We start from the raw sequence: 136869 nt of genomic DNA, 5'->3' as shown, positions 1-136869 counted from the left end.
CCAGTGCAAGGGCGGCCTGAAGGGGGCGCTCCAGTTCAACAGCAACGCTCTGCACCACTGGCTGAAGGACAAGAACAAGGGCGAAGGGTCAGTCAGGAGGGGGGGGGGAGTGGTGGTGGGCAGGATTGAAGAGGGGCTGGGCAGGAGGCAGCTTGCCAGGCTGGCTCCAAAGGGACTTTGGGGCAGAATAACAGAGATCAATCAATCAGAATAGGGTCGGAAGGGACCTTAGAGGTCATCTAGTCTAACCCCCTGCCGAAGCAGGAGACCCTATACAATTTGAGACAAGTGGCTGCCCAATCTCTTCTTGAAAACCTTCCAGTGATGAAGCAGCCACAACGTCTGGTGGCAAGCAGTTCCACTGGTCAATTGTCCTCCCTGTTAGGAAGTTTCTCCTTAATTCCAGGTTGCTTCTCTCCTTGGTTAGTTTCCATCCGTTGCTTCTTGTCCTACCTTTGGGGGGCTTTGGATAATAAGCCCACCCCTCTTCTTTGGGGCAGCCCCTCAAATACTGGAACTGGGCTGCCCCCTCCCCAACGCCCCCTCCCCCAGTCCTCCTTTTCTCTCGATTGGCCAAATCCTGCAGCTGTTCTTCTTTTTCTGAGCTTCTTGGATGAGAAGTGAAATTTAAGTAAAAAGTCAAGAAAAGTCCGGTTGCCCTTTGGGGGGAGCCTGACCCGGAGGACGGAGAGCCCCCCCCCCCGGGACCTTTGCCAGGCTGACCATTTCCTCCCTGCTGGTCCAGGTACGACGCGGCCATCGACCTCTTCACACGCTCTTGCGCCGGCTACTGCGTGGCCACCTTCATCCTGGGCATCGGTGACCGCCACAACAGCAACATCATGGTCAAGGACGACGGGCAGGTGGGCGTTTCCCCTCCACAGCCCTGTGAGGGGGGGGGGCTGGAAGGCCCGCCCCCAGCTGAAGACCTGAAGACCTGAGGACGTCCCCTTTGCCCACCCTCCCGTCTCTCTCTCTCTCTCTCTCTCTGCAGCTCTTCCACATCGACTTCGGGCACTTCCTGGACCACAAGAAGAAGAAGTTTGGCTACAAGCGGGAGCGAGTCCCCTTTGTCCTCACCCAGGACTTCCTCATCGTCATCAGCAAAGGGGTGCAAGAGTGCACCAAGACCAAAGAATTCGAGAGGTGGGCACAGGGTGTGTGTGTGTGTGTGTGTGTGTGTGTGCCTTGGTCAAGCAGGTCGCCCTTCCCTCCCCCAGTTCCCCCTCCCCTCCAGGGACTCCTTCGTTCCCCCTCCCCAGACCCTCCCTGAGCAATGCAGCAATCCGGTTTTCCCCACTGACTTTGCTTGTCGGAAGGTCGCAAAAAGGGGATTGCGTGACACTCCCCCCGTCATAAATAAGAGTCAGTGGCCAAACATCTTCATTTTGATTCATGTGACCACAGGGATGTGGCCAACGGTCGTAAGAGCGAGAAACGGTCATAAGTCCCTTTTCCCAGGGCCGTTGAAACTGTGAATGACCTTCTGATGAGCAAAGTCCAGGGGGAATCTGCATTCATTTACCAACCATGTGACTCAGCAGTGATTCACTTAACAACCGTGGCAAGAAAGACATAAAATGGGGCAAAACCCAACTGTCTCGCTTAGCCATGGAAACGCTGGGCTCAATTGGAGTCGTAAGTCGAGGACTACCTGTAATCTTGTGTTCCAGAATGTGTGTGTGTGTGTGTGTGTGTGTGTGTGTGTGTGTGTATGTGTCCCTGAACATCTGGAGGACTTTCTGTTGTGACCGAAGCTTCCCCAGCAGCACGAAGCCTCGTCCTCGTCCCGATAAGCCCCTTTTGTTCCGTTGACCGTGAATTCCTCCCCAGCAAAGTCTTTCCTCTCCCTCCGTCTTTCAAGAGAGTCCCCAATTCCCGACCTTTCTGAGGCTTGGAGAGGGGCCGGCCGAGATCTTTCGGACTCCATTGCAACACTTGGCAAGAATGCAGGAATAAACTAACGGTCTCCTGCAAAGTCCACTCCCCTGTCGTTCCTCTTTTGTTTCCTCTGGGAGGGGCCATTCATCATCCACCTGTGGCTTTCCTCCCAAGTCGACCCCTGTCCTTTAGCTCTTCCCTTCGCCTGGCAACTCTGCACATGCGCACACTGGGAACAGGCTCCAGCTGTTCTTCTGCCCCACTGATCTCTGACTCCGAAGGCAGCTGAGAACTGGCATAGGGCCCTGGCCCCCACTTTGCCTACGACGCAGAGCCCTCGTCCGAGCCTTCCCCAGACTCCAGGACTGGCCCAGGTTCCTCCCCAACCCTCCTCAGTCTCTGAATCTGCTGTCCGCTGGCGGGCCACAACGCTTTCCAGAGGTGGCGTGAAGAGCCCTTGGTTCTGCGGTTGGGCATCCCATCCTACGGGTGGGCTGGAGGTGGCATGGGATCTTCTCTTTCACCCCCGGTGTATCTCAGGCAGCGTCCCCCTCCCCTTTTTTTCTTCCTCACCCCTCTCCTCCTCCTCCTCCTTGCAGGTTCCAGGAGGTGTGCTACAAGGCCTACCTGACCATCCGCCAGCATGCCAACCTGCTCATCAACCTCTTCTCCATGATGCTGGGCAGTGGGCTCCCCGAGCTGCAGTCCTTCGACGACGTGGCCTACCTGCGGAAGACGCTGGCGCTGGACAAGACGGAGCAGGAGGCCCTGGAGTACTTCACCAAGCAGATGAACGAGGCCCACCACGGCGGGTGGACCACCAAGATGGACTGGATTTTCCACACCATCCGGCACATGCCGCTTAGCGAGGCCAGCCACGACTGAGGGACCCGGCAGGAGGAGGTTGGTCATGTGGACCTTCACTCGGGCGGGGCAAGCCCTTCCGGGCCACGCGACTGATTTCTCCGAGACCCCTGTGGTCCGTGTCCTCTCTTGGGACCAGCCGAGATTGCGGGAGGGGTGGCACCGGAGGGGGACCTCAGAATTCTGCCCTCCCGTTCCTCTCCGAGCCCCACGGGGAGCGGGAAAGACCCCCTCCGTTGGCAACCGTGATCCTCTCGGGGTTCAACCCCAGAAATCATCCTATGCTCAGAGACTTTTCCTCTCCCCTCCGCTGAAGCTTCCTGGGGGTGGGAGGGAGGGGGGCGCTGCGGGGAGGAAGGAAGCCTGGGGAGCAATCAAAAGAGCAGGGTAATACTTGAAAACGTCTGGAGTCCGAAAAGGAAGAAAAAAGAATCATAATTATTTTCTCTCTTTCTCTTTTTTCAAATAAAAATTTTAAAAAAACCTCACATTTGGGATATGTACCAGTCTCTAGAGGTCTCTCTTCTTTTTAAAATAAAAATAAAAATCGTTTTTTGGGGGTTTGTTTTGCTTGCTGAGCTGCAAAATGCAAATTCTCGAAAGGAGCCTGGAGAGTTCCTGTTTATGCCCACACATTTTAGGATTTAAAAGTATTTGGGTCATAAAATAGGGATCTTGCTAAACGTAATAAAGGGCGATGTTCTTACATCAAGCAAAACGTGATTTTTATTTTTTTTGAAGACGTCTGACTTTATGACGCTTAATTGAAGAAATCATTTTATTCCATTTAATTCAATTGAATAAAACAATTCCTGTTTCTTAATGAAATGTGTAAGGCACGTCAGACCCTCCCTGAATTTTGATGAATGTGGACAATCGTGGTTCTCTCGGATGAAGCCAACAAAAGTTGATTTATATCATGGCCAAAAGAATTTAATTCAAGCCAAGAGAGATGGGTCTGTTGGGAAATACGTCTAGGGAATTAAGGGGGGACTATTCAGATGAGCCTGAGAGCCAGTCTGGTGTCAGGTTCGAAACAGCGAGCCCGTGAATTATAGACCTGGTTTAGGCATGAAAACCAGCTAGGTGACTTCAGGCCAGCCACTTTCTCGCAGCCCCAGGAAGGAGGCAATGGCAAACCAGTTTTGGGAAAAAAAACTTGCCAAGAAAAGAGGGGGGGGGTGTCCTGAGGATGTGGCAAAATCTTCCTCCCAAGGATCCATTACCCCAATCCGTTTGCAAGTAGTCCTCGACTTATGACAACAATGGAGCCGAAAATAACTCTTGCTAAGCGAGACAGTTGTTAAGTAAGTTTTGCTCCATTTTACGACCTTTCTCGCCACGGTGGTTAAGTGAAACACTGCAGTCATTGAGTGAGTCACCCAGTTGTTAATTGAATCTGCCTTGCCCGTTAGAAGGTCACAAAAGGGGATCACCTGACCCTGGGACACTGCGACTGTCATAAATATGAGTCAGTGGCCAAGCGTCTGAAATTGGATCACAAAACCACAGGTTGTAAGTGTGAAAAACGGCCATAAGTCCCCTTTTCAGTTTTGTTGAAACCTTGAACGGTCACTAAATGAGGACTACCTATAGAGGTTCAACCTTTACAATAGGATGTTTCAGCTTCAGTCGGCCCTGATTTGATTGACACCTGCCAGGTAGGCAAGAGGAATGATTGATAAGGAATGCAGCTATCCATCCACCAGGGCCTTCGTTAACATTGAAAAGTGAAAGTCGATTAGCCTTTTATTCCATCAATAAACATTTTCAGCCGCTGACGGATTAACCAAGAAGGAGGAAGGAGAGGGAGTGAAAGACTGGAGGGAGGAAAGAAGGAAGGAAGGAAAGAAAGGAGGGGTGCAGGATTCCTGTCTTATTACATAGCAATAAATCAATTCCATTTATAGCAGACCTTGCTGCTGATAAATCCGGGCGGGGGTGGGGGGGGGGTGATGGGTGGGGGGAGTGGGCCAAGAAGGGGGCTGCCATTCCATTGGGGGGGGAGGGGTTGTAATTAACCGGGGGGGGGGGGGCACAAGGCACATTCTATTGCATAGCAATATTCCAATAATTCATAGTGAACCCTGTCACTGATAAATTAAGAATCGGGGGGGGGGGGGGAGAAGGAAAGGAAGAGTAAAAGGGGGTGGGGGTGCAACGAGACCCCTATGCGTGTGCAACTCACACGCATGGGCTTGCAAAAAAAAAGTGCAATGCCATTCTGCCAAAAGGATCTGCTTTGCAAGGACTTTTGGGGTGGGTGGGTGAACCAGAAACTGAGGGGAGCATCTAAACACCAGAGCTATCATTAGGGGCCCCTGCCCCCCCCAGCCTCAAATTGGGGGTCTTGGCTCAGAAGTTGTTGTCGATGTTCCAGACGTCCCCGCTGAGGGCGTTGGCGGCCCCCTGCAGCGTCCAGGTGACGAGGGCCAGTTGCCGGCGGAAGAGAACCTCGTCAAACTTCTCCGGGGCCTCCTGCAGGAGGCTGACGTGCTCCAGAAGGGCCCTGAGGGTGTGGGGGCCCCGGCCGTGGATGATGTGTCGGAAGGGGGTCTCGGTCACGGCCACGTACTGAGAGAGGAAGTAGAATTCCACCTGGAGGAGGGAAGCAGGAAGCATAGGGAGGCGTCCTTTGGTCTGGTGGGGGACCCCAAAGGGACACTGCCGGGTTGAGGGATTGAGGGGGGTCTTCTCACCCGTTGCACCCCCAGAGATACCGATCTGTGACCTTGCAGGATTTGGGTCTGGGGGCACTTCTTTTCTGCCTAACAAATGTTATTCAGGCAGCAACGAAAGCAGCTACTTCTGCTTATGAAGGCAGCTATCTCTGTCTTTCCTGAGTTTGCAGCTTTAAGAGGGGTGGATTGCAACTCCCAGAATTCCCCAGCCAATTCAGGGAGTTGCAGTCCACCCCCCTTAAAGCTGTAACACTTGGAAAACAGTTGGAAATAGTTGCAAAGTTGGCTGGGGAATTCTGGAAGTTGAATTCCATCCCTCTTAAAGCTGTAACACTTGGAAAACAGTTGGAAATAGTTGCAAAGTTGGCTGGGGAATTCTGGAAGTTGAATTCCATCCCCCTTAAAGCTGTAACACTTGGAAAACAGTTGGAAATAGTTGCAAAGTTGGCTGGGGAATTCTGGAAGTTGAATTCCATCCCTCTTAAAGCTGTAACACTTGGAAAACAGTTGGAAATAGTTGCAAAGTTGGCTGGGGAATTCTGGAAGTTGAATTCCATCCCTCTTAAAGCTGTAACACTTGGAAAACAGTTGGAAATAGTTGCAAAGTTGGCTGGGGAATTCTGGAAGTTGAATTCCATCCCTCTTAAAGCTGTAACACTTGGAAAACAGTTGGAAATAGTTGCAAAGATGGCTGGGGAATTCTGGGAGTTGAAGTTCACCCCAGTGGGGCAACCCATTTTCTACCCCCACATGCAGTTCTCAGGGGCGGAGTGAGGGAAGAGAGGGGAAACATTGCCCCCTCCCACAGTTCTTTGCAATTTTCCAGGCCAGCAGTCCCCCAGCCCTCCAAGACGCCCCACGCCTCCCCCCCCTGGGCCTCACCCGCATTATGCGGACATTGAACATCCGCAGTAGCCGCTCGTTGTGCTCCTCCGAGGTGTAGATGTCCCGGCGCAACTTCTCGGCGGCTCGCGCATAATCCCCTCTTGCCGAATACATCCACTGCAGGGTGAGACCCCGACTCTGGGCGAGGAAGAAGCAGAGGGGGAAGGGTGTGAATCTTGGGTGTAGGGCGCAGAGGGGTGGGGGGGAACATCACCTGGCAGGTGGCACCACAGGTGAGAGGTCTGTTTTTCACCTGTGTGCCCCCTGCTGGACGCTACAAGAAGCGCACTTGGGCAGAGTAAGCTGGGAGGACGGATGCCAAAGATCAAATTATTGGAAAAGGGGGTACTAGGGGCTCTCTGATTTGGGGCCACTGTGGGGTGCAATGTGGCCCTCCCTCTGCAACATGGGGTGGGTAAGAAGTGGGAGACATCCCACCCCCCAATTTTTTAAGTCTCCCTTTTGAGGAACACTGTTGGAGAAAGCTTTGCAGAAATTGCTCCCCAAATACCGAGTGCCAATTTGTTTTAGGGGTGAAAGCATCAGGCTGGAACCAGGAGACGGGGAGTTCTAGTCAGACAAAAGAGCCAGCCAAGTGACTTTGGGCCAATCGCCAGGAGACGGGGAGTTCTAGTCCCACCTTAGGCACGAAAGCTAACTGGGTGATTTCGGTCAGCCGCTCTCTTTCAGCCCAACCCACCTCACAGGGGGGGGAAGAAGGAGTCCCTTTAACAACCGTGGAGATGAACGACCACCACGCGTACACACACACACAGTCAGGTCGGTCGCATGGCTGGCATTTTTTATGACCGTCACGACTTATGACCGCGCTGGGCAGGCTCCATCGTGGTCGTAAGTCGAGGACTACCTGCGTCCCTTATGACGATGAGGAGGGCTGGGTAGAAACAGGAGGGGGGGAGGGGAGGGCGCCCACCTTCAGCTGGGCGTTGAACTGGTTGAAGTGGGCGATGCGCTGCAGGAGGACGTCCCCGTAGCACCAGTAGTCGAGGGGCAGCAGGTGGTCGTGGCTCAGCTTGATGAGGAGGAGTCCCACCACTTCGGCCACCGTCTTGGCCACGGCGGGCAGGCGTCCCTGCAGAGCCCGGTTGAGGTGGTCGTAGGTGTCCAGCATGGTGTTGAGGAAGGGGTACGGGCGCGAGTCCTGCGGGGGGGGGGCATGAGGCAAAACCTGCAAGGCTGGCATTGCGGGGGGGGGGGGCTACGGACGCTCATGGGGAAGGGGCCGGGGGTCCCATTCCCTCCAGAACGGGTGGGGCGCGGTTGGGGAAAGGATGATGACTGCTGCTATGGGCAAAGACCCCAACCCAATTTCCAGAGGGGTCCTTGACTTACAACAGCCCACTTAGTGACCATTTGAAGTCACAACAGGTGACTTGTGACCGTTCTTCACAGCATCTTTTGTGGTTCACGTGATCTGAATTCAGGCACTTGGCCACTAACTCATATTTACGAGGGTCGCAGTGTCCCGAGGTCACGTGACCCCCTCCCACCTTTGCGACCTTCCGACAAGCGAAGTCAATGGATTCACTTAACAACGGCAGTGATTCCCTTAGCATCCGTGCGAAGGAAGGTCGGGAAATGGGGCAAAACTCCCTTAACAACGGCCACGGTTAGCGACAGAAATGTTGGGCTCGATTGTGGTCCTACGTAACTGGAGGACAAACTGCCTGTCAGTCGTGGGGGGGGGAGGGGGGAGGGCAAGGGGGGGGGCGTCTCACCTCTGCGAAAGAGAACTCCACAGCCGGGACCCCCCCGAAGGAAGTGAAGGCGAAGGCGCTGCTCTCCATGGGAAGGGGCCGGATGCTGAGAAGGGAGAGAAGCCCACCAGGGTCAGGGGAAGTCAAAGAAAAGGGGCGGGGGTGCCAAAAGGGGCATTTCAGGAGAGTTTGACCCCCACAAAAGGCCGGGGGATTCGTTCAGCCCTGCATTTCTCAACCATGGAAACATAAAGATGGATGGACTTTAAACTCCCAGAATTCCCCAGCCGGCTTTGAGAACCTTAGAATTCTGGGAGTTGAAGTCCACCAGTCTTAACGGGGCCAAGTTGGAGTCAACCATCTAAGGAATTCTGGGAGTTGAAGTCCATCCTTGCAAAGGTTAAGAAATGCTGATGAAGCCACTAATTGGATTACTGTCCAATTGTTAGCTGGCCAGTTCTGGAGCTCAGCCCTGATGGGTGGGGGGCCAAGGGGGGGGGTGTACTTGGGGTGGGGGTGTAAATCCTTCTTACCCCTCATTTTCCCAGCGTCGCCCCCGCTCGGTCATCTGCTCGAAGATGCTTTGGCCACTGCGATTAGGAGTGTCCACCTGGAGGAAGGGGGTTGGGGATGGACAGCCACACCGAGACCCCTCCGTCCTGCCCTCCCCATCCCAGAGGCTGCCCCCCCCACTCCCCAAAAGGAGGGGCTCCTCCTCACCTGCTTAAGGACGCTTTCGATGAGGCTGATCAGAGCAGGGCTGGTCTTAGCCAGCAATCTGTCATCTCCTGCGAAGAGACCGGGGCCAAGACTCTAGTCCTCATGCCCAACTTTTTCTGTGACTTCCCCACCCACAGTTGGGGGGGATCTCTACTCCCTTAGCAGCCTCAGATGGCAATGGGGGGGGGACTCTTTCCCCCAAACTCCCTCGGGCAGCTGAGCCCGACGTGCTCCCCCCCCCGCCCCTGAGGCCAGCGGCAGTCTCTCCGGGGAGGGGGCTTCCTGCATCCCCCTCCCCACTCACCCAGAACCGCATTGTCCAGGCTGATGTAGGCAGCGGCCTTTAGATGCAACATGGTCAGGTACCCCTGAAGAGATCAGAGTCTGTTTTAAAAAGGGGGGTGGTAGAAATGGGGGGGGGCTTCCCCTGTTCAGAGACCCAGGAGGAACAGCCCCCCCCCCGCTGCCATGGCTGAGACTCCCTGATCAAGGGGGGGGGGGCAAGAGGCAGACACATTGGTGGGGAGCATTTTGGGGGGCCACGTCCAATTGGTGGGTTCCTAGCGCACCCCACTTTTGCAAAGCCCCCTGAGAAAGGGGGAGAGGCCCCCACCCCCACCCACGCCGTGGACCCCCTCACCTCCAGCCACTCGGTGGAGCCCACGCTGCCAAAGTCGCCTGCATCCCAGCTCACGAAAAGGAGGCTTCTGCGTAGCTGGAACCCTGCAGTGTAGATCATGGGGCCCCCATCACTTCTAGGCAGCTTCTCTCGAACTCATGACCTTCCCCTCCCCCGCAGCCCCAAAGTGGCCCCCAACAGCCCCCGGGGCCCAAAAGCCCCCCCCCCCGTTTGAAAGCAGCCGTCTCTTGCAGTTTTACAGGCCATCCTCGACTTACGACTATTCACTTAGTGACCATCAGAAGTGACAATGCCACTGAAGGAAGTGACTTCCGGCTGCGTTTCACACTTCCGGCCGTTGCAGCATGAGCCCCCCCGTGTTCAAAATGCTTGACAAGTGACTCATTGTACGCCGCCCCGAGTCCTTCGGGAGAGGGGTGCGGCTAATCAAATAAAATTATTATTATTATTATTATTATTATATTTACGATGGTTACAAGGCCCCCCGGGTCATGTGACCTTGTGACCAGCAAGCTCAATGGGGGAGCCGGATTCACTTAAGGACCGTGTGACTAACTGAACAATGGCAGCGATTCACTTAACAACTTGCAGGAAGGAAGGAAGGAAGGAAGGAAGGAAGGAAGGAAGGAAGGAAGGAAGGAAGGAAGGAAGGAAGGAAGGAACGAAGGAAGGAACGAAGGAAGGGGGCAAAATGGGCAAAGCTCACTTCCTGACCATCTCAATTAGAGATGGAAGTTTTAGGTTCAATTGTGGTCGTAGGTCGAGGACGGCCTGTATTGCAGGGGGGCGCTGGGGGTCTTATGAAGTGGGGGTCTTACCGTTCTGCACCATGGCAACAAAAGTCCGGGCCAGTTCGAGCAAGATGGCCGTTCCCACTCCGGACCGGGCAGCTCCGGGCCCCAGGGAGTCCCTCTGGGCCCCCACGATCAGGTAGTGATCTAGTGGATCACAAGAGATCAGTCTCATCTGCAGGAACCCCAAACCCCACTTCCCTCTTCCTCGCCGCACCTCCCCGAACTCTGTGCCCACTGTACCGGGTTCGAATTTGCCCTCGATGCAGCCAAAGACATTGTTGATCATAACCGACTGCCGGACGCTGTGCACCCCAAGCTTCAGGCGGAAACTGGGGTCCCCGGGGCCCAGCAGGTAGGGGACCTCCGGAAGGAGCCCCCTCCAGGCCGGGGGGGCCGGGGGTCCCGCCAACTGCCTGCAAAGGGAACCAGGAGCAACCATGAAGGATGGGCACAGCTGCCCCCCCCACTGTTCCCACCTCGTGTCCCACACAACGCTGCCAACCCCCCCCAAAAAAACCCCTCCAGCTACACACTTGAGCAGGCGGGCAGCCACGGCGGCGCTGATGGGGTGAGCCAGGATTGTGGGGAGCCCCGAGGATCTTACGGGGGGGAACTGGGTGTGGTTGAACGACGGGAAGCCGGGGCTGTAAGGGTCTCCAGCCCCCATGTGGACCTGCAAGGGGGGAAGGAAAAGGGGGGCAGGCTGAGCTGGGAAAAAGCCACGCGAGCCTCCCTGGATCAAGGCAGTCTACCTTGGACCAGGTGCTCTCTGCTTCCACCGCCTGCCCAGGGTATTGGGAGGGCCCCGGCAGGTAGCAAAATGGGGAGGGGGCAGGTTTAACAGCTGCTGCTGACCTCCCCTCCCCCCAAACCTACTCACATGGCCGTAAATGCTGACGTTAGGGAAAAGGCCCAGTTTATGGGGGTCTTGGGGAATGTCGCTGGGGTCCGGGTAGATGAGGATGCCCTTTGCCTGGCTAGCTTCTGCGTTGGCCACCTGGGGGGGGGGAGGAGAAAGTGCTCAGAATGACCCTTCCCCTTTCGCGACCCCCCTCCCTTCCTCAAAGCCCCCCCCCCGAGTCTGTTCCCAACCGAGCCCTCTTGGATGTGTCCCCCCTCCCCAATTGCAAGAGGTCACCCGTCCTGCCCCCTCTGCACAGCGGCACCTCCGGGCCCCAGAAACCTCATCTGCCCCCCATCACCTGACAGCTGAAACGTTCTGAGATGCCCACAAACCAGCAGCCGTAGCCGGAATCTTTCTGCCCGGGATTGAGGTGGGCGGGGTGGGGTGGGGGTGTTTGGTAGAGCAGTGCAGTGGCCTAGAGAGGGAGCTCTCGCCTCCCAAGCAGAAGGCTGAGAGTTCAATCCTAGATAGAGGCCGATATTTCTCTCTCTCTGGGCACCATATTATCTGCTGAACAAAACTCTGCACTGGCAACAGGGAAGGGCATCCGGCCAGTAAAACACTCTTGCTCCATTCAGTTGCTCAGACTCGACCTCGCAAGGGATTATGGGCTCTTTAAATGAAGATGATGATTTTAATTATCCAACTAGGGGGTGGTGCGGTGGCCTAGAGATGGATCTCACAATCAGGAGGCTGTGAGTTCGAGCCTAGATAGAGGCCGATATTTCTCTCTCTGGGCACAATGAGAATATATATCTGTTGAAACAAAACTCCTCATTGGCAACAGGGAAGGGCATCCGGCCAGTAAAACACTCTGCTAGCTCCATTCAGTTGCCCAGACTCCACCCTGCAAGGGATTATGGGGTCATTAAATATATCTGCTAAATATAACTTCGCATTGGCGACAGGAAGGGCATGTGGCCATTCTCAGCTCCATTCAGTTGCCCACCCTACAAGGGATTATGGGCTCATTAAATGAAGATAATGATGATGGTTTTAATTATCCAACTAGGCCTAGCGATGGACTTCTCGCCTCACAATCAGGGGGCTGTGACTTCAAGCCTAGATAGAGGCTGATATTTCTCTCTCTGGGCACAATGAGAATATATATCTGCCGAATAAAACTCCACACTGGCGACAGGGAAGGGCATCCGGCCAGTAAAAGTTCAGCTCCATTCAGTTGCCTGGACTCCACCCTGATGCAAGGGATTATGGGGTCGTTATATGATGATGATGATGATAGGGGGGGAGGGTGCAGCCCGGCTCACCTTTTCGGCGTAGCTGATTTTCCCAACGCGGACGATGACCAGGTGTCCCTGCGCACTCAGCCCCATCTGCTCCAGCACCCCAAAGTCCTCCCTGCGCCCGTAGTTGGCAAAGACGAGGCCGCCCTGAGGGTGGGGAGGGGGGGGTAGAGGCTTAGAGGAAGGGGAGGGGGAGGGGGAGAAATCCCTCCCCAAAGGAAGAGACAATGCAAAACCACCCGTCTCCTCCCGGGCTCTTCTCTTGAGGAGCTTCCAGCCCTGGATGAAGTCTACCTTAATCCCCCATTTGTATTTCTCATTCCTCCACTGACTGAGGGATGGGCAACGACAGGTCGACTTGCAACGATCCATTTAGTGTCCGTGCACTGAAAACGGGGACTTGTGACCGTTTTTCACACTTATGACCATCGCAGCACACACACACATGGGGCCCCGGGATCAAAATTCAGACGCTTGGCCATCGACTCATAGTTATGACAGTTGCGCTGTCCTGGGGTCCCATGATCCCCTTTTGTGACCTTCTGACAATGGGGACGCCAGACTCACTCAACGACCGTTTTATTAAAAACAGCAATGATTCACTTTAAGAACCGTGATGAGAAAGGTCCTAAAATGAGGCGAAATTCACTTAACAACTGTCTAGCTTAGCTTCAGAAATGTTGAGCTCCATTGTGGTCATAATTTGAGGACCAACTGTATGCTAAGTTTAGAACCTGTGGACCCCAATTCCCAGAATGCCTCAATCGACTCCTGGGAATTCTGGGAGTTGAAGTCCAGAAGCCTTAAAGTGGCCGAGTTTGGAGACCCCCCCTCCCCCACCTGCTCCAGACCAGCACGGAGAGCCCCCCCTGGAGACTGGGTGCACTGGAGAGGATTTGTACCCCCGAGTCTCTGTGCTTGTACCGCAAAGGTGCCCTGTTTGGGTCTGCAGGGAGCATTGAAGGGAGCATTGCCCAGTGGGCAGAGCAGCGGGCATTACCAGGACGGTGCCAGAGGCGCTGTAGGGGCAATAAACCTCTGGGTCCTCCAGCTGCAGCTCCTCCCTCACGGCGCCACTGGCCTCCACCCACTGAAGGAAGGTGGGTCTCCCCCTGAAATAAAGGGGGGGTGCAGGAAGGATTAAAAGCCCCCCCCCTGGCCCCTGTCCCGTCTCCCCCCAGGAACCCCCAGCCTCAGCCGTACTGACCGGTCGGGGCGCTGGAGCCCCACGTAGTGGCTATCGGTCCAGCTGTGGTCCAGGCCGAAGGAGGCGAAGGCGTCCAGGACGTGACTGGAGAGAGCGTCCAGCCGAGGGGAGCCAGGGGGGTGGGGGCCCTCGCTCATTTCTCTGCCAAGGAGGGGAGATGGGAATATTTATTTTTATTTTATTTATTTATTCTTCGCATTTCTAAACCGCCCCCTCTCCCAAAAAGGGACTCAATATCATTTATTGGAATCATGTGAATTATACATATTTTAATAAGGGAGTGATAGAATAATTAAATATCATTTGTTGCTATTGATGGTTTTACTAATATTAATATTATTATTGTTGTTATTATTATTATTAATAATAATAATGTCAATAATGAATACTATAATAATTAATTATTATTTGTTTATTGATGTTTTAATATCATCATTATATATTTATATTATATATTTATTATTATTATTATTATTATTAACTAATTATTGTTTGTTGCTATTGATGTTTTATTATTATTGATATTATTATTAATTCTACTGTTAATAATATCAATAATCAATCATCAATAATGAATGTAATAACTAATTAGCATTTGTTATTGATTTATTATTATTATTAATAATAATATCAATAATGAATAATATAATAATTAATTAGCAATTATTGATGTTTTTATTATTGTTGTTGTTGTTGTTGTTGTTGTTACTACTACTGCTACTACTATTGTTACTACTACTAGCCCTGCCCTCACCGGATGGTCTCCTCCAGCTCCTCCTCATTGAGGTACTTCTGGAACATCTCCCTCAAGTCGCCCCAGTAGAGGGGGGGCGGCCCCCGGGGGTCCTCGGCCGGGCGGTAGGGCCCGTCCTCGTTGACCATGGGCAGGAAGTCCCCGCAGGCCGTGCAGGAGCCCCTCCGGGAGGAGACATAGCCCAGGAGGAATCCTGCAGGGGGGCAGCAGGGGAAGGGGGTGGGTTAAGGGGTGGGGGGCAGACTGGCTGAGCTGCCCAGGTTGAAATCTTGGGGGGAGGGTCTGATGCCAACCGTGCCAGGCATCATCATCTCCACTGGGGCTTGGAGAAGAAGACCCCCCCTCTCCCAAAGATGGCAGTCCCTAGGAAACAAAAACAGACAGACCCCCACCCAAAATTGGGGACTCAAAAGGAAGACCATCTCATTGGTCTAATCCCGCTGGAATTGAGTGAGTGGGGGGGGGTTGGGGGGAAATCTGGATGGCGGGGGCAGGGGGAGAAGAGGCCCATAGCCCCTTCCTCACCTACGATGAGCAGGAGAAGGCCCACCAACGCCAGGTAGACCCCCATCTTCCACCGCTTCGGCCGTGCAGGGGGGAACCCAGACTTCTGGCTGCCGGGCGGGGGGACGTTGGGCCCCCCGGCTTCCTCCATCTTGATCTGGAGCCCCCCTGGATCAGGGTCCCCATCGTCCTCGGCTGCGTTGCGGTAAATGGTGTAGGACCTCTGCCCAGGCGTCCTTCGGATCTGGAATCGAGAGGGAGAAGACCAGCCATCGCTTCTCAGCCGGTCTACCTCGCAGGGGTGTTTTTCCAGGAATAGCAGGGAGAGGGTTGGGGGCTTTAAAGGGGTCGGTGTGGGTCAGGAGGGGGGGGATTTCAGGGCTTCCCAGACTTACCGCTCGCTGCAGGCGGGCGCTCCAGACCTCCATCGTCCCCGGTGGGTCCCCGGGCAGCCCTGCCAAGAGAGGCATGCAGGAGTTCTCCAGGGCTCCAGCAGTGCCAGGCGGTTATCAGGGCACACCCTGCCTCCCCCCTCCCCCCGGGCCCTGCGGGTGACGTGCCTGCTGCAGCCGCCTTATCAGCCCCCGGGCGCCTGGAGGGGGTTATCGGGTGGCGCAGGCGGGAGTCCACCCGGTCTCGAGGTTGGGCCCTGTGCAGGAGGCGGGCAGGTGGGGAGGGTACACTCCCCCAAATCTCCCTGAGCTGGTGGCAAAGCAGGGGGGGAGGGGTTTCCAAGCCTGGCCCCTTTAAGGCTTGTGGACTTCAACTCCCAGAACCCCCCAGCAAAGCTGACCAGGGAACTCTGGGAGTTGAAGTCCACCAGCCTTAAAGGGGCCAAAGGTGGACACCCCTGGTCTAAAACCCCCTGCAAACCTCCGCAGAGCTTCCCTCTTGCCACCACCACCACCACCCACTTCTTGCCAAGGTTTTCCCCCTCCTTTCCCCACAGCTTTGGGATCTCCTGGTGGTGCCCTGACCACCAGGGCCAGAATTAGCTCCCTTGGCATCCCAGCGGACAGGCTGCCAAACTGGGGTGCCAACTCCTCGAAGTTCACACCCACGCAGGGTGAATTGGGGTGCGCTGTGCCACCTGCCCTACCTCTCGGGGTCTGCCGTGGGGCTGGGTGTCCTCCTCCCCAGGAAGCCAGATTGCACACAATTGCGTAAGGGGTTGTGGGTCCAAAGGACCACAGCCTGGGTCTTGTGTGGAACTCCCTGCCTTGGGTGGGGAAGGGGAACGCTGCACCAGGTGGGCCTCCGCCTGACTCACCGTGCGGGAAAGGCTGGCTGGTCGATGGGGGGCGGGGGGGGCGCCACGAGGGCTTTTCCCACCCATATCCGGCTTCAGACTCCATTGTTTACCTTCTCTTGCAACACCCGAATTGCTACAGCCGGTCTGCCTTGGTGGGGAGGGGGAACCCAGGGGTCACTCAGACCCACCCTTTTTATTGCTCTTCTGGAGACTCCAACCCCCCCTCCACGTCCGAAGTCTACTTCTGGAGGGAACCGGGCCCCCCACCCAGGTCCAGACCCAGGAATCCCTTTGGGCTGGAGGGGGAGGGGCGCCTCTGGAAATGGGACAGGGGAAATTGAGGGGGGGGCAGCCGATGGATTCCCTTCATTTAAACTCTGCTGAAAGCTAATAAATGAGTTGGGGGTTTCCTCCCTCCCTGGCTGCATTCACACAACCCCCCCCCTGAAACCCTCGAGTGAATCCTCCCCCCCCATTGGGGTTGGCGCCCCCACCAGGCACCAAAATCCCTCACCCAGATTGGCCCCCACACGACCCCTGGGCTCCCCCTGATTCAAACGCTTGCGGGAACTGGGCCTGGGTCTCCTTAGAGGACCTGGGGGAGAGAAACGGTGCCCCCCAACCCCCAAGGGAGGGAAGGGAGGGGTGGGGGAGGGAGGGGGACAAGGGGGCTCTTGAAGATACACCCCCCTCCCCAGCTGTTGGCGTCAACATAAAGACAGACAAAGAATTGGGGAGAGGTATTCACACGGATGCCCCCCCCTTCCCCATACCAGCTCAATGGCATTTGGGTGGTGCCAATCGCTGCTGAGACCCCCAGTCTTGGGGGACCCAGGGCCCCGCGATGCCCCCTCTCCCTCCAAAGAGACGCCAACTCACCCCTGGCTCTTGGGAGGCCCCTGTCCAGCCAGCCCTGGACTGCCCCAGCGGAGTTGGGCGGACAACCCTTGGCCTCCCTGGGCGGCTGCACCTCCCTCTGGGGCGGCCGTAGCATTGCCCCCTCCCAGAGAGAGAGCTGCATTGAGGGGGGGGCAAACTCTGCCTTTCACTGCCCCTCTTGACCAAGTCCCTACTAAACTGCCAAAGCCAGACAGCTGTGTGAAATGTGGGAGGGGGGGCATTGTGTGGCACGCACAGCTTCAACCAAGGGGTGCCTGGGGAGGGCAAAACAGCACCCAGACCTCCCCCCCCCAATGCGCACCCCCTCTTTGTCTTCCGGGCCCCTCCCAGGTGTGTTAGGGTCCCTGGCAATTCTGGGCCTGTAGGTCCCGAGGCTTCTGCTGGTTTGGGGGTGCCAAAGGGGCCGGGCCAGCCAACCCTGATTGGGGGGAGGTGGGGGGGGAATGGGAGACACCCCCCCTCTGGCTGCTTTAGAGTCTTTGCCGCTTGTGTGGGGCTGGTTTGCTGCCAGCTGAGCCCAGAGGAATTCTGGGAGTTGAAGTCCAGACATCTGGCCTGGTCTATTTGGGCCTCTCTGGTGGGTTCAGCTCGGCTTGCCCCTTCCCCTCCTTCCCACCCCGCTCCACAATAAAAGGCACCCAGTTTGTTGGCCCAGCAACTGATCCTCCAGAGGCCAGCGCAGTCTGTCTCTAGCAAGGCAGTTGTCTGGGGGCATTGTGGCTGCTGTAGAGAAGTGGTAGTCCCACAGGTAGAGCACGCAGGACAGCTCCGGGATCCTGTTGGGGTGCAGCCTGGAAAGCTGATTCAGCCGAGGAAGCTGGCAGCCATGGGTGATTTGGCCGCTGACCGGCATCCCCAACTGGGCTCTCTTCCCAGTGCAGCTCCAGGCCTTGCCAGTCTCTCCCTCCTTCTGCCTGGGATATTTTGGGGGAGCCCAGCTCTGGATCCTGCCCGCCGATCCCAGCTTGTGGGAGCTGCTGCTTCTGTTTGGCTTGGCATCGAAGTGGGCACGTGATGGGCGTGGCGGAGGCTGCTTTCTGGCCGGAGACAGGAGTGACCTTCCAGGTGGGGGTGGGGCAGAGGCACATGTGTGTGGGGCAACAATAGGTTGTAAGTAATCCGGAAATCTCCCCTTAAGTGTGAAGTGCCAGCTTTATAGGCTCCTGCTGGTGGTGTCCAAAGATTGGAAACTTTAAGATGGGCAGGCTTCAAACGCCCCCCCCCCCCTCAGAATGCCCCAGCTGGCATGTTGGCCGAGGGATTCTAGGCATCAAACTCATTTCATAGACTAGAATAACAGAGCTGGAAGGGACCTTGGAGGTCTTCTAGTCCAGTGCTTCTCAAGCTTGGCAACTTGAAGATGTCCGGACTTCAACTCCCAGAATTCCCCAGCCAGCATTCGCTGGCTGGGGAATTCTGGGAGTTGACATCCGGACATCTTCAAATTGCCAAGGTTGAGAAACACTGTTCTCTTCCAACCTCCTGCTTCGGCAGGAAGTCCTTCATCATTTCAGACAAATGGTTCTCCAATCTCTTCTTGAAAACCCCCAGGGATGGAGCTCCCACAGCTTCTGGTGGCAAGCAGTTCCCCTGGTTAATTGTCCTCACTGTCAGGAAGTTTCTCTCAGGTCGCTTCCCTCCTTGGTGAGTTTCCATTCCCATTGCTTCTTGTCCTGCCTTCAGGGGCTTTGGAGAGTAGCTTGACTCCTTCTTCTTTGGGGCAGCCCCCAACAGATATTGAAGTCATGGGATCAGAGGGCTGGGAGGGGCCTTGGAGGTCATCTAGTCCAACCCGCCACCCATCTTAAAGTCACCAAGCTTGACTATGGAGTTTGTCCATCATCCGGGTTGTTCCAAAGGTGCTTTTTTTAAAGAGGCAACTGGATTTTCTTCGTTTCTCCTTGGAGACGTTTCGGTTCTCCTCCAGGGAAGCTTCTTTGGCTCTTGAGCATGTGAAGCCTCTGGGATGAGAAGCGAAACGTCTTCGAAGAGAAAACAGAAAGTGTGGAAAAAAGCACCTTTCGGTCACAAAGACTGAGAAAAAGAAGAGAAAAAAAAAACACCCGAGTTAGGCAAAGAAGCAGCTGTGCCTCTGGGGATGTGCAGAGTGCTTCTTCCATCTCCAAAGCTGACTTGCCCATTTTTACACACACACAAACACACACACACAGACGCAGCTTCCTTGGGAGAAAGACAGACACCGTGCAAATATGCTGGCTTGTTCAAGAAAGCAGAGCAACTTTTAATCAAGATCAACAAGAGACTCAGCCCTTCCCTGACCCCACCCGTCTGTCCGTCCGTCTGTCCATCAGGAATTTGCCTCGCTTTTCTCTAAGAACCGATTCGCAAACCAGCTGCTCTTGAAGGAAACACGATAAATATTCAGAAAACTGTACACCTTTAACTTAATATCAAATATAGACTCTCCGGAAACCCCTGAGGGCGGGGGGTCTGCAACCTCGGCCCCTTTAAGACTGGTGGACTTCAACTCCCAGAATTCCTCCGCCAGCGCTGCCTGAGGAATTATGGGAGTTGAAGTCCACCAGTCTTAAAGGGGCCGAGGTTGCAGACCTCCCGCCTTAGAGTAAAACTATACATATGTATACAGGACGCCCTTTAAAAAAACATTAAAGCTGGCTGGATAAATGGCAGTTGTGGGTAAGTCCTCAGTTTACGACTGCTGCTAAGCAAGGCGGTTGGCAAATGAATCACGTCCAATTTCAGGACCTTATGGCCATGGTTGTTAAGCGAAGCATTGCAGTCGTTCCATGAATCTGTTGACTTGTCAGAAGGTCGGGTTAGTGTCCCCAGGGACAGGGCCACCGTCGTAAGTGCGTGACGTGCCAGTGGGGGTGGGGTGGGGCTGCTGTGATGGCCGTAACTCCGAGAACTAGTTCTTTTTTCAGTGCTACGGTAACTTCGAACGGGCGCTAAATGAATGGTCGTAAGTCGAGGACTACTTGCAAACAGGCCAGAGCCAGCCATTGGATGTGCTGCCTGGCAGCTGTCAATCACTCAAGGGGGCACCCTGAGCCCCCTCCCCACTTTCCCACATTTTGTGGATGGGGAATAGAGGGGGGGGCTACATCTTTGTAGAAAGACCCTTCTCTCATTCTGACAGAGGAGGCAGTCCTTGCCTTACAACCACGGCGGACCCTGAAATTTCTGTTGCTAAGTGAGACCGTCGTTAAGTGAGTCTTGTCTCATTTTGTGACCTTCCTTGCCACTGTTGTTAAACGAATCGTTGCAGTTGTTACATGAGTCATACAGTTCCTAAGCCCTATCGACTTTGCTCACCAGACTTTGCTTCACATGTCCCCGGGACGCTGCGACCGTCATAAATGCGAGTCAGTTTGCCAAACATCTGCATTTTGATCCCGTGGAGACGCGGTGACGGTCGTAAGTGTGGGAAATGGCCCTACGTCCCTTTTTCCAGTGCCATTGTAACTTTGAAACGGTCACTAAATGAACAGTCGTAAGTCCAGGACTGCCTTTGGAGGGTTTTTAGCTTAAAAGGCTCTAATGCCTAGTCGGCCAGGGTTTGATTGACACCTGTCAGGCACGGGTGACGTCTCCCCAGCTGATCTGCTCAGACTTTATCACCGCCGCACACATGGGTGGGGGTGGGGGGGGTCATTTCCCGGTCAAGGCTGCCCCCAGGTGTGCAAGTGTGCAAGGGATTCGTCTTGAACAAGCGTCCTTGACACACACACCCCATTTTCCAAAGAGAGGGGGTGGGGTTCCCCACCGCTTCCCACCACCTTAGTTGGAACACAGGAGAATAACAGAGTTGGAAGGGACCCTGAGGTCTTCTAGTCCAACCCCCTGCTTAGGTTGCCCCAGCTCAGCGCCACCGTCCATGTGTAGGCGCCTCCCGCCAGCCAACTGATTTTCGGGCCCCTGCTGTGCATGCGTGGGGAGCGGTGTGCGTGCGTGAAGGCTCATGCGTGCAGACGCAGGGGCAGGGGGCCCGGGGAGGGGTGGGGCGCTCCCCCCCCACCCGTGACCCATTTTTGCTCCCAGGAGGCTCCAGGGAGGCCCACCTGGCCCAAACCATGGCTCAGGGGGGCGCATGGGGGGGGAGACCACGCATGCAGTGCATTATGGGTGCGGGTGCCCACACGCACTGTTGGTGTGCGCTTACGACATGCAACAAACAAAAGGTGAGCCATCACGGGTGTAGGGTTTCCTATATGGGGGTTGGACTAGATGACCTCCACGGTCCCTTCCAATTCTATCACTCTGTGACAGTCGGTTATCTATCCCTTGTACCAACCAGGCATTTCTCCAGGCACATGTTTCCAAGATTTTGGGAGTTTCCCCCAAACCGGCTCCGCGAGGGGCTTGATGGTGACGATTTGGGGTGGGGGGTGTCAACATAAGCCCATCTAGAAGCCCTCCGCTGATGCCTCAATGCCCCCCCCCCCATTTTTCAGCCCTGGTTTCTTCCTCTTTGCGTGGGTGCTGGTGGCAAAGGGGGGCTTCGGGGGGGACCCCAGACCTCCATCCCTCTTTCCTTTGACCTCGCGGAGCTGCGCATCGTCCGCAGAAGCAGCGACTCTCAAACAGGGGTTGGGTGGGGGGCTGCCTCGTCCCCTTCGCTCCCCCGGACTCAGGAGACACCTGGAAGCGTGCAGAAGTGACTTTCGGGGTGGGGGGCTTCTTGGCGGTCCGATCCGGAGTCGCCGTCGGCACGGCCCGAGTTGCCACGTGTGAGACGGTGTGTCTTTCAAGCAGCCAAGGAAGCAAGCGGTCGTCCGAGGGGTCTTCCCCCTCCCCGTGGTAGGGGAGGAACGCCGAGTGGTCACCTGCCACTGCCCTGGTCACCTGCCCTGGCACACGCTGGCCAGGAAGAGGTTGACCTTCCCCCGCAGGAAACTAGAGTAAACGCTGAAGAGTTTGGGCACCGTTGGCACACTCAACGTCCGAGGGAGGGGCTCCACCGCGGGGCCTGCCTGTCAGAGAGGAAGGGAGCAAGGTGAGACAAGGAAGGGCGTTTGGGGCTGCAGTCCTTGACTTACGACCACAACGGTGCCTTCCATTCCCGTCGCTAAGCGAGACCAATTTTTCAATGATCTTTGCCCCGTTTTTCTTGCCAAAGGAATCGCCGCTCTTGTTATGTGACATAGCACCGTTGTTAAGTGAATCCAGATTCGCAGCAGGTACTTCAACTCCCAGGATGCCCTGCAAAGTCAATCCATTGATTTTCCTGGGGCATGCTGGGAGTTGAAGTCCACGTCTCTTAAAGGGGCCGAGGTTGAGAAATAGGGAAGCAAAGTCCTGGGGATGCGTTTCCTGCCGAACCAGCCCCCCTGTCCCTGATGCCCCTGGACAAGGCGTTGCCTCTGAGCCCGTGCAAAGGGCCCTCCCAGCCCAGCATGTCCTCACCTGGGCATTGTGCCTACGCAGAATCTCACGGATGCTCCTCAACCCGCTCTCCATCACCTCCAGCTGACGAAGGAACGGCTGCATCCGGGGCTGCTGGCTTTTGACTTGGCCGACGGCACTGGACAGAAGCACCTGGCCACTCCACACCTCCCAGGCCTGCCTGGACCTCTGGGGCAGAAAGAGGAGGGGGGAAGGAAAGAGAAGGCGGTCAGCCGCCGGGCCGTTTCCTCGCCATGGGGCTCCCGCACAGCTCAGATTCAACTTACGTCCATTGCTCGCCAGTCAGGAAAATTCACCCGCGTGTCCGACACCGTCACCTGTTCGGGTAAGTTGCAGGCGTCTTCGCAAAGATCCACCTGTGGGGAGATGGGACCAGGGGGTTGGACTAGATGACCTCCGAGGACCCACCCAGCCCCAGGATTCTATGGTTTGATTGCTTGCAACTTCTGGAAAGTTTGGAGGCTCATGGCATCTCCTGCAACGTCCGGCAGCAGCCAGCTGAGACGGGTACAAGACTGCCCCTGCCAGGGTCTGCCCTTCCCTGAGTCACTCCCGGGGTTTAAGTGTTGGGTCGACTTTGCTCCTCTGAGCAACGGGAGGGTTGGGCTACTCCGAGTGGGGGCGGGCAAGGAGCAACAGGCTCTGGACTTACAATGTCCTTCTCCATCTTGCCTGCGTCTCGGATGAACTTGTTCATGACGCTCTGGTCACAGACGGGCTGGGCAGGGGCCGGGAAGGCCGGGTCCAAGGATGCCCACACTAAGAGGAGTAGAATCAGCCCTGCAGGGGGAGCGGGGAGGAAGACGGGAAGGCCGCGGTCAAGAAGAGGCCAGGGGTAGCCGAAGAACGACGGAAGAAGAGAATAAGAGAATAAGAGAGTAAGAGAATAACAGTGTTGGGGTTCCAAATAGCACCCCAAATCAAACGAGAGTCCAAGGCAAAGGATTGCTCAAAGTTCCAGAATAACAGAACAAAAGAATAGCAAAATAACAGAACCACAGAATAACCAAAGAGCAACAGTATAACAGAACAGAACAACAGAAGAACAAACGGTAAGAATGAAAGAATATAAAAACCGAATGAAAGAACAGCAGGACAGGAAGGGACCTTGGGGGTCTCCTAGCAGACGTTGCCAGGTGGGCAACCAATTTCAGGGGGGCAGGGGGCTCCCTGGCTGCTCTCCTTCATCTTTTGGCGTCCCGGGACCCCTCTGTCTCTGCCCCCCATGCTAAAGACCCCGCCTGGCCTTCTCCCTTGGCCATCTCTCCACCACCATGCCGGACTTAAGAATCGAGCTGGGGGTCACCCTCAACCCCAGGACTGGCCAGCTGGATCCCTGACCTTCCTGGCCCCAGCTGCCAAACGGGGCCTTTCCTCCCCCCATTTCCTCGCCTTGCAGCCGCTGCTCCTACTCCTCTTTTTCTCACCTCCCCTGCCCCACGCGCCCCCTTCATCCCTCACCTCTCGGCCTGCAGTGTTGACAGATTCCTTATCAGGCCATTCCTTCAACGCTTAACTCACTTGGTTTCTCTCCAGGGGGGCCAAAGTCCACAGCGGTCAAACTTGGGAATATGCGCAAGATTTTTCCCACATCCTCAGCTTGGGGCCACCCGGGCAGCGTCTGAGCTGCGGGGCTCCCAGAGGGCATGCAGACGAGCCTCGCTTTCCTACCTGCCAGGAGAACCACTGCGGCAAACCCACCCACTCGCCATCCTCTTGGACATGGGCGAATCCCCCTGAATTCAGACCCACTTCAACAGGGGGGTTGTGCCCCCTTCCTTCTGCTTGCAAAGGGGGAGATTATCCCCGAAGCTCCTTGGCAGGGACAGTTTTCACTTCCCTAAGCTGATGACCACAAAGAGGGGTAGGAATAGGGGCCCCTCCGGCCCTGCTGGTGGTCCCCCAACTCCGCAGCCTCACAGACACACACACACAAACGCACTCCTGATTTAAATGCCCGATCTTCGGTCTTCCTCGCTGATGCTTGGCCAGGTGTACCCAAGGGGTTAACTCTGCCCACCCCATCATTGAAACACTGTGTTCCCATCCCAGGCCCCCTCCATGCAGGGGATGTTGGCCACCCTCCCCCCCCAAAGACCGTGGACTTTGATGGATGGGAAGGGCGTCCGCGCGGTTTCCCCGACAGCCAACCTTTTTGGCTGGTGCCCAGCGCCATCAATCACCACGGCTGGCACGGCGGGGCTGCCCTCCCTCTTGCCAAGCTCTGAAGCAACACCACTTACCAGAGATCCCCATAGCCAACACTTCATGGTCCCAGTGACTACCGGACCCCTCTTGCTCCACGGCTCTCCATCGACGGCCGGCGGGGACGGCTGGCTAAGACGGGGGCTCTCTGGCAACGTGGGCACGGGTCGGTCCCCTTCCTCACCTCCGCTTCGCTCCTCAATGTGCCAGGGGAGTGCGGCAGGGGCCACAATCCAGACGGCCAGGTGAGTTCCAGAGGGTTCCTCTCCCAGCCAGCCGGGACTCTGCTTGACCGGACGAGCCTCTCCAGAACTTTGCTCCCTGCTCCGGCGTTCCTTTGGGGTCCCGGCAGCCCCCTGGCTGTCTCAGCTGCCCCTTCCTCTTCCTCTCCTGGGGCTGAGAAGCGATGGAAGAGACCGCCGCCCCGTCTGGAGTCTTGCCCGGTGCAAACCTCCCCACCCGAGTTTGCAGGAGACCCCCTGGCTCACCTCCTGCAGACCCCAGCCAGCAGTTCCTGAGCTGCGACACCAGGCGCACGAGGCAGCGCGGTTAATGTTTCATCCGCTGCTCTCTTTGCTCTGCGTCCCAAATGCCTTCTCTCCCCCCCCCCCCCACCCAGCAGCACACCAGGCACCCTTCCTTCTCTGAAGGGAAGAATGTCACTGGACCGGCCCAGGGGGGGAGATGGGCAGTGTCCCTCGGCCGGACAGGCGGAAGTCAAGGGGGCTTTCTCCGCCGGTCGCACCAGGGCTCCGTGAAGGGCCATGCAAGACGCAGCACGTCTCCCTCTGGCCCCCCGCCAGCCACAGGTTAAGGCCTGGAAGGGGAGAAGGTCAACGGCTTGGCAGCCGGCCACTGACCGGTGCCAGAAAGCAGCCGAGGATGGCCCGTTTCCTCCCCACGGACACTTCGAGGAGGAAGAGGAGGAGAAGGCACCTTCTGGCCAGGGGCTCTGGGTGGTGCAGCTGCCAGAGGGGGCCTCCTGCGGCCTGGGACTCCCCTCCCTAACTCCCCCACCTCTGATCACACAACCCCTGGCCCTCAAGCACCCTTGACCTTTTGCCCTCCTGCTGAAAGCCCCTTCTTGCTGGAAACGCCCCCGTGGTGGGAATATGCCCAGGTGGGGTGGGGGGCAGGGGGCGTGCCCTTGAGGGACAGAGCCCCTGTAACAGTGGTGGGGCTGTCTTCCCTCCCCCAGGAGAGTCATTCCCCCCCTCCCCCCATGAGAAGGAGAGATGTGGCCCAAAGCCGGTTTCCCAAACCTGGGTCGTGCCAGGAATGTCTGAACGTGCCCCCTTCTCCATCCTGCCCTGGCCTTAAGCGTTGCCCATTCCAGCAACTCAATTCAGGGAAGGGAGGGGGGAGACCCTGCCAGAATTAAGTTACCTTAATTCTACTTTGAGTTACTGTCCTTCACAATTTCGTCCTGCTTTTGGCCTGGAGTTGCCACAGGGTGGTGGAGGGGAGTAGAAGTTGGCAAGAGAGGTCAAGTTTTGGCCCAGTTAAAACGTCCGGCACTTGCTGTCCTCTCCTGTCCACTCCATTTCTGGTAAAGGCCATTGATGTACACTCATGTGGATGGCTGAGCAGGCAGGGCTTCCTCAGAAAAAGGGGGCTTGTTCTTTGGGGCCTGGGGACCAAGCTGGGGGGGGGGGCTGACCTCAGAGAGGCCGGCGGTTGGTTGTCTCGGCAGCTCTGATGTGGGGGGCCCCGGGGCGTTTCCTCTGCAGTAGCCCCCAGAAAACCCCGCCTGGAATTTGCACGCTTGCTGGGATTCTAGGGCAGTGGATGGCAAACGTTTTTTGCCTCGGGTGCCAAAAGCACAGACGTGCACACTATCACACCCTCCCCGCATAATTTCATGCCCCCCCTGCGCATGTGAATGTGACCCCACCCCACCCTGCTGCACCGCGCATGTGCGCACGGCTTTCTTGGAGCCTGGGGAGGGCAAAAGCGGACTCCCCCACTTCCCCCACCCCCCCTGGAGGCCGGAAATGGCCCATTTTCAGACTTCCGGTGGGCCCAGTGGGACCAGCAAAAAACAGCTGAAAATGATGGCCGGAAATCAGCTGGCCAGCGCAGGCGTGCGTGCTGGAGCTGACAGGGCAATGCCTTGGGTGCCACCTGGGTCACAGGTGCCGCAGGTTCCCATCACGGTTCTAGGGGGAGGGGGGGTGTCTTGGGGTCTTTTGAGTGCCAAATATCTCACTGCGGGGTACGAGTGTGGCTGTGGCAGAGTTGTGAAAAGTCAAGCACCTGGGTTAAGTGAGAGACCAGGATCAGTCCACCGTAAACGAAACTGCAGAGAGTCCCTGGCTGACAACCACTCGTTTTAGGAGCAACGGCTGAAAAAAAGAGACACAAACGTTTTTCACACTTAGGACGGTCGTAGCATTCGCCTTGGTCACACGATCAAAATTTGGACGCTCAGACACTATTTATGACGGTCGCCGTCTCCCCGGGGTCACAACCCCAAACAAATCCCCCAAATGTCCTCCAGGGTCTCCCTCAAAACGATCTTCACTTGTGCAATTGCACTTAAAGTGATACCACTTTGGGAGTCAGGAGGAGCTAAGATTCTTTGTGTTGGTGCACAAGTGGGAAACCTTTAAAAAGGGGCAGAGGTACACATGACATGGAGAGCAGGTTCCCCCCTCCCCCCAACCCCTCTGGGGTCCAGATTCTGCTCAGCCCCCATTTGTTTGTTTGTATCCCAACTTTTATTATTGTTACAAACAACTCAAGGTGGCAACTTTATTCAAACACCTTTTTTCCTCCTATTTTCTCCACAACAACAACCTTGTGAGGTGGGTTCGGCTGAGAGAGAAAGGGACTGGCTCAAAAATGAGCCACACGGCTTCCGTGGCTAAGGTGGGACTAAAACTCACCGTCTCCGGGTGATCAGTTCAAAGTCACCCAGCCGGCTTTCATGAATGTGGGAGGAGGAGGAGGAGGAGGAGGAGGAGGACGAGGATGAGGACGAGGACTGTGGGGTCCTTTACAATACAATACAATACAATAGTAGAGTTGGAAGGGACCTTGGAGGTCTTCTAGTCCAACCCCCTGCCTAGGCAGGAAACCCTATACCGTTCCAGACAAATGGCTATCCAACATCTTCTTAAAGACTTCCAGTGTTCGGGCATTCACAACTTCTGGAGGCAACTTCTGTTCCACTGATTTAATTGTTCTAACTGTCAGGAAATTCCTCCTAAGTTCTAAGTTTCTTCTCTCCTGGATTAGTTTCCATCCATTGCTTCTTGTTCTGCCCTCAGGTGCTTTGGGGAATAGTTTGACTCCCTCTTCTTTGTGGCAACCCCTGAGATATTGGAACACTGCTATCATGTCTCCCCTAGTCCTTCTTTCTCTTAAGCTAAACATACCCAGTTCCTGCAACCGTTCTTCATATGTTTTAGTCTCCAGTCCCCTAATCATCTTTGTTGCTCTTCTCTGCACTCTTTCTAGAGTCTCCACATCTTTTTACATCATGGCGACCAAAACCGAATGCAGTATTCCAAGTGTGGCCTTACCAAGGCCTTATAAAGTGGTATTACTTCATGTGATCTTGATTCTCTCCCTCTGTTGATGCAGCCTAGAATTGTGTTGGCTTTTTTGGCAGCTGCTGCACACGGCTGGCTCATATTTAAATTCATATTTTGTGCTCTCTGAGCTCAGTGGTTTTCTTGTAGACGTTTCACGACCCAACTAGGGAACCTGATCAGTGGAAGGGAGGATGTGGCTTGCAAACCCCCAACTAACTGGGATCAATGATGTTACTTTATCAGCTAATGAAATGTCTATAAGCAAACCACCAAACGGAGAGAGAATCAATTCCACAGACAGATCCTCTCCGGTTCTTAAGCATCCTAAATCTCACATGAAGAAGAAGAAGCCAAAAGCCAACATGGGTTTGTCAAAAACAGATCGTGCCAGACTAATCTTATTGCATTCTTTGACAAAGGGACAAAATTAGTGGACCAGAGGAATGCCGTTGATATAGTTTACTTGGACTTCAGTAAGGCTTTTGATAAGGTAGACCATAACCTACTACTAGATAAAGTAGAAGAATGTGGGTTGGACAGCATCACCACCAGATGGATTCGTAACTGGCTGACCAACCGCACTCAACGTGTAGTCCTCAATGGAACTGCATCTACATGGAGGGAGGTATGCAGTGGAGTCCCCCAAGGCTCTGTTTTGGGCCCAGGACTCTTCAACATCTTCATCAATGATTTGGATGAGGGAATAAATGGGGAACTCATCAAATTTGCAGATGACACCAAGCTGGCAGGAATAGCCAACACTCCAGAAGATAGGCTTAAATACAGAAGGATCTTGACAAACTTGAACATTGGGCACTATCTAATAAAATGAATTCAATGGTGAAAAGAGTAAGGTTCTACATTTAGGCAACAAAAATGAAATGCACAGGTACAGTATAGGTGGTACCTTCCTCAACAGTAGTAACTGTGAAAGGGATCTTGGAGTCCTAGTGGACAACCATTTAAATAGGAGCCAGCCGTGGGCAGCAGCTGCCAAAAAAGCCAACACAGTTCTAGGCTGCATCAACAGAGGGAGAGAATCAAGATCACGTGAAGGGTTAATACCACTTTATAATGCCTTGGTAAGGCCACACTTGGGATATTTGCATTCGGTTTTGGTCACCACAATGTAAAAAGGATGCGGAGACTCTAGAAAGAGTGCAGAGAAGAGCAAGAAAGAGGATTAGGGGACTGGAGGCTAAAACATATGAAGAACGGTTGCAGGAACTAGGTATGTCTAGCTTAAGAGAAAGAAGGACTAGGGGAGACATGATAGCAGTCTTCCAATAGCTCAGGGGCTGCCACAAAGAAGAGGGAGTCAAGCTATTCTCCAAGGCACCTGAGGGTAGAACAAGAAGCAATGGGTGGAAACTAATCAAGGAGAGAAGCAACTTAGAATTGAGGAGAAACTTCCTGACAGTGAGAACAATGAATCAGTGGAACAGAAGTTGCCTCCAGAAGTTGTGAATGCCCCAACACTGGAAGTCTTTAAGAAGATGTTGGATAAACCATTTGTCTGAAACGGTATAGGGTTTCCTGCCTAGGCAGGGGGTTGGACTAGAAGACCTCCAAGGTCCCTTCCAACTCTGCTATTGTATTGTATTGTATTATTGTATTAAGAAAAAATTGATTTTTCTCATCCTGTTGTTTGTGCAAGAAACAAAAGGCCCATTCAAACCAGGTTTGTTTTCAAAGTTGGCAACTTGAAGAGGTGTGGATATTCCTCTGGCTGGGGAATTCTGGGAGCTGAAGTGCACCCATCTCAAAGTTGCCAAGTTTACCCATCCTGACAGTGACCAATGAGATGCACAACTGGGAGGACTCTGACGGCAACAAGTCCCTACACACGGAAACGCACAACCTTTTGGATGGGCCTCCAGCTCCCTTCTGGGTCTGTGGAATCTCCAGGGAAAGATCCAGTGGGTCCCCCCAGGAAGGGATCGGTCTCTTCCCTTTCTCTGCATCGTTGGAAGAATTCACAACTAAAAGTCAAAACCAAATTAATTTTGCCGAAAAAAGAAAACTTGCCATTTTTGCACCGGCCAGAGAGAACCGGAAAGAGCGGCCGGAGGAGAAGCACAAAATAGTGGCACCAGTTGTGCAGGTGGAGCAATCCATTTGAGTGTGCACTCGCTTGGACACACACCTCCACGTGCAAGATGAGCCATAAACACACACCGCCAGGCAGTCTGGTCACACCAGGCCAGCCTCTCCATTGTTCGGGCACTTCCGCCCCCAAAGATGGAAAAACCAGATGGCTGCAAGTGTGGAAACAGCACACACAGACACACACAGACACACAAACGCACACAGAGGAGTTTCCCCAAGCCAGACACTTCGGATGCTGACGCTGCCTCCAAAGGCAGCCTGGCTGGTGCATACGTGCCCCGAGGCCACAGGGCAGGAGGCTGCCAGGTCCCAGCCCCCCCCAACTCTCCCTGAGCCCCATCTCATCTCAGCTGGCTGACCCCCCCCATCCGGCATGGCACCCCCAAAGGCCTCTCCCTTCCTTCCACAGTTATGCCCATTATTTCACAGATGGGCATTCAGGGGTCGTCCCCCCCCCCCCCGTCAGTTTGACCCTTCCTGCTGGGCTGAGCAGGAGCTGAATTCAGCAGCCAGGCATCTGGGCCAAGTCGCTAGTCCTCATGAGCCCTTTTCTCCTGGGTTTTTTTTTTCTTGGAGAAGAGGGCCAAGCAGCATCTCCCCTTAAATACAACCTGCTGCTTGTCCAGCGCTCAAACCCCTCCTGGAAAGTCCCCCTCCCCAGAAAGCCCACCCACCCACCTACCCAGGATAGAGGCTCTGCCCCCTCTACTCCCCTTGCTGGCGGCTGCCCGGGCACTGCCCGCTCCTACAACTCATCCCATTATCCCTAGCACCCAGGGGTGCCACCCCCCCTCCTTGGGCTCTTTCGGGGGGAGGAGGAATCCCTTCCCTTCTGTGCGCCCCCCTCCTTCTCCAGTCTTGCGCCGCTGGTCCGGTGCCAAGGCTGGGCGGCCGCCGGGCGCTCATACGTGCCGGCTCGCACTAGCGCAAGCCTTGATCCGCCGACCCGGCGGCCGGCCCGCATCGATCCTGGCCGCGTCTCCAAACAGGCCGGCTCGCCTGGCGCCAGCGGGAGTGACAGATCAACCAGCCCCGGCCGGACCTCTGACCCTGGCCCGGCTGGACGGAGCGCGCGGTCCCCCGGGAGCCGCCACTGCCGGTGCGGCTACCTGGCCTGCGCGGCGCTACCTCGCAGGTGCCCGCGCGAGACCCTCTACCCACCCAGGACCCTTCAGCTCCCACCCACCCCCAGTTCTCCTGGGGCAGGGAAGACCCCGTAGGCATCCCCACCTCAAGAAATGCCCGTGGGAATAAAGGAGAGGAGGAAGGAAGGAAGGAAGGAAGGAAGGAAGGAAGGAAGGAAGGAAGGAAGGAAGGAGAGAAGGGAGGGAGGGAGAAAAGGAAGGAGAAGGAGGGTAGAAGTAAAATAAAAGAGGTGTAATGGGATGGTAAGCAAAGCAATCTCGATTATGTATCTTCATTTTTTTTTAATATGGAACAACGAATGTTTAAAAGTGTTAAAATAGAAGAAGAACCATGTGAATGTGTAAATATACCTAGGAGACTAAAAATAAAAACTTTTCATTAAAAAAGAGAGAGAGAAAGAAATGCCCCCGGGGGATTCCTTCCGCCCTCTGCGCGCAAACCCCAGCATGGAAGGCAGAAAGACAGAGATCTCTGGGCACCTGAATCCACCAACAGTGCCCCAACCCAGCTTATAGTGCCCGAAGGGTATTCTAACCAGGAGCACCTTTATGCCAGGATGGGGGTTGGGGATGGGGGTGAGAAGGATGGAGAATGCCAGTCCCCCACTCCAAGCAGGCAAGAAAGTGTGTGTGTGTGTGTGTGTGTGTGTGTGTGTGTGTGTGTGTGTTACATCTGGCAATGTCTATTTCGCGCACACCAGCACCCCCAAAAAGTGGGCTCTTCATTGTGTTATAACAGCTTCCTGCATTTGCCCCAAACTCAATTGATAAATACACCATTTGCATCTCTACATATAAGTCTTATATAACTCTAACTCTAACTCTATCTATCTATCTATCTATCTATCTATCTATCTATCTATCTATCTATCTCTATCTATCTATCTATCTATCTATCTATCTATCTATCTATCTATCTCTATCTATCTATCTATCTATCTATCATCTATCTATCTATCTATCATCTATCTATCATCTATCTATCTATCTATCTATCTATCTATCTATCTATCATCTATCTATCTATCTATCATCTATCTATCATCTATCTATCTATCATCTATCTATCTATCTATCTATCTATCTATCTCTATCTATCTATCTATCTATCTATCTATCTATCTATCTATCTATCATCTATCTATCTATCTATCATCTATCATCTATCATCTATCTATCTATCTATCTATCTATCTATCTATCTATCTATCTATCTATCTATCTATCATCTATCTATCTATGTTGGCCTTGTTGTATTCGGGTCTTTCCCCATGTAAGATTGAGATTGTCTTGGCAACATTTCAGTGAGGTTCCACTCGCCAGCTTCAGGCTGGGTTTTGGGCTTAAAGCGTGATTGGAGCTGCTGTCTTTCTATAAATCTTGGTGTGTGTGTGTGTGTGTGTGTGTGTGTGTGGAGTGCTAGCTTTGTTTCAGTAAGTGGATTGATTGGATGTGTGACTGCATCATGATTGGTAGATTGGTGCTGATTGGTGCTGGCTGTGTGCCTATTGTTGTTTCGTGTTATAACAGCCTGGGTGGTGGGTGTCAATCTCAATCTTGCATGGGAAAAGACCCAAATACAACAAGGCCAGCATTTATTTATTTATATATATATATATATATATATATATATATATATATATATATATATATATATATATATATATATATATATATATATATACATACATACATACATACATACATACATACATATATATATATATATACACACACACACACACAAACACAATATCAAGAGAGCCTTCAACACTGACCAAAAAATAGCCAACATCTTAAGAAACCCCAAAGACAAAATCCAGCTAGAAAACCAAGGAGTCTACCAATCATGATACAACCACACAACCAATCACTCCACTTACTGAAACAAAGCCAGCACTCCACACAACCCCATCAAGATTTACAGAAAGACGGCAGCTCCGATCACGCTTTAAGCCCAAAACCCAGCCTGAAGATGGCGAGTGAGAACTCGCTGAAACGTTGCAAAGACAATTTCAATCTTACACGGGAAAAGACCCGAATACAACAAGACCAGCATACCTACACCCGTGAAAATCTACGAAAACAAATATATATATTGACAGATAAAAGAATCACAACGGGCATGTAAAAGAAGTGCCATGTGTTGCAAAGATGTGATGTTTGCATGAACAAAACGAAAAGTTTTAAAAAAAGAGAGAGAAACGTGCCATTGGTAGTCATTCCTGTGTCATGACTGGCCTTCACACTTAGGGCAGCTGTGAAAAAGCATCTGGCAGCTAATCTTCACATTTACAATCTTTGCAGAGCAAAGGAAAGCAGAAGTAATAAGGGCAGTTGCAATTTCACTTAGTAACCGCCTCGCTTAATAAACTGAACTGCTGTTTTCCCTCCAGAATTTGACTTCTTAATTTTATTCCCACAATAGTGCTGTGTAATATGTCAGGGTAACTAGTCCCAAAGACAGCCCAGCGAGCTTCGTGGCAAAGGGAAAGTTTAATCCACGTCTTCCCAATCCTCAAAGCAAGCCTCTACTCACTCCTCTGTGCTGTTTGTTGCAACGTACCTCTCAGTTCACACTTGCTAAAGGACTCCTTTGTTATTCTTTGTTTGTCCTGCAGACGTTTTATTGCTGAACTAGGTAACATCATCAGATATAGAAGGCAATGGGGTTTGCAGGGAGGAGGAGGAGGAGGAGTGTGGAATCCTGAATGCTCTCTGAACTTAGAATAGAACCATGGAGTTGGAAGGGGCCTTGGAGGTCTTCTAGTCCAACCCCCTGCCTAGGCAGGAAACCCTATACCGTTTCAGACAAATGGCTATCCAACTTCTTCTTAAAGACTTCCAGTGTTGGAGCATTCACAACTTCTGGAGGCAACTTCTGTTCCATTGATTAATTGTTCTAATTGTCAAGAAATTTCTACTCTAAGCAAGTTCTAAGTTGCTTCTCTCCTTGATTAGTTTCCACCCATTGCTTGACTCCCTCTTCTTTATGGCAACCCCTGAGATATTGGAAGACTGCTATCATGTCTCCCCTGGTCCTTCTTCTCATCAAACCAGACAGAACCTTTGTTGGGGAGTTTGCAAACTTGGTTGTTTTCTTGCAGACATTTCGCGACCCAACTAAGCAACACGATCAGTGCTAGAAGAGAGTGGTGTTTGCTCTGTTTATGTACCTGGTGAATTGGGGGAAGACAGGGCCAAGGTGAGACCAGCCAAGCCTTGTGCAGTTCTGAAATATTTGAAATATCTGAAGCTTTTGGGGGGTGGGGTCGGACCCTGGCTGGCTGGGGGATTCTGGGAGTTGAAGTCCACCCATTTTCAAATGTCCAAGGTTGAAAAAAACAGCCCCAGGGAGAGTCCATTCAAAGGGATTAAGGAAAGGAAGGGCCGAAGCCTGGACATAGGGGGGCCCCAGGCAGCCCCATGGCACAGCAGCCAAGCCTTGCCAGGGGTGGCCCAGAGGGGCATTTGGGGCCATTGATGTTGGCTTAAGAGGTGCAGGTAGACAACAGGCAGTCCTTGACCATCACTGGAGGCTTTGAAGAAGAGACTGGACATTTGACCATGGAATTAAAAGAAAGAGAAGCCTTGCATTTCTATAAAATATGGAATAGAATTTATCAGTGGCTAGAAAACAGAAGCCAAAACAGGAAATAGGAGTCTTTCTTGGCGGTTTTTTTTCTAAACTAGTATTGAATAAAAATTAACCATAGTTACTGATTACTATCAAACTGTAAGTATTGACTGCAATGTAAATATAATGGTGATATGAACAATCAATGTTATTACAAGTGTTAATACGACTGTTATTACATTATTAGAAAAGTTAAGACCGATAGGAAGGCAATCGATAGAATGGAGAACTACAAAGGCTAAAGAATGTGGGTTAGACAGCATCACCACCAGATGGATTGGTAACTGGCTGACCAACCGCACTCAACGTGTAGTTCTCAATGGAACTGCATCTACATGGAGGGAAGTATGCAGTGGAGTACCCCAAGGCTCTGTTTTAGGCCCAGTACTCTTCAACATCTTCATCAATGATTTGGATGAGGGAATAAATGGGGAACTCATCAAATTTGCAGATGATACCAAGCTGGCAGGAATAGCCAACACTCCAGAAGATAGGCTTAAGATACAGAAGGATCTTGACAAACTTGAACATTGGGCACTATCTAATAAAATGAAATTCAATGGTGAAAAGAGTAAGGTTCTACATTTAGGCAACAAAAACGGAATGCACAGGTACAGTATAGGTGATACCATACTCAGTAGTAGTAACTGTGAAAGGGATCTTGGAGTCCTAGTGGACAACCGTTTAAATAGGAGCCAGCCGTGTGCAGCAGCTGCCAAAAAAGCCAACACAGTTCTAGGCTGCATCAACAGAGGGATAGAATCAAGATCACGTGAAGTGTTAATACCACTTTATAATGCCTTGGTAAGGCCACACTTGGAATACTGCATTCAGTTCTGGTCGCCACGATGTAAAAAAGATGTGGAGACTCTAGAAAGAGTGCAGAGAAGAGCAACAAAGATGATTAGGGGACTGGAGACTAAAACATATGAAGAACGGTTGCAGGAACTGGGTATGTTTAGCTTAAGAGAAAGAAGGACTAGGGGAGACATGATAGCATTATTCCAATATCTCAGAGGTTGCCACAAAGAAGAGGGAGTCAAACTATTCTCCAAAGCACCTGAGGGTAGAACAAGAAGCAATGGGTGGAAACTAATCAAGGAGAGAAGCAATTTAGAACTGAGGAGGAATTTCCTGACAGTGAGAACAATTAATCAGTGGAACAGCTTGCCTCCAGAAGTTGTGAATGCCCCAACACTGGAAGTCTTTAAGAAGATGTTGGATAGCTATTTGTCTGAAACGGTATAGGGTTTCCTGCCTAGGCAGGGGGTTGGACTAGAAGACCTCCAAGGTCCCTTCCAACTCTACTATTGTATTGTATTGTAAGATGAAAGGCGATACAGAAGGCTGAATAACTGCTTTTATATTGTTACGCTTGTCTTGTTTTGCCTTTCTTTTGTGGCTGTTGTGTTTTTCTTTCTGTTTTTAAAGGTAAAGATGTTTAATAAAAACTATTTTGGGGAAAAAAAGTGAGACTGGACAGTCACTTGCCTGAAATGCTATAGGATCTGCTTGAGCAGGGGGCTGGACTAGATGACCTCTGAGGTACCTTCCAGCTCTATCCTGACTCTGATTCCATAGGCAGGGCAGAGATTACTCATTGGCTGAAGAGATACAGGTGTACAAAGGTAGTCCTCCCCTCACCACCATTCATTTAGTGACCAAACGACACCGATAAAGGTGACTTATGACCATTTTTCACAGTTACGACCTTTGCAGCTTTCCCGTGCTCAAAATTCAGAGCTTGGCAACCGACTCCTATATATGACGGTTGCAGCATCCCGGGGTCATGACCTTCTGACAAGCAAAGTCCATGGGGGAACCAGATTTGTTTAGTGACTTCGTGATTCACTTAGCAACTTCAGGGATTCCCTTTACAACTGTACCAAAAAAAATGGTCATAAAATGGAGCACGACTCACTTCACTGTCTTGCTTAGCAATGGGAATTTTGGACTCCGTTGTGGCCGTTAGTTGAGGACTACCCATAAACTCGCATTTTGAGGAACTGGGCTCTTGAATGGCAAAGGGCGAAGGGCTGTTTCTCAGGGCAGGGAGAAGCGACGGTCTCTAAGCAAGTCGTGGCATCACGGGAAGCAGCTGGAAGGCAGAGGGACCCAGGCGGGGCCGTTTCATTGCCACCTTCCCTTCCAGTTTATCTCACAACAATCCTGCAGGGTTGGCTAGAATGGAAGAACTGAAGGCTAAAGTTTGAATGGCAGAATCAAGAGTTGGAAGGGCTCTCGGAGGTCCTCTAGTCCAACCCCATTCAGGCAGGAGACCCTATGCCATTCCAGACCAGTGGCTGTCCAGTCTCTTCTTAAAAATCTCCAGTTTGGTGGGTCTGTCTGTGTGTTATTAATGTGCCTGTGTAAATATGTATTTCCTTTGAGAGCAGGCAACAGAATTTCATTTTTAATATGTGCCAGTGTGGACACAGTAAACAATGACAATAAAAGTTATCCTATCTTATCTTCTGGTGGCAAGCAGTTCCACAGGCTAATTGTTCTTGCTGTCAGGAAATGCCCCCTTATTTCCAGGTTGCTTCTCTCCCTGATTACTTTCCACCCGTTGCTTCTTGTCCTGCCCTCGGGGGTCTTTGGAGAACAGGTTGACCCCCCTCTTCTTTGGAGCAGACCCTCAAATATTGGAAGCCTGCTGTCATGTGGCCTCTACTCCTTCTTTCCATTAAATGAGACATATCCCACTCCTACATCCATTCTTCATATATTTTTATCCTCCAGCCCCCTAAATCATCCTGCTTGCTCTTCTCTGCCGTCTTTCCAGGGTCTCCACGTCTTTTTTACACCATGGCGACCAAACGTGGCTGCAGGATTCCACGGGTGGCCGTACCAAGGCCTTATAAAGTGGCATTAACACTTCACGTGGTCTTGAATCGATCCCTCTGTTTGCAAAGGACTGAAGAAGCTTCAAAATCTGGGAGCCTTCAGATGTGGTGGATCACTCTGGGTGCCCACCTGGACAGAGGTGGGGGGGGAAGCGCCCCTCACGCAGGAAGGAAAGCCCTCCTCTGCCCATCAGCGCAATTCCCGGAGGGCTCAAGATGCCAGGGCAGCTTCTGGCTCCCTACCAGCCTCTTATCGGCAGTGGCACCTCAGGCCGGGCAGTGGAAAAAACGCTATTTCCGGCCAGCTGAGATAAGGCTGTCTTCTCACACGCAACCTGGATGACACAACGCTCTTGCACAACAGCAGAGGTCAACCCCTCCCGCCCCCCCCCCCACCCCAGGAAGAATGCGGGAATTCCCTCCAGTGGCTCTCTCCACAGCCAGGCACCTTCAAGCACACAAGGCAGACTCCAATCCCCATCAGTCCTTGGTCAATTTAGAATTTAGACTTGTAAGACTTGGAGAACTTCAAGTCCCAGAATTCCTCAGCCACCAAACGTGGCCACTTTGGAAGACTTGTGGACTTCAACACCCAGAATTCCCCAGCTAGCTTCCCCCCCCCCACACTTTACTGAAATCAAGATAGGTTCACCGCATTCCCACTATCTATGATAAAGTTACCCTACCAAACAATGTGATAAATTAGTCAAGGCATGTAGGTTCTTGCCCCATCCATGCTGAATTCTGGTGAAGCCTTGCTGGCTGGGGGAGTCTGGGAGTTGAGGTCCACAGGTTTTGAAGTGGCCACATTTGCTGAGTGAGGAATTCTGGGAGTTAAAGTCTTAATGCAGCCAAGTTTGCTTGCTGAGGGATTTTGGGAGTTGAAGTCAACAAGTGTTAAAAGTGGCCAAGATTGGAGCCCTCTGACTTAAATTCTCACCGAACGGAGAGACCTCCTCCCCCAGGGTGACTGACTGATGACCCTTTTCCTGTTGAGAAAAGGGGGAGCCAACTTCTCTATAGGGGACACAACCCCTCCTTTCCCTTTAACTGCCTCCCCCAATAAAGGCCAGGGGTCTTGAAGGTGCAAGGACCCCTACCCAAGCAGGCGTTCCTCCGGAGAGTAATTTCGAAGCCACAATGTCAATTGGGTGGGTGCGTCTCCCCAACGACCTGCTGGGCCCTCAGGCTGCCAAGGGCTCCCCCCCCCCCCCCAGCGGCTCTGGGGCTGCTGATTGAGGCCACCCCTTAGTTGGGCTGGGAGGAATGCAGCAGTCCAGGTACCCCACCGCTTGGGGGCAGCTACCAAGGCCCCCCCTGCCCAGGCACCTCCTGGGGCATGCAACCTCAGGGAAGGACGGGCAGGGACCCCTCTTCCATCCCAGAATTATTTTAGGCCCCCCTCGGACTTACCCCCCATTGTTGACCCCACACCCCCAATCCCCTGAACGCCACGCATGGAATCTGGAAGTGGGGCTCCATCTAAAACACACTCCGGTTGAACGGTAGGATCCTGGGTGGTCTCTGAGTTGGGTGGTTTTTCTTGCAGACCCATCATCAGTGCTATGAGGGAGGGGGGATTGTGGAGGGCTGTGGGATCCTGAGCTTGTTTTCTTGGGGACATTTCATGACCCATCGAGGTAACCTCACCAGTGTTGGAAAGGAAGGAGATTTTCAGAAAGGAGGAAGAGGAGGATGCCAACCACCACCTTGGGCTCCTTCCTGCTCCCTGAGCTGGGTGGTTTTCCTGGCAGGCGTTTTCACGACCCATCTAGGGATCACCATCAGGGTGACCATCACCTCCCCCCCCCATGACACCCCCTAGTTGGGTCATGAAAGCGCCTACAAGAAAACCACCAAACTCGGCACTTGGGACCCCCCCTCATTTCAACCCTGCCCTACAAAGACTCCCCTCCATGGGTACATAGGGCTTTTATTCCAGGGTTGGGGGGGGGACACAAAGATGAGAGCCCCCTCCCCTCAAGTCTTCTGGGGGCCCCTCCAAGGAGCCCCCAGGCCCTCCTCCTCCTCCTCCGCTGGCTACTCGGGGGCTGCGCGCAGGACGCGGATGTGGATGGCGGAGTTGTGCCGGGCGCGGGCCAGCGGCTCCTCCCGGTCGCCCTCGGGCTCGGCGGCGTCGGCCAGCTGGACGGTGGAGGTGTTGGCGGCCAGGCGGAGGGCACCGCCTCCCGTGGCCTCCAGCTGCAGGGCGATGTTGATGGCGCGGTTGATGGCCAGGCCCAGCCCGTGGATGCAGAGCTCGGCACAGGCCCCGCCGGGCGCCAGCAGCTTCTGGCAGCGGCTCAGCTGCGCTCGGAAGTCCGTCTTCATGTTCACGTAGATGTCGCTGCGGCGGCGGGGCAGGCGGCGGGGCGGGCGGCGGCGCAGGGCGTGCTCCGGCTCACTCGGGGGCCCCGGCTCAGCCATGCGGCCCTGCGGGAGAGACGCCGATGAAGGGAAGGTCGCCTGGCTCGGGACCCCCCTCCCCTCCCCACCTCCTGCACGAAGTGGGCTGGGGGCGCCCCCCTGCTCACCCCCCCCCCGCTGCAGAAGCCCACCGCCCCGGCCCCCGTGCGCTTGCAGGAGGCGGTCTGGGGCGCCCACCTGTTGAGCCACCCATCCAGGCTGCAAAGCAAAGCCCCCCTTCCCCCGCCTGCCGCCCCCGAGGGTCCCTCCTGCGGGTGGGGCAGGAAGGCTCCCACCGACCTCCGGTCCCCGCGATCGCCGCCGCCGGAGGGAGACGCGCACGTGGTCCGCCGGTCGGTGCTGAGCCGGAAGTCCGGGTGGAAGGCGAGTGCGCGTGCGCGGAGGGCTCCGGGGCGCCCTCTGGCGAGGGAAACGCGATTTTTCTCCATCTTGCTGGAAAGGTTTAATTTCTGTAAAAAGCTTTAGAAGCTGCAACTTTCTCCCTTCCTGAAGCAATTTATTTTCATTTCATTTCATTATTTCATTATTTCATTATTTCATTATTTCATTATTTCATTTTATTTTATTTTATTTTATTTTATTTCATTTTATTTCATTATTTCATTTCATTTCATTATTTCATTATTCCATTTTATTATTTTATTTTATTTTATTTCATTATTTCATTTCATTATTTCATTTCATTTATTTCATTTCATTTCATTTCATTTCATTTGTTATTTTATTTTATATTTAATTTTATTTCATTTCATTGTTTCATTTCATTTCATTTGTTTTATTTTATTTCATTATTTCACTTCATTTCATTATTTCATTTTATTTTATTTTATTTCATCATTTCATTTCATTTATTTTATTTTATTTTATTTCATTTCATTTTTCATTTTATTTTTGATTTCATTTCGTTTCATTTATTTTATTTTTTATTTCATTTTTTCATTTCATTTGTTTTATTTTATTTCATTATTTCACTTCATTTCATTATTTTATTTTATTTTATTTCATTTCATTTATTTTATTTCATTTCATTTTTTATTTTACATTTCATTTCATTTTTTTCATTTTTTATTTCATTTCATTTCATTTTTTATTTCATTTTTTATTTCATTTTATATTTCATTTCATTTCATTTCATTTTATAATAGATGCAGTCCTTGACTTACAACCTTTCATTTAGTGACTGAACAAACAGCACTGAACAAAGTGACTTACAATGACCGTTTCTGACCGTTTTTCACTCTTATGACCACTGCAGTACTATTATCCCTGTGTTCACATGATCTGAATCCATGCACTGGGCAACTGGCATGTACTTATGACAGTTGCAGTGTCCCGGGGGGGGGGGATCACGTGATCCCTTTTTACAACCTTCTGACAAGCAAAGTCAACGGGGAAGCCAGACCTAGTTAACGACTGTGGCAAGAAACGTCATAAAATGGAACAGAGCTCCCACTGTCTCACTTATCAATGGAAATCTGACCCTCAATTGTGGCTGTAAGGTGAGAGATACTCCCCTCCTTCCTCTTCACATTGTGTGCCAAATGCTTTCCAAGGGTTTGAATGGGAGGCAGATTTCTCCTCTTTCCTCTTCACAGCAACCCTGCGAGGTGGGATGGCCAAAGAAATGGCCCGAGGGAGTGCAGTGCCCACACAGATACCTGAGCTGGAATGATGGGTGCTGTAGTCCCAACCCTCCTGGCATGGGTCCCTGAGTCGAGGGCTCTGGGCTTTTGAACGGGGTCCCCACTCGCATTTCGATTCTCGTCTGAATTTTTTTAGATCCACGTTTTCAAACATGGCCGCTTGTGGACTTCATCTCCCAGAATCCCCCGGCCGGCAGGAACTCTGGTTTGTCCACCGTTTGTCCTCGTGTTTCTGTCCTTCAATGGCGACCACAGAGAGCAGCACAGCCCCTGCGAAAGGGCTTCAAATTGAAGGGCTAGAAATTGAATAAAGTTAAGTTCAGGGTTTTGCCCTGACAATCGGGCGAGAAATGGGTCGCCCCTGAGAAAGTGACCGGACCCCCGCCTGCCACACTTGCAAATGGATGGACCCACAAATAACTGGACAACAGAGCTGGAAGGGACCTTGGAGGTCTTCTAGTCCAACCCCCTGCACAAGCAGGAGACCCTATGGCTAACCCCGAAAGCGCACACTCACACCCACAATGCAATGCATGCGTGACACCCCCCTCCGCGCCCCCAGCCCCTGTGCATGGGTGTGTGACATCCCCCGCCCCCCACATCTGCGTGTACCACTCCCCCATGCTCCCCCTTCTCTCCACACATGCATTTGCCACCCCTGGTGCCCCGTTTTGGGCATAGCAGGCCTCCCTCAAGGCTCCTGGGACCAAAAACGGGGCGCGGGGGGAGGGCCATCCCCCCATGCTCCCCCACATGTGCACAAGACCGGCAGCCCCCCCTCCCCACATGTGCATCTCTCGCATGCATGGCAGAGTCCCGAAAATCCTCTGGCTGGCGGGAGGGGCCTGCGCATGCACAGTGACGACGGCTGAGAAAGGGCTCTGCGTGCCAGAGGTTTCCCATCAAGGGCTATACACCGTTTGAGAGAAACGACCGTCCAGTGTCTTCTTCACATGCTCTGGAGGCAACTCCTCCCGTGCCCTCGTTCTCCGTCCGGCCCTTGGGAGGAGGGTCTTTTGGCTCCGTTGGGTTCTCCAGAGCGGAACTGAGGGGAAGGAACTTGCCCGGTTTCTCTTCCCCGGGACTCACGCAACAAAACAAGGACCCACAACACAATGGGGTGGGCTCTTGTGGACTTTTGTCCCTCTGGGGAGGACACGAGGATCGGGGAGCCCTTGAGAGGGTGGTCCAGCTGGGGCCCGTCCTCCATCCTGTCTGGGGATGCAAAGCACAGGAGGAGGAGGAGGAGGAGGAGGAGGAGGAGGAAGGCAAAGACTGTGGAGTCCTTGGTGCTCTCTGAGCTTGGCTGTTTTCTTGCAGACGTTTCATGACCCAACTAGGGAATAACATCAGTGGGGGGGGGAGGACTGACATTTCGAACAGTGGTCCTGGTTGTCGTTCCTCCCTCCCTTCCACAGAGATCCTCATTCTGGAGCAGTGTTTCTCAACCTTGGCAATTTTAAGACGTGTGGACTTCAACTCCCAGAATTCCCCAGCCGGCTAGGCCCCACCAGGATTCAGCATTTATCAGACAAGAACAAATGTGGTTAGGCAATCTATTTTATACTTCTTCCTTTTTTTCGGATAGGGTAACTTTCTTAAGAGATGGTGGGAATCCGGTCCATGTAATATAAATATAACTTGACTTCAGCAAAGTGATGAAAAAAAAAAATAGCTGGGTGGGGAATTCTGGGAGTTGAAGTCCACCATCTTTAAGTTGAAATTCGCAGGACGCTCGTTCTGGGTTGTCCTTCCTTGTGTTATATTTGGGGATCTCTGCTGGGGGCTTCTCTTACAAGTAGGTTGGGTGGGCAAAGGAGGGCGGGGAAGCTCTTTGCGGACCGCAATCAAGCCTGAACACCGAGAAAGACACTGCTGGATGATGAACTCAAGATGCCCCACGATGGCGCTATTGGCCCCCAAATTAAATCCACCTGCACCCCAAAGAGATGCAGGCAAGTGGGGTGCACTGGCCCCCTTGGTGAGCAGAGTTTGGCACTCGGGTGCAAGAAGGGAGACAGGGCATGGGCCAAACCGCTTCTACAATCCCACCCTGAAGAAAGAAAGCTCATTTCTTCTTCTTTTTTTTAAAAAAAAAACTTCCACATTTATTTCTTTATTTTGTCAGGCCTTCCCAAACAAAACTTTTTTTTAAAAGAACTCAGACCCCCCCCTCCCCCCCATTCAGGAATTCTGGGGTGCCATCCGGGCACCTGGTGAAATGGACGAAGGAAGGTTGGAGCACGAACGGACGAGGCGGCCTCCCCTGTGTTTCCCTCCCCCCATAATTTCAGAGGAGGGGGCTCTTGGGCACAAGAGGGGCCATGGTGGGAGGGGAGGGGGGGTGGGGAGGGGGGGAGGGAGGGCAGAGCCAGGAGTGCAGTGGGGAGCGGATTTTGCCACCCGGGCCAAGAAGGGCTGCAGGCGCCCCCGAGAGGGTGGGAGGGGGGGTCAGAGGTGGGAGGGGGGGGGGCGCAGCGATTCAGGGGCATTTCCTCTCTACACACTGTTTTCCCCCCTCTTCATACTCCTGCTTGGAGATCCACATCTGTTGGAAGGTGCCCTGGAGAAGGAAATAGACGGTGAGAGGCCCCCTCCCCAGCCCCCTCCTTCCCACCCACCCACCCCTCAGCCCCACAGACAACTGCAGACCCCACCCCTTGCAACCAAGCCCTCCCTCGATCCCCCCTCCCTCCCCACTCACTAGAGAGGCCAGGATGGAGCCCCCGATCCACGGGCTGAACCTCCGTTCCATGGTGCTGTTGCTTGCAATCAGCTTCAAGCGCATACTCTGCAGCAGGGGCAAAAAAGGGGGTCACAGGTCGGGGAGGGGGCTCTGAATCCAAGTTCATTCTCATTGCCAAGTCCTGACTCCCCAGGGAAGGGCCTATTTTCCCCTTTTAATTGACTTTCGAAAGGAGAAAATCCCTTCTCGGAGCAGCCAAAAATCAGCAGCCGGATGGCAAACTTTTCCAGTGCAGAGATTTTATTTGATGAAGAACGGCTGCAGGATTTGGGCCGGCCTAGAGCAAAGAAGAACCGGGGCGGGGGACGACACGACAGCAGCCTTCCAGTATCTGATGGGCTGCCCCAAAGAAGAGGGGGGGGGGTCAAGCTCTTCTCCAAAGCCCCTGAAGGCAGGAAGAGAAGAAGCAACGGGTGGAAACTCATCAAGGAGGGAAGCAACCTGGAACGAAGGAGAAACTTCCTGACAGGAGGACAATTAATCCGTGGAACTGCTTGCCACCAGAAGCTGTGGGTGCTCCAACACTGGAGGCTTTTAAGAAGAGACTGGACAACCATTTGTCTGGAATGGGGTAGAGTCTCCTGCTTGGGCAGAGGCTGGACTAGATGACCTCTAGGATCTCCTCCAGCTTTATTTGGATGGATGGATGGATGGATGGATGGATGGATGGAAGGTAGGACAAGAAGCAATGGATGGAAACTAGCTAAGGATAAAAGCAATCTGGAACGAAGGAGAAACTTCCTTATAGTGAGGACAATTGACCAGTGGAACTACTTGCCACCAGAAATTTTGAGTGCTCTAACACGGGAGGTTTTTAAGAAGAGACCGGGCAGCCATCTGTCTGAAACTGTCTGGGGTCTCCTGCTTGAGCTGGACTAGAAGACCTCCACGGTCCCTTCCAGCTCTATTCTGATTGATTGGTTGATTGGTTGATTGATTCATTGATACCCAAGGAGGAGGAGATTTAGCGACTCCTGAATTTCCAAAGTCATTTTTGTTTTCGGGGTGCCCTGCAATGGCCCTCCTATCTCCAGCAGTACTTTTATCCACGCCACACGGGCAAGACCCTCTCAGCTGCCCCTCGGGGTTGGGAGACCCATGGGGGGTGGGTGGGGGGTGGGGTGACTGTTCCCCCCTCCTCCGGCAGCCCCGCTGGCCTTGTGCCGATGGGCCAAGCGGGGACCCCCAAAGCCCCTCGGCCACCTGCCCTCGTGGCCCCCTTTCACTCCTCGCCTGGGGGTGGGGGCTCTCACCGGCGGGGTCTTCTGGGAGAGCTCCCGGTTGAGGCGATCGGTGAAGCCCTGCAGGAGGGTGTTCCCACCCGTGACGATGACACTGCCGTAGAGACCCTGCAGAAATGGGGAGGGGGAGTCAAGGGGGAAGGAGCCTCTTTCTCCACTCGGCCCACAAGGCTGCCTTTGAGAGATGGCGGTGTTTTCCCACTCGATCTTCCCAACGCTCCAAGATCCCTGTGGATCGATCCTTCCTTCCTCCATTCCTCTTTCCTTTCCTTTCCTTCCTTCCATGCCCTTCTTTCCTTCCTTCCTCCATTCCTTTTTCCTTTCCTTTCCTTCCTTCCTCTATTCTTTTTCCTTTCCTTTCCTTCCTTCCTCTATTCTTTTTCCTTTCCTTTCCTTCCTTCCTTCCATGCCCTTCTTTCCTTCCTTCCTTCATTCCTCTTTTCTTTCTTCTTTCTTTCTTTCTTTCTTTCTTTCTTTCTTTCTTTCCTTCCTCTTTTCTTTCCTTCCTTCCTCCATTCCTCTTTTCCTCCCTCCCACCTTCCTTCCTTCTCTCCTTTCTTTTTACTTATTTATTTCTCTATTTCTCATTGCGCTATCCACTCTGGGCAGCTTACAATGCATTAATAAACCCAGATGCCAGTAAATGAAGCTTAATGAGAATCTGAGCTACGTAGAAGCCCTTACCTAAGTGTGAAAACCTAGTGGGGGAGGGGGCTTTCCCGCTTGCCCTTTGGGCTTTTGTGAGGAGGGGGTGAGGAGCCCCTGCTTCTCCTCAAAGGGCGGGGCCTTGGGGAATTCAGCCTTCCAGCCGAGAGAAGAGTCCAGGGGGGGCTTTGGGTGGGGAGGGGGGGGCGACTCACCGGCCGTATGTCGATGTCACACATCCCGATGCTCGTGGTGACCACATGGCCAACGCCCAGCATGGTGTTTCCAGAGAGACCCTGAGAAATAGAGGGGGAGGGGAGGGGCTGTGACTGCCAGACTTCAGGGGGACAAAGCAAAATAACACCAAGCCTCACACACCAACCTTCCCTGGTTGCAATGCTGCGGGTATAATAGGGACATAAACTGGGGTGCGTGTGTGGGGGGAAGAAGAAAGTGGAGGAGGTTGGGGGGGGGTGTCCGGTGCCCGCTCAGGGGTGCATCTAAGCGAGAGAACCTATGGACACATTTGAGCAGGCACGGGGGCGGGGAGGGTGCAAGCAGACAGGAAGCACCAATATGAATGTAAACACCCCCCCCTGTTCAACCCTGTCCCCCCAAAGGTCGTGGTTTGGGGGTGCTGCACCCCCAGAATAACCCATCACAAGGAGCGCCCAACCTTTTCGCCAGGAGCAAAGCACGGCCAGCCGTGGACAGGGAACAGGGGACGGGAGGAAGTCCAGCCGCCGCCCTGTGTCCACCCTGCCTGTGCTTAAAAGATGACACACCAGCCCTTCAGATCCCCCACTTGGCTGGCCACGCCTGCCTGTTGCGCAAGATGGGCAGGGGGCTGGGCTTGCCCCTCTTTTGAGAGAGAGCCCGGTCCCTCCCCTGGCACAGGGGGCTCCAACCTCGGCCACTTTTAAGACTTGTGGACAAAACAATGGAAAGGAGGGAGGAAGAGGAGGGAAAGGAAGAAAGGGGAGAGCAGAGGACGCAAGGGAGGGGAAGGAAGAGGAGGAGAGGGGGCAAGAAGGAGGAGAAGAGAGGAGGAGTTGGGGAAGGGGAGGGGAAGGGAAGAAGAAAAGAGGAAGGAGAGGAGGAAAGGAGAAGGGAGGTTGGCAAGACGGAAGTAGAGTCGTTGCAAAATAAGATGGAGATACGGAGGGGCCATACAGTTAACCCCCAACTGTGTTTTCTATATTCATAAGGAGATTGGGATAAACGTTAATAGCTAATAGATGAACGTCAAGAGTATTTACAAGAATGTATATTTGGGAACATATATGAAAGGAAGAAATCAAATTTTATATTAAAAAAAAAAGACTTGTGGACTTGAACCCCCAGAATTCACCGGGACGAATGCATTCCTTTTGATAGGCCTATTTACTCTCTTGTAATCCCTTCCTCTGCGATCTCCCAGTTGTAGGACATGGGAGAAAAACAACAGGAATTCCTGGCTGAGGAATTCTGGGAGTTGAAGTCCACGAGTCATTGCCAAGTTCGGAGACCCCTGGCATAGAGCAATTTGGGGGGGGGTGTTTGAGGGGTGTTTGGACCTTCTCCCACTAGCCCTCAAGTCTTAAAATGGCCGAGGTCGGAGACCCTTACTCTAGCAGGCCAGCACCGTGACTTCTGCCTGCCCCAAACCTGCTTGCCCATCCCGCCCGCCCAGATTCCCGGGGAAATGCAATGCCAGGGCCCCTCTCTGCCCTTCCTCTGCTGCCCTACTCACCTTCACATTGGAGGGGTCAAAAAGCCCCTCGGGGATCCTCAGGCGCTCAGCCCCATAGTCTGTGTTGTAGCCATTGGGCATTTCGTAGTGGACGGTGGGCATCTGGGCAGCCACCCTGCTCCGAAGAAGGGCGGGGTTTGGAAACAGAGAAAGTGCCAGGTCTGGCTGGACTCACCGTGCCAGGACAGGGCAGTCTTCCCTCCAACCTTCCTCCTTCCCACATGGGGGACACAGACCCCTCCCATAAACAATGCTTCCCAGCCTCTGGACTACCAGGGTGATGCCTGGGACAGCTTTGTCCCTGCCAGATCTCTCTGGCATCTCCCTGGATCCAGGCCCCACCTAATTCCTTTTCCTTTCCCACAACCTACAATCAATCAATCAATCAGAACAGATCAGAAGGGACCTTGGAGGTCTTCTAGTCCATCCCCCTGCTCAAGCAGGAGACCCTGTGCCATTTCACGCAAGTGGCTGTGCAATCTCTTCCTAAAAACCTGCAGTGATGGAGGGCCCACACCTTCAGGTGGCAAGCAGTCCCACTGGTTAATTGTTCTCATCGTTAGGAAGTTTCTCCTTAATTCCAGGCTGCTTCTCTCCTTGATGAGATCAGATCCTCTTTTCCATTTCGTAAACCAGTTTCATTTCTCCCACCAAGGATGCAACCCTTGGTGTCTTTCTGGGCCCTCGTCTCTTTTGATTTGTCGCCTTGCATTCTGTCTTCTGGATCTGGTCTCCTCCGGCCCCCAGAGGAGGGGCGTCCTGCCATTCCGGTCATGGGGAGGGAGTTGGGATTTTTTAAAATGTCAGCTGGGAAAAGCTTCTTTTGAAATTCAACTTTTGGAAAAGTTTTTTTTCTCTCCTTAATTTGAGTTGGTCGCCGGAACCAAAAGTTTCTTCTTTCAAGCTTTCAGACCTCCTGCTGGAGCCCATCGCCAGTGACTTTCTCTCTCTCTCTCTCTCCCTCTCTCTCTCTCTCTCTCTCTCTCTCTCTCTCTCTCTTCAGAACGTGCGACCTGGGCTGCTCCACCCGTTGAATTTTTATGGTTCCTGTTTTGTGTAGCTTTGGGTTGTTACTTAGAGTGTGGCTGGCTGGCTGGCTACTAAGTCCTGAATTGCTGTTTCCTTGTGCTGCAAAGAGCCTCGTAAGCTGGTCATAAATCAACCCTCCTATTGAGTAGCCCATTTCTCAGACTTCAATCATTTCTCTGGCTGTTTTTGTCCCTGCTCAACCAACCATCGGAGTAGCTGTGAAACTGACTGCATGGCCTTGCTGAGGCTACCAATGAATTCATCTAACGTCATCCGGGGACACGTAGATTTAAACCTTCCTTGGCAGGGAGTATTTCCCCTACAGCCCACTCCAGGCGGGATGAGTGGGAAAACGTGGTGTGGATCTGAGGCCAGAGAGAACAGGGGCTATTTGTGACTCAGGTCCAGCCTACCTTACAGGGCTGTTTTTTTTTCTGGAGACAACCCTTAGGGAGCAACCAGCCTTGAACTCTCAAAGCAGGAAATAGATTCTTGGCTTTTTTCACCCTGCTCCCAGAATTCCCAGCACCTTGCCCGAAAGAGGGGGATTCTGGGAGATGTGGTCCCAACCCATCGGGAGGGCAGCCAGCAGGCTGGGCAAAGATTGGGCCACGGGAAACCCCAGACGTAGCCCCCAACCAGAGGTGGGTTCCTACCGCTTCGGACCAGTTTGGCCAAGTAGGTAGTAACTCGGCTGGACATGCGCCCGAACCGGTTCTGTCCTCGGGGCTGCCATCTTGATTTCCTGTTCTGCACAATCTTCATTGAAAAAAAAGTATTTTATTCCCCATTTTTAATGTTGTGCCCAATATGTGCAGACCTTTTTATGTGCAAATATGCACATGCACAGAGCGCAAACTTTTTCGGGCACCGAACCAGTAGCAATGCCAGCGGGAACCCACCCCTGCCCTCGCCCCATTCCTCCTCCCCGGTACTCACTGCTCGTCATAGGGAGAGTCTGAAACTTGCAGGACAGATGCCTGGAAATCTTGTATCACCTCCTGCGGGAGGGACAGAGAGGGTGGGTGGGTGGGGGTCAGCACATCCAGGGCCTGCACAGAAGCCCCCTCCCCAATACACACCCTCCCCCGCCTTCCCACCCAGGAACAAGCCTTGACCTCAACCTATCAGCCCACCGACCGCCCCGTTCCTTGACCTGTGTGCCCCATGTTGCCCCAACCGTCCTGGGCACCTTTGGCAGCCCAGGGGCCCCTCCCCCCTTCCCTCCCCCAAGGGCTCACGTTGCACATGTAGCCGTGCCAGGACTTGCTGACTTGGGGAAGCTTCTCCTTCTTCTTCCAGTTGGGGGGGGCTCCTTCACGCACAGCTTCCTGGGGGAGAAAGACAGGCAGATTGTGGGAGCCCCTTCCCTTGCAACCCTCTCTGGACCCAGCTGTCTGTAGGAGGAGGGGCTTGTGGACTCCAACACCCAGAATTCCCTGGGACGAATGCGTTCCTTTTGATAGGTATCACCCATTGTGGCCTATTTACTCTCTTGCAATCCCTTCCTCTGTGATCTCTCCGCTCTGGGAGATGGGAGCAAAACAGCAGGCTGGACTTCCGCTCTCTTCTTGAAAGCTTCGAGCTCAGGACAGGCACTGGGTGGGGGGCTTCCAGGTCTGAATGACACTCCCCCCCACCCCATTCCTTGCACTTCTTCCTAGCAGCAGAGTGGACCGAATGCCCAGCGCCCGGTTGCCCCCTCCCCCCCGCCAGGGATCCATCGCTGCATACTGGGGCGCGAGGAGAGAAGGGGGAGCCCTACCTTGGCTGCGATCATGTAGGGGGGGACAATTTCGATATTCATCTCTTGGAACAGTTCACGGCACTGCATGGAGATGAAGTCGCCAGCCAGGGGGGATTTGACAATCCCTGCAATCGGGGAGGGGGAGAAAAGGAGGGAGAAAAGGAAGAGGGGGAGAGGGGAGCGAGGGAGGAAGAGGAGAGGAAGGGGGCAGGGAAGGAGGGAAGGGGTGGGGGAGAAAGATTGAAGGGAGGGAAAAAAGGAGGGAGGGAGAGGAGAGGAGGGAAGGGAGCGAGAAAGGAAGGGAGGGAGAAAGGAAGGGAGGGAGGAAAGGAAGAAAGGAGGGAAGGGAAAGAGGGAAGGAGAAAGAAGGAAAATAAAAAAGGAGGGAGGGGGGAGGGGAGGAAGGAGGACGAAGCAAGATAAAAAAGAAGGGGGGAGGAAGGAAGGAAAGAAGGAGGGAAGAAATTGAATGAGGGAGGGAGGGAAGGAGAAAGAAAGAAGATAGAAAAGAAGGAGAAAGGGGGGAGGAAAGGAAGAAAGGACAGGAGAGGAGGGAAGGAAGGAAGAGCTGCCCCCACTGTCCCCTATATTGGCAGCATCTTCTTCTGCCCTGCAGAACTCCCCCCAAATTATTTGGAGCCCCCCCCCAAACCCACCCCACTTCCCCCTGAACCTGCCAAGGGCTCGGAGGCCAAGCACACCTGGGGACTCCCTGAATGGGCGATTTCTTTCTTTGTGCCAGAGCTCCCTGGCATCCTGGCACGGCCCCCAGAACGTGGCACTGGGCCTTCACAATAACAGAGACCAGAAGCTCCCCCCCCCTTCCGAAGACAGCGACACCCCCCCCACCTTGCTGCAGGATGTAGCCATCGTGCACGGGGATGGCCGTGGTGTGGGTCGCCCCACTGTCGAGGACCAGGCCGGTGCTGCGCCCGTTGGCAAAGCTGGTGAAGCGGCGTCAAGGCTTTGGCAAGACGGGGGGCCTGTGATGGGGGGGAGGGGGGGAGGGGAAGCCACACACCCCTCCCCAATCTTCTCCTTTGAGGCTCCCAGGTGGCGAGAGCCTTAACTGGAGCAACAGGCCCGAGGAAGGCAAAGCCTGGGGGCAACCAGGCAGGGGCCGGGGTGGGGTGGGGGTCCCATTTCTGGCCCCGAGAGGATACGCCGTGAGGACGGCCGTCTTGCAGAGGAAGAAAGCTGGGATGGCATAATGCTCAAACATCAACTCCGTCAGCTTCTCCCGCTTGGCCCGCGTGTTCCACTGGAGGGAGGGGGCAGAGGGTCAGAAGGGTGCAGGGGCCCACCCCCCCAAGGAGGAGGGGGGAGGGGGGAGTCACCCCAGATACCTACCGGGGCCTCCGACATGAGGACAGGGTGGAGGTTGGCCTCTGATTTGATGTGCTTGTTGTAGGTGTGGTCCAGGATGGCTTGGAAGCAGCCCCAGTCTTCGACTTAGGGGAGAGGAGAAATGGGGCTGATAAAGGAGAACGGGACCCCCCTGGCTGCTCCCCACGCCGGGACCCCTCTCCAGGCCCCGCTTGGGATGGTCTGCTCAAATCCCCAAGCAGGGAGCCTCTCTCTCTCTCTCTCTCCCTCCCTCTTTCCCTCTCCCTCCCTCTTCCCCTCCCCCTCTCTCAGTATCTCTCTCTCTGTGTATACATTTCTCTTTCTCTCTCTTTCTCTCCTTCCAGATGTACCAGTGGACTCAAGGAAAGGAGGGATTTAGGGGTCTCAGCACAGCAGGCAAGGACCACAGTTCCCCTCTGGAGCCCCCCTGGGCCTCGGCCTCTCTCTCTCTCTCTTTCCCTCCCTCTCTTTCTCTCTTTATCCTTCTCTCTTTCTCTCTCTCTTTTTCTTTCTCATTCTCTCTCTCTCCCCCTTTCCAGGTGCACCGTGAGCCCGTGGACTGAAGGACCCGGGGGTTTAGGGGTCCCAGCACAGTGGGCAAGGGCCACCATTCCCCCTTGGAGCCCCCCAGGCCCTCGGCCTCCCCCGTTCCCCGGCCCGCCCTCGTACTCATCCCGTTCTTGAGGGGCGAGGCAATCTCCGTGTTCTCCCGTGGGACATGGAGGGAGTTGGTGTCGATGTAGTAGGCCTTGCCCGATTTGGTCTCCTTGTCGCCGTCCAGCTCCATGGCCGACTCATCGTGGGACAGCAGGCCCACCGTGGTGGGGAAATCCGCCTGCAAGCAGAGCAGGCGCCGTGGGGCAGGGGAGTGCAGGATTGGGGAGGGGCTCTGCAAAGAGGGCCCCTGCCAAGGAAAACTCCCCCCATCGGGGGGGGGCTGGAGGAGAAGGGGGGTGTCCCCCTCCTACCTTTGGACAGTCTTCCCCAGCATAGCCGGCCCGGACAGAGAAGGAGCCGATGTCGAAGACCAGTGCTCCCACCTCGTCTGCAAGGAAGGCACCAGCGACACGCGTGAGGAGGGAGGGAGAGCGGAGGGGAGAGGGATGCAGCCCCCCCACCCCAATTTGTTCGCTTACAGCCTAGAGGAGGCGTTTTAATTCGCATTTTAACACTTCCAACTCATCCAGGGGCTTAATTCACCCAAGTGCCTCCAACAGAGAGGCCCAGATTTAAGGATATGAGATCAGCAGGCGACAGTCTGGATCTCTGGACTGCACAGGGGCGGGGGGCGGGGGGGACTGGATGGCCTCGAGGGCCCCTTCCGGCTCTTTCATTTCCATTTGGCAGCCTGCAAAGTTGGCTTCTTTTGTCCCTGGCTGTCCGGGAAGGTGGCTATGAAATTGGGAGGAGGGGGCGACTGACAGGGAGAAGAGAGGGTCGCGGGGATGGACCCCTCCGGGGCATCCGAGTCGCCCATCCTGCTCCCCTGAAGAGGGACCGCGGATGCCTCCTCGTAGGCCCGTCGCCCACGGCAGGAGGGAAGCCGAGCACATTCCTGCCCATAGGCCGCTTAAGCAAGTGAGCCAAGCCGCACGCAGCAGTGAAGGGGGAGGACCTCCGATCCTCCTCCCTCGCTCGGCCTCTCTGGCAAAGGGGCTTCGCTCAGGACCAGGATTCAAACCCAGCTCCCAGCTCAAGGCGGTCCAGTGCGGCTGCTAGAATTCCCAGCGCCCGGTCGCCCGCCTTCCGGTGCCCCGGAGCAGGGCAGGGGGGCGAGAGCGGGGCGAGGGACAGCCCTACCTCCTCCGTAGACCCCTCCGCTCATCCCGACCCGCGTGCGGTGCCCGTGGGCGTCGCGGTGGGCCTGGGCGGGATGCCGGCGCTGCCGGGGCTGGGCTGCCAAAGGGCGGGAGAGTTCAGCACCTGGGCCGGCGGACAGCAGCCTGGGCAGGGGGCTGCGAAGGGAGAGGGGAGGGTCTGCGTCTCGGCCAATCAGGGATGCCCACCCCTCCCCAAGAGGGTCACTGATTGGCCGCCGTTGGAGACAATGAAGAGAAAGGAGCGATGGGCCCTTAAAGGGGACGAGGCGGCGGGGGGGGGGGAGGCGGCAGGTAACCCGCAGGGAGGGGGGAGAAGCGGACCCTTCCCCTTTTAGAAGTCGGCGGGGATTCCAGGGATCGCCTTCATTGATCGCTAATTGGAACGAATGCCTGGAAATTCTATTTAGTCTCTCCCCCCCCCCCCGTTGGCCCGGCTGCAACCCCCCCCACCCAAGGGAGTGCCTGGTTGAAAGAGGCTGCTTAATTCAGGGGAGGGGTCTTTATTTCTGCCCAGGCTGCAAGGACCCGGGTGTGAGTGCGGGGGGGGGAGGCGGAGGGAGAGAGGAGGAAAGGCAGCTGTGCCTCTGAGCTCGTGCAGAGCGAGCGCTGCCCGCCCAATCGGCCTCCCCGCATTCCCCGAGGAGGACGCGTCTTCCCGACCGGGGTGGAGAATTCAGTCGGGTTTTGGAACCCATCAGGTGGGAGGTGCCGTCCACGGACGAGCCCTTTCCTCCCCCCCCTTAGAAACTCCCTCCCTTCCCACAGCCTTTTCTCCCTCCTTTTATATTTTCCTTCCCTCCTTTCTTCTTCCTCTTTCCTTCCTTCCTTTCTCCTTCTTTCCTTTCCTTTCTCCCTCTCTCCTCCTTCCCCCTCCTGCCATCTCTTTCCTTCCTTCCTTCCTCCCCCTTCCTTCCATCCTTCCTCCTCTTTCCTTCCTTCCATCCTCTCTTCCTTTCTCTTTCCTTCCTTTCTCCCTCCCTCCTCCTTTCCTTCCTTCCCCTCTCCCCTCTCAATTTTCCACTAAGGGCGGGACTAACCCACCCTGGGGGGGGGAGGAGACAGAATTTGGGGCTGGAGTGCAAGATTGAGGCAGAAGGCTTCCCCTGGATTTCCAGGTCCCTGGCTGATCCTTTCATAGCTGTATGCAAAGTTATTTCATTTAATGTATGCTGATTGGTGTGCATTCAAAGTGACAATAAAGTTATTCTATTCTGTATTATATTTTCTGTTCTATCCTAATTCTATATTTTATTATTTGTTCCATTCCATTCCTATTCCTCTCTATTCTATTCTATATTGTCTACTCCATTCTAATTCTATATTTTATTATTTATTCTATTCTATATGTTATTATCTGCCCTATTCTGTTCTGTTCTATTCTATTCTATTCTGTATTATTAGGCACCCAGCCTCTGCCACCCTCCTTACGCTCCTCATTGCATGGATGGAAGATAAATGACCCCTCAGGCTTCGAACTAAGGCGTCCGTCAGCCATGGACAGCCCTGAATAGGAATTGCACCTCCCAGGGCACCTGCCGGACTCTCCTCCTCCTCCTCCTCCTCCTCCTCCTCCTCCTTGGTGGGACTAAGGGGTCCCATCATGTCAAACCACATCATGGCCGGTTGTAAGCAGAGGGCATCTATCTGTCCAGGGATCTGATTCGCCCCCCACCCCCCATGTAAACAATGCTGAGGTTGAGTGGTTAGAAGGCCTAGTATTCGAACCTGGATCTTTCTAGCATTTGGGGTTTTTTGTGCTTTAATATTCTCAGTGAAATGTTCATATATCCAGGCAGCCCTCGACTTACAATGGAGCCCTAAGACATTTCTTAGGCGAGTTTGGCCCCATTTTATGACTTTTCTTGCCACGGTTGCTAACTGAATCACTGCGGTTCTGAAGTTAACAAACCCGGTTAAGTGAATCTGGATTCCTCGTGGACTTTGCACGTCAAGACGGCCGTAAAAGGGAAATCACGTGACCCTGGGACCCTGCCACCATCGTAGGTATGAACCAATTGCCAAGCATTACTTGATCATGGGCAGGTCGTAAGTGTGAAAAACAGTCCCAAGTCCCTATTTTCAGGGCTATTTTGGTCACTTAATGAAGCCCCGTTGTAAGTCTGGGACTACCTGTACGGCTCGTCCGTCCCCTATGATAAATAAATAATAATTAGACTCCAACTCCCTTCATCCTCAGCCACTCTGGAGCAGCACCAAGCTCCTGGGGCCTGAAGCGAAGACCCTCGCCAGGCCTAGTGGCTACAGCCTCCCAAACAGGCTCGGACTCCAATTCCCATTATCCCAGGAGGTTAGCGAGAGCAGTTCTGATGCATCCCCCCGGGCAGCCTGCTTGGCATCTCTCCATGCTGCGGGGCAGGCAGGTGTTGCCAGGTGCAGCCGCACCCAGCCCTGGCCTTCTGCCTGCCAGGATCCCCTTTGACCAGCTGGTTCCACTGGCAGCCAATGGCAAGGCTGCCCCTGCGGATTTCTGCCTGCTTCTGAATGCCCAGAGGCCATTTTTGAATCTCCTGCAAGGACCGATGGGAATTGTAGTCCCGACGCATCCGGGGTGTGTATGTGTGGGGTGGGCAGGCTAGCTGTTTTGGACTGTACCACCTTTCCTGGTGCCCCCCTCTGGATGGAACAACTCTCCCCTTAAAGAAATGCGTGCCCTCGTTCCTTCCTGGACGCTTCTTCCTCGCCCTCATCGTCAGTCACCCCTGGGAATTGGTATGGCCCAAGTCCTTCATCCCTCTCTCGCCCCCTCCGGGATGCGTGGTCTGATCCTGCCCATCCGAGTTGGTACGGCCCGACCCGAGAATTATTTTCGGAGCGGGGGAAAAGAGGCGCTGGCCCGGCCTCGCCCCACCCCGGGACGGGTCCTCCTCGACTGCCCATACCCGCTTCACAGTCTGGCAGCGTCCGCCTGCCTCCCCTTTGCCGCGCGACCTCCCCCTTCCGGAGCGATTTGGTTTCTCCCGCTTCCCCCCTCCCTCCAGCGGGGAGCCCTTTCGGCCGCGTCCGACTCTGGGCGCGGCGGCAGAGAGCCGCATCACTGGGCCGGCGGAGGCAAGATCGCTCCGCGCGCTCCCGAGTCGAGTCCCGGCCGCCGCCGCCGCGCGCTCTGAGCAGCTCCAGCATCCGCGGCCGATCCGCGATCCTTCCGCTCCTGGGAGCAGCGGAAACGAGTCCCCCGCCCCCCCGGGCCCCCTCGTGCGGCGGCGGCGGCGCTGCGGCAGCAGCAGGTAGGTGGGGGGGGGGAGGCTGGGGAAGGCCGGGCGGTTCCCCCTTCTTTTCCTCCTCCTGCTGCACTCCCCCTCTTTCCCCCTCCCCTCCTGCCTGCAGACCCCCGCCCAGGCGCCCCCGACCCCCCATGCAAGCCCGGGAAGCCCCCCTAACCCGGGGCAGCCCTTCCCCCGCGCCGCCCCAGCCTCTGTCGGCGCCGGGAAGCGCCCGCCCCATTGCACAACCTCCGGCCGCTCCGCCGCCCTTTCGCCCCCGAGCAGCAGGGAGGGGCCGCCCTGCCTCCCCGGGATCCCCTTCCTACGCCCCCTAGCCTACCCCGACTTCTTCCCCCGCAGCAGTGCCCCCCCTCGCTCTCGCGACCCCTCCCCACTGAAATCAGCCAGTCCCTTCCCTTTTGGCGGGGGGGATGGTAAAGCGGTGCCTTGGCTTGCCCCCCCCCCGCGCCCGCAAGAAGGAAGCTCCTGCATCCCCCCTCCCAGAAAAAGTCCCTGGCACTTTTTGGGGGAGGGGTCTTCTTGTGCTGGGGGGGGTGGGGAGCCCGGGCTGAGCTCTTGGGCGTGGGTGGGGAGAGCTGGGCTGGCAGCTGGGCGTCCCCTCCCCAAAAGAGCAGCCCAGGCATCCTCGGGAGCCTCTCTGGAGGCTTCCATTAGGACTTGAAATGAGACTCCCCCGGGGGAGCCTTCGCGTCTCAGGGCTCAGAAGGTGTGCGTGTGTGTGTGTGAGTGTGAGAGAGAGAGAGAGACAGACAGACAGACAGACAATTTTGCATCTTGCAAGCAGCCAAGTTCTGGGCTTGGTCAAGGTGCGTGCAAGGTGGGGAGGGGGCACCCTTGCACCTGGCAGGCTGCAGCATCTCGCAAAGGAAGAGACCCTCGGTGGCTGCCTCTTTGCAACGGCAGGTGGGTTGGGGGTGGGCTACCTGCTGTCCTGACCTTTGCAGAGTTAGGAACCCCACCCCCCACCCAAGAGCGCTGTGCAGAAGAGCCCCCTCCCCACCCAGCCTTGCATCAGTTCACTTCCTCCTGAAAGTCAGCTAGGGTGGCAAACACAGCCAAGGGGAAGCTTCAGCCCCTCTAGCCATGGGGAGGGGGCAAAACAGCTCCCCCAGAGACACACGGGAGGGTGTTTTGCCCAGCCTGAACCGTCAGTGGAGACCCCAGCCGGGAGCCCAGCAAGGCCCCCTTACAGGAAGTGGAGGTGGGCTTCACCCTGGCGCTGAGCTGATGCCCGCTGCCTGTTGAGCCCCAGAATGGGGGGGGGGGATTGGAGCTGATGCGCCACTGCAGAAGGGGAGGGGTCTCCCAGACTCCCAGAGTCCCTGGAAAAGACCCCCTGAGCTTGGAGGGTGGAGCCCCACTGTTTGGAAAAGGGCCCACCACCCATGATTTGGGCGAGAGCTGAAAGAGGAAATGCCAGCTGGGAAATGCTGCCAATGGGCACCGGGAGCCCCTCCTCCTGGGCGGGGGTCCCCGATGGAGACTCCTGGGGCTTTGGTTTTCTGGTCCCGTTCTCTCTCCCCCCGCCCCCCTCACAGCTCTCTGCAGAACTCATTGCACTTTTACTTCCGGTGTGCAGTTTTTTGCACCTACTTGTTCCTCCGAGGATGTTCCTATTTCTCAACCTCAGCTGTTTTCAGAGATGTGGACTTCAACTCCCAGAATTCCCCAGCCCTCTTAAAGGGGCCAAGGTTGAGAAAGGCTGGCCTAGATCCTCCGCTTACAAGTTCATTTAGTGACTGCTCAAAGTTATGACGGCACTGAAAAAAAGTGACTTAGGATCGTGTTTCACAGTTACTAATCCTTGCCCCATTCCCTGGGATCACGTGACCAAAATTCGGATGATGGGCAGCTGGTTCATACTTACGACGGTTGCAATGTCCCGGGGATGTGTGTGTTGTCATGTGAGCCTCTTTTGGCGACCTCTCTGACGAGCAAAGTCCACGGGGAAGCCAGATTCACTTAATAACCTTTGCAGAGATTCGCTTAACAACGGTGTCAAGAAAGGTGGTAGAATGGGGCAAAACTCACTTAACAACTGTTTTGCTTAGCTTAGTTGTGGTCGTAAGTCAGAGGCACAACTGTGGTGTTCCACTGTTGAACCAGAAAGTTGGGTGAATACTGCAACTTTTAGTCTGGATTGAGGGGAGACCCTCTGGATGTAGCTGGGGTCCCTGCTTTGGTGCCTCTCCTCTGGTGGGATTTGGCTGGGAATTTGGGGTGTTGTGGTCCAGCGCGTGGATGAGACAGTGCAAATGAAGTATTTTACGCTTTATAAAGTGCCGCTTTGTAAAATCTTAGTAAGGCCACACCTGGAAGACTGCGTCCAGTTTTGGTCCCCACGTAACAAAAAAACCAAAACGTTGAGACTTTGGGAAAAGTGCAGAGACGAGCAACGGAGATGATCAAAGGCCTGGAGACTAAAACATAGGAAGAGCGGCTGCAGGAATTGCATTTGGCCAGTCTAGAGAGGAGAAGGACTAGGGGGGACATGATATCAGTCTTCCAGTATTTGAGGGGCTGCTGCCCCAAAGAAGAAGGGGTCAAATTATTCTGCAAAGCACCAAGAAAGAAAAGATGGAAACTAATCAGGAAGAGAAGCAACCTGGAATTAAGGAGAAATCTCCTGACAGTGAGGATTTGGATGAGGGAATAAATGGGGAACTCATCAAATTTGCAGATGGGAATAGCCAACACTCCAGAAGATAGGCTTAAGATACAGAAGGATCTTGACAAACTTGAACATTGGGCACTATCTAATAAAATGAAATTCAATGGTGAAAAGAGTCAGGTTCTACTTTTAGGCAAGAAAAACGGAATGCACAGGTACAGTATAGGTGGTACCTTGCTCAGTAGTAGTAACTGTGAAAGGGATCTTGGAGTCCTAGTGGACAACCATTTAAATAGGAGCCAGCAGTGTGCAGCAGCTGCCAAAAAAGCCAACACAGTTCTAGGCTGCATAAACAGGGATAGAATCAAGATTACGTGAAGTGTTAATACCACTTTATAATGCCTTGGTAAGGCCACACTTGGAATACGGCATCCAGTTTTGGTCATCACGATGCAGAAAAGATGTGGAGACTCTAGAAAGAGTGCAGAGAAGAGCAACAAAGAGGATTAGGGGACCGGAGACTAAAACATATGAAGAACGGTTGCAGGAACTGGGTATGTCTAGTTTAATAGAAAGAAGGACTAGGGGAGACATGATAGCAGTCTTCCAATATCTCAGGGGTTGCCACAAAGAAGAGGGAGTCAAGCTATTCTCCAAAGCATCTGAGGGTAGAAGCAATGGGTGGAAACTAATCAAGGAGAGAAGCAACTTAGAACTCAGGAGAAACTTCCTGACAGTTAGAACAATTAATCAGTAGAACAGAAGTTGCCTCCAGAAGTTGTGAATGCCCCAACACTGGAAGTCTTTAAGAAGATGTTGGATCGCCATTTGTCTGAAGTGGTGTAGGGTTTCCTGCCTAAGCAGGGGGTTGGACTAGAAGACCTCCAAGGTCCCTTCCAACTCTGCTATTGTATTGTATTGTATTGTATTGAGGACAATTAACCAATGGAACAGCCTGCCACCAGAAGTTGTGGGTGCTGGAGGTTTTCAGTGGACGGCTGCTTGTCTGAAATGGTGCAGGGTCTCCTGCTTCAGCAGGGGGTTGGACTAGAAGACCTCTGGGGTCCCTTCCAGCTCTATTCCATTCTAAATAAATGCAGGCTTTCCCTGTGAGTCTGAGCACAGATTTGCAGCCGGGAGGGGGGGGAGTGCTGAGGCCTCCTTCCCGCTGGGCTCCCGTCTGCTGAGTCTCTTGCCAGCCGTGAGGGTGGGCCCCCTCGCTGCACCCCAGGAAGGCTCCCAAATCCCCCACGGCGGAGGATCAGACGGAGGATCAGACGGGCCTGCGGAGGAGCAGGGAGCGCCTGTGATCTGGGCTGAGTCGGAGGATCTGGGGAGGGGGTGAGCACTGTGATCCTGCTGCCTCCTTTGCTGCAGCCCCCTCCCTGGGCACCTCAAATGCCCTCCCATTTCTAATGGGGGGGGTTGGTGCCTGGCATCGTGCAAAAGTGCCAGGATCCCTGGATGTGGCAAAGAATTCCGGTTTTGGAAGACGGCACCTGGCACCATCCCTGCCATGCTCCAGCTGTGCCTCTCCCCCCCTGGGGGCCCTCCCCTCTTCCCCCTTGTTTTGGGGTCTCCCCTGTAAATTGGGAGCCGGGAGGTCCCAGCCTGCCCTCTTCCCCCTCCAGGCGTTTTCTGGCCACTCTGGACCTTTCTCGTCTGGAGCGAAGGCTGAGCAGCGGGGGGGGGGGGGGGGTTCTTTCCTTCCCCCCCCCCGGAAGGAGCAGTCCCCCCCCCCCTGCTGGAGGAAGCCGCCCTTGGCCTCCTTCCCTTCCCACTTCCTCCCTCCCAACAGGCCAGATCCATCGCTCGCTCGGCTTTCTCATCCTGTTGCCCAGGCAACCGCCTCCCTTAGCATAGAGCAGTCTCTGTATGTGTGTGTGTGTGAGAGAGAATGGCCGGTCGCCTTAGCAACCCTGTCTTTTGGGCTTCTCTGGGGTGGCCAGAGGGGGGGGGTCTGTAGGGGGCGACCCCACCTTTATTTGCAAAAGGCTCTGCCAGGAAGTGAAAATCCAGCTGCTCTGAGTTTCTCCCCCAGCCTTTTTTCCATTCAGAAGCGGTCGTGGGAGCTGCAGAGGGGGGGGGGTCCTATCGGGGGGGGGGGGGCTCGGGTAGCAATAGCCATAGCAGTTAGACTTAAGTCAGTGCTTTGCAGCCCTCCCCCCAAAATCTGGGTCCTCCTTTTACCCAACCTCGGAAGGACGGAAGGCTGAGTCAACCTTGAGCCATTGAGGCTGTGGGCAGAATTAGCCTGCAATACTGTATTCTATCCACTGTGCCACTACACCTTCCTTCCTTCCTTCCTTCCTTCCTTCCTTCCTTCCTTCCTTCCTTCCTTCCTTCCTTCCTTCCTTCCTTTTCTTTCCTTTCTTCATCTTCCGTTCCCAAGGAATAACCCTTAGGCTCATATACCGTTTTGCAGGGCTATTACTGCCCTCTCTAAGCAGTTTACAGAGTCAGCCTCTCCCCCCCCCTCCAACAAACTGGGGTCTTCATTTTACCGACCTCGGAAGGACGGAAGGCTGAGTCAACCTTTGAGAGAAGAGCATTGAGGGGCCCGGTTAAAGTGGGACCCCCTCCTTGTGTGTGTGTGTCCCTCCTTTGCATCTGTGGGGATTTGGGGCTGCAAATCTTCCTTTCTCCTCTTAGCAGCACCTCCTGGATCGGCCTGCCTCCCCCCCCCATGGCTTTGGAATTTGGGGGGCTTGTGTTGCAAGGGGGGTGCATGTCAACCATCCCTCAAATCCCCCTTTTTGGGGTCCCTGGGGTGGGCTCAGGCGTGGGACGGTGAGCTCCCTGCAGAGGCAAGAGGGCCGCTCCCTTCAAAGGCTGCCCCTTGTGGGTCTGGTTCAGGAGGGTCAGTGGCTCCCTTGGCCCCTGGTGGGGAGCCGGGGGTCCGGCTGGACCAGGGACAAACGGAGGGGAGGCGTAAGGGGAGAATCGTGGCCGCGTCCTCTCTTTGTCCTCTTTCCGACTGGAAAGTGGAAAAACATTTTTAATCCAGCAAGCGATTTTTGCCGGATTAAAGGGAGTATTAAAGCTGCATTTTTAAATCACAGGTTGTCCTTGACGTATGACCACAACTGAGCTTCAGATTTCAGTCACTAAGCAAAACAGTTGTTCTGAGTTCTGCTCCATTTTCTGGCCTTTCTTAAAAGCCACTGCAGCTGTTTAGTAATATGGTCGTTAAGTGAATCATTGACTTCACAGGTGGTCCTCGACTTACGACCACAATTGAGCCCAACACTTCTGTTGTTAAGCGAGACATTTGTGAAGCGGGTTTTGTCCCCATTTTACGACCTTTTCATGCCACGGTCCTTAAGTGAATCACTGCCGTTGTTAAGCGAGTAACTGGTGGTCAAGTGAGGTCGCAAAAGGGGATGGGCGTGACCTTGGGACACAGTGACCATCATAAGGATGCTGCAAAGATTGTAACTCTGAAAAACGTCATAAGTCACTTTTTTCCAGTGCCGTCGTAACTTTGAGTGGTCACTAAACTGTTGTTAAGTCAAGGAATTCTGATTGTGAAAGCTGCCATTCAACTGGAACGCCACTTGGAGAAAATGCAAGATCATCATTTAACGACCCCATAATCCCTCGCATCAGGGTAACTGAATGGAGCTGAGTGCTTAGTGGCCGGATGCCCTTCCCTGTTGCCAATGCGGAGTTTTGTTCAGCATATAGATTATCATTGAGCCCAGAGAGAGAGAGAAATATCTGCCTCTACCTAGGATCGAACACACAGCCGCCTGACTGAGAGGCAAGAGCTCCACCTCTAGGCCACCGCACCACCCTGGTGAAGAAGTGAGGTATTCTTCCTTAAAGTCGCAGTAGTCATTTCCGATTGCCTCCAAGCTCAGGATTCTCTCTCTCCCCCCCCAGGCAGGACCGTGGCTAAGTGAAAGGGGCTGCTGGCCAAGCCCCTGGCCCCCCCCAGCCACCATGAGTGAACTAGAGCAGCTGAGGCAGGAAGCGGAGCAGCTGCGGAACCAGATCCGGGTGAGTTACTCGGAGGAGTGGGGCTGCCACAAGGTTCTAGTCCTCAGTGAGGTGGCAAATGCATGTTGAGAAACCAGGCGGTGGGCCTTCATGGCACCATCTTTGGTTTGGCGGGAGGGGGGCTGCTGGAGGATACAATGCTCTCCGGGGAGGGGAATGAAGAGGGCGGTTGGGTTTTGGGTGAGGGGAGTGGGCATTTTGCAAAACTGCCAACTGGCATCTGAGCCGGTCGTTAAGTGAGCCGCTCCTTCCTCCTCTCTTCCGCAGGACGCCAGGAAAGCATGTGGCGATTCCACACTGACCCAGGTAAGGCCATTGGACTCGGGGAGGAGAGGTGGAGGTGGCTTCTGGGACCTCACTCGCCCCCTCCTACCACCCCTGACCCCTCTCTTCCCCCCCCCACCCCAAGATCACCGCTGGCCTCGATCCGGTGGGCCGGATCCAGATGCGAACGAGGCGGACGCTGCGGGGTCACCTGGCCAAGATCTACGCCATGCACTGGGGGACAGACTCCAGGTGAGAGCCCCTCCCCCCTCCCCCCCCCAATGAAGAGGGGGTGGGGGAGTTGGAAGCGTCCTCGAGGGTGGGGGATCCCCATCCCTTCCCCCCCCCAAACGATCAAGGCCCTGAGCCCCATTTCCCTCTCTCGCCCCAGACTTTTGGTTAGTGCCTCTCAAGACGGGAAGCTGATCATCTGGGACAGCTACACCACCAACAAGGTGAGCGGGAAGGCGGCAGGTGGGCACCCGAGGAAGGCCCCCACGGCCCCTCCCCTCCCCCCCGCTCAGTGCCCCTCTCCTTCCAGGTCCACGCCATTCCTCTGCGGTCGTCCTGGGTGATGACCTGCGCCTACGCGCCCTCCGGGAACTACGTGGCCTGCGGGGGGCTGGACAACATTTGCTCCATCTACAGCCTCAAAACCCGCGAAGGAAACGTCCGCGTCAGCCGGGAGCTGCCAGGACACACGGGTGAGGACTCGCGTTTCTCCCCCGGGGAGGGGTCAGGACTCCTCCGCGCCCCCCCCCCACCCGCCCTCCTGACGAAACCTCCTCTCCTCTCTACCAGGGTACCTTTCCTGCTGCCGGTTCCTGACCGATAACCAGATCATCACCAGTTCGGGAGACACAACCTGGTGAGTGGGTGGGCTTTGAGCCAAATAGATGCCAAGCCCCCCTCCCACTCCCAAAAGAAGGGGAGGGGGTTTGTGATCTATCCCTCACTCCCTTGCTGAGAGAGATGCTTTGAGCTGAGACCCAGCTAGAAGTGGGCACGATCGCACTGAGACATCTATATGCTGCTTTGCAGGGCTTTTACTGCCCTCTCTAAGCGGTTGACAGAGCCTCTTGCCCCCCAACCATCTGGGTCCTCATTTTACCGCCACGGAAGGCTGAGTCAACCTTGAGCCCGGTGAGGTTCAAACTGCTGGCCATGGGCAGAATTAGCCTACAATACTGTATTCTAACCACTGGGTCCCTACAGCTTCCTTCCCTTCATCTTCCCTTCCCAAGGAATCGCCCTTAGACTTATATACCGCTTGACTGGGCTTTTACAGCCCTCTCTAAGCGGTTTACAGAGTTAGCCTCTTGCCCCCCCCCCCCCCCCGCCCCCAGCCATCTGGGTCCTCCTCTTGCCCACCTCAGAAGGAGGGAAGGCTGAGGCCACCTTGAACCGGTCAGGATCGAACTCCTGGCAGTTGGCAGAGTCAGCCTGCAATCCTGCATTCTAACCACTGGGTACCATGGCTCATAACGCTGGTAGTCCTTGACTTGCAACTTTCATTTCATGGCTGCTCAAAGTTACGACCACACTGAAAAAAGTGACTTATGACTATTTCCCACATCCCCATAGTCACGTGATCAAAAGTTGGATGCTTGCCAACTGGCTGACATTTATGATGGCCGCGGATGTCCTGGAGTCGCACAATTGTTTTTATTTTTTACTACAGGTTCTCCCGAAATGCAGGGTATTTTTTCTTTCTTTCTGTTTTTGCACCCAGCAGCCTTCCCTGAAGCCTGCTAGGCCAAAAACGGAGGTTGGGGGTGCTGAGAAAGAGAGAGGGAGGGAGGGAAGAAGGAGAGGAAGGAAGGACTACAAACCCGGCACTAGACGCAGCTTCAGAGGATAACCCACGGCTGGAATGCACCTGGAGGTCATCTAGTCCAACCCTGCTCCAGCAGGACATTGTTAAAGTGTCTTTTGATCCCCCAGTTACATAACTACATAGCCACCCCCATAAAGTCACATGACACCCTCCACCAAGCCCCGCCCACAGAACCGGTAGTAAAAAAAAGGTTTAGATTTCACCATTGGTTGGGAGGCCGCTGTTCTAAAGCCGTCCGTCTGCCCCATGTCCATTTTGGCGTGGGGTATCAAACACCAGGGAGAGGTCGGGTCTGGAGCCCTGAAACTCGGTGGGGTGCCTGCCTGACCGCCTCCCCTTCCTCCTTGCCAGCGCCTTGTGGGACATCGAGACGGGCCAGCAAACCACCACCTTCACAGGCCACAGCGGGGACGTCATGTCCCTCTCGCTCTCCCCCGACATGCGCTGCTTTGTCTCGGGCGCATGCGATGCTTCCGTCAAGCTGTGGGACATCCGAGACAGCATGTGCCGCCAGACCTTCACGGGACACGAATCCGACATCAACGCTGTCTGTGTGAGTGCGGAGCCTGCCTTGGGGGGGGGGGAGACGTCAATCCTCCTGCTGACATTCGTGGGGGTGGTGGCTTTTCTGTGGCGGCGCTCCCTCCTGACCTCAGAGGTCCAACTTAGGAAAGGTAACCCCCTCCAACAACTGGCTTGCAAAGCCCCCACGAGGGGCCGAGGATTTATAAGCTCCACGCACGCGACATTGATACCCTGAAAGTCCACGCATAGGCGGAAGCCTCCATCTATCTTCTCCCTGAATAATATAGGGGTGGCAATGGGGGGTGGGGGGTTTGTAGGAGGCCGGACTCGAAAGACCCTGTTTGAGGTGCTCTCCAGCCCCTGAGAGACACCTAGGCCAGAATTTCTCTTGTTACACACACACACAACAAACAACCAGGCCAAAAAAGACTTCAAAGTAGCTGCTTTATTGAATCTCCCAGACTGCAGTTTGGGACTTCCTGGCATTCAAAGCGTGTGTGTGTGTGTGTGTGTGTGTGTGTGTCAGACTCCGTCCTCACGTGTTAACGTAACGAGTCCCTTGCTCTAATTCCCCGTTTGGCCTCGACTGGGACGGTTGCTCCGCAGTGGCCATTTTGAGGCGGGGGAACTTCAACGCCCAGAATCCCCTCGGTGCCTCTGCTTAGCTGCCCCCCCCCCTTCCTCTCTCACCCAGTTCTTCCCCAATGGGAATGCCTTCACCACGGGTTCCGACGATGCCACCTGTCGCCTCTTCGACCTGCGTGCCGACCAGGAGCTGATGCTGTACTCGCACGACAACATCATTTGTGGCATCACCTCGGTCGCCTTCTCCCGCAGCGGACGCCTCCTGCTGGCCGGCTACGATGACTTCAACTGCAACATCTGGGACTCCATGAAGGGCGACCGGGCGGGTGAGTGGCCAGCGGGAGCTCCTCTTCCCTCCCATCTCCTGTGCCCCCTGACTTCGCTGCTCTGTTAAAAGCTCAGAGCAGCCCTTTTAAAGTCAGCGGAGTTAAGGGAACAAAGTTCTCCTCCCAGCCTCAAGGATCTGCTGGAGCCCAATTGGGATCCCTTCAAACTCTAGGGATTCCTGGTTTTCAGAAACCAGATCGGACCACAGTCTGCTTAGTTTAGAGTTCTGTGGCCTCGGTTGTTTGAGTAGCTTATTGTTCCTCCCCAGGGAGGTTTTTTTTTGCAAGAGGCAACTGGACTTTCTTGCTTTTCTTTGAAGGTACTTTTCACCCAAGAAGCTTCTTCAAATTTGATCCTTCCATTCCCCACCATCCCAGTCAGAGCCGAAGAAGCTTCTTGGGTGAGAAGCGAAACATTTTCAAAGAAAAACGAAGAACTCCAGTTGTCGCTTGGGGGGGGGGGGGAAACACCTTTGAGAGAACCATGACTTGGATGACAGAGAAGTTCCGTAGATGTTTTTATGCTTATTGGAGGGGTCCTTGGTGCCCTCTGAGCTTGGAGGTTTCCTTGCAGACATTTCGAGACCCAACTAGGTAGCTTCTTCAGTGCTAGAAGGGAGTGGGGGTTGTGAGGAAGAGGAAGAGGAGGAAAAGGGCTGTGGGGTCTTGGCTGCTCTCTGAGCTTGGTTGCTTCCTTGCAGGAGGTTCATGACCCCCAACTAGGAAACATCCCCAGTGCCGGTTCCTCTTGTTGCCTGTAGACGGGATCTTGCCAGACTAAAGCAACTCCCTGCATAGCTATATAGACTCCTGTGAGCTGCCAGGAAGGGGCCACCTTGGCCTCCTTCCTGCCTCCCAGACGCTCCGATCTCCGCTGCCTCTTTGCCCTCGGGAAAGTAGCCCCTCCCTCCTGGGAATCCAGGCTGCCATCCACCACAGGCCAACCTGATAGTCCCCCAAAAGAGGAGTAAACTCTGTCCTGCGTCCCACTCCCCTGTACCCTAAACCGTAGCTATGGCCGATATTTGCCGCCTCCCCCTCTTTGCTATAACCACATTGGTTGATCTGCCCATTGGTCAATACCAGGAGCCCCATGCCCCAGGCCAGCATCCAGGAAGAGAAACCCAATTTTTGTGCTGGGGAGGGGTCAGGCTGGGCCCATGGGAGGAGCAGGAGAGGAGACCCTTCTCTCGGGGTTTGGTTGCAAGCGGTCAGGGGCTGGCCAAGGGGAATGCCATGGGGAGGGGCTCCTCTCCCTCTGGACTGACTGGCAGGAAAAGGCTTCCCAGGTGCCCCCGTGGCCTCTGCTGCCTCGAGCTTCCTTGCTAGGAATTCTCTCTCCTTACAGGGGTCCTCGCTGGCCACGACAACCGGGTCAGCTGCCTCGGAGTGACAGACGACGGTATGGCCGTAGCTACTGGCTCCTGGGACAGCTTCTTGAAAGTCTGGAACTGAACCCTGCCTTGGGGTGGGTGGGGGTGGGGCGGGGGGCTGGTGGGAGCCCTTGGTGCCCCCCCCCTCCAGTCTCTGCCCCCTCTGCTGTGGCCTTGAGCCTCTGCCCCTCAGCCGGCTGCCCTCCCAGTCCGTCCCCCCCTCCCGTTTCTTTCTCTGCCCCACTTCAACCTCGTTCTAAGCCTGATTTCCACCTGCAACGCTGAGGGGGGAGGATGCCAGCGATGCTGCCAAGGGGGAGCAGGGGGTGCCAGCCCCACAAATAAAAAGGTTTTGAGGGGTTACAATGTAGCACTGTGTGATTTCGTTGAGGGGAGCTGCAGGATTGTGGTGGTGGGGAAGCTTTGGTGTGCATAGCCTAGGGCAGGGGTGTCCAAAGGGGGCCACTTTTAAGACTTGTGGGCTTCAACTATTCCCTGGGACGAATGCCTTCCTTCCGATGGGGATCGCCCCTTGTGGCCCAATGACTCTCTTGGTATCCCTCCCTCCCTCCCCGATCTCCTCATTCTCGGAGGCAGGTGGGGGAGAAAAACCCATCCCCCCCCCCCTGGCCACCGAGGCAGATGTGGGTCCCAGGCTGTGCTGGGTTCTTTGGAGGGCTGTTGCTGCACAGGTTTCCTTGGGGGTAGGGGAGGTCATCAGTGCCCCCCCCTCGAGGGGGATCTGCTCGAGCTGCGAAATAGGAGCGTCCCAATTCGGCAGTTCAGCCTTGAGCTGGAGACTTTTGGGGAGCCCTGACTTACTGGAGCCAGGAAAGGGATTGGGCCCCAACTCCTGGGATGCGGGGGGGGGGGGGGGGGGCAGTTCAAAGAAACCCCCCCCCTTTTCTTCATTCTTTGCTGGCTGTCCCCGTTTGCGCCTGGATCGATTTTCCCTCCCACCAAAATGGCCAGGAGGGAGAGGTATAGGGCTAAGGGTTAGCCCCCGTCTTGGTTGGGGGGGGATTTTGACAGGCTGCAGCTGCTGACCCCGTTCCCCAACCTTTTGCCACCAGGGGCTCTGCTCCACCGGCCCCTGAGCTGCCCTTGGGGTGGCCCAGCCCAATGAGATGGCAGGGGGTCCTCAACTGACCACCAGAATTCACCTTCAGACAGACATTTGTTCACAGAATTTTGCCCCATTTTACAACTTTTCTTGCCCCATTTAAAGTGAATCGCTGCCATTTTTAAACTACCGTGTTTCCCCCAAAACAGGACCCGAGGCTCATAAATGGGGGGGGGGGGAACCAAGACCCATTAGGTCTTATTTTGGGGGGGGGAAGTCTTTATTTTACGGCCATCCGCCCTCCCCCTCCCTCCGCTTGCCCATGGCCGCAATGGCTTGCCGAGCTTCCTGGCACAGAGAGACTTTTCGTGCCTAGTCTCCCGCAGCTTTCCCCTGGCAGGCGCCCCTCGCCCACTGCCGCCTCTTCCCCGTGCTGCCATATGAGCTGCCTGGCAGCTTCCCGTGAGCCAGGCAGGTGTGCAACATGTCCGGACCACCCGTCTTCCCACCCTTGCCCCCCTCTGCCCTCAGATTTCTCACCGCCACGCCAGACACCAGCAGCCCCCAAGCCCTCTTGTGCTGCCCACTCCTGCCCTCCAGGCCTATTTGCGGAGGAGGGCTTGTCTTAGGCCTACTCCAAAGACCTTTTCAGCACCCAGTCTCCAAGCAGGAATGTGTGTGCATGCCCCCCCTGCCCCCAAACCAGCCTGTGCCTGCTAGTCAACTGCTCTTTGGGCTTCTGGTGCACACGCCCCCATTTTTTGGCTGTTTGGGGGATGTTTTCGGGCACTCCGGTGCCTGTGAAGAGCAGCTGGTGGCACCCGTGCCCACCAAGCGGGCTCTGCATGCCACTTCTGGCACCCCTGGCATAGGTCCCCCATCCTGGACCTCGGGTGCCTTCTAGGCTGGGGCTTATTTTCCAGGGAGAGACTCTTGCTTTCCCCGGGGACTTCTGCTACTCAGGAGGACACGTCAACCGTCACGGACGACGAGAGTCAGCTGCCAAGTACCCGAGTGCGAGTCACGTGACCGAGGGGATGCTACAATGGCCACGAGTGTGAAAATCGGTCACAGGCCACTTTTTTGGCTCCCTTGTAACTTCAGTCAGTAAGCGAGGATTACCTTTATCTCCTGTGTGTGTCTCTGTCTGTCAGTCAGGAGTGGGTTGCTCCTGGTTCGGCCCCGCCCGTACACGCGGAGGCTTCTCTGTATGCACAGAAGTGTTGTGAAGACTTCTGGGAGCGGCCCAAACCGGGAGTTCAAATGTTTGCAACCCATCACTGGTGGGTGTGAGAGAAAAAGCCCAGAACGTTCCACAACATCTAAGCTTTTATTTCCTTGCAGACACGCAGAGCAAAGGGAGGGACGCAAAACCATTTACAAAACAAGCGGCAAATGGGGGGATATGTACAGGAGGGGGAGGGGGCTTGGCGTCTCGCCCCCTTTGGATAGTCTGCCACTAGCAAAAGCCAAACAAGTCTCTACGCGGGTTCAGAGAGCAAAGCTGTCTTGCGTGCAACCAGCAGGCGCTCCGCCGCCGCCGCCAGTTTAAGGCGCAGAAGCAGACCGGGTCCGGCCGGCCCCTCGTCGGCACGCAGGCAGGTGGATGCCCCGCACGCCCGGAAGGAGGAAGAGCTGTGGCGGGGGCCCCGTCTGCCCCTCGCAGTCCAATTCGGCCGGTCTGGCTGCGGCTTCGTCTTCTGGCAGAAGAGCCAAGTCCCGTGGGCAGCCAGCCAGCTTGGGCGCAGACGGGGGGGACGGCCGCCATCGCCCCCCTCAAGTCTTTCAGGCAGGTGGTCCATGGGGAAACATTCGGCACCCGGGACAGGGAGGAAGTTGTGGCCCCTCTCCCGGGCCCTGCCAGTCGCGCCGGGAAAAGGTGAAGTCTGTAAACATCTTTCCACTCTCAGTAGGAGCTCAGAGACCCCTCCCCCAGGGGCCTCGGACCCCCATCAGTTTCTTGTAACACTCGGGAAGGACGGACAGACCACGACAATGTCCGGGCCTCGCCTGCCTCTGGGGGGACAGCAGCTGCAGCGGGGAGGTAGATGGTGGCCGGAGCTGGAGGCCGAGCTGGCTGGGCCCTCCTCGCGTGGGATACCAGGGAGGGTAAAGGCCAGGCTCCCGTTGCGGCTGCTGTGGATGTGGGCAGGCGTCCAAATGAGGCTCCCAGGCCTCCTTCCTGGCTCCAGGGCCTTCTCGCCTGCCGGCCTCGGTCCAGCCTCTCTGGTCTTCCTCACCAAGTGGTCTCCTCGGGCGAAACCCCTCCTGGGTCTGCCCCTCCGCAGAAGTTTGTGGGTACAGTTTTAAGGCATCAGAGACACACAAAAATGTTGTCACAAAGTTTTGGAACGAGCAAAAAGTGGGGGAGCCCGTCCCTTCTCCAGGAGCGAGGGGAGCGATGGGGGTCGCAGCGAGCTTTTCCCTCCGAGGGAACCCCAGGAAGAGCCCCCTCCCCCCTCCAAAATGGATGAGCCGGAGACCGCACTGACGGCTGCATAGCGTTGTAATTGCCTTCTTCGCTTGCTGTGGCTCTCTCTTAACGAGACATGCACGAGAGCTATTATTTGTTCTGGCATACACCAAGCTCAAAATTAAAACACTACTCCCACCCCCCCACCCCCAGAGACCCCTCCCACACAACCCTCCCAATGGTTGCGAAAAGGGACCGAGACAGACACATGTATACATTCATAGTCACATTCCAAAAAATGGTTGCCCCAAAATTTCAACGAACAGAAAGGGGGGGGGGGGATTGCTACAGGAAACTCTTCTTATGCGCATTATTGTCTGAAAGGAAACGAACTGGCAGCAGTAGTACTAATACTCAGACTGGCCCTGACTCAGAAGCTGCTGGCTGTGGAGCATGGGACCCGGAAGTCAAGACATGGGGGGGTGGGAAAGTGGGGACCCCCTGTTCCAGCAGCCAGGTAAGCCCCCCTCCCTCTCCCACTGGATGTGGGCAGGAGCCCCCTTTGCCTCAATGCCAGCTTTTCCATGTGCTACAACAATTCTCGGTGAAACTTTTCCCTCCTTATTGCTAGATAGATAGATAGATATATTTCATATTTTTTTTAAAAAGCTATATAATACTGAAAACAAACTTCACGCTCTTCCCTCCCCTATTATTTTTTCCTCGAAAACTAGTAAGGCAGGAATTGCACACACGAGTTTCCCATTTTTGTTCAGCTCGCGGGAAAAAACGCCCAACACAATTCACACAGAGGCTGAAAAAGAGGAGAGGTTCCTATGACAAAAGGGGAAAGGACCCCCCCGTCCCGCCCTCCCTGTAACCACCTTCCAGGTCTGAGTGGTGGTGGTGGAGAGCCCCCCTCCCAGGACAGGGACACCCCCCCCCCAGAAAACAATCAGCCTGTTTTGTAAACTTTTCCCGTACCTTGATTAACACAAACAGAAATAAACAACACAAAAGGTCTTAGGATTATTACAATTCACATCCCTCCCCAATGTTTGGTGCAAAGAAAATAAAGGGGGGGGTTCAGCGAGAAGGGGAGGACTCCCCCCCAAAACCAATTTGCAAGCAAAGCCGGACATTGAAAGAGGGGCTCCCAAGTCAGAGGCAGCCCCGGGCCCAAAGGCAGGCGGGAGGAGCAATTTTGCACATACATTCTGGCGGCAACGCATCCCACAGATGCCCACGGCAAGTGGGCGCCACACTGGGCCCCTTACCAGTGCTGCAGCAAGGCGCCCAGCCCCAGCTCACCTCCTTGAGGAGGGGAAAGACTGAGGACAGTGACCCCCTCCCCCAGGGATCTCAACACTTCCAAGCGCCAGGGTGGCAAGGGGCGAGCACGCCCTAGCAAGACTGGCCTTCCACTCGCGCACAGAAGGGACTCGTCCCTTCCTGCTCGGGTTGCGTCCGTCTGGCAGAATGGGGACCCTCCAAGCATCACAGTATCAGTTACAAAAAGTATTGAATTCTCTTGCAGATACACATATACGCACGCACACGCACACACACGCACACACACAGGATCCATCCATCCTGGCTTGGAGCCTTACCTGGCTTGGCGTCAGGCGGAAAACCCCCAGACAGTCTTTCAGCATTTGGTCACAACGGGACGGGGGTTTCCCTCCTGCTGCTGCTGCTGCTGCAGTCCAAAGTGGGGGGGATTCCCTTTCCCCTCCCCCGCCCTCCCCCCCCACACACATTCTAAACGCACTGCTAGAAAGCGGCATCTGGCGCTCCAGAGTCCTTCGTGCCACCGAGTGTTTGTGAGATGTGTTTCTGGGAGGGAGGGAGCCGATCCTGTCCCTGCCCCACTGGCGCAAGATGCCACGGGGGGGGGGGCACCCCCAGAAGCCTTCCGTGTCCTCTCACCTTTGCAAGGGGGAAATCTTGGCAGGGGAGGGGGGCAACGATAAAGGAGGCCTCTGGAGTGCAGGGAACAATCCGGTCCGTCGAGCCCTCGGAAGTCGACAGGATGGCCAGGCGGCGCACAAGCAAAAATCTCCGCGTGTCTTCCGAGTACCCTGTGTCCAAAGCAGCCCCCGTCCCCAGGACTTGGGTCGGATTTCGAGCAAAAACAAGGTCCTTGCCACAAAACCAAAAACCGAGCAGGTGCTTGTGTAGAGACAAAGACCCCAAAAAGCAGAGCAGCCCCTCGGGATAACGGAGAATGTGCCCATCACAGCTCCGGCGTAGAGTGCGAGAACCGCATCTCTCGCCAGCTCCTTTCAAAAAACAGTCCCATGCGCTCTCTCTTTTTCACACACACACAGACACACACACACACAACAATTGTGCCCAGGTGAGCAGCAACATAGCTGACAACTCTGGGAGGGAGGCATGGAGCCAAAAGTGTCACCCAAGTAGGATACATTCAAATTTGGCTTTGGGTGCACAGGGCGCTCCGACCGTCGATGCCACGGGGCGGGCGACCCGCAGGACGATTCATGATTCTCATCCGTGCACGAAACGGGGAGGGGAGGAGGGGAAGGGCCCGGAGAAACGGGGAGACTCACAACATCCGGCGTTTGCTTTCCTTTGTTAGAAAAAAAAAGGACGCATCCCCACGCCGGTCGCTGGAGAAAAACTGCCCGCCATGAGCATCTCCACAGAAGGACAGACGGACGAGGAAGGAACTGGCCGGAAGGGGAAAGGGCCACTGGGGGGAGGGGGCTCCACAGAGGTTCCTGGAGATCGAGGAGGAGGAGGAGGAGATGCCGGAGTCCGGGATCGGCTTGGAGAACAAAGCAGCTTCTTGGAGGAGGGACCCGCTTCAACAGTAGTGTAGATTCCTCTTTTTGCAAGTTGTTGTTTCTTCTTCTCTTTTTTTTTTCTGGGTTTTTTTTTCTTTCTTTTTTGTTTAAATCAAACACAATAGAAAATTGTGACATCCAGGGTGGGGTGGAGAAAAGGAAACGAGGAGGGAGGCATTTTTTTGTGCAATTTTCTTAAAAAAAGAACTCAACAAAAACCAAAAACGAAAAAAAAAAAACTTCTTATAAAATGGCCTCTTCGTAAGAGAAAATATACTGTGCGGATCGAGAAGAGTCTGTAGAATATTTACATCTGTTATCTATAGTTATCCAAACCATTTTTTTAAAAAAAAAGATCTTTTTTCTAAGTGCATTTCTTCAAGTTTTTTTTTCTTTTATAAATCTTTTTTTTATCAAGCTTCTGTGAAATTTACCATTCACATTTTTTAAACATACGTGAAAAATAAGTGTTTTTTTTTTAAGATAAACTTTTTTGTAGGTTTTTTTAAGCTTTTTTTTTTAAAAAAAATCTTTCACAATTTCAAAAAAAAAAAATTTTTTTCCTTTTTTTTTTCTCAGTCTGTAACAAGTCACTGTAAAAAAAAAACAACCACCAAAGTTCGGATAAAGTGCATATGGCAGAAGAAGCAGAAGAGGGCGTTGTTTAAGGTGCTTTTTTTTAAGGAATGAAGTGCGCAACAGCCTTCCTTCCGGTCTGGCCCAGCTGATCCTCGCGCTCACTCGCCAGGGGGCCCGCACGGCCCCCAACCCTGCCTCCCGCAGGGCTCTCTCAGCTGGAACTGAAATGGGTGAGATCAAGGCAGCAGCGGCAGGGTGGACGGGGGTCCCACGGCTGGAGGGAGGGAGGGAGGGAGGGAGGGGCTCAGTAGTCCTCCACCGTTTCCAGCTCGCTGGAGGCGCCATGAAGAGCGTAGCCTGCAAGGAAGGAGCGGAGCGTCTACCACAGCTCGACCCGGGAACAGGGCGTTGCGGGACGAGTTAAGACTGTTATATAAGAAACCTTGCCCCAGAGCAAGGACAAAATTGAAAGGTGAATTGCAAACATTAAAATAATGTTTCCACTCATCATCTTCATTTAAGGAGCCCACAATCCCTTGCCGGGTGGAGTCTGGGCAACTGAATGAAGCTAGCAGAGTGTTTACTGGCCGGATGCCCTCCCTGAGGCCAGGGCAGAGTTTTGTTCAGCAGATAGATTCTTGTGGTGCCCAGAGAGAGTGAAAGATCTGCCTCTACCTAGGACCGAACTCACAGCCTCCTGACTGTGAGGCGAGAGCTCCCCCTCTAGGCCACCGCAACCACTCCTAAAAGAGTTTTCAAAACTACTTTAAGCAACTAAGTGGAGCGGTTGGGTCCTCCCGCAGCGAGCTGCCCTGTGGCCAGGAGGGAAGCGCCCGTCCTGCCACCTCCCGGTGCTCCTCCCAACCGAGCGCCCCTGCCTGCAGACTCCCCAGCCGCGTCCACTCACCCAGGATGCTGGGGTCTGCGTGCAGCATCACGGGGCGCCTCTTGATCTTCACGGCTTGGCTGTTCTCAAAGGATGGCGGTTTGGGGCTGTGGTTGGCCTGGAAGAGCGACTGCAGGCTGCTGGGGCTGAGCCAGGAGGCCTCCTGCCGGGGGGGGGGGGGGGTGAGTGAGTGGGGGGGGTGAGCAAAGGGGGAGAAGCTGCAAGGTGGGGCCTGGCGTCCTTTGAGCAGAGAAGGGGCAGGCAGGGCAGACTTCTGTGCCCATCCGAAGATCCGCCTACGGACCCACCCAAAGGAAAAGCCCCACACCCACACCCACACCTTCCTGTGCCCCCCTGGCAGGCGCCCCTCACCTGCTGCTGCTGCTGCTGCTGTCGCTGCTGATTGGCTCTCTGCTTGGCACGGCGCTCTAGGAACTGTTTTGCAAACTCTTTGGCTTCCAGGGTGTCCCCCAGGCAGGAGCGGATGCAGTCGTGGACGTCGTAGGGCGAATCCATCTCCTTCAGGAAAGCGACCACGGTGGGCACTGGGGGGGCGGGGGGGGGAGATGATTGGTGGGGGGCACAAGGCAGCTTCTCTTTACACCAGCCGGGGAGGAGAAAGGGGGGGGGAGCCACCCTCCCCAGGAGACCCCTCCCCCCCCCGTGGCTCCCTCCCGAATCACGTAAGCCTCCCATCGGTTCCGTCCGCAGACCCCTCCCCCTCCCCCCTGCCCCCCCCCCCGTCCCCCAGGAGGTACCATCGAGGCTGCTGGAAGCGTTGAGGGCGTGCAGCATCTGCTCACACCACTGGGTGAAGCCGTCCTGGGCAGGTTTGTGGAGGCCCTGAAGCAGCTTCAGCAGCTTCTCCTCCTCCTCCGTTTTCTTCCTGCTCTGCCGGCTGGAGACGGAGTAGGCGTCCCTGAGAGAGAGAGATGGGGGGGGGGGAAGGAATGAGTGAGGGGGCCCCCCAGCTCAGCTGTCCCCCACCCCCACCCCTCCCATCCCTGGAGACCAACTCACCCTAGGGAGGGGCTGCTCCGGCTATTCCTCAAGCCCAGGTTGCGGCCGAGGGGCCCGGGGCCCTTCATGCTCTCCTCCCAGAGACCGAGGGGGCCGGCCTTCTCGTGGCCCCCCCACAGGGAACCCACGTCTGAAGCCCACTGAGAGGAGAGGCTGCTCAGGCCGTGTCCGCCGTGCTAGCAGGGCAGGAAAGAGAAAAGGGTCACCGGGAGCTTTGGGAGAGAGTCAACCGGGGGGGAGGGGGAAACTGCGGGGACCCCTAAAGCAGGAAGCCCAATGGGGAACAAACCCCCCCCCCCCAGTCTCTCCAGGCCCTGAAAGGGTTCCTTTCCTTAAAGCACGGCCCCTTCCCAGCACACACCCGCTAGGTAAAGGGCGGGGGCTGGCCTGGGGTGCAACCCCCCCCTCCCCCAAGGTCCTCTTTGTCAGCCCTGCAGCCATCTTTTCTTGTGGGTCTTTGGCCTGCCGCACTGTCTATTATTCTACGGTGCATTTTCTATGGTGGGAAAATGGGATTGTACGGAGTTAGACGACAGGTAGCCATAACAACATTCTTTCTGGAAAGCCAAGGTCATCCTTTGTCTCTGCACCTGACTGGAGCTGGGTGGGTGGAAGCTGCCAGCGTGGCAGTGGGAGATTGGACCATGGGATGGACTTGGGGGTGGGGGGGGGGGGGAGATCTTGAACTTTCCCATCCCAACTGGATGGGAAAAGCAGGAAGCTTCCAGATTCAGGTTTTCCCAGGTGTGCCAACGTGGCTCTCTTCATCAACGGGGACTTTGAGGAATCCTCTGCCTCGGACTCCGATTGGCTTTTGGATGCTCTTTGGAACCCTGACACTCTTGACCGGGGGGGGGGGGGGGGGCCTGCAAGCAGGAGCAAGGGCTGGGGGAGGGTGGATGGTGTGAAAGTAGGCGAGGAGACCTGGTGCTGACTCAGAGGGTGGGTGGGCTGCAGGGAACCCCCCCTCCCCCTCCCTGAAAGCCGGTCTGCCCATCCAGGGGTCACTCACCGCTCGCTGCTGACCCCGGGGTTGGGCCGGCTTCTGCAGGTGCCTGTCACTCTCCTGTTGCAACTCCAGCAGGGCCTTCAGGGAGGGGCTCTGCTTGGCCAGCCCCCCCCAGAGGGGCTGCGTGCTCTGCTGTTGCTGCTGCAGGAGTTTCTGCAGGATTTCCTGGTGGCGGCACTGGGGGGGGGGGGAGAGAGAGAGAGAGAGGTGGGCAAGGGTCTCTGGCGCTCCTCCCACTCCTGTTCCCAAGGCCCCTAGGGGCAGGGTGGGGGGAGGCCAGAGGGGGCCGGGCTCACCTCCTCCCGAAGTTCCCTGCAGGTCCGAGCGTCTCCCAGCTTCTGCAGGTCGGCCAGGCTGAAGCTGCCCTGCCCGGAAGAGGCGTTGACGGACTGCTGGCCCCAGGAGGAAGAGGAGGGCAGCTGCAGGGAGGAAGGCCAGGCTGCTCACGGCCGGGCAGACTCCCCCAGCCCCCTGCCTCCCCAAGGGAGCCCCTACCCAGGCAGGAATCCCTGGTGCTCTCAGAACGGCCCTGTTTTCTCACAGACCTTTCACGACCCAGCTAGAGAACATCATCAGTGCTAGGAGGGAGAGGTGTTTTTTTTGCTGCTCTCAGTTTCCATTCTTGGGCCTTTCCCTGTCTCTCTCACCAGCCAGCCACCCACAGGCACCCATGAAGGAGACCTACATCCTGTGCAGAAGAGACAATCCACCCGCCAAAAAAGGGAACAAAGAGGCCAAAACACACACACACACACACACACAGAAAGAGAGAGAGAGAGAGACACACACACACCCCAGCAATCAGACCAAAATTAACATCAGACCAACAATCAAGGAAACGGCCCAACAAGCCAACTAAGACCACCCAGGGGAAGCCAGCAGAATATAAAGTGAGAACAGACTCCACTCCTTTCTAGCACTGATGAGGTTCCCTAGCTGGGTCGTGAAACGTCTGCAAGGAAACTTCCAAGCTCCGAGACCCCCAAAGACCCCGCAGTCATCGTTCTGCCCCCCCCAAACCCTCCTCCCTTCTAGCACGGATGAGGTTATGTAGTCAGGTAGTAAAACAAGGACCCCCCAGGACCCCTCATTTCAACCCTGAGCTACAAAGGTTCTCCTTTATAGGTATCCCCCTCCCCCTGGAAGTGCCCCCCCTGTTTTTTCACCCCATTTTCACTCCTCCTGTACCGGAATGGGCCAAGCCCGGCTGCCGCCCCACACGCAGCCCCTCCCTCCTCCCCGTCCCCTCTCGGCCGTGGGCCGCCCGGCACTTGCCCTTGCCTGTTTGCGCCGGTAGAGCTCCTCCTCTTCGCGCCGCTTCCGTTCGTCCTCGTCCCGCTTCGCCCTGAGTTCGGCCCCTCGGCGCTCTTGCAGCTGAGGGAGGGGGGGACAGAGGGGGTCACCGGGGGGGGGAAGGCCCTTCCCGGCTGCCCCCTTCTGAGGGCCACTCTGGGAATGGGGGGGGGGAATGAATAAACTCACTTTATGTTGTAGTTGAAGTTGTTCTAAGATCGGACCCTGAGTTGAAGAATTAATTGGAATATCCCACAAACTGGCTTCACCGCCTAGAGGAGAAATCGAGGTTACCCAGGAAGGGAAGAGAGAGAGAGAGAGAGAGAGAGAGAGAGAGAGAGAGAGAACGAGAGAGAGAGAGAGAGAGAGAGAGAGAGAGAGAGAGAGAGAGAGAGAGAGAGAGCTTTCACCCTGAGCCCCACTTCCTCCCTCTGCCCACATCTTCCCCTCTAAAATGGCCAGTTACAAGGGCTCTGCCCCTCCACCCCCCACCCGTGGGGACACGAGGGTCCTATCCATTGAGGACCCCAAAGCCCAGCAGCCTCCCTTTCCTCTGGGCCATGCGAGGGACTCCAGCTGTGGCCATTTGGAGGCCTTGCCGGACCTTCATCCCAGGACACAACTCCCCCTCCCAAGCAGGTGTCCCCCCCTCCCCCTCCCCCCCACCCGTCAGAGACCTGCTTGCGGTGAGGCTGAGGTATGTGTGTCCCAGAGGGACCCAGTGTCTGGCACAGATATGGATCGGTTCATGGAGGGGATCATGCCCTGCTCCCCAGCTCTGGAAGAGAAGCGAGAAGGCGGGGATGTAAAAGCTCCCCAGGCCCCCCAAGTGCTGCCCCCCCCACCCCTCGCAAGTACAGCAGACCTGCTTCCCTGTCCCTCAATTGCAACTCCTCCTCAGAGGAAGCCCCCCCCCCCCACCGATTAGAGGCACTACAGGGAGTCCACCTGGGGAGGGGGCAGCAGACTCAGGGGCCCCCTTGGATGGGGGGCTGCAGGGGCCTCACCTGGGCTTGAGAGCCTGCAGCTGCTGGAGGAAGGTGCTCAGATCCCCCGACGACACCTTCTGCTGGACGGCACACTGGGGGTATTGCCGGCTGCAAGAGGAAGGCGGAGTAGCCAGGGGGGAGTCCCAGAAAGACCCCCGCTTGCTGCAGGCTCCTCTGCTCCCTCCCCCTGGCCCACCTGGGGCAGCCCTGGCGTGGGTGGGGCGGGGCGGAGGGGGGCATGGGTGGTACCTGTTGGCCAGCTGAAGCAGCTGCTGTTGCTGGAGCTGTTGGTAGATGGCTGCGGCTGCCAGTTCCTGCTGCTTCTTCAGGCGCTCCTGGTCCAGGTTGCCCTGGAGGGGCGAGAGGAGGGGGTCACCTACCCCCTGCATGAAGACAGGACCCTAGAGCTCCCTGCAAGGGACCCTGCAGCCCCCTCCCCACGCCAACCAAGGCAGGACCAAAGAAATGCCATGCTGCTTCAACGCCCCACTTCCACTGCTCTAAATGGAGGGGGGCACCGAGTCCCCCACCAGGGTGCCCCCCCCCCATGGCTTCAAGGAAGAGCATACTGCATAAACCATGGGTGCAACTTTAAGGCTTGTGGACTCCCAGAATTCCCCAGCCGGCTCCCCCCCCCCTTTGCCAACGTCAAGCTATATTATGTCAACCACGCTCCCCCTTTCTATTAAGTTAGGGTTAGGGTTAGGAGAACGGCATAAACCGTCTAGCTACATTTGTCCTTCTCCTCTCCAGCTGGGGAATTCTGGGAGTCGAAGTCCACAAGCCTTAAAACTGCCAAGTGTGGGTGGCCTCAATGCACAGAATCTCACGCAGGCCCACCCCGCAAAGGGGAGAACCGCCGTGAAATCCCACGTGACGGTGAGGTGAGCCGGGGAGTTTGCCATCCTTGTGATCTAGGAGACCAGTGGAGACGGACATCCTTTGGCACCGGCTTTTCCTAGCTTCTAAAAACAATAACTTCAACCTGGGCACGTGGACAAACTCCCCCTATTCCCCATCCAGCTCTTGTTTCCACTGTGCTGAAGCCGAGATGTATTACGCTTCCCACCATCTCCTAAGAAAGCTACCCTGATCAGAAACAAACAGTAACCTCGTTTGCCCACCTTTGTTCTTCTTCTCCAGCCCAGGCTGAATTCTGTTCAGCCCTTGATGGCTGGGGGATTCTGGGAGTTGGAGTCCATGCCACCCCCGACATAAATTGCCAAATGGGGAACCCGGAAAAGCAGGCCAGGCGCCCACCTGCTCCCGCCCAGCCCTCCCCCGGCCTACGCTCACCAGCAATGGCGGGGGAGATGGACCGGGCGCAAAAGGCACTCTTCCCCACATCTTGATCACTTCTCCGAGGGGCTGGAAGCCCTCGTCACAGCCCCGCTTCACCAAGAGCGACATGGCAAAGTAGCCGGCCTGGAACCATTCGGCCATCTCTTGGGTGGTGAAGGGTCCTGGCAGGGAGAGAGAGAGAGGGAGGAAGGGGCCCGTGAGTGAGCCCCAGAGCCGGCCCTTTCCAGCCCCGAGGGCTTCGGGGGGGTGGGGGTGGGGCGCACCTTGGATCTCCCCTTGGGGGTCCTTGTAGAACCACTTCATGGCTGCTTCGTGGGAGAGGGGCAAGGCGGCCGCCGTGTTGCGGTGCTCAGGGATGGCCTGGCCGAAGTGCTCCTCCTCCAGCGAGCTGTCCTGCAGGGAGGCCACCATCTTCTCCGCTTCCTGGGGGCAGAAGGGGACGAGGGGCAGGGTGAGGGTCCCAGAGGCCACGACCACAAAGACAAGGCTGGGGGAGCCCAAGGAGAGAGCCACCTCGGCTGCGGAGGAGTTGGGAACAGGCGGCCACTTACGGTCACTTAGGACCGAGTCACAAAAGGGGACTTATAACCTGGATCCTAAGTTCCGGCCGTCGTCCCGGGGGGCCCTGCCCTGCGGGGACTCAGCGACAATCCCATCCACGGCTCTTGGCACCATCCGGCCTTCCCGTGGCTGCCTTCGTATTGTTATGGTTTTGCCGAAAACCAGCACTTGCTTAATGGCATTCGCAGGGGTGAAGAAACGTGTGTAAAATGAAGCGACTACCCTCTGCCCTCCCCGTGTGCCCGGCAGTCTGCCCATATCTGTCTTAAGTTGTAACGGTCATAAAGCAGGTGCCGCCTGTGGAGGAGATGGTCCAAAATGCATTTATAAAGCCTCCCCTTCATCTGCCTCACGCCCAGACAGGCAGTCCTGGACTTAGAACGGTTCATTCAGTGACCATTCAGTGACCGTTCAGAGTTAGAACGGTGTTGAAAAAATGACGTGTCCCCATTTTTCACACTTGCGACCGTTGCCAGTGTCCCCGTGTGTGTCATGTGATCAAAATACGGATGTTGGCAAGCGGCTCATATTTATGATGGTTGCGGTTTCCGGGGGGGGGGGTGTCACCTGACACCCCACTTTTGCGACCTCCTGACAAGCCAAGTCAATGGGGAAGCCAGATTCACTTAAGGACCATGTTACTAATTGAAGAGTGATTGAGTCAACAAATGTGGTAAGAGAAGCCGTAAAATGGGACAACCCCCCCTTAACAAATTCCTCACTTAGTAACCTCAATGTTGGCCTCTGTTATGGCCGTTATAGTGAGGACTCCCTGCAACTGACGCAAGGGGTCCGGCAGGGGTGCCCCACTTCAAAGCGGGACGGACGATCCAGGAGAGAAGTGGATCTTGGCCACTTCCACCCCTTAGGCCTTATTATTTTTGTTATTATTTGATTATTTGATTTGATTCTTTTTAAATTTAATTTATATTTTGATGCTGCCTGTCTCCCTTGCAAGGTGACCTAGAGGAAAGGGGGGGGGTCAGCCGAGGGCTCCCCAGCAAACCCCTCTGCAGGATGCCAGGCCAAGGCCCCTCCCTCCTGGCATGGGAGGGGAGGCGGGAGAGCGCCCTCTGCTGGCAGGCCCCAGGGCAACCCCTGGAGAGCCATCCTCACCTGCTGCAGGTGCTTCATCCCGTCCTCATCCTCGTTGTCGCCCACTGTGAATCCGGCGGCAGGAGCAGCAGGCGGGGCCACGGGGAGGGGAGGGACGGCAGCTGGGCTGGGCTGGGCTGGGCAGCCGAGAGAGGCCGGGTCCCCTGGGGAGGCGCAGAGGGAGAGGGTTTCAGAACCCAGGTGCCCTCCCCCCCCGCCCAACCTGTGCCAGCCCCACCCACGGGCAGGCGATGCGATGCCTGCTCAGCCCCGCTCGGGCCTTTTGCCAGGGCCACCTACCATCCAGGGCCTCCGCCTCCAAGTTGCCGCAGGGCAGCAGCGCCAGCTTCTCTGCTTTGGGAGAGTTCCCCGACACAAGGGCCTCACAGTTGCTAGTGGCGGCAAGAGGGATGAAGGGAGGGCTGGGCTGCCAGGGGGTGCCCGGGGGAACAGGCAGCTTCTTTTCCTCTGGGCCAGGACGGGGGTCCTTTTGATCTGGGGGGAGGGAAGGCTTCAGCTTCCAAGCCCCAGGTGCTGCCTCTGCCCCCAGCCCCCCCCGCCAGCCCAGCCCTGCCCTTGCCCTCACCTCTCTCTGCCCTCTCCACAGCAGTGGGGCTGCCGGCCTTTGGGTTGCCCTCCTTGGCCTCAGGAGGCTGCTCCTCCTCCTCCTCCTCCTCCTCCTCCTCCTCCTCCTCCTCTTGCTCCTCCGGCAGCGGCTGGAAACTCAGCTCCTGCTCTTCCGACAAAAACTCTTTGGGGCTCTTCTGCAGAAGGGGGGCAGGGAGAGCCTGGGAGGGGTGTCACACCACAAGCTCAGCCTGCCTGCTTCACAAGCCCCCACTCCCGCCCACTCTAAGCTACCCAACCGTTAGCTGAATTCACACAAGACCAAGTACTCAAGGCATTGCCTGTGTGTCAAGAACAGGGGTGAAATGCTACTGGTTCGAACTGGTTCGCCCGAACAAGCAGTAAAAAAAATGCTATTGGTTTGCCTGAACAAGTAGTAAAAAAATGCTATTGGTTTGCCTGAACAAGTAGTACAAAAATGCTTCCGGTTCGCCTGAACAAATAATTTAAAAATGCTACTGGTTCGCCTGAACAAGTAGTACAAAAATGCTTCCGGTTCGCCTGAACAAATAATTAAAAAATGCTACTGGTTCGCCTGAACAAGTAGTACAAAAATGCTTCCGGTTCGCCTGAACAAATAATTTAAAAATGCTACCGGTTCGCCTGAACAAGTAGTACAAAAATGCTTCCGGTTCGCCTGAACAAATAATTTAAAAATGCTACCGGTTCGCCTGAACAAGTAGTACAAAAATGCTTCCGGTTTGCCTGAACAAATAATTTAAAAATGCTACCGGTTCGCCTGCACAAGTAGTACAAAAATGCTTCCGGTTCGCCTGAACAAATAATTAAAAAATGCTTCCGGTTCGCCTGAACAAATAATTAAAAAATGCTACTGGTTCGCCTGAACAAGTAGTACAAAAATGCTTCCGGTTCGCCTGAACAAATAATTTAAAAATGCTACCGGTTCGCCTGCACAAGTAGTACAAAAATGCTTCCGGTTCGCCTGAACAAATAATTAAAAAATGCTACTGGTTCGCCTGCACAAGTAGTACAAAAATACTTCCGGTTCGCCTGAACAAATAATTAAAAAATGCTACTGGTTCACCTGAACAAGTAGTACAAAAATGCTTCCGGTTCGCCTGAACAAATAATTAAAAAATGCTTCCAGTTCGCCTGAACAAATAATTAAAAAATGCTTCCGGTTCGCCTGAACAAATAATTAAAAAATGCTTCCAGTTCGCCTGAACAAATAATTTAAAAAAGCTTCCGGTTCGCCTGAACAAGTAGTTAAAATTGCTTCCGGTTCGCCTGAACAATTAATTAAAAAATGCTACTGGTTCGCCTGAACAAGTAGTACAAAAATGCTTCCGGTTCGCCTGAACAAATAATTAAAAAATGCTACCGATTCGCCTGCACAAGTAGTACAAAAATACTTCCGGTTCGCCTGAACAAATAATTAAAAAATGCTTCCAGTTCGCCTGAACAAATAATTAAAAAATGCTACTGGTTCGCCTGAACAAGTAGTACAAAAATGCTTCCGGTTCGCCTGAACAAATAATTTAAAAATGCTACTGGTTCGCCTGAACAAGTAGTACAAAAATGCTTCCGGTTCGCCTGAACAAATAATTAAAAAATGCTACTGGTTCGCCTGCACAAGTAGTACAAAAATGCTTCCGGTTCGCCTGAACAAATAATTAAAAAATGCTACTGGTTCGCCTGCACAAGTAGTACAAAAATGCTTCCGGTTCGCTTGAACAAATAATTAAAAAATGCTTCCAGTTCGCCTGAACAAATAATTAAAAAATGCTACTGGTTCGCCTGAACAAGTAGTACAAAAATGCTTCCGGTTCGCCTGAACAAATAATTAAAAAATGCTACTGGTTCGCCTGCACAAGTAGTACAAAAATGCTTCCGGTTCGCCTGAACAAATAATTAAAAAATGCTACTGGTTCGCCTGAACAAGTAGTACAAAAATGCTTCCGGTTCGCCTGAACAAATAATTTAAAAATGCTACCGGTTCGCCTGCACAAGTAGTACAAAAATGCTTCCGGTTCGCCTGAACAAATAATTAAAAAATGCTACTGGTTCGCCTGCACAAGTAGTACAAAAATGCTTCCGGTTCGCCTGAACAAATAATTAAAAAATGCTACTGGTTCGCCTGCACAAGTAGTACAAAAATGCTTCCGGTTCACCTGAACAAATAATTTAAAAATGCTACCGGTTCGCCTGAACAAGTAGTACAAAAATGCTTCCGGTTCGCCTGAACAAATAATTAAAAAATGCTACCGGTTCGCCTGCACAAGTACTACAAAAATGCTTCCGGTTCGCCTGAACAAATAATTAAAAAATGCTTCCAGTTCGCCTGAACAAATAATTTAAAAATGCTACTGGTTCGCCTGAACAAGTAGTACAAAAATACTTCCGGTTCGCCTGAACAAATAATTTAAAAATGCTACCGGTTCGCCTGCACAAGTAGTACAAAAATGCTTCCGGTTCGCCTGAACAAATAATTAAAAAATGCTACCGGTTCGCCTGCACAAGTACTACAAAAATGCTTCCGGTTCGCCTGAACAAATAATTAAAAAATGCTTCCAGTTCGCCTGAACAAATAATTAAAAAATGCTACTGGTTCGCCTGAACAAGTAGTACAAAAATGCTTCCGGTTCGCCTGAACAAATAATTAAAAAATGCTACCGGTTCGCCTGCACAAGTACTACAAAAATGCTTCCGGTTCGCCTGAACAAATAATTAAAAAATGCTTCCAGTTCGCCTGAACAAATAATTAAAAAATGCTACTGGTTCGCCTGAACAAGTAGTACAAAAATGCTTCCGGTTCGCCTGAACAAATAATTTAAAAATGCTACCGGTTCGCCTGAACAAGTAGTACAAAAATGCTTCCGGTTCGCCTGAACAAATAATTTAAAAATGCTACCGGTTCGCCTGAACAAGTAGTACAAAAATGCTTCCGGTTCGCCTGAACAAATAATTTAAAAATGCTACCGGTTCGCCTGCACAAGTAGTACAAAAATGCTTCCGGTTCGCCTGAACAAATAATTAAAAAATGCTTCCGGTTCGCCTGAACAAATAATTAAAAAATGCTACTGGTTCGCCTGAACAAGTAGTACAAAAATGCTTCCGGTTCGCCTGAACAAATAATTTAAAAATGCTACCGGTTCGCCTGCACAAGTAGTACAAAAATGCTTCCGGTTCGCCTGAACAAATAATTAAAAAATGCTACTGGTTCGCCTGCACAAGTAGTACAAAAATACTTCCGGTTCGCCTGAACAAATAATTAAAAAATGCTACTGGTTCACCTGAACAAGTAGTACAAAAATGCTTCCGGTTCGCCTGAACAAATAATTAAAAAATGCTACTGGTTCGCCTGAACAAGTAGTACAAAAATGCTTCCGGTTCGCCTGAACAAATAATTAAAAAATGCTTCCAGTTCGCCTGAACAAATAATTAAAAAATGCTTCCGGTTCGCCTGAACAAATAATTAAAAAATGCTTCCGGTTCGCCTGAACAAATAATTAAAAAATGCTACTGGTTCGCCTGAACAAGTAGTACAAAAATGCTTCCGGTTCACCTGAACTGGTAGCATGTTTTAGTACCGGTTTGGGTCCGATGATCAGCTGTATGAAAATCAGCTGTGCCGCATGATTTTTTACTACCAGTTTAGGCCAAGGAGTAGTTCCGATAATCAGCGCCTGCGGTACGCATTCGCACAAAGTGCACATTTGGTGTGCGTGCACGAAAATAGCAAAAGAATGGAAGACATCAGAGCATTTGACCCCTGGTCAAGAAGAAGGGGGGGGCAGCCCATACCTTGAGGGACATGAAGGCCCCTGAGGAGTCAAAGGTGCCCATCTCCTCTTCCTCGTCCTCCAGGCACCACTCGGGCAGCCCGTCCTTCTCCTCCTCAAAGCTGTCACTGCTCTGCCGATGGCGACGTCCCCCGCGCGGCTCCTCCTCACGCTCCCGGAAGTCAAAGTCAAACTTCCGCCGGCGCCCATCCCCGCCGTGCTCCCTCCAGCCGGCCGAACGAGGCCCTCCATCTGGGGGGGGGAAGGAGGTTGAGACTGCAGGTAGTCCTTGACTTACGACCGTTTCTGCTGTCAAGCGAGTTTTGCCCCACTTTATGACAGTGCTTGCCACAATTCTTAAGTGAATCCTTGTCATGGATAAGTTAGTAACCCGGTCGTTAAGTGAACCCGGCTTCCCCGTCAACTCTGCTAGTCACAAGGTCACAAAAGGGGAATCATGTGCAACCCGTCATAAATTTGAGTCCATTGCCAAGTGCTTTAATTTTGATCACGTGACCACGGGATAGTACAAACCGTCGTAAGTGTGGAAAACTTGGTCGTATTTTTTCGATGCTTTTGAACTTTGAACGGTCACTAAATGAACTGTTGAAATTCAAGGACCGCCTGTATCGGCCGGAGGGTCTTTCCCTTTGGGAGCCCCAAGGAGACACCACGGGCAGCTCACCTGGGCTGGCCGACCGCCAGCGCTCGCTCTCTCGCCGGGACCCCCCGCTCTGCCGCCAGCTTCCTCCTGACCCGCCCCCTGTGTTGCCGCTGCCCTCTCCCTCCTCCTCGTGCTCCTCACGCAGCGTGCGCCAGTTGTCGCTGTCCGAGCGGGCAAAGTCTTTGCGGCTGGGGGGAGCCCCCTCCTCAAAGGGGGCACGGGCTAAGAAAGAGAACAGCCGTCACCCCTCCCCCTTGGCAGAGACGGCCGCCTCCCCCAAGGACACAAAGCGCCCAAACAACCCTCCAGCCCCAACGGGAAACCCCCACCCTCCTCTCTGCAGCCTCCTCGGGGGGAGGGGAGAAGCACCCGGGGGTGTCTCCTCTGCCCCACACGTACCTCCTTCCCGCCGGATGGGCTTCTCAAACCGCCGATCCCCTCTGCGGGAAAAGGAGGGCATCAGGGTCGGGAACAGGCAGGCCAGCCCCACTGTGTCCCCTTCCAAAGTTCTGCCCCTACTACGCACCTGTCATCCCAACTCTGGCTGCGGTGGATTTCACGGACCCCTCCTCGTCCAAAGGCTCCGCCTTCCGCCTCCTCAACGCTTCTTTGGTAAAAACCGCTCTCGCCTCGCCCGCGGCCTGCTTGTTTCGAGGAGGGGGCAGACGGGAGGCACGTCACAGAGGCAGGCCGCTGCCCCTTACGGAAAGGGGGAGAAGGCCCAGCCCTTGGGGTCTGCTGCCACCTGCCCCAAAGCCTCCTTACCTCGGCTCCGCGTGCTGCCTCTCCCACGAGAGACCCCCGCAGGGGCCACCCCAGCCCCCTTTCCCATCAGCCTCAGCACGGCCACGCTGTTCACGGACATGGAGAAGTTCCGCTGCAGGAGGCCAAAAGGGGAGAGAAAGAGGTGAGGGAGGGAAGGGCCAGGGCCTCGGCCTCCTCCCAGGGCAGCAGCCTCCAAACTCACCTGCTCTTCTTCGGTCAACGGGACCAACGCCAGGGGCTGCAGAGGCTCCTCCTCCAGGATGGCGGAGAATTCACGGTCTTGGATTTCGTCAGGGACCTGCCAGGAGGATGGGGGGGGAACAGAACCATGGGCCCTCGTGTGACCGAGGGGGTCTCCAAACTCCAAAACCTTATGACTTATGGACTTCAACTCCCAGAATTCCTCAGCCAGCCCCGGTCCCTTTGTGTGCCCTCCGCACTCTGCCCATTCGGCTTCCTCAGGGGTGCCCCTCCTGCACCTAGGCCAGAGACAGGCTCGGTCCCCGAGCACCTACAGGTTCCAGGCTCACCTTATTGTCTTTGACGTAAAGTGCTAGCATCTCTTCCCGCCCGTATCGGTACTCGGCTAGTTTGTACTTTGGCATGGCAGGGGAGGATGGCGGGGAAGCCACGCTGCCCCCACTGGAGAGTGCACGAAGCCTGCGGAAGCAGAAGGCCGGCGTGAGACCACAGCAGAGGAGGAGGAGGAGGAGGAGGTGGAGTGGAGTGGCTACTTGGCAGCAGGGGGCAAGGTGGCATGGCAAGGCCGAGGGACAGAAGGGCCCCTTCAGGGACTCAGGACTCCTGGCCAGGTAGCAGAAGAGGAAAAGGGGAGAGGAAGGGCCTCCGCTCCTCTTGCCTGCCCGGTAAAAAAGAAATCCTAAAATGAATTTAAGGTGAATTCACGTGTCCCACAATAAGGGGGCAGGATCCAACCGGAGTGGGTGCCTGGGACCAGAGGCTGAACCTTCCAAGCTTTTGGACTTCAGGGGAAACTTCCTGACGGTGAGGACAATTAGCCAGTGGAACTGCTTGCCACCGGAAATCATGGCCGCTCCATCCCTGGAGGCTTTGAAGGAGAGACTGGAGAGCTCCTTGTCTGAGATGTAGAGGGTCTCCTTCCTGAGTTAGGGGGCTGGACTAGAAGACCTCCAAGGTCCCTTCCCGCTCTATTCTATTTTAGCTGGACTTGTGCTGGAGCCCATCCTCTTTTTTAATATATATAATTTTTTATTATTTTAATACAAATTATACATATTATAGGAACCCTCTGATTTACACAGTCCATTTTACATCATAGTTTTGTTTTCCCTTTCAGCCAAATTATTCTCTTCTACTATTTTCACCTTTATACTTATTTTTCTTACTACATAAACAATATCTTCAATTGCCCCTTCAAAGTTACATCAAATTCCCATTTCTTCTTTTCTCCATTTATATATATTTTACCATAAACAACATATATCTTCTAGTTCAATTTAAACACAGAGAGTGTTTCTTTCAATTTGTCTACAATTAACAATATGCTATAGTTTCTTTATCTCTTTATTAGTTTCCTAACAATAACAATCTTACTATTATTCTCTTTGGTCTACTAATGTAACTCTTTTCTCCTTCCTTCCTCTTTTAACCATTTTTCTCTTGGGCTCTCAAAAATTCCACTCTTAATTCATTCCTTTTCTCCTTCTCCCCCTTTCTCCTCACTTCTTCTTTTTCCTCTGTTTGTAGCTATTGCATCTTTTCTTCAGGAGTGTTTACTTTTATTGTTCTAGTAACTAGGGAAACTTTTTTCGTAACAGTCCAAAAGCCTGGAAGAATAAAACTTTGGTTCCAGTTGGATCCTGCAAAGATGGGGCCCTCGTGGCACCACTCCAGAAGATCTTGGGCCACTTCCATTTCCCCTGGGGGCTCTGGATCTCCTGCAACCCCCCCCCCCCCGCTGCCCTTCCCTGCCTCGCTCACCATTCTGGCCCGAAGTTCAGCATCTCGGCAGCCATCCTCCTGTCTTGGGGCGGCTCTCTGGCCGGCTAAGACGTCCTTCCTCAATGCCTCGCCAAGGAGACCCCCGACAGCCCAAGCGACGGTGGAGAGCTTGAAGGGAAAGGCAGAGGGGTTGCTACCGCCACTCCCCGTTTCTCGAGGGACCCCAGAGGGAAAAGCGGGGACAGCCTGCTCCCTGTGGGAAGAGCCCGTCGCTTGGGCGGGAGAGGAGAATGGCCCGTCCTTAAGGAGGGGGGGGCCTGCCCTCCTAACGTACCTTAAAACTCGGCTGCTATTCTCTCCCTCTGACTGGGTGTATGGGAGGGGGGGGCTATGAAACCCCCAAGGAACCTACAAAAGAGGAAAGGACACCAATGGGCGATGCCAACCTGGAGCTGCCAGATGGGTGAGCAAAACAAGCCAGATGGGGCTTGCTGGCTGCCCTTCCTTGCACCAGACCCAGCCTGCAGGTGCCTTCTGGGGCCAAGCGGTGGCAGAGATCCATCAGCCACGGCCTGAAGGTTGTTTGTTTGTCTGCTTGCTTTGAGAGAGAAGCGTTACGTGATTTAGGCAACTGCCCTGGGATGGCACCGGGAGCCCCTCCCGGCTGATAATTCTTTTATGGCTCTTTTTATTCCCAGAGCTATTTTTAACTGGCGAGCGACCGAGGGCTTATCTCAAAAAGGGGAAAAAATATCAAGAGAGAGAGAGAGCAAAGTCAATCATGCTGGGTTTTCCCAAGATACGGCTCTCCCACCGCTTGGCCTCAGAGGGCACCTGGTCCCTGGGGTTACTTAACAACCGCTTCACTTATAGGAACACATTTTGGGCTCAACTGTGGTCATAAGTCGAGGACTACCTGTATCCCAAAGTCCTGGGGTCTTTGGAATTACTGCCTGGCCCCCCACATGCCCCATTGATTGAGGGGGGGGGAGGGATATATCCCAGGATTGAGTGCAGCTGCTCCATGGAAGCGACCGTCATAATCTCAGGCCCCCTCTGACCCAGACCTGGCCACTCACCTGAGGGTGCCTGTGCGCAGGTGCTGCCCCTTGTCAGGAGGAGGAGGAGGGAAGCTGGCAGAAAGAGCAAGGGAAGGAAGGGAGGGAGGGATGGAGGAAGGGAGGGGTGGAGGCAGGGAGGGTCAGCCTCCTCCTCCCTCAGCAGGCACGATCCCACCGAAGCAGCTTCCGCAGCCTGGGGTGGCCGGAGAAGAAAGCGGTTTGGCTTGGCCGCCCCCCCCCCAGGACGAAGCCCGGCGGCTTGACTCCTGTCAAAGCAGCACTCTGCAAAAGAAGAGAGGCCGGCGTTAAAACGGCAGATGGACACCTGCCTTGGAAGGCTGGGGAGAGCCGAAGGGGAGGACACCCCCCCCCCCCGCCCTGTTTCTCAAAAGCAGCTACTTTCTCAAGGCGGCAAACAAAGCAAATCCTCCTATTTTCCTAACAACGACCCTGCAAGGTGGGGTGGGCCGAGGAAAAGTGGCTGGCGCAAAGTCACCCTGCTCACTTAAGGCAGGACTAGAACTCCCCCCCCCCCCGTCACCTGGTGATTGGCTCAAAATCACCCAGTTGGCTTTCATAGCTAAGGCAGGACTAGAACTCACAACCTCCCGGTGTCTAGCCTGGCACTTAACCACTAGATCAAAGTGGGCATCCTGAGGGCGTCTGCTCCAGAAGGAAGCAGAAGAGGCGTTATCTCCCTGCACTTTGCCCTCTTTAGAAGGGCAGAAGCTCCCCTCTGCCCTGGCAGAAATAGTTTCAATTTTATTTCTAAATGCTAGATCACCACTGGCAAAGAGAGAACAGACCAAATCTCCCTGATTGGGCACCTTGGAAGTGGCTCAGTGGTTAAGACGCTGAGCTTATCGATCAGAAAGGTCGGCGGTTCGAAACCCTAGGTCTCCTGCATGAGCAGGGGGTTGGACTAGATGACCTCCAAGGTCCCTTCCAACTCTGTTACGGTCCTTCTGAGAGACATAATGTCCTGACAGTTAGAACAATTAATCAGTGGAATGGCTAGCCCAACTGGAGATTTTTACCAAGAGATTGGACAACCCTTTGTCTGAAATGTTAAAGCGTTTCCTGCTTGAGCAGGGGGTTGGGCTAGAAGACCTCCAAGGTCCCTTCCAGCTCTTGCTATTTGGAGCTGTGGTGTTGCAGTGCTTAGAATGCAGGACTGCAGGCTGACTCTGCCAGCAGTTCGATTCTCACAGGGCTTAAGGGCGACTCAGCCTTCCGTCCTTCCTTCCCAGGTCGGTAAAAGGAGGACCCAGATTGTTGGGGGGGGGGGGCAATAGGCTGACTCTGTCAAGCACTTAGAGAGAAGGGGCTGGAAAGCCCTACGAAGCGGTGTATAAGTCTATTGCTCTTCTGTTAACTGGAGCAACGTGCCAGGGAAAATTTAAATCTGAAGAAACACAACTTCAGCCGACTGACTCCCCATAGCCTGGTGCCCACCTCTGCCTCCCACTGCAGGGCCAAAGGAGGAACAGGGCACCACGCAGGGCACGAGAGGCAGGCAGGGCTTGCAAGGAAGGTCAATCCCAAGTCCTGCGCCATCATTTCAAAAGCGAGAGATTGGGCAATTTTCCTGGCAGGCCTTCCAAGCGTTTCCTCCTTCAGCTCAGAAGCCCTGGCTGCCCCCACCATCTTCTTCCTCCCCCTAACCCACAGGGATGCCTTCCCGCCTGCTCTAACCACTCTGCTTCCGCTGCCACAGAGGTCTGGGATTCGTGGAAGAAGGAAGAATGCCCAACAGCTGTTCTGGTGGCTAGAGAGATCTGGATTCCGGAGCAAGGAGCAACACCCCCTAAGAGAGCCCCACACTGGCACAAGGGCAAGAGAAGGACGGACGCCTTCAGCAAAAGGAGGTTTGTGCCATCCTTTACTCTGAATGAAGACACTCTAGGACAGGGGGCCCCAACCTCTCGGACCTCAGGGACCACTAAACTCATCATACTAAATCCTGAGGACCACTAATATGATCTGCCTAATGACCGGCTGTGTGGGCGTGGCTGTGTGGGCGTGGCCAACTTGATGTCACTCAGCTTTCACTCGCCCCTCCCCTCCCAGGCCCTCCTCGCCTGCCCACCGGGCTCCTAGGGCCCCAACAGGAAGCCGTTGCTGGAGCTAAGCAGCCACCAGGGGAAAGAGCTGGCAAAACAGCTCAGTTCAAATTGGATCTGACCGAGGAGGAGGCTCAGCCGAAGCACCTCACTGAGGACTAGGAGCATAGGCTTTCCAAGCAGAGGGAAGACCTGTGGGAATGCAAGGCCAGGTACTGGCACCCGGAGGCTCAGCGGGCTGAGATGGTCAGCCGGTTCCAGGCCCTGATGCTGTCCCACTGGAACGAGGCCCTCCAGCCTTCGCCCAAAGCCCCACAAACAGGAGGCCAAAACAGACCCCAAGTCGGGATTTCCGCCCCCCTCCGCCCCCCACAAAAAGACCCCAAAGGGGGAGACTCTCTGCAGCAACACAGGTGCTCATTGCACGTATCCAGCCCAGGGGCCGTAGTTTGAGGACCCCTGATTGAGTGCAATATAAAAAAATGCAAATCATTTTTCTGCGGACCACCAAAATTTTCTCGTGGACCACCAACTGGTGACCGCTGCTCCAGGACGGTGTTACTCAACGTTGGCAGTTTTAAGACTTGTGGACTTCAACTCCCAGAATTCGCCAGCCAGCTTGTTAAGGGATCTCTTCCGTTATGGCCGTTCTCCCACCTGAAGCCAGCGGTGGTGTCATCTGGCCCATCTCTTGCCATCTTATAAAGAAATCTCGGGTCCAGATAAAGTATGTCAGGGCGTTTTTCCCCAATCTACTAAATGAGTAATTAACTCTTTCAAAGGTTTAGCTGGTGTAAAACAAAACCCATGCATTTCTGGAGGAGGGCATCTTAACAGGTCCAGTCTGTGTGGATAGAGTAAAGGGGGGGGAGGGGGGTTTCCAACCAAGGCAACTTTTAAGGCTTGTGGGCCTCAACTCCCAGAATTGCCCAGCCAGCTGTGCCACCTATGGAATTAAGGGTAGCTGAAGTCTACCCGTCTTAAAACATACACAGAACGGCTGCAGGGTTTGGGATTGGCTGGTCTAAAGAAAGGAAGAATTAGGAAGGACATGATAGCATCTTCCAGTATTTGAGGGGCTGCCACAAAGAGGACCGGGGGGGGGGGGGGTCAAGCTATTCTCCAAAGCACCGGAGGGCAGGAGAAGAAACAAGGGATGGAAACTAACCAAGGAGGGAAGCAACCTGGAATTAGGGAGAGACTTCCTAACAGTGAGGACAATTAGCCGGTGGAACTGCTTGCCACCAGAAGTTGTGGGTGCTCCATCCCTGGAGGTCACTTGTCTGAGATGGTATAAGTTCTCCTGCTTGAATAGGGGGCTGGACTAGAAGACCTCCGAGGTCCCTTCCGGCTTCCTCTATTCTCAATCAAAAATGGTTTTATTGGAAAGTGGTAAGTAAGGAAACTTCCTCATCTGATCAGTAAACCCGCCACATAAGGAGGCAAAAACGGATTGCTCTTTCTTTAAAACCAGAAGTTAAGATCGGGGGGGGGGGAGGGGGGCTAACAATGCAAGAGAAGAGCAACCAGTTCAGGAGATTTGTCGGATGCTGCAGCTGCTGCGGACTGAAAGTTGAAAACGAAGCTCAAACTCTGTGCTTGTGAAAAGGTCCCACTTTACGCCTGTTTTATTTGGCGTATTTACACGTAGAAGGGGTTGGACACAGTTCTGAACTCAAGGAGGGAAATGAGGCAGAAAAAGCCTCTGCAATTCTCCAGCACAGAGAGGCCTCAACCTTTGACCACAACTGAGCCCAAAATGTCTGATCTTAAATGAGAGTTGTGAGCTTTGCCCCATTTTGCCACCTTTCTTGCCATAGTTGCCGTGTGAACGTAGTAACGCTGGCTGTTGTTAAGTGAACCTGGCTTCCCCTGAAAACAGGACAGGGTCCTATTTTCCTTTGACACACACACCCCGAAATAAGCGCTTGGCCTTATTTTCGGGGAGGTCTTATTATTTTAGGGGTGCAGGAGGCGGCGAGCGTGGTCACCTCACGGCTGCTGCTCTGTTGCCATATTGTCAGGGGGGGGGCTTATTTCAGCCCATGCGCTCAAAAGCCCCGATGGGGCTGATTCTCCGGGGAGGGCTTACTTCCGGGGGGGGGAAGAGGGGAGTCAGAAAGTTGCAACACTTTCACAGGACCGAGACACAGAGCGACCGTCATAACTATGAACCGGTTGCCCAGCATCTGAAGTTTGATCGTGTGACCATGGCGATGCATCTGTGGTCGTAAGTGTGAAAAAAGGTCCCAAGTCACTTTTTCAGTGCCCTCACTGAGTGAATGGTCCTAACGTGAGGATTACCTCCTCCACTGCTGCCATGGCCGATTCCTGGCCCCCCAGTCAGAATGCCAGGATGATCTCCCAGCGTCCATAGGCTGAGCGGAGTCCTGCGCAGAGCCCAACCCCCCAAGGAAAGACTGGGAGCAAAGGTGAGGACATACAGACTCCAAGGACGGGAATTGACCTCAGAGGTCTTCTAGTCCAACCCCCTGGACAATGCAGAAGATCTCATATCATCCCAATCAAAAGGTTGGGCCTGTTTTTGAAAACCTCCAGGACCCACAACTCAATAACAACCTGCAGCGCCCTGCAGGTGGCCCCATCCTGGCTAAGCAAGACAACCCAGGATTTCTGGAACCCTACAAACTATCCAGGACTCTTCTGCCAGAACAAGAAGGGAGAGACTCCAATCGGCAGCCTTCCTTGGGGAGCCAAATGTGGGGATAATTCGTACGGAGCAACTATTAACCTTAAGGCTGGAGCACAAATTATTTGTCTACACAGCAGAACTTGTCAGTTGTTGTTGGGGGGGGGGAGCAGACCCCGTGACGTACACTTTTAACTTACAAAAGGAGCAGGGCCTGTGCAGCCTAAGGCAGAGAAGGCTAAGTGGAGAGCCGACCAAGCGTTTCCCCCATAGCCGAGGGGCCGTCCCAGGGAAGCGGGTCTCCCACTTAGGTCCTACCTGGTGGGGAACTCTGGGAGTTGAAGTCCACAAGTCTTAAAGGGGCTAAGGTCGGAGAACCCCTGCTCAATTGCACAGACTGGGCAATCAGAGGATTGTGAGGAGGAATCCCCCAGGCACGAAGGGGGATCTCTTAAGTTCTTTTGCCCTGGAGAACCTCTTTAACGGGGGGGGGGGGGGGAGGCAGCCCCCTCCAGCTTCGTATTCTCTCCACAGGGGAAAAGAACCACCAACCAATTTGGGGACTTCTGGCATCTTTGGGAGTGGAAGTCCACAGAGGAATTTAACAAACCATCATTGGTGTTGCGTGTCCCAGCTCCAAGCCCCTCACCACCTCTGGTGTCATAGAAAGCCCACCCTTCCCATTAGGCAACGTTTGACTCTCGCTGGCATAACAACTTAGCTGCCTAGGTCTTAAATTCTTAAAACAGATTTACCTGACTGAGCTACAAAAATAAAATAAAAAGTAACGCACACACCTGCGTGTTTTAGTCCCTCCTGATTCAAAGCCCTATTTGTGGAGGCACTGAAGTACATCAAAAAGAAGCTGTTCTCCTGACACCTCCTTCTCTCACGCAGGAAGAAATCAATTAAGCAACCCTTCCTTTCTGCCAGCTATCCCCTGTCTCAGGCAATTGGGCCCAAAGCATCTTTCAGTTCAGTTCAGAATCCCTGGTCACTTCCTCCTTGCAACAGGTGACCCACAGCTTCCACACATATCCGCCTACCAACCACCATGGAGGGGACACTTCCCTGGGTTGACAATTTTGTAAGACACGCAAGTGCTCATCATGGCCCAAATGCCAAAGAATTGTCCTACACCTGAATCTGATTCAAAACGGAAGGCAGCTGCCCAACAGATACGTGCTGACCACTTTTGGCAAATCAAACCTTTACGAAGATTCTCAGTCCTCCAGGTCAAAAGTGATTTTTATTTAGAAAAGGCAACTGAACTGATTAACAATAGCCAAGTCATCCCAACTGTCAGTAACTGTCCTTCCATCTCTCACACACCACCCAGTGCAACTGATGACGCTTCCAGGATAGGAAGCGAAATGTTTTTTTCTACTTCTTCCTCCTCAAAATATCAGTCCCGTTACTTTTCTGAAAATAAAAACCACTTCTGACATTCTGCAAATCCCCCTCGTGCCTTTTCCACACGGCCACAGCCGTGGCATGGAACCTGGTTTTCTTCTTCATATACTGGATATGGTAGAATACTGAAAGCAATTCCTGAGCGTAAGCAGAGGACAATTTTTTAAAGAAAGGATTCTACAGGGAGACTACTAGAGCTCAGAGTGTATAACCAAAAAGGCATCCACCACATTAGCAGATCCTGAATATTTTTATACAGGCCTTTCATTCAAAACTCAGATAGAATAGGGATGCTACAAATCCACACACACACACACAGGTAATTTAACAGACCCACACACACGCACACACAACTTTTTAGTCTTTTGGGAGTCCATTAAGACCCGATATTTCCCTGTGGTGCTGGGATAGGGCTGCAGAGACAGAAAGTATGGTAAGAGGGCAAGTGGAGTCATTCCAACAGGACACTCAACGCACAGGAGCGTTATCGTTTTATGGTTTTAATGCTTGATAAGGCTGCTTTATATTTATGGCTTTCATTGTTGATATGAACCACCCAGAGTTGCTTAAGATGGGTGGGGTGGAGGGAGACACACACACGCATATTTAAAATAAAATAAAATATTGCACAACCATTTGTTCTATTTTAAATGCATGGGAATTAGGCGTGAAAGGAGGCCGTAGGAAAGCAGAGGCTGAAGTAACCTGGGTTTCGCCTGGTGCTTAAGAAATAAATGAGAGAGACCCAAAAGGGTGTCGTGCCCCCCTCCAACATCCCAGCCACCTCTGCCTTCCTCAGAGGAAGATCTAAGGGCAAAGCCTCCCTCCCTCCCGCCCTCCAAGCATCCATTCCCCTATTCAGGGGCGACTCTACAAGCCAGGTGGGTCAAAGGCAGCAGGTGAAAGGAAACAGAACTGAAACTTAAAAAAACAAACAAACCACCATACAGGTCGTTTAATGACCGTTGAAAGTTTCAAGGGCACTGGAAAAAGCCACTTAGGGCTGGGGGCTCACGATTATGACGGTCGCAGCGTCCCAAAGTCACTTGATTCCCGCTTGCAACCTTCCGACGAGCAAAGTCAATGGGGAAGCCACATCTGCTTTACGACCGGTTACTAACATTAACAGCTGCAGCGAATCACTTAACAACGGTGGCGAGAAAGGCGGTAAAACCCACTTAACTGTCTCATTTAGCAGCAGCAATGTGGGGCTCAACTGTGGTCATTAAGTTGAAGACTACCTGTACTATAATTCTGTTTCCAGAACAACCAAATCTCATTGGCAACCTGATAAAACTATATGAACACCCCGAGAAAGGGAACAGGAAAAAAGAGTTGGAAGGGACCTTGGAGGTCTAGATGAACTGCTAGCTGTGATACAGAGAGAGAGAGGGGGGGGGAGGGAGGGAGGGAGGGAGGGAGAGACCCACCAGCCCACCCTTTCCCCAATCTCAATGAATGAATCAGAAGAGGGCTGGAAGGGACCCAGTCCAACTCCCTGGACCATTTAAGACAAGTGACTGTCCAGACTCTTCTTTAAAAACCCCCAGTGATGGAGCACACATAACTCAGGAGTCAAGTCGTTTCATTAACTGACCTGGGATTATTGAATATCAGAGCTGGAAGGAACCCGGGAGGTCTTCTAGTCCAGCCCCCTGCTCAACCACGAGACCCTCTACCATTCCGGACAACTAGATGTCCAGTCTCTTTTTAAAAGCTCCAGTGATGAAGCCCCCACAATTTCTGGAGTCAATTCGTTCCAGTGATTAATTGACCTGGGATTATAGACTATCAGAGCTGGAAGGGACCTGGGAGGTCTTCTAGTCCAGCCCCCTGCTCAACCACGAGACCCTACACCATTCCAGACAAATGGTTGTCTAATCTTTTCTTAAAAGCCTCCACTGAGGGAGCACCCACATCTTCTGGAGGGAAGCTGGTTCCCGCCGCAGAGGACCCCCTTCCAGGGTCCATGTTTACCCTCCACGTTCAAACCCAGGTCATGCCCCTGACCGGCTGGCAATCATTAGCCACTGGCCTTTGAACCTCCCCTCCGCTAAGCCAACATCTCAGGCGGCGCTTCCTCCAGAGCAGCATCAGGCCGCCAAACTTGGCTTAGGTGAAGCCAGGTCAGTACCAGCATCCCTTGAAGGGGGGGCGGAGAGAAGGGACCCTTTTCCCCGGAAACAAAGCACCATCCCAGGTTACAACAATTTATCCATGCATCAAAAAATATTGTTTTTAACACACAACACCACAAAAAGCACATTTTTTTGCAGGCTCCCCTTTGCAAAGCCCCCCACCCCCAATCTCCCGCCCTTTGCAGCCAAACCCCAAAACCTGGCCTGGAAAGAGGCGTGTCTTCCCCCCCTCCAGGGCTCCCCACAAACTGCATGCGGGGGGGGTCTATTAGGAGGGGCTGGGGGAGGAAAACGGGGGTCCCTCCCTCTCGCCCCCAATACCCCCCCACCAGACTCCCCCCTCCTCCTGCTCCCTTTCCCTTCTCTTCCCGGGAGCCCCGCTTGCAGCCCCCGCCCAGGATGAGGGCCCTGGCCCCTCCCCCCAAAGGGCCCTGCAGGGGCCCCGCTTTGCCCCTCCCCCACTGCAGCCACACCCCCGCGGGGGGAGGGGAAGAGGGGGGCGCCGCTCCCACGGGCCACGCGGGGTCCCCACGTGCGCGAAGGCAGGGCGGGCCGAGGGCCGGCGGGGAGCGCAACCCGGGCCCGGAGAGGGAGTGGGGACGGAGGGAGGGGGTGGGGAGCCCCGGTTCCCATGACGACGCAGGGCCCCCCGCGGCGCGCCTTACCCGCCGGTGGCTGGGTGGGTGGGCGGGCGAGGCGGCGGGGGCCGGAGCGGGGGGCGGGCCTGGGGCCGAGGAGGAGGAGGAGGAGGAGGAGGAGAAAGAGGCCGCGACGGCTCTTCCAGGGCTCTGCGGCTCCGCGTCTCGCGCTCCTTCCTCCTCTCGCCGCTTGTTTGTGTTTGTAACCAAGATGGCCGCCCTCCTCCCGGTCACGTGACGCGGGCTCCCCCGAAGGCGCGCGGGAGGCGTCACGTGTGCCGGGGACGTCGCTGGACGTGACCCCGCGCTTCCCTCAGGCTGGGCGGCACGTGATCCGCCCTCAGGCCCGGCCCCCTTTTTCTCCTCTTTTTTTTTTCTTTGGCCAGGCCGTTTGGACGTCGTGACTCCTCCCCTCATCAGACTGAGCGACCCCGCGCCGTCACGTGATACAAGCTCCGCCCCCGCTCCATCGTCCTTTTGGGGGGGCAGGCCTGAGGTGAAGGACGTCGACGTTGTTTGGACGTGGCCCCGCCCCGCCGTTATGTGATCCAAGCTCCGGCCCCGCCCTTCATTCCTTTTATTCATTTAGCCTGGCCTGCCTCTCGCGTGACGTCACGCGCCTGTGACAAAATGATGTCAGGGCCAGAGGGCCTCTGAGCATGCGCAGAGTGCCTTTGGCTCCTCTTCTGCCGAACGAGGGACTGTGTTAAGACAGAGGCGGACTTCAACTCCCATAATCCCCCTGTCACAGTGTGGGGGTTTTTGGGAGTTGAAGTCCATGCTCTTAAAGTAGTCAAAACTGGCCTTGAGGGTGGACAGGCCTGAGGTGAAGGTCACTGTAGACCCCCAACCTGTCCCAGAGCTTCATTTGGAAGAATTAAATCCTGCCTGGTTGCCTTTGATGTTTACGGAGTCAAAACATAGCTACGCAGCCCCGTATTTGGGGGACAGGGAGGCCGAGGAGCCCCCCAGCCATGGGGCTGATAAGAGCCCCCCTCTTCCTTTGGGGACTAAATCAGGGGTCTCCAAACTTTGTCCCGTTAAGACCGTTGGTCTTCAACTTCCAGCTGGGGAATTCTGGGAGCCGAAGTCCAACGGTCTTAATGGGGCCAAATTTGGGGTTCCCTGGTGTAAATCCTTGCCTTGTGAGAAGCTTCATATCCAAATTAACTTTTATTCCTTATACTGTTTCCTTTATACTTTTGGTGTCTGACAGAAAAAACACCCGAAGAAACCAGAAGCGGTTGAAATGTGGATTGACAGACGACTGTTGCGTAGAAGCTGGGTTGACAAAACCACAAATGATAAAGCCAAGGAAGATCATCAAAACCATAAAAAAGCCAAAAGTTAGAATATCTTGGTGATGCAGCACCCAGAAAAACATGTCCTCCTTCACTTTAATCCCCCAGGCAGGGGAAGATTGAAGGCAAAGGAGGTCCAGGCAGAAGAAGAACCTCATGGCTTCAAAACCTAAAGGTTTGGTTTGGACAAAACTCATGATCACCAACGTCCGATGACGGATATGGCAGAAGAAGAAGAAGAAGAAGAAGAAGAAGAAGAAGAAGATATTGTTTCCATTTTCCCCTAAAATATTAACAGAGCCCACCGTGGTCTGATAACCAAAGTCTTCCCTAGAGAATTGACAAGTCCAGCTGAAACTAAGTTAATCAATTAAAATTAGCAAACTTCCTCAAAATCCCGTAAAGCCTCATCCACATATCAAAGGATAGGGTTTGCAAGCATAAACAGAGTTAATTAAATTAGGTCTCCCAAAGGAACTGCATGTTCACGAGAACAAACATATCTACACACACACACACAGACACACACACACCCCTCAAGGGTAACCCTAGAATCACCATATGAGATGCTTCCACACCCCGGACAAGCTCCCCCGGTAAAAAACTGCCCCTGTGCCCCATTTCTCTGCAAATCGTTTTGCATTTCGGAATAAATATTTCTTCTTTCCTCACAGCTGTCTGGATCTCATTTTTATTTATTCTCGCGCAGTCGAGTTAAATCCCTAAATTATTCCTCTGAAATTCTCAATCTTGAACTTTCATATATGCCTGTTTTAAAATTTTATCACTTTATTGGGCAGCGCCCAGAGCCCGTCTCTGGGAGAGATGGCTATTCAAACATATGAAAAATAAATAAAATGTGCTTTTTCCAGCCAGCTGCCTTTTGCAGGCTCCCATTCCTGGAAGACAGGAAGCCGGCAAAGCTCGACCCTGCCCCATGGCTCTGCAACCTCTGGAAACCTCTGGAAAAGGGGAGCCCATCTTCCCTCATCCCCACTGCCTAAAACTGCTTTTATCTGTTTTGCAACTGCATTGGATTTGCCGATTCACATTTGTTTTGCAATCGGTGGCTCTTCCACAATCTTTCTTACAAATGCGGTTACCGGGTTGGCTATTTATAGTTCTGTGTTGGGTTCCTATTTCACTTTTGTCTCCCAAATTCCATTTTGATATTTTTCGCCCACATTTTCATTGCCAAGATTTCTCTTAATTTTGAAGAGACAAACAGAGTTGGAAGGGACGTTGGAGGTCTTCTAGTCCAACCCCCTGCTCAAGCAGGAGACCCCATACTGTCTCAGACAAGTGACTGTCCAATCTCTTCCTAAAAACCTCCAGTGATGGAGCGTCCATGATTTCTGGTGGCAAGCAGTTCCACCGATTAATTGTCCTCCCTGTTAGGAAGTTTCTCCTTCATTCCAGGTTGCTTCTCTCCTTGATCAGCTTCCAACCATCATTTCTTTTTCCTGCCCTCTGATGCGTTGGACTCTTTAACAGACTAACAGAGTTGGAAGGGACGTTGGAGGTCTTCTAAAATAGAATAGAACTGGAAGGGACCTTGGAGGTCTTCTAGTCCACCCCAACCAATTCTTCCTTATCTGCAGGCATATAAACCTTAATTCCTTCCTGTAAATTACTAATCCACACGGAATTCTTTATTGGCCAATTATGCACGGCTAAAGAATGTAAGAGGACCACACCTGTTTCTTCCCCCCCCCCTTCAACTCTTTTCTCCCATGTGACTGTCACTGAGGTCTGTGAAAGAGGGGGGGTTTCAACCCTCAGCCGGGGGGGGGGGCGTATGACCCACCACGCCCTGTGCAGGGAATATCTTCAGCTGGACTGAAATCAAGATAAGTGAGCTGCCTGATCAAAGATCAACCACATTCAAAAATATCTTTCTTTCTTTTTTTGCAATCAGAAACAAAAACACACAGGGGCCTGGGAGAAGTTGGGGGGCACCTAATGAGCAGAGTGAGGTGCAATTTGTTGACCAGTTTGGGCTTACAACCTGCCCAGTGGATTCTTGGAACGGAAGGATCCACCCGCCAATTTCTCACTTGGTGGCAACGTCGCTACGGGTTTGCTTCAGCCTTGGTTCAAATAGTAATTCAGAAGATGCGTGGAACTCTTCCCTAACCAGCATAGCTTTCTAATCACCCCTCCCTCGCTGGGTGGCAGCACTGGGAGCCCCCCTCTGAAACTGGCCTGAAGGGTGCTGGCCAGGGGTGGGTTGCTCCCGGCATTACTGATGGTTCGGTGCGTGCGGAATTTTTTGTTTACCGCCAAACCGCTACTGGTTCAGCTGAACCGGTAGGAATCCGCCACAGGTGCTGACCCTCGAACTGGGCTCCAGGTGGGCTCAAGGGAGGCTGTGGGTGCTTGTCAAGGCAACGAAAGCTCCTGAAAGCTGGAGCCACGTTGCCCCGAGGCATCACCTCCACCTGGCCCCCTGAGTCCTCAACCGGAGACCCCGGTTAAGGACTTGCCGTGGGTTGGCTGTTGGGTGTTTCCATTGCTCCCCAAATCTGCCTGCCAATCTGTCCCCCTCCTCCCCCTCCTATATTTTGATCTTTGTCCGGGGCCGCACCCCATGAGGCATCCGCACGTCAAGTCCCCATGGTGAAGGGGAAAGTCCAGGGTTCGAGATGGGCGAGCAGCCTCTTGCCCTCTGCCCGTGGAGGGGGGGTGGGAAGTGCGGCCAGCTATATAAGTCGGAAAGGGAGATGCGCTCGTCCTTCACTCCAGCTGCTTCCCAGGATGGGCTGCAAGAAGGCAGGCCTGGCGGCGGTGCTTCTCCTCCTGGCCCTGGAGGGCCTTTTCGCCACCGGACCCAGCAGGTAAGCACCGACGCTTCGATTAAACCGAGGCTGCTGCTGCAGGAGGCATCCCTCCCGTCCTTCCCTCAGCTGGTGGGAGAGCTGCAACTCTGGAAGAAATCCAGTTTGGCACCCTTGGTCTAGGGTCTCCTGCTTGAGCAGGGGCTGGACTGGAAGACCTCCACGGTCCCTTCCAGCTCTATTCTGACTTAGGTTTGTCTTTCGGGGATCGTTCAAAGCACCTGGATGACACACGGAGGCCTTTCAGCATTTCTTCCGCCCTTAAAGCTGAAGCCAGAAGCTACTTTGGGGTGGGGGTCTTCAGGGTGGGAATCCCATTTCTAGCAGATCTGAGAAGAGCGGAGGGAGGGCTGGCTCTGGGGGAGCTAACAGAAGGAACACCCGAAATGCTGGAAGGCGAGCAGCTGGGAGAGAGGAGGCTCTCTGCCTTGTCTACGGAGCTTCCCAGTCATCCAGACTATGGTTGTCCCAAAGGGGCTTTAGTGGACAGAACTGAGGAAGCTTCTTGGAGGAGAAGTGAAAAGTTTTCAAAGAATAGCCAAGAAAGTTGACTTTTGATCCTAGGCCTAATCAAAAATCTTCATTTAACTTGGATGAGTAACGAAAGGTCACAGTTTCATAGACTTTGGTCCAGGTTTTTTACGTGTGATGCTTCCCTCCACATTGTCCTTGGTGCTCATCCTAAGGCCTGGGTTTCAGACCCCCCGCCCTGCCTCCCTCCGAACTGGCTCCCTTGGAGGGCGAGGGCGACCCACACCCTGCTGGGCACCGGGGGCGGGGGAGGGCGAGGAACACCCAAGGGCTTCTTTGAGGCGAACCTTGGAGCCTTTTGCCATCGGTGGCCATTGGAAGGTCATGTGGGGTGCAGAAGGAGGGAGGTCCTGGGGGGGGGGTCCCATTGGGAGGGGAGGGGGGGCAGGGGGCTCTGTCTCTGTGCGGAAGTTAACCCTCCCTGCCCCTCCCTTTCATCCCCCGTTTCAGGGTACACTTAGCCCCAGGTGTGGAGACTCCACCGAAGACCCTGAGCACAGACTGTGAGTAGTATTTCCCTTCTACTCAAGGAGAATATTTGTAGCTCAGGATTGTATTTCCCTTCCTCGCTCCCTCCTTCCTTTTCTCTCCTTCCTTCCTTATTTCCTTCTTTTTCTTCCTTCCTTCTTTCCTTCCTTCTTTCCTTCCTTCCTTTTCCTTCCTTACGTCTGTCCCTTTCTTTCCATCCCTTCCTTCCTTTTCTCTCCTTCATCCCTTTCTTTTCCTTCCTTCCTTCTTTTTCTCTCCTTCCTTCCTTATTTCCTTCTTTTTCTTCCTTCCTTCTTGTCTTCCTTCCTTCTGTCCCTTTCTTTCCATCCCTTCCTTCCTTTTCTCTCCTTCATCCCTTTCTTTTCCTTCCTTCCTTCCTTCCTTCCTTCTATCCGTTTCTTTCCATCCCTTCCTTCCTTTTCTCTCCTTCCTTATTTCCTTCCTTTTCCTTCCTTTTCCTTCCTTTTCTTTCCTTGCTTCTGCCCCTTTCTTTCCATCCCTCCCTCCATTCCTTCCTTTTTTCTCTCTCCTTCCTTCCTTCCTTCCTTCCTTCCTTCCTTCCTTCCTTCCTTCCTTCCTTCCCCTGCACTACCCTGGTCCCAGAGGGAGCAAGGGGCATCTTCTGTGCAGATGCCCAGGGGGGCACCTGAGAGCTTTGGAGGCAGAGGAGAGAAGGGGGCATTCCACAGCTCCCAACCCTCCTTCCCTCCCGAAGCAGGGAGTGGCCATGCAGTGCCAAACCAGGCGCTTCCAGGCACTGGGAAACCCAGCATCCTTTGCACCTGAGGGGCTGTGTATCAATGGCTGGAGGGGCTGACCTTTTGCTCCCCCTTCCCCTTAGACTACTGTGACTTTGACAATGCCGACCATCCCTTCTGCGACTGGAGCCAGCCCCCCAACAGCCAGGGCAGCCTGTGGCTCCGAGCACAGGGGCAGAAGCCTGGGGAGAGCCCTGGACCCCCTGAAGGAGACATCGCACGGAGTAAGAGCTTCGCGGTGGCCCCGGTCTCTTCTGCGGAGGCTGCGCTGGGCCCCTCTCAGGCCAGCATCCTCGTGGGGCCCTGGGACAGACAGGCAGCCCTAGGGTTGGCACCCGCTGCCCCTGGATCCGTGCCACCTTGAACTTCCCTCTCCTGGCCGAGCTTCCCCACAACCTGGGGCTCCCGGCAAGGGGAGGGTACACCCCAGAGATCCCAGGGCAGCAAGCCAAGGCCCTCCCTGCAAAGCCCTGCCCTTCGGGGTGCATCTGGCAGGGGCCCCATCAGCCCGGCCCCTCTGCTCTCCAGCCCCCTAAAAGGGCCACGGCTTCTCCCTTCCCAGGAGACAATTACATCCATCCAGCAGCTGGAGGGCTTGCACAGCTGGAGAGCCCGGATGTGGACCTGGCGGGGGCGGAGGTCTGCGTGCGATTCCTGTATTATTTTTACGGCCTCAGCTCCGAAGTCCCGCTGAGCGTCGAGATCCAGGACGCTTCGGGCAGTGTCGCCCTCTTGTGGACCCCAAAGAAAGTGCAGAGCACCTCCTGGCTGAGTGGGGCCATCACAGTTCCTGCCCAGACTCTGCGCCCCTTCAAGGTAAGGGGGGGGGGGAGGCAGGGGAGAGTCCTCAACCTATGACCATAATCGAGCCTGGCAATTGCAGTCATAAATCCTGATGTTCGTAAAGCAGGTCACCACGTGGCTGGAGTCATTGCATCCTTTTGTGTGGCGTTCATTAAGCAAACAGCCCCCCCCCCCCCCCCCAGTGTTGTCTGATTTCCTTTGCGGGAATCTGGAAGGAAACCCCATTTTCCCTCAGAAATAGAAATCCGGGGTCACGTGACTGCAGGGCGTTGCGAACAGCCGTAAACGAAGGGCGGTTTTCCAAGGACAAAAATGTGGTCACGTGACCACGAGGGCTGGGGGCCACGTCAGAACTTCGGAACCAGGTTGTAAGTCCCGTTTGGAGGAGCCTGTCGTAATTTCGAACGGTCGCTAAGCAGCCAGTCATAAGTCGAGGATTATCATTACTCAGGTCATTCTGACTTCCTGGCTGCCTCCCAGCTGCCTATTTTGTTTTGTTTGGTTGGTTTTGTTTTAATTATTTTATTTTACTATTTTATGTTTTATTTTATTATTTTATTTTATTCTTATTTCATTTTATTTTATTTTACTATTTTTTATTATTTTTACTTTACTTTTTATTTTGTTTTATTTTATTATTTCATTTTATGTTTTGTTTTATTTTATTCTATTTTACTATTTTATTATTTTATTTTACATTTTATTATTTTATTTTACATTTTATTATTTTATTTTACATTTTATTATTTTATTTTACATTTTATTATTTTATTTTACATTTTATTATTTTATTTTATGTTTTACTTTATTATATATTTTGTTTTATCCAGTAGTTCAATATAGCTGGCCGTCTCACCCAAGTGACTCTGGGCAGAGTAAAGATACAAACAAACATAAACTACTCTTAAAAACAGGGAAACATAAACAGAAGCAACATTCGAACCCCAAATATATAACAGAATTGGAAGGGATTTTGAAGCTCTTCCGGTGGTCCAACCGATCTTGGTTATATCTCACAGTTGGCCCACCCTAAGCTCTTGCATAGTTGGTCTTTTGCACCGTAAGCCCTTGTCCGTGTCTGATCTGAATTGCATAAAACAATCCTTGTTAACTCTTGGGGATGTAAAGGCCCTGTTTGGAGAGCAGGAACAAACCCTCATCTGTCTTTCTATCCAGGTTGTTTTCAAAGGCAAAGAGGTCAGCACAGGAGACATCTCACTGGCTCTGGACTCCATCTTCATCCAACCGGGACCTTGTTCACGTAAGCGTTCTTCCCCCATGCCCCCACCACCTTCACGCTTCACGTGTTTCCCAACCTTGGCGGCTTTAAGATGGATGGACTTCAACTCCCAGAATTCTCTGGCACTAATGCACTAATGTTTTCCCTTTTGTCAAAGTACCTGGTGTGCCCAAATATGGGCCACTGGAATAGGGCTGAAAGGCAAATGGGGAGCAGTATGCTCCCTCCCTCCCATATTTGGGCACACCAGGTGCTTTGACAAAAGAAAAAACACTTACTCATTCCCCTGGTTCAGCTGATAAGAGAGGAGAGCTTGTGGCTTAGAGGTTAATACAACTGCCTAATCAGTAAAAACAGCCAAAGCTCGAATCCCAGTAAGGGTTTGGCTAGCTGATGAGAGGTAAATAGTTTGAAATAGATCTATACTAGTCTCCCTTTATTTATTTATCAGCAAAAATGCAACCCCACACACACACACACACTCTTTGTGGCCTGCTTACTCTCTTGTAATCCCTTCCTCTGCAATCTTTGCACTCTAGGCGATAGACTTCTGGCTAGGGAATTCTGGGAGTTGAACTCCATCCATTTTAAAGGCACCAAGGTTGAGAAACACTGCTCTGGAGAAGAAGGGTTTTGCTGAATGGGTGGTGGTCTCATTCTCTCCTCCCCCCCCCCCTTCTACAGCCTGTAAGACCAAATGCGATTTTGATACTGCAATGGATCTCTGTGGGTGGAGCAACCCAGACGAGGGAGATGTGGCTTGGACTCAATGGCCTGGCTCCACAGGGATACCTGGTGTGGGGCCATCAGATGACTTCTCCAGGCCTGGAGGTGAGTATGTATTGGGCAAGAAGAAGGTACTACCTGTTGAGGCAGGTATTCCTAAGGTGCTTTCCTCCAATGCAAGTAGAGGTTTCTTTTGCATGTAACTTTGGGTCACTTTGCATCAAGCAGGAGGGAAGCATATTTCAAATATGCATCAAGCATATTTCAACTTTACCACCACATTTCCACTCTTAACAGTGTTTCAGTAGCACTATCACTCATATTTACATCATGGCTATTTCAACTCACTTTATACATCATTATTCTATGTACTGTACAATTATTTATATAGGTACTGTACATAGTTTTAACATATCCATATTTACAAATATATACAATATCTTCCCTTTTTAATATACCTCTCCAGTAGTCTTTATGTATGTTCTTTGCATCTATTTTCTAGCAAATTATACCATATATTTCAAATCATATAATCTGTTTCTTCTCTATCTTTTAATTCCATAGTTAGCCTGTCCATCTCAGCACAATCTATCACCTTTTTTTATTACCCATGACATCTGAAGAAACGCTATCTTGTTTCCAGTTTTGAGCAAATGTAATTCTGGCAAAGGTCTTCTCTTATTATACCTAATAGGAATAACTCCGGTCTCGATTCAGTTTTTTGCTTCGCAATTTCTTCTAGACATGTCTTTATTTGGTTCCAATATTTCCTGGGCAATATTTTGGGCACCTCCACCACATATGGGAAAATGCACCTTGTTTATATTTGCATCTCCAGCATTCTGCCGATCAGTTCGGAAACATTTCTGCCAGCCTCCGGAGGTTTTTATGGCCCAGCATAGTCTCAGGCTTTTCAAACCTGCTTCCCACCCCCCTCCGGACTCTTGCCCCAAAGCCAATTCAGATCCTTTCCACTGTCATTGTAGCTGGTTCCTACATGTGGCTGGAGCCTTTCGATGAGGGAAGTCGTGGAAGCAGCTTTCTGAAGAGCCCCACGTTCAGTTCGGGAGGGTGCCTTCTCCTGACCTTCTTCTACACTCTCCATGGCGTCTCTGACGATTCGGCCCTGAAGATCTACGCGGCTCCCCCAGGCAGGTTCCTGGGACTTCGGAAGGGGACCCGCCCTCCCCCCAAAGACCCTCCGAGCAGATGGAGCCTTGAGTAAACGCCATTTCCTCTTTGTGTTTCCTGTAAATAGGGGGAGACCTGGGGGTCCCGTTGCTGACTCTCAAAGGGGAACATGGTCCCAACTGGAGGGGAAGGTCTGTTAATTATACCGGGAGGGAGGACATCCAGGTAAGGGGGTCGAAGGGGAGATGATGCGGGGGGGGGGGGTGTTGCTGCTCGCTTTGGCCATGTGGGAGTAGAAGGAGCAGAGGTGGGTTGCTGTGGGCATGGCCCGGTATGGCCCTACCGGTAGTGGCCCGGAGCAGCTGAGAGCATACTGGTACGGTGGCTCTTTTGGCCCACCCTCCCTCGCTCTATATCTGTTTTTACGGCAAACGGCAAAGTTCACATGTGTGCACATCGTGCGGTTCCTGTGCGAGCCCCAACAATCAGCTGTTTCTCGCAGGGGTGGTGGATTTGGCACAGTCAGGCGCTTGTGCGAACAGAACACGCGAGTGCATGATGAGCGTACCGGTAGTGACAGTAAGAGCAACTCCCCACGGAGCAGAGGGGAATACCTGCAGTCCTCCCAATGAAGCCCAAAACTTCCATTGCTAAATGAGACGGTTGCTAAATGAGTTTTCCTTGACAGGGTTGTTAAGTGAATCACTGCCGTTGTTAAGTTAGTAACACGGTTGTTAAGTGAATCTGGCTTCCCCGTTGAATTTGCAAAAGCGAAAGGGGATGGCAGGGCCATGGGGGGGTGTTGCAATGGCCGTAAGTGTGAAAAACAGTCATCACCCTTTTTCAGTGCCGTCGTAACTTCAAATAATCACTAAATGAATGGTTTTAAGTTAAGGACGACCTGTATCCACGTGACAGATTGTCAGGCTCCCAAAACCATAAATGGCACCCAGAGATTTTTCTAAGCAGTTTCCTTCCTCTGCTCCACGCCTACGGACCGAATCTTGCCAAACTGTAGCAGACTATTTTCCTCCTAAGATGTATACTTTCGGAATTAATAGGAAGGAACTGCCTTCACCCTCTTTCTTCCACGCAAACGGAGCTGTCCCTTCCTCCTTTGGAGTGGAGCCCTTCCCTGCGGGGAATCCAGACTACCGTCTGGAACATCTCATTTGTCGAAAGGGCCCACCTCTGCTTGCTCTAGAACAGGAATCTCCAAACTTGGAAACTTTAAGAATTGTGGACTTCAACTCCCAGAAATGCCCAGGCCTTTTTGCTCCTTAGAGATTGCGGAGGAAGGGATTACAAGAGAGTAAGCAGGCCACAATGGGTAGGCATATAAAAAGGAATGCATTAGTGCCGGGGGATTCTGGGAACTGAAGTCCACGCCTCTTAAAGCCACCAGGTTTGTGGCTTTAAGTTGCCACAGTTGGAGACCCCGGCCCTAGAATCCAAGGTGCCTCCTTACCATTGTGTGATCTCAACTCCTCTTTACTGGAGCATGTCTCAATCAGCTGTCAGAGAGCCTGTCAACCACACAGCTGCTTACACTACTGGCTGGATGCATGGCCCCCTGGCTATTATGGCAGAACATGGCAGGTAACCTCGCTTTACACAAGTGGTGGAGTTAGAGCATGGCAGAGCATGGACACTCGAGGGACTCTACCACCAGTGTGGCAACGTCAGACTCGAGACCCGCAGGTTGGATCCGGCCAAAAATGGGCTGCGCGGAGGTCTCTGTCAGCCAAAACAGGCTGCATCTCCATCCCTCCGTGGCCCATTTTTAGCCCCCACAGCCTCCTGCAGCACTCTGCCAGCCAAAAACGGGCTACACGGGGGGTTCGCAGGGCCTCCATGCGGCTCATTTTTGGCCTCAGAGTGCTGCTGGAGGCCATGGAGGGTGAAAATGAGGCATGGGGGGGGAAACCATGCACCCTCCTGTGCCCCGTTTTGGCCAGTAGGGTGCTACAGAAGGCACCAGTCCGGCCTCCCCCACCCTCCCCGCCCCACCACCAGCATGTGGAGGAGAACTACAATGCTGATCCGGCCCTCGAAGAAATCCAGTTTGACACCCCTGCTCTACACAGAAGGTCCGATCTTAGAGAGGTTAATTAACATAACTGTTGCCTGCAATGCTACACCCAGCAGTTGAGTGGGCATCCTTAAGCATCCACGGGCATCCTTTCCTGCTGGTGGTCATTCATGGTTTTCCCCTTCCAGTTTGTCTTCGAAGGCATCTATGCAGGGAATCCGGGCTTGGCAGTGGACAATGTGGCAGTTTCTCCCTGTGAAGGTAACCCAGGCCTGACCCTGTGGGCAAGTAGTGTGGGTGGTGGTGGGAGTGGGGCTGAAGAATAGCCAAGGGGTGAAGGGAAGCTGACTCTGCCTCGCTGCCTTTCCTGCCCCACAGATATTTTTGCCAGCTGTGATTTCAACAACAACACGGACCCCTTCTGTGGCTGGAGTGAGTCTATGAATAACACCTGGAAACGAACAAACCGAAACACCCCAACCGAAGACACTGGGCCCCCTGGAGATTATCCCCACGGTGGTAAGAAGAAGGGGACACGCCTGGGATTTCAAGACGGGGATTTCATCACTTCCACCACATTCGAATTGGGGCAGAGATGGTATTCAGCAGGTTCTGACCAGTTCTAGAGAACCAGTAGCAGAAATTTTGAGTCGTTCGGAGAACCGGCAAATACCACCTCTGGCTTTATTTTATAATTAAATAAAATTGATGAATTGTCCGGTGAGTTGCCTTGCAGGAAATTGGCAAGTTGTCCCATGGTGAGTGGGCCATGGTGAATTGGCAGCGATGAGTTGGCCACGGCGAGTTGTCCCATTTTGGAGGAGGGTTGTGGTCCTTAGTGCTAGATGAGCATAGTTGTTTCCTTGCAGACATTTCATGACCCAACTGGGTAACATCATCAGTGTAATGATCCTTGATGAACATCATCTAGCAGTAATGATGTTACCTACTTGGGTTCATGAAATGTCTGCAAGAAAACAACCAGATTCAGAGAGCGCCAAGGACCCCTCACAATACTCTGTGGCCTGACCTCCTCCCTCTGGCGCCTGTCCTGTCAGTGTTGACATAAGGACCATGGATGCCCTGATGGGTCTCCCTCACCTTTTTCTAGAAGGCTACTACATCTACGTAGAAGGTGGCCAACTGAAGCCGAATGAGTCTACGCGTTTCTCCAGCTCACCATTCTGCATCAGTCAGGAGGCCTGCGTTGAATTCTACTACCACATGCATAGCGTCGTGGAAGTGGAGACTCAGTTGCAGGTCCTGCTGGAGGACCCTTCAGGAAGCGCCGTTCTACTCTGGAACCGTATAGGGACTCAGAGTCCCAACTGGCTGTATGGATCTGTGACATTGCCGTACACTAGAGCACAGCCAAGCAAGGTTAGTGGAAGAGGAGACTAACGGATCCCCGGTATACAAGGCGCACCAGTGTAGTTTATTGACAACCAGGAGTTTGCATATTTTAGGATGCAAGACTTGTGGGGGGGAAAGGGTAGAACAGATGTCTGCATATCTGCGGTGGTCCCAGCTTTTGGGTAAGATGAATCATGATTGACTACCAATAAAGGAGAATATTTGTAGCTCAGAATTGAAATGAGGATGCTGTCAGGTTTCCTAAAAATGCCCTAATTAATTTACGAGCCTCGAGCCAATGTTCAAAAGAAATCCAGTCATTTATTAGCAGCACCATTAGGCAAGGCCTTTTCGCAGTCAGATCTGAGCCTTGTTAGGCTGAATTATAGCTGAACTTTACCCCTGTTCCTTCCCTCCTCTCAGTCTGTGTCATAAATCATATTCCCCAATGAGGTGCACCCCTCCCAAGTCTACTGCAGTAATCTGAGATCCAACTTCAGCCGACAGTATGCATGGAATGCCCCCGTCTTCTCTCACTATGGCAACTTTAGGAGTTGACAGGTGCTCTCTCACCTTTGTTATTTGCTTATAGGTGTTTCATTACCTAAACTAGGATCACACCATCAGTGCTGGTTAGTTTGGGCAATGAAATGACTGCAAGAGAATAGCAAGGACCCTCCCATGACTCACTGTTTTCCTTGAATTCAGGTGACGTTTGAGGTTATCAGAGGAAGGAACGCCTACTTGGATGTATCATTGGATAACATTTTGGTGCACAAGGGCCTTTGTGCAGGTGAGGCAGTCTAAGCAGGATTCTGCACACCTAGAAATAGAGGTATGAAGGTATAGGCTGCAGTGGATGTGGGCAGTATGGTCAGTTTTCTTTCTGGGTGGATAGAGGGGCACACAAACGCAAATGTGTGACAGTCCACCTGTGTTTCTGTGTAGAGCGGAAGTACTGGTTTTGATCACACGGTGTAAATTAAGCTTCTATGAAAGGGACATGAAAGAAGTTCACAGCAGAAAGAACACCAAATGGAGAAGAAACCCATTGTAACTCAATGGCTCTTGGAGCCCCTGTGGGGGGTACAGGCTCTGAATGGTGACAGGGCCCAAGAGGCTTATCCTTCATGGTCCTAATTTCAAAATTGTTCTTCTTTCCAGAATACCCACCAACTCCTGTGCCTCCAAGCACCATTGCAACAGCTCCAACAACTGCTGTGGGACCAGTTCCGACTGTACCACATGAACAATCGACCATCTCCCGGCCTACAATGATAACCTCTTCAAAACCCACAATGCCCAGTGCATCCACTGACACAAAAAGCACAGGAACCAAGCCCCATCCAACAGCATTGAAGTCCACAGTGGACACTGGCGAGTCCATCAAGCCGATCACCGTAACAACAAGTGCTCCTGTCGTCACCAGGAATACAAGTCTGGCCACTACGCCAGTTCCTCCCATCACCACCACCGAAGCTGTCCTTACAAACATCACCATCCCCACTGGAACAGCCGCTACTCCCATCACCACCAGCACAGCTGTGGGTCCCAACATCACCGTCCCCACTGGAACAGCAGCTACTCCCATCACCACCACCGAAGCTGTCCATCCCAACATCACTGTCCCCACTGGAACAGCCACTACTCCCATCACCACCAGCACAACTGTGAGTCCCAACATCACCGTCCCCACTGGAACAGCCGGTACCCCCATCACCACCAGTACGGCTGTCAGTCCCAACATCCCCATCCCCACTGGAACAGCCGCTACTCCCATCATCACCAGCACAGCTGTCCATCCCAACATCACTGTCCCCACTACAACAGCCAGTACCCCCATCACCACCAGCACGGCTGTGGGTCCCAACATCACCGTCCCCACCGGAACAGCAACTACTCCCATCACCACCAGCACAGCTGTGGGTCCCAACATCACCAACCCCATTGGAACAGCCGCTACTCCCATCACCAGCAGCACAGCTGTCCATCCCAACATCACTGTCCCCACTACAACAGCCAGTACCCCCATCACCACCAGCACGGCTGTGGGTCCCAACATCACCGTCCCCACCGAAATAGCAACTACTCCCATTACCATCAGCACAGCTGTGGGTTCCAACATCACCATCCCCACTGGAACAGCCACTACTCCCATCACCACCAGCACAACTGTGGGTCCCAACATCACCATCCCCTTTGGAACAGCCGCTACTCCCATCACCAGCAGCACAGCTGTGGGTCCCAACATCACCATCCCCATTGGAACAGCCAGTACCCCCATCACCACCAGCACGGCTGTGGGTCCCAACATCACCGTCCCCACTGAAACAGCAACTACTCCCATCACCACCAGCACAACTGTGGGTCCCAACATCACCATCCCCACTGGAACAGCCGCTACTCCCATCACCACCAGCACAGCTGTGGGTCCCCACATCACCATCCCCATTGGAACAGCCGCTACTCCCATCACCAGCAGCACAGCTGTCCATCCCAACATCACTGTCCCCACTACAACAGCCAGTACCCCCATCACCACCAGCACGGCTGTGGGTCCCAACATCACCGTCCCCACCGAAACAGCAACTACTCCCATCACCACCAGCACAACTGTGGGTCCCAACATCACCATCCCCACTGGAACAGCCGCTACTCCCATCACCACCAGCACAGCTGTAGGTCCCAACATCACCATCCCCATTGGAACAGCCGCTACTCCCATCACCAGCAGCACAGCTGTGGGTCCCAACAGCACCATCCCCATTGGAACAGCCAGTACCCCCATCACCACCAGCACAACTGTGGGTCCCAACATCACCATCCCCACTGGAACAGCCGCTACTCCCATCACCACCAGCACAGCTGTGGGTCCCAACATCACCATCCCCATTGGAACAGCCGCTACTCCCATCACCAGCAGCACAGCTGTGGGTCCCAACAGCACCATCCCCATTGGAACAGCCAGTACCCCCATCACCACCAGCACGGCTGTGAGTCCCAACATCACCGTCCCCACCGGAACAGCAACTACTCCCATCACCACCAGCACAACTGTGGGTCCCAACATCACCATCCCCACTGGAACAGCCACTACTCCCATCACCACCAGCACAGCTGTGGGTCCCAACATCACCATCCCCACTGGAACAGCCACTACTCCCATCACCACCAGCACAGCTGTGGGTCCCAACATCACCATCCCCACTGGAACAGCCACTACTCCCATCACCACCAGCACAGCTGTGGGTCCCAACATCACCATCCCCACTGGAACAGCCACTACTCCCATCACCAGCAGCACAGCTGTCCATCCCAACATCACTGTCCCCACTACAACAGCCAGTACCCCTATCACCACCAGCACGGCTGTGGGTCCCAACATCACCATCCCCACCGGAACAGCAACTACTCCCATCACCACCAGCACAGTTGTGGGTCCCAACATCACCGTCCCCACTGGAACAGCTGCTACTCCCATCACCACCAGCACAGCTGTGGGTCCCAACATCACCATCCCCACTGGAACAGCTGCTACTCCCATCACTACCAGCACAGCTGTCGGTCCCAACATCACCGTCCCCACTGGAACAGCTGCTACTCCCATCACCACCAGCACAGCTATCCGACCCAACATCACTGTCCCCACTACAACAGCTGATACTCCGATCACCACCAGCACATCTGTCGGTCCCAACATCATAGTTTCCACTACAACAGCCGGTTCTCCCATCACCACCAGCACATCTGTCGGTCCCAACATCACTGTCCCCACTACAACAGCTGATACTCCGATCACCACCAGCACATCTGTCGGTCCCAACATCATAGTTTCCACTACAACAGCCAGTTCTCCCATCACCACCAGCACAGCTGTCCGTCCCAACATCACCATCCCTACTACAACAGCCAGTACTCCCATCACCAGCAGCGTGGCTGTCCATCCCAACACCACCATCCTCACTGGAACAACTTCTACTCCCAAACTGACAACTACGTTGCAACCTCCCACTTATGACACCAGACCAAACAAACCATCTTCCCCCACCTCTGCCCTGACCAGCTCTACCCCTTCCAAGAGTCCCACCACCATGCAGCCCTTGCTGACAGATTCTGTTAATACCCCCAAATCTACAACAAAGAGGCCAGGTGTGGACCAGACGACTCCTGGGCAACCTCCAGGTAGGTGCTTTGGAGAGGTTCTAATCTCTCACTTTCAGTCATGTCTTCAGAAATGGTTGTTAGGTAAGGTGAAAATTGCAGTTGTAAAAAAGATCAAATCTATTAACTATAATATTAGGAACAGAATAAGAAGATCAAGAACAACAAAAGTAGGAGCAAAATGTCAGTTTTCTGATGAAGGAAGTGCTGTTCATTGTTGTGCCAGGAAAAAGAGAAAGTGAGCAAAGATTGCTGGCATCACAACATTGTTTTTATTGTTGTAAAGCAGGGGTGTCAAACTGGCAACCTGTGGGCCAAATGCATAACGCGCAGGCCACGTGCACCCCAGCTCTGTGAAGGGGAAAAATGTCACAAAACACCACGTCGCAGCAGTCAAGAGGTGGGGGAGGTTGCTGACCCCACTTTCTCCCCCAAACGTCACCCTCTATTGTCTCCCAAAGTTTCCGCATCCTGCATAGTTTCTGGAGATCCCCATTACACAACGTACGATGGCCGCCTCTTCCACTTCATGGGGAATTGCACCTACCTGCTCACTGCCACCTGCAATGCTACGCCCGACCAGCCCACCTTCCAGATCCAGACAACCAACGAACACCGCGGAAGTAACACCAAGGTTTCCTACCTCAAGTCGGTCAACATAACTATGCAGGGGACGGAGATTGTGCTACTGAAAGGGCGGAGAGTAACGGTGAGTATTCCCGATCCCACTTCCTGCACGGATACTCCCTGCTGCTAAAAACATTTGCCAGAACGGATCCCTTCTCCTGCTCCCATCACTGGAACCGTCTCTTGGCTCTCTGCCACACAGGTAGACGGAAAGCGAGTGACCTTGCCTGTCTCTCTGGATGGGGGACGAGTGTCTGTGCACCTGAGTGGCACTTTTGTTCGGGTCCAAACGAATTTCGGCCTCTCGGTGAGATTTGATGGGAACCACCATGCTGAGGTCTCCGTCCCATCATCCTATTTTGGGAAGCTCTGCGGCCTTTGCGGTAAGGTCACTTTGTGGTCACTTTTTACCTGGGCTGGGGAGACAGCAGGACTCCCCTGGAAACCAGTACAGAGATGCAACCTGTTTTGGGGGGCACCAAAGGTCGTCTTCATAGATAATGGGGCAGGCTAGGTCAGAATTCCTCAGCGTCCACAGTTTTTAAGAGACCTAGAGCAGGTGAGGCTGGGACAGTGGTGGGTTACGACTGGTACGCCCCAGTATGGGTGTACCAGTGCCTGCGGTGCTTAGCGTATGAATTACCCTAAAGTAGAGACGCAAGGAAGTCTCTGTCGTGTTGCCATTCTCTGCCACAGAGGAATGGTACGTTAACTGTTTCTACTATGAAACGCATAGATGCCGATTTCACAGGCTACATTTGCCCTGGTTTGTCTCAAATATGGGTGGTCCTCATTTAATAACTCTAATTGGGATTATGTCAGGCCAAAAGTGACACAATGAGATTCACCCCAGCACAGTTCTTTATTTTGCTTACTAATAGACAGAATCTTGCCGGACTAAAGTTGTAACCTTCTAACCGAATAGAGGCAGCCTGGGAGATTGGAAGATGAGGCTATCCTGGATGGTTTCCCCACCATCACATTCACTTTGGGACTGTGCAGCCCCTTGTCCTGGATCCCTCATGGGCTGCTGCTTCCCTGGGGAGTCACAGTGCCACTGTTGACTTGACATTCCCACCCCCTTAGTTCTCCTTCAACTGCACATTCACTCACAGACCGACAACTCCATCACTAAGGAAAGGAGTTCTACGTCAACATGTCACATGATTGCCCCGCTAAACAATGGTACTTCCAGCATTCCCTGTTGTGTTTGTTAAATGAAACATCCTGTGTCATAAATCACATTCCCCTATGAGGTGCACCTCTCCCAAGTCTGCTGCAGTAATCTGAGATCCGACTTCAGTCGACAGTACGCGTGGAATGCATTCCCCCCGCTGCCCTCACTATGACAACGCTGGGAGTTGACATTAGGCTCACTCAACAACTGGAGTGATCCACTTAGCAACTGCAGTGATCCACTCAGCAACTGCGGCAAGGAAGGCTGTAAAAGGGGGTAAAACTCACTTAACAAATGTCTGACTTAACAACCAACATTTTGGGCTCAATTGTGGTCCTAAGTCCAGGACTGCCTGTATGTGTGCAACACATGAGTAACCGACTGCCCCAAATGTTTCTCTCATTTTCCAGGAAACTTCAATGGACAAACAGGAGATGACAACCTCATGGCCGATGGCACCTCGGCGGGGGCGGATGCCAACCAGCTGGGGAAGAGCTGGCAAGTGCCCAGTATAGGTGATGCCAGGTAAGTCTTACAGCCCACTCCTCTGTCTGAAATGCCGGCCTCGTCCCCAGTAAGAACGCTCGAATAGGGAAATGCCAACATTTCCCTAATACGGTGAGGGTGAACCTTTTCAGCACTGAGTGCCCAAACCGGAACGCCAGTACAGGAGCCTCTGCAGGTGTGCCCGACAGAGTCCTGGGAAGCCAAAGACCAGCTGCCTTCTGAAAAAGCATCTTTCGGACGGTTTGGGACAGTTTCCGGCACGCACATGTGCACCAGCCAGCTGGTCTTCGTGTGCGCCAAGAGTCCTGGAAACACGAAGACCAGGTGGCCAGGCTGCGCATGCCTGTCTTTTGGGGCATTTTTTGGGCCATTTTGGGTTGTTTTTTTGGGGGGGCCAAAAACAGCTTGAAAATGACCTGAAAATGGTCTTGAAAATGGTCCCAAAACAGCCTCTCTTTTTTGGCCTTTTTGGCTGTTTTTGGGGCCATTTTCAAAGACCAGCTGGTGACTGCGCACATGCCCACAGAGAGGGCTCTGGGTGCCAACTCTGGCATGCATGCCATAGGGTCACCATCACGGCCCTAGTAACTTCTAAGCTGGCCTGACTGAGATTCTTTAAAAAATGTGAGCCCACTCTGGGAGGAGTTTGACTCTGTTGCCCCCGAGGATTTAGACGGGTTGCGTGGACGGCTGCGACCCACCACATGTTCAATGGACCCGTGCCCCTCCTGGTTGGTACTGGCATCCTGGGAGGTGACGCGAGGCTGGCTTCTGGGCCTGGTGAACGCCTCATTGAGTGAGGGTTCCTTACCGACTGCCTTGAAAGAGGCGGTGGTGAGGCCCCTGCTCAAGAGGCCTTCACTTGACCCAACGGAGCTAGCTAATTACCGTCCAGTCTCCAACCTCCCCTTTTTAGCGAAGGTTGTTGAGAATGTGGTGGCGCAGCAATTTCCACGTCGCCTCGACGAATCCGTATATCTAGACCCACGCCAGTCCGGCTTCCGACCCGGGCACAGCACCGAGACAGCCTTGGTCGCGTTGGTGGATGATCTCTGGAGGGCCAGAGATAGAGGTTGCTCCTCTATCCTGGTCCTATTAGACCTCTCAGCGGCTTTTGATACCATCGACCATGGTATCCTACTGCGCCGGCTGGAGGGGATGGGAGTCGGAGGCACCGTTTTACGGTGGTTCGGCTCCTACCTCTCCGGCCGGATGCAATATGTGTTGACTGGGGGGCAGAGGTCGACCCCGAGGCCACTCTCTTGTGGGGTGCCGCAGGGGTCGGTCCTCTCGCCCCTTTTGTTCAACGCATATGTGAAGCCGCTGGGTGAGATCATCCGTGGTTTTGGGGTTGAGTACCATGTGTACGCTGATGATACTCAGTTGTACATCTCAACCCCAAGCCACCCCAACGAGGCTGTCGAAGTGATGTCCCGGTGTTTGGAAGCCGTCGGGGTCTGGATGGGGGACAACAGACTCAAACTCAACCCCTCCAAGACTGAGTGGCTGTGGCTACTGGCACCTTGGTTCAGCCAGCTGATTCCATCACTGGCCATAGGGGGCGAACAATTGCCCCCTGTGGAACGGGCGCGCAATTTGGGCGTCCTCCTAGATGCCCGGCTGTCAATGGATGATCATGTGGCAGCCGTGGCAAGGGGGGCGTTCCACCAGGTTCGCCTGGTGCGCCAATTGCGCCCCCTTCTGGACCGTGATGCCCTACGCACAGTCACTCATGCACTGGTGACGTCTCGCCTGGACTACTGTAACGCTCTCTACATGGGGCTTCCCTTGGGACGCGCCCGAAGACTGCAGCTAGTCCAGAACGCAGCCGCGCGGGTAGTCATGGGGAGTACTAGGTACTCCCACGTAACACCGCTCCTGCGCGAGCTGCACTGGCTGCCTGTGGTCTTTCGGGTGCGTTTCAAGGTTCTGATCACCATCTTTAAAGCGCTCCATGGCATAGGGCCTAGTTACCTGCGGGATCGCATCCTCCCACATACATCCCTGCGGCCAATTCGCTCTCACAGGGAGGGTCTTCTCCTGGTGCCGTCCACGAGGCAATGCCAACGGGCGACACCGAGGAGTAGGGCCTTCTCTGTGATGGGCCCAACCCTCTGGAATGACCTCCCCCCCGACATTAGAACTACTACTGACCTCCGCTCCTTCCAACAGAAACTGAAGACACACCTGTTCCGACTGGCTGGTCTGGCATAATTTATAACGTCTACCTCCTGGCATACACATTCTTACTGGTTTTTAGAGGGATAGTGTTTTAAATTTAACCTGATATGACATTGGGATTTTAAACTTTTGTATCTATTTATTTATTTAGCTGTACAGTTTGGCATATTTTATCCTCCTCTTATACATGTATTTATGTAGTTATTACTATGTTTTAATCTGTTGTATTTTGATACGGACTGTACACCGCCCCGAGTCCCTTTCGGGAGAGGGGGCGGTATATAAACGCTAATAAATAATAATAATAATAATAATAATAAATAATGTTTTTACCGAATTTGATTTCAAGACTTGAAAGAGGGTAGCTGTAAGCACAGTGGGGGGTTTTCCCCCTTAAAATCCTCCGTGGTCTAATGCAGGGGTCTCCAAACTTGGCAACTAGAAGGCTGGGGGACTTCAACTCCCAGAATCCCCTTGCACAAATGCATTCCTTTTGATATGTATAGTACCCATTGTGGCCTGCTTACTCTCTTCTCATCCTTTCCTCTGCAATCTCTATGGAGGAAAAGAACAGGCATGGCTGACTGGGGATTTCTGGGAGTTGAAGTCCACAAGGGCAGAAAGCGGGCTGTTTTTCACAAAAAACGGGGGCGTTTTCCCCTTCCCCCCAGCCCTGCTGAAGCCTGCAGAGTGCTCCGGGAGGCTGGGGGAAAGGGAAAAACGCCTCGGTTTTTGCAAAAAACGGCCCATCTCTAGGACCTCTCTGGTACCCAGGACAGAACCGGTACGGTCACGTGTCCTGCTCAGTTACTTACCTATTTGGCCAAACCAGGTCCGAACTGCTAGGAACCCCCCTCTAACCCCCTCCCTCCCAGCCTGGTCGGGGGGGGGGTGTCCTCCAGCACATCTGGAGAGCAACTGGTTGAAGAAGGCTGCCCTTTCAGTGACTTGTACAATCTCCCTCTGCAGCTGCACCGACTCAAAAGACCCTGAAAAATGCCACCCGGACATTGCAGGGGAGGGTCAGGGACCCACCGGTTGTGGGATTCTTACAGATCCTCAAGGTAAGAGACCATTGGATACCCCCCCCCTCCTCCTGTGGCTTTTCAGGGAGTAAAGAATAACAGAGTCGGGAGGGCCCTTTGAGGTCTTCTAGTCCACCCCCCGGCTCAAGCAGGAGACTCTGTGCCATTCTGAACAAACGGCTGTCCAGTCTCTTCTTGAAAACCTCCAGGGATGGAGCACCCACACCGTCTGGTGGCAAGCCGTTCCACCGGTTAATTGTCCTCACTGTTAGGAAGTTTCTCCTTCATTCCAGGCTGCTTCTGTTCATCTCTGGAGGCTTTCAAGAAGACTGCCATTGGTCAGAAATGGTGCTTGGGCAGGAGGTTGGACTAGATGACCTACAAGGTCCCTTCCAACTCTGTTAATATGAAATGCTAGTCCTGCCTTCTGGTGGTTTGGAGGGCAGGTGGACCCCCCCCTTCTTTGGGGCAGCCCCTCAAACATTGGAAGGCTGCTATCATGTCCCCCCTGGTCCTTCTTTTCCTTATATTAGACATATCCATTTCCTACTTGCACGTTCCTAGTCCTTATGGAGACCACAATGCCTGGTTTCCTAGGAGCGTGTGGGTCTCCATCAGTCCCTGGGGCCTGAAGGTGAACCGACCTGCTGTTTCCCCATAGGTCCGTTTGCTCCGTGCCATGGCAAGGTGCCTCCCGAGGGGGCATTTGAGAACTGCTTCTACGACCTCTGCGAAACCGATGGAGACGCAGGGATGCTGTGCTTTGCCCTGCAGGCCTATGCTGACCGCTGTGCCCAGGCCGGGGTCCCCATCGCCTGGAGGAACAGCACTTTCTGCCGTAAATATATTCCCAGTATAGAGAGACTGGCCTGTGGTGGGATTCCTGGGGCAGCTTGCAAGCCATTAAAGAACGGGTGCAGCAGGAAATATCAATAAAAGAGGGAGGCGTCTCAGTTTAGGTGCGGAGTTTGAAAGAATGTGGATTCCGAGAGAATTGTGTTTTCCAAATGATGCCACACAAATGACCAGAAATAAGAAAAGTCAAACGGAGGAAGTTTTACACGGAATCTTTTTGATGGAACAAATTTCCTTGGTTTGCTAATTTCCGTAAGAAATCCAGACAGGGAGGGGGGTTGCCTGGGGATTGGACGGAATAACCTCTGGGTTGCTCTTCCTTGCTCTTCCCAGGATTGCTGTAGGCTGGGGGGTGTCGAGTTCATTGAAGGCTGAATCAGGGCTGTATTTGACCTCCGAGGGCTGGAGTGGGTGTGGTCAGCACTACGTCCCTCGTATGGGGGGGGGGGGGTGCCTCCCGTGGCCCAAGAGCTCTGCCAGTGAAAATGGGCTCCCGAGCTCCGTTTTTGGCTGCAACGGCCTCCTGCAACCCTCTCCAGCAAAAACGGAGGTCTGTTCTCTCCGGCAGAGGCACCACAAGTGGGTCCCGTTTCCAGGGTGGCCCTGCAGGCCCCATCTAAGCACCCCGGGGCGCCTGTGATCGAAGGCTTCCACTTCGTAGAGGCAGCTAGGGATAGCTTTGCATTGCAGGATGAAGGACAGGTGGACCAGAGGCTGCCATCTGTTCCTCAAACCATCCTGCCTGAAGGGAGGGTTTTAAAAGTCTCACCTCGCTCTCTCTCCTTTCTCCAGCCCTGAACTGTCCTCCCGGAAGCTCCTACACCACCTGCGGCCCAGCCTGCCCTGCAACCTGCTCGGACCCAGGAGCCCAGAACCGCTGCCCCGCCCTGCCCTGCGTGGAGGGCTGCGTGTGTGACCAGGGCTCCGTCCTCAGCGGAGACCAGTGCGTGCCCCTCAGCCAGTGCGGCTGCACCGATGCCGACGGCCATTACCATGTGGTGAGGAGGGCCGGGCTGAGTCTGCCAAGGGGTTTCTTGGCTCGCGGGGCCGGGATTGAAAATCAGTCATGGGCAGTCCTTAACTTACAACCATTCATTTAGTGACTATGGGAAGTGACAACAGCATTGAACAAAGAGACACGATTTTCGCCCCTCACAACTTTTGCAGCCTGCGCGTGGCCATTCAACTGCCTTTCGAAGTTACAGTGGCACTAAAAATACTGACTTATTTCACACTTACAACCCTTGCAGCGTCCCCAGGGTCACATGACTGGCAACCGGCTCATACTTAGGACGGTCGCAGTGTCCCAGGGTCACGTGATCCCCTTTTGCGACCTTCTAACAAGGGAAGTCAATGGGGAAGCCAGCTTCACTTCACAACCTAACAACTGCAGTCACCCATTTAAGGACCGTGGCAAGAAAAGTTGCAAAAGGGGGCAAAACTCACTTAACAAATAGCTCGCTTAGCAACGGGGCTCAATTGTGGTCGTAAGTCAAGGACTATCTGTAGGACAAAGTCGGGTGCCGGGCACTCCTAAGTCTTGGGGGGGGGGGTTTCGTCCTCTGTACAGCATGTGCCGATGGGCTGTGTCAGAGCAGGAGGGGTTTAAGAGCCTCGGTGGCGCAGTGGTTAGAATGCGGTACTGCAGGCTACTCCTGATGACTGCCGGCTGCCAGCAGTTTGGTAGTTCGATTCTGATTGGCTCAGGGTGGGCTCAGCCTTCCATCCTTCCAGGGTGGGTAAAATGAGGAGCCAGATTGTTGGGGGGGGGGGAGAAGCTGCCTCTGTAAACTGCTTAGAGAAGGCTGGGAAGTGGTGTATACCGTATTTTTCAGACTATAAGATGCACTGGTGTATAAGACGCACCAAGATTTCGAAGAGGTAAGTAAGAGAATATGCCATTTTTTGGCAAGGGAAGGCAAAAACACTTTCTGGAGAATGTGCCATCTTTTGCTGAAGCCTGCAGGGGGCTGCTGGGGGCTGGGGGGCAGGCAAAGACGCCTCCGTTTTTGCGAAAAATAGCACCATTTTCCACAAAAAAATGGGATGTGGGGCAGGGGCTTTGGGAGGCCAAAAATGGCTGGATTCAGTGTATAGGACGCACCAACATTTCCACGCTCTTTTAGTGGGGGGGAGGCATCTTATACTCCGAAAAACACAGGAAGTGTAAGGGCTGTTGCTATTATGCCCCGACGGGCTGCAATGAAACTTAGAGAGAGAGAGGGAGAGAGCTAGAGTGGAGACCAAGATTTGGGGAGACAAACACAATGCCCACGAGGCCACCTGACCGGTTCCTCCTCAATGTCCCCCAGGTTGGTGACAGCTGGATGGGGAACCCGACCTGCACCCAGCGCTGTTCTTGTGCTGCTGGCAACCAGATCACCTGCGAGGAGTGGAGCTGCACCCCTGTCCAGGAGTGCCGCCCTGCGGAGGGCCTGCTGGGCTGCCAAGACACAGGTGAGACCTCTCTCCCTCCGGCCAGGGGCGTCTCCGGGACCCCCTCCGGCTGCAGAACAGAGGAGCTCACCTTTAACCTTGCCCTTCTCTCTCTGCAGGCGTGTCCACTTGCCACGTGGCTGGCGACCCCCACTACTACACCTTTGATGGCAAGATGGTCTCTTTCATGGGCACCTGCACCTACTCCCTGGTGGCCCTGTGCCAGCACGACCCTCGCCTCCCGTCCTTCAACATCACGGCCAAGAATGAGGAGCGTGGCCAGCCAGAGGCCTCCTACCTGCGCCACGTGACGGTCCACGTACAGGGAGTCACCATCACTCTGCAGAAGAGCCGGCGGGTGCTGGTGAGGGTCCTGGCTGAGTGGGGGAGGAGGCGGGAGGGCAGAGCCATGGGCCTCGGAGTCCCAGGGGGCAGCTGGAGTTGCAAGAGAGCCCCTCCCGAGGATGGGAAAGGCCTGGGGTGCAGGAGCCGCTTCCTCTGGGGACAAGAGTCTTGGCCTTGCTCCATTAAGTGGTCAGTCCAGAAAGTACCTACCTAGAACTGAAAACCTTTACCCAGTGAGGTCCAGTGGGGAGCTATCTAGCACTCTGTTGTCGGGGTTCCAAATAGCACCCAAAAGTAAATCAGAGCCCAAGGCAAAGTATTGCTCCCCCAACAAAACTAAACTCCAAAGCTTGGGCTTCCTCAAAGTTCCACTTTATTAGAGATATCATGTTGGCACATCTGGAAAAACCCGAATCTGAAAACTTCCAGGTTTTCCCACCCAGTTGAAAGTTCAAGATTTTGCCCCAACACCCACCAGTCCATCCCATGGTCCAATCTCCCACTGCCACGAAGAGAGATTCCTCCCATCCAGTTCCGGCCAGGTGCAGAGACAAAGGATGACCTTGGCTGTCTAAGAAGAATGTTATTATGGCTACATATCACTCAACTCCAAATAATCCCATTTTCCCACAGTAGAAAGTGTGGCAGGCCTGAAGTCCAAAAAGAAAAGATGGCTTGCAGGCATGACATGTGGCCTCAGAAAATCGCACAAAAGATCGCACAAAAAATTGCTTTTGAAAATAGCGGTTGTTGGGTGATGGCGAATGCTGGTGTCCCCCTAAATGTCGTGGTGTGTCACTTTTGACACGTGTGTCGTAGGTTCGCCATCATTGACCTAACTCCTATAGATGTTGGGATGGGAAAGGAATTTTCTTTCTTGGTGAATTTCTGATTCCTGCCATCTTTCCAAACCAAAAGACGCCGAGAGTCCACGAGAGGTCCCGTTTTGGTTGCACAAATGACGTGGCCCCAGGACAGAACTCCCGATTCCTTCTTTCTCAGCATCTTCTAGCTCCTTGGGAGGACCACAGTCACTCTTAAAAGTGGGGGCTCTTACAAATTTAGGCTTTTTGTCCCTTTAACATCTGGACTCCAACCCACCATTCAGACCAATGGTTCATGCTCTCCCTCCCTCCTTTGACCACAGATTGATGGCAAGCGTGTTCGAGTCCCTGCCGAGGACCGCATCCCAGGAGTCTCCATCGTTCCCCGGGGCATCTACGTAGTCATCGAGACGAACTTTGGGCTGGTGGTGAAGTTTGATGGAAACCACCACTTGGAGATTCAGCTGCCTGGGACGTATTTTGGGAAGGTAAGCCCCTGACCTGCCCATCCAGGCCGGACGCACCGTACGGGGACTACTTCACTTAAGCCTTGGTTTCTGATTCCTGCACTCCGTTTGCTGGCCCTCTAAAGCATCCCTCTGCGTACTGGATCTCTTTGAAATGCATCATTTTAGGGACGTCCCATATATAAACAGTATTTGTCCCTAGTATGTGCAGGACATTCTATGCAAGAGGAAAGCTTTGAGGCTGGTTCTGGACCCCGTGGTCATCTCCACATCGGTCCTACGAGTCACCCTTCTTTGTGGTTTGACTTTTTGCTGTTTCCTAGCAGTGGGCAGCAGCAGCAGCCAAAAAAGCTAATTCAACACTGGATTGTATAAACAGAGGCAGAGAACAGAATCACGTGAAGTGTTAACAGCGCTTTATAAAACCCTAATAAGGCCATCGCTGGAACACTGCAACCAATTTTGGTCACCACACTGCAAAAAAGAAGTTGTGGACTTTGGAAAAAGTGCAGAGAAGAGCGACCTAAGTTGATTAAGGTCTGGAGACTAAAACCCATGAAGGTTGGAGGATTTGGCTTTGGCTAGTCTAGAGAAAAGAGGAATTAGCTGCATTCTAGTGTTTGAAGGGCTACCACAAAGAAGAGGGGGGTGTCAAATTATTCTCCAAAGCACTACAGAGGGCAGGACAAGAAATAATGGTTGGAAACTAACCAAAGAGAGAAGCAACCTGGAATTAAGGAGAAACCTCCTAACAGTGAGGACAATTAACCAGTGGAGCTGCTTGCCACCAGAAGTTGTAAGGATTTCATCCCAGGGTTTTTTTTAAAGATGAGACCGGACAGCCACCTGTCTGAAATGGGATAGGGTCTCCTGCTTGAGCAGGAAGCTGGACTAGAAGACCTCCAAGATCCCTTCCAGCTCTAACACCCTCTCCCCAGATACAAGGTGGGAGGCCCCTTAGAAAAATTGAGAGTTGTTTTATATGCGGTTCAGTCCTATTGGGCCTGTGCTGTGTTCTTTCATTGGTTAGCATCATTGGACCCTTCTATGATGAGGCCCGTGCTCCGTGGCTTCATGTAGATTAGGTGCAGCCTTTCGTAGCATCTCGTAGGATGGTTCCTAGCGTGGTCTTGCTAAGGCTCCATTTCACAGTCAGGGAGGTGCGTTTCCCACATTATAATAATGACTCTCCAAGTCCCTGGTGTTCAAATCTTGGCACGGACCTTCAGCCAACTTGGCCGTTACCAGGATTTCACCCTCTTGCTTCATGACTTCAAGGGACTAAAAGCATCGTCAAAGGAAACCCTCGTTGGCTGAAAACATTATACGCAGACGGGCTCCCCGCTCCCATCAAATCCATCTTCCCCTCCCAGGTTTGTGGCATGTGTGGTAACTTCAACAACCAGACTGCAGACGATTATCTGATGTTAGACGGACATTTGGCGGCCAACGACAGCCAGTTTGGAAACAGCTGGAAAGCTCCCGGGGATAGTGATGTGGGGTAAGTTGTCAGGGGAAGATTGGGAAGGAAACTAAATGTCAGATTTCCATCAATGCCCTAATTAATTCATCATTATCGAGTCAAGTTTTTAATACAAAACCAGTGATTTATTAGGTGGTCCATTAGGCAATATCTGTTCGCAGTCAAGCCTGTGCTTTGTTTGATTTACTTCTGAACTTTACCCCTGTTCCTTCCCCCCCCTCAGTCTGTGTCATAAATCACATTACCCTATAGATGCACCCCTCCCAAACTGGCTGCAGTAATCTGAGATCCGACTCCAGCCGACAGTACAAGTGGAATGCATTCCCCCTCATTCTGTCCCCATGACAACACAGAGAGTTGACACTAAGATTAAGTTAACATTTATTGTCATTTTTTTCCTCTTTGGACACCCCAGAACACATTAAAATTGAAGTTCTCTGGCCTGCTCTCAAAAGTGTTCACATTCATAGCCCTCATGTAGATACGCTAGATGTCAACTCCCAACGTTGTCACTGTGAGAGAAGGGGTGGGTGGGAGTGCATTCCACGCGTACTGTCAGCTGAAGTCGGATCTCAGATTACTGCAGCAGGCTTAGGAGGGGTGCACCTCATTGGGGAATGTGATTTATGACACAGACCGAGAGGAGGGAAGGAAGAGGGGTCAGGTTCAGCTATAACTCAAAGCAAAGCTTAGATCTGACTGTGAAAAGGCCTTTCCAAACGGCGCTCCTAATAAATGACTAGTTTTGCATTGAAACTTGGCTCAATACTCATGAATCAATTAGGGCATATTTAGGAAACCTTACAGACAGTCAGGTGTAAGCTTTGTTTGAGTTATAGCTGAACCCTGTTCCTTTCCCCCCCACACACACACACCCTAAAATGTAACCAGCAGGAAGCTTATAACTAATTTTGCAAAGGACCTCCGCAGCATAGGACCCTTGTATGTAAATATAGTCTTTTTGGCAACTTTTTTTTATAGAGAGTTTTATTACTTTTCAGTTACAAGAATAAACCTCCCATCTTTCCTTATGCCGTGTGTCAGTCTGGGTAGAAGCATCTCTGTGCAACATCATTCCTCTTTTGCCACAACTTTCACATTCATATTAACATTATTTCCCTAAGTTTAGTATTATAATATATTGAGCATTTAAACGTTATAAAACTCTCCATTTTTCTTCTTAATAGCTTCTAGTAATATCATATTAACATTAAACATTATTCTCCTCGTACGCATGCTAACAGTTTTCATCTTACCTATCTCTCTATCTAAGATATGTATTATTTACTACTTTTTTAGCTTACTTCATTTCCAAACTCCTTTTTCTCTCTCCAGCCATTGGTAAAATACTTCCCAAATCATCTAATAATCAGTTTGCTCTTTCTCCTTAATTGCTAATGTTAATCTCTTCATTTCTGCACATTCAGATATTTTCCTTACCACCTTCTGATCCGTAGGAATCTCTACACTTTTCCAATGTTGCTCAGATACAATTTTAGCTGCGGTTAATACATGAATGATTAAATTTACGTTCTCTTTATTATAAATTTCAGGTAGAATTCCTAGCAGGAATGTTTCTGGCTTCAGCTCAGTAGGTTGTGGTGTCATCTCTTCCAACTATCATCTCTTCTCTCATCCCAGAAGCTTCTTCAGCTGTGACTGGATGGAGGGGAAGGGAAGGATTGAGACTCCTTGCAGACAGCTGGTCATTTGCTTCCTTTTAGAGGGTCCCTGAGGCCACTTGGAGGTTTGTCTATGTCCTCAGAGTCTCACCCCTCTCTCAACAGAGGGGGAGGGATACGACACCATCTATTTTCAGCCTACAACACAGCTCCTTTCAGCAGTTCCAATTTGCACCACTCAGGTGACCCCGAGGACATAGACAAACCTCCAAGTGGCCTCAGGGACCCTCTAAAAGGAAGCAAATGACCAGCTGTCTGCAAGGAGTCTCAATCCTTCCCTTCCCCTCCATCCAGTCAGAGCTGAAGAAGCTTCTGGGATGAGAAGAGAAACGCCTTCAAATAAAAACCAGAAGGGCCCCTAGAAAAAGCACCTTTGGGTTCAATCGTGGTCGTAATTTGAGGACTCCCTATCCCTGTGATGGCAAACCTATGGCACACATGCCAGGGGTGGCACGCAGAGCCCTCTCTGTGGGCACGTATGCCATCATCAGCTGCTCTTCTGCCAGAAAACAGCCTAAAAACAGCCAAAAGGCAGGTCATTTTCCGGGCTATTTTCAGGCTGCTTTTTGGGCATTTTCGGGGCATTTCTTGGCCTCAAAAAAACCGGCCTCAAAAACAGCCGGAAAACGGCATGAAAGAAGGCCCAAAGCCAGGCACGCGTGCACCAACCTGCCGCTCTTGGGTTCCTGGTGCTGTGGCAGAGGGACATGTGTGCCCATTCCAGTTTGGGCACTTGGTGCTGAGAAGGTTTGCCACCCCTGCCCTCCACGGTCCCCTGTAATTCAACTCTAGGAAATCCAATTCCTCCGAAAAAGGTCACAGCCTCCATTTCCCTCCCCCTCCCCACTTCCCTCCTCCCCCCGCACAGCTGCCAGCCAGACGACCGCCCGGACTTGAAGCCCAGCTGCTCCGCCCAGGACCTGGAGCGCCTGAGCGCCTTGTGCCTGGAGATCATGGCGCCCAAGTACCAGGCCTGCCACGCCCTCGTCAACCCGGAGCTTTTCTTCCACAACTGCCTGTACGACCTGTGCCAGTATCAGGGCCTGGCCTCCGTCCTTTGCGACAACATCCAGGCCTACGTGGAGGCCTGCAAGAGCCACGGCGTGACCGGCGTCTCCTGGAGGAACAGCACCTTCTGCCGTAAGCCCTCTCGGGGGCCCCAGGGGCCACACCACCCCAGGCGGGGAGAGCGCGCCAAGCGACGGGAGGGTTGGGGGGACACGGCACAGGAAGGGCGCCTTCCTCTCTCCCGCAATTCCCAAGTAGCCTCACCGTTGTCCCTTCACGGTCCTCCAGCTCTGTCGCGTGTGGGTTTCTGCCTACTTTTTTCATACGGGAAGTCCTCGGCTTATGACAGTTCCCTTAGCGACCATTCAAAGCTATAACAGGGCTGGAACAAGGGACTTTCGGCCGTTTTTCACCTGCCGGTTGCAGCATCCGTCCATCCTCCCCCCCCCCCCCCGCATGGCCCCTGATCCAAGTTCAGATGCTTGACAACCGGTTCCTATTTATGACGTGATTACGCGACTCCCTTTTGCGACCTTCTGACAAGCCGAGTCCAGGGGGGAATCCAGATTCACTTAACAACCACGTGATGGGTTTCACAAAGGCAACGATTCGCTTAACAACTTGTGGCAAGAAAAGTCATAAGATGCGGCCAACTCTCTTAAAACACGTTTCACTTAGCGACATACATCTCCGGCTCAATTGTAGTCGCAACTCAAAGCCTAGCTGCACTCGTGTCGTAATGGCTCTTCCGGGTAATCCTCGGTTTACAACTATTCATTTAGTGACCATCCAAAGTTGCAACGGCACTGGAAAAAAGTTTTTCACACTTACGGCCATTGCAGCATTCCCCCGACCAAACTCCGGATGCTTGACAGCTATAGTGTCAAGTGGGGCTCGGTTGTGTCATAAATTGAGGACTACTTTTATTGGTGCCATTAGAGTAGCGTAGAAGCCTCCCCAACCAACACACGGTTTACTAGAAATATCTCCACTGTGTAGAGGGGAGGAATCGCTTCCTGCTCCCAAGAGTAACGCTGGCTTCTCTCTCTCTCCCTTGCGCAGCTCTTCCCTGCCCTCCACACAGCCACTTCTCCGAATGCGCCTCTCCCTGCCCGGCCACCTGCTCCAACCTCTATGCCCCTGCCAGCTGCCAGTACCCCGCACCCTGCGTGGAGGGCTGCGCCTGCGACCGAGGCTACGTGCTCAGTGACCTCGCCTGCGTCCCGATGCGGGAGTGCGGGTGCCGAGACCCCCAGCAGGAATACCACAACGTAAGTGAGGAGGGGGGAGGGCTGTGCTGGGCCTCCTATGGGCAGTGCCACTCCAAAGTCCCAGGCACCAGTGACCTTTCGACGCCCACGATTCGAGCCGCCGCAAAAACCTCTTGGCTGCCTTCCTCCCAGGATCTTTGTGGGCCTGTCAAGCGGAGATCGCCTGGTGGTCTTCCATCCGGATACCCACGAGGCTGAGGCAACCCGGCTTTCTGAAACCGGCCAGGGCTGGGGGCAGCCAGCCAGCCAGGGAGATCCTGGAGCCCAGTGGTGGGTTTTGGACCCCAGCACGGTGGCCACTTCGCCCGGCTACTCCCGGTACAGCCGTACCGCCCGGAACCCACCACTGCGGGAGCCTCACCTGCTGCGCTTCCTTTGCAGTCCGGGGACACCTGGGTGACGAGTGGCTGCCAGCAACGCTGCAGGTGCCTGAGCGGGCAAATTGAGTGCCAGACTTTCGGCTGCCCGACGGGGTCCCAGTGCAGCACCAGCAATCAGGGCCTTCACTACTGCCGGCCCACCGGTAAGTCCTTGTCTCCGCGGGGTGCCCAGGATTATGGAGTGAAGGGGGGGGAGGTCTCCATGTTCCTCTGCTCCCTCCCCCCTCTGCAGTTTTGCAAACTCTGTTTTTCTCCGGCAGGCTCCCACCAGTGCGTGATCTCGGGGGACCCCCACTACCGCACCTTCGACAACTTTGTCCACCACTTCCAAGGCCGGTGCACCTACACCTTGACCCAGACGATGGGGCGACTCCCTGATGGGCTGGAACGCCTCTCGGTGGACGGCCGGAACCACCGCCGATCCATCTTCCACCGCTTCTCCTTCCTGCGCGAGGTCTACGTGGAGGTGCTGGGCTTCCGCGTCACCCTGATGCAGGGGCGCAAGATGGCGGTGAGCAGGCAGGAGATCTGCTTGAGGGATGAGGCCCCTGGGGGCAAGTGGGGGTCTCCGTTGGACTGTGCTTCTTTCCGGCTCGTCTCGGTTCTTGGCATCTTGGATGGTCTCTGCTCCCCGACGTAGAGGCCCCCATCCCAGCTCCACTCAGCGACTAGTCTTAGAAACCCCTGGCCCTGATCCTCCTCCTCTTCCTCCTCCTTTTCTTCTTCTTTCTCCTCTTCCTTCTTTCCTCCCACCTCCTGCTCCTCCTTTTCTTCCCCATGTGAACAGCCTGCCAGAGGAGTTGCTTGGAGGGTCCTTTCCCCTTCGCCCCCCGACTACTGCCTCCAGCTGCCACCCCCAGTGACGGCTACCCCCTTCCTTCCAGGTCAACGGAGTGAGGGTCACTCCTCCCTACTCCCCCACGGAGGGGCTGCAGATCACCCAGAGGGGCCGCAGGCTGATTGTGGAGACCAATTTTGGGTTCTCCGTCTCTTACGACGGCCACAATTCTGCCGGTCAGTATCGTCTGGGGAGGAAAGGAAGAGAAGGAAGGGGTGGGATAGGAGCGTCTCCCTCGCCAGCTGGAGGCTACCTGGACCTCGGCCTCTGTCCTTGGAGCACAGCTTTTGGCAAGGAAGGGGGAACGCTGGGGGGGGGCAGGGCTGGCTGTTTGTTGTGAAGTGGAGGGGGAGGGCTGCCCCTCTCCCCCCCTCCCAGCACTGAAGTATCTCAGCCATTCAGAAGACACGAAAAGCAAAGAACTGCAGGCACCTGAGGATCCCGGTCCCCCTGGCCTAGCCGAGGGGCCTGGGGCCACTGCGGAGGCCGAGTGCAAAGGGAGGGGGGATTTCACCAGGTGGTCTCAGCTGGAGGGGGGGGGTGTATCATCTTTGGGCACCCCTGGAAAAGCAGGCAGGGAGGTGCCCTCCTTAGGCAGAGCTCAAGGGGAGCCCTCGTACACCCTCACACAATCTAGAGGGTTCGCAGAAGACCCCCTGCTGGTGTTTTGGGGTCCCCAGAAGGTCATCTGAACCCCAGGAGCTGCCGCCCTGGCACCAACTACAGATGATGAATC

General features: G+C 53.7%; 9 protein-coding genes across 15 annotated transcripts in view; 4 read left to right on the top strand and 5 right to left on the bottom strand.

The window, feature by feature from the left end:
- Positions 1 to 3246, top strand: part of LOC309381403 (phosphatidylinositol 4,5-bisphosphate 3-kinase catalytic subunit alpha isoform-like) — a 23365-nt gene extending 20119 nt beyond the window's left edge. For both annotated transcript variants that reach the window (XM_081932354.1, XM_081932353.1), the window contains exons 16-19: positions 1 to 87; positions 746 to 863; positions 995 to 1146; positions 2481 to 3246. The exon at positions 1 to 87 is cut by the window's left edge and continues 84 nt beyond it. In XM_081932354.1, coding sequence (XP_081788480.1) covers positions 1 to 87; positions 746 to 863; positions 995 to 1146; positions 2481 to 2766 — 643 coding nt within the window. In that variant the 3' untranslated portion in view covers positions 2767 to 3246. The remainder of the gene's footprint in view (positions 88 to 745; positions 864 to 994; positions 1147 to 2480) is intronic.
- A 1230-nt stretch (positions 3247 to 4476) lies between these two features.
- Positions 4477 to 17095, bottom strand: LOC309381404 (transferrin receptor protein 2-like). Its single transcript, XM_081932355.1, has 19 exons — positions 16928 to 17095; positions 15192 to 15250; positions 14818 to 15040; positions 14293 to 14485; positions 13539 to 13679; positions 13332 to 13443; positions 12356 to 12478; positions 11064 to 11180; positions 10717 to 10856; positions 10424 to 10596; positions 10208 to 10327; positions 9390 to 9472; positions 9054 to 9117; positions 8750 to 8817; positions 8563 to 8639; positions 8051 to 8135; positions 7246 to 7473; positions 6309 to 6449; positions 4477 to 5343 (listed from the first exon to the last, which is right to left on the bottom strand). The coding sequence occupies exons 1-19, from the start codon at positions 17067 to 17069 to the stop codon at positions 5101 to 5103; spliced, it is 2532 nt and encodes an 843-aa protein (XP_081788481.1). The 5' UTR covers positions 17070 to 17095; the 3' UTR covers positions 4477 to 5100.
- A 4676-nt stretch (positions 17096 to 21771) lies between these two features.
- LOC309381825 (erythropoietin-like) lies at positions 21772 to 23003 on the bottom strand (the record flags this gene model as incomplete). Its single annotated transcript, XM_081933109.1, has 4 exons — positions 21772 to 21903; positions 22337 to 22504; positions 22603 to 22692; positions 22989 to 23003. 4 exons carry the CDS (start codon positions 23001 to 23003, stop codon positions 21772 to 21774), a joined length of 405 nt encoding a protein of 134 aa, XP_081789235.1.
- A 16730-nt stretch (positions 23004 to 39733) lies between these two features.
- Positions 39734 to 40614, bottom strand: LOC309382255 (ribonuclease P protein subunit p20-like). Of its 2 annotated transcripts, none has more exons than XM_081933844.1 (2): positions 40524 to 40614; positions 39734 to 40250 (listed from the first exon to the last, which is right to left on the bottom strand). In XM_081933844.1, the coding sequence occupies exon 2, from the start codon at positions 40242 to 40244 to the stop codon at positions 39858 to 39860; it is 387 nt and encodes a 128-aa protein (XP_081789970.1). In that variant the 5' UTR covers positions 40245 to 40250; positions 40524 to 40614; the 3' UTR covers positions 39734 to 39857. The 2 variants fall into 2 exon arrangements, with proteins under 2 accessions (XP_081789970.1, XP_081789971.1); XM_081933845.1 differs by having other exon boundaries at positions 40422 to 40545.
- Positions 40615 to 44353: 3739 nt separating this feature from the next.
- LOC309401041 (actin-like protein 6B) lies at positions 44354 to 54355 on the bottom strand. The gene is made up of 14 exons (XM_081969978.1): positions 54175 to 54355; positions 53343 to 53419; positions 53044 to 53209; positions 52378 to 52478; positions 52191 to 52288; positions 51877 to 51971; positions 51046 to 51152; positions 50522 to 50611; positions 50220 to 50281; positions 48252 to 48366; positions 46735 to 46815; positions 45887 to 45982; positions 44592 to 44678; positions 44354 to 44450 (listed from the first exon to the last, which is right to left on the bottom strand). The coding sequence occupies exons 1-14, from the start codon at positions 54197 to 54199 to the stop codon at positions 44370 to 44372; spliced, it is 1281 nt and encodes a 426-aa protein (XP_081826104.1). The 5' UTR covers positions 54200 to 54355; the 3' UTR covers positions 44354 to 44369.
- Positions 54356 to 57113: 2758 nt separating this feature from the next.
- LOC309402034 (guanine nucleotide-binding protein G(I)/G(S)/G(T) subunit beta-2) lies at positions 57114 to 69325 on the top strand. The gene is made up of 10 exons (XM_081971520.1): positions 57114 to 57439; positions 63933 to 64049; positions 64317 to 64355; positions 64459 to 64565; positions 64705 to 64768; positions 64855 to 65017; positions 65115 to 65181; positions 66502 to 66703; positions 67370 to 67586; positions 68935 to 69325. The coding sequence occupies exons 2-10, from the start codon at positions 63993 to 63995 to the stop codon at positions 69039 to 69041; spliced, it is 1023 nt and encodes a 340-aa protein (XP_081827646.1). The 5' UTR covers positions 57114 to 57439; positions 63933 to 63992; the 3' UTR covers positions 69042 to 69325.
- Positions 69326 to 74758: 5433 nt separating this feature from the next.
- On the bottom strand, positions 74759 to 102069 carry LOC309400904 (GRB10-interacting GYF protein 1-like). 5 transcript variants are annotated; one of them, XM_081969631.1, is made up of 28 exons: positions 101692 to 102069; positions 92781 to 93044; positions 92036 to 92109; positions 91741 to 91869; positions 90309 to 90438; positions 89981 to 90076; positions 89779 to 89890; positions 89540 to 89657; positions 89413 to 89453; positions 89035 to 89235; positions 88372 to 88601; positions 84566 to 84767; positions 84280 to 84474; positions 84001 to 84143; positions 82587 to 82746; positions 82318 to 82484; positions 81271 to 81404; positions 81040 to 81129; positions 80710 to 80810; positions 80222 to 80304; positions 80015 to 80113; positions 79036 to 79158; positions 78743 to 78916; positions 77731 to 77906; positions 77469 to 77629; positions 77083 to 77255; positions 76732 to 76873; positions 74759 to 76181 (listed from the first exon to the last, which is right to left on the bottom strand). In XM_081969631.1, the coding sequence occupies exons 4-28, from the start codon at positions 91773 to 91775 to the stop codon at positions 76129 to 76131; spliced, it is 3339 nt and encodes a 1112-aa protein (XP_081825757.1). In that variant the 5' UTR covers positions 91776 to 91869; positions 92036 to 92109; positions 92781 to 93044; positions 101692 to 102069; the 3' UTR covers positions 74759 to 76128. The 5 variants fall into 5 exon arrangements, with proteins under 5 accessions (XP_081825757.1, XP_081825759.1, XP_081825758.1 ...); XM_081969633.1 differs by having other exon boundaries at positions 84566 to 84743; XM_081969632.1 differs by having other exon boundaries at positions 89540 to 89654.
- A 2653-nt stretch (positions 102070 to 104722) lies between these two features.
- On the top strand, positions 104723 to 111575 carry LOC309381824 (zonadhesin-like; the record flags this gene model as incomplete). Its single annotated transcript, XM_081933108.1, has 8 exons — positions 104723 to 104819; positions 105711 to 105802; positions 106784 to 106836; positions 107664 to 107804; positions 108143 to 108396; positions 109561 to 109645; positions 110309 to 110455; positions 111337 to 111575. The coding sequence occupies exons 2-8, from the start codon at positions 105723 to 105725 to the stop codon at positions 111573 to 111575; spliced, it is 999 nt and encodes a 332-aa protein (XP_081789234.1). The 5' UTR covers positions 104723 to 104819; positions 105711 to 105722.
- Positions 111576 to 129276: 17701 nt separating this feature from the next.
- The window catches only part of LOC309381823 (zonadhesin-like), a 13266-nt gene continuing 5673 nt past the window's right edge, over positions 129277 to 136869 (top strand). The window contains exons 1-7 of the mRNA XM_081933107.1: positions 129277 to 129492; positions 130845 to 130972; positions 133505 to 133776; positions 134707 to 134915; positions 135297 to 135438; positions 135556 to 135806; positions 136180 to 136309. Of these exons, the coding sequence (XP_081789233.1) occupies positions 130854 to 130972; positions 133505 to 133776; positions 134707 to 134915; positions 135297 to 135438; positions 135556 to 135806; positions 136180 to 136309 (1123 nt within the window). The 5' untranslated portion in view covers positions 129277 to 129492; positions 130845 to 130853. The remainder of the gene's footprint in view (positions 129493 to 130844; positions 130973 to 133504; positions 133777 to 134706; positions 134916 to 135296; positions 135439 to 135555; positions 135807 to 136179; positions 136310 to 136869) is intronic.

This window comes from Natrix helvetica (genome assembly GCF_964273705.1).
Source record: "Natrix helvetica genome assembly, chromosome: Z".
Lineage (NCBI taxonomy): Eukaryota > Metazoa > Chordata > Lepidosauria > Squamata > Natricidae > Natrix > Natrix helvetica.
The sequence above is the reverse complement of the archived record's forward strand: the minus strand, read 5'-3'. Positions and strand labels throughout refer to the sequence as shown.

Coding starts and splice junctions, on each gene's coding strand:
- LOC309381404 (XM_081932355.1), bottom strand. CDS start 17,069: ATGCAGCTCTCTCTCTGGGAGGGGGCAATGCTACGGCCGCCCCAGAGG. Junction 8,818..9,053: donor CCTGGACAATGCGGTTCTGG/GTGAGTGGGGAG, acceptor GTCTCTTCGCAG/GAGATGACAGATTGCTGGCT. Junction 7,474..8,050: donor TGGAGTTCTCTTTCGCAGAG/GTGAGACGCCCC, acceptor CCCCCCCCGCAG/GACTCGCGCCCGTACCCCTT.
- LOC309382255 (XM_081933844.1), bottom strand. CDS start 40,244: ATGGCTGAGCCGGGGCCCCCGAGTGAGCCGGAGCACGCCCTGCGCCGC.
- LOC309401041 (XM_081969978.1), bottom strand. CDS start 54,199: ATGAGCGGAGGGGTCTACGGAGGAG. Junction 53,420..54,174: donor CGGAGGGGTCTACGGAGGAG/GTAGGGCTGTCC, acceptor CCTTCCTTGCAG/ACGAGGTGGGAGCACTGGTC. Junction 44,451..44,591: donor GCTCCATCCTGGCCTCTCTA/GTGAGTGGGGAG, acceptor TTCCTTCTCCAG/GGCACCTTCCAACAGATGTG.
- LOC309402034 (XM_081971520.1), top strand. CDS start 63,993: ATGAGTGAACTAGAGCAGCTGAGGCAGGAAGCGGAGCAGCTGCGGAAC. Junction 64,050..64,316: donor AGCTGCGGAACCAGATCCGG/GTGAGTTACTCG, acceptor TCTCTTCCGCAG/GACGCCAGGAAAGCATGTGG. Junction 64,356..64,458: donor GCGATTCCACACTGACCCAG/GTAAGGCCATTG, acceptor CCCCACCCCAAG/ATCACCGCTGGCCTCGATCC.
- LOC309400904 (XM_081969631.1), bottom strand. CDS start 91,775: ATGGCTGCCGAGATGCTGAACTTCGGGCCAGAATG. Junction 89,236..89,412: donor GCCCATCCGGCGGGAAGGAG/GTACGTGTGGGG, acceptor TCTCTTTCTTAG/CCCGTGCCCCCTTTGAGGAG. Junction 80,114..80,221: donor AACTTCAACTACAACATAAA/GTGAGTTTATTC, acceptor CCCCTCCCTCAG/CTGCAAGAGCGCCGAGGGGC.